Source organism: Grus americana, chromosome 3, assembly GCF_028858705.1.
Source record: "Grus americana isolate bGruAme1 chromosome 3, bGruAme1.mat, whole genome shotgun sequence".
NCBI lineage: Eukaryota > Metazoa > Chordata > Aves > Gruiformes > Gruidae > Grus > Grus americana.
The window spans coordinates 20,918,145-21,042,503 of NC_072854.1; the positions used below are offsets into that span (position 1 = coordinate 20,918,145).

Consider the following 124,359-nt stretch of genomic DNA (forward strand, 5'->3'; position numbering starts at 1 on the left):
AACAAAAAATAGCATTTGTGATTGATGTTTGTGATTTGGATTAACTAGAGATTGGTAAAAATTAAAGGGGTAACTTGAAAACATAACCAGTTAAGCAAATGCATCTTTTATGAGATACATGTCAAGGTTAAGATATATTTTATACTACAGATCAACTTTTTAGAGTGGTGCTCTTTAGAGATGTTAATTACTATTTCCTCCCACTTGTCTACGTTTGACAAGCTTCAAAATCCCACTTATCATACAACAAAGCTCCTGCTCTGCTATTAACAGCATGGGAAATGTGCTTATAGGCACTCTGTCAGGCCCTGTAGTTAGAAGAGTCAGCAAAACCTACTCATTCATGTTTCTCATGAGCCTTTTCCCTCTCTTCCCCCCTCCTCTCCAACTGTCTCAAACAAAAAGCTGGCTCTGTGTTTGCAGTGTACTGTGAACTGTTTCATTGCTGGTGATTAAAAACAAAGTCAAACCTTTGTGGGAATTTATAGACTGGCAATAAATCCAGTACATGCCATCCACATGCTTTTCAAAACTCTGTTTTTTCACTCTGGGATAAAGAGCATGGACTCTGATAAATACAACTACTTGAAAGAAGGAAAATCCCTATGTCATGCGCTGTGGCCCCCCTCCTGCCCCCCACCGATCCTAACTTTATAACAGGAGATTAGGGGTGGGAGGGTAGCTCACCAAAGCAACCTAAACTCTATAAAAGCTGGAGAGTATAGATGGCACAAGCTATCTTTGCTATTGTCAGACTTAACAATAAGCTAAGGAAAGGCCCGATTCAAAGGAACCAAGGCAGAATGTAGTTACACAGAATGGTAGAGAAGAAGTGGGAATTTAATCCGTTATAAATACAGAGTTGTAGTACTTATTTACACTATTGTTCCTTTGAAGTAAAATAGAATTGCATGAAGTCATTGCAACTGATGGCAATGTTTGGCCCAAAGTCTGGCTTAATCGGGGCAGAAGGCAAAGGAACGATGTTTGTAGTCAGTGTTGCACTAGTGAATATCTGGGAGAAAATGTAAAACTCCATTCACGCTTCAGGACTCTCCTTTGGCATGGCAGAGAGAACTAAAATTGACTCTGTCTCACCGGTTGAGGGCTTCCCTGTTTAGAGAGAGTTATAAAGTCCATGCTTGGAGGACAACTTGGACTTGGCAGGGAGGAGAAGGAGGGAGCGGTCCTGGTCTGTGCTAGGCTCTAGCAGCCATCAGCTGGCACTTCCTCAGGGACCTCCTGCCAGCTCCCACGGGCCAGGGGACTGAGGGGTCATATGTCCTCTGGAGACTAAAAAGGCAAAAGAAACTCTGGCATGCTGACTATTGATTATGTATAACACTTGGCAAAACATTCAGTAAACTATCTTCTGAGTATTTATCATATGTATTGTATGCTCAGTTCTGTAACAAAACTAGGGTCATAACTATGAGGAGCAGAGAGGGTGTCAGCTAAAAGCATCAGCCCTTCCAATCTGAGAATTTTGATAGAAGGCACAACTATTGAAACTGAACGCTTTTCATCAGAGAACATAGCTGAAGTGAGAAGGCAAGCAGAAATAGTCTTTGTTTCAGCTCTCCAAACCAGGCACCAGGGAATGGGAAATATGGACTTCATGCCCTGGCTGGCAGGCTTGATTGCCCAGCACGGCAAAGGGACGTGGTGACAGCCCGTAGGATAGGACTGCATTTTTCCAGGAATTGTCCTTTCCCTTACTCCCTGTCTCATTCATTGTGTGTCTGCTCTGTTCTGAAAGACATAAGGCAGAAGTCCTACTGATAGCAAAACTATGACATTTTCTTCATGATTTTTTAAAAAATCATGAAGTAGTTTTGGTTTGGGTTTTTTGGTTTTGTTTTTGGTTTTATTTTTGTGGTGTTTTCTTTACTTTGGATTAAAGAAAAAAGTTTTAATCTTTCCGAACAGCCCTTCTGGCCTGTGCACATTCATTCATCAGTTCCACAACATGGCTTTCACTCTGCTCTCATTTCCTTTTCAAGCCCCACTTGAACTCAGTGATTAATTGATAGCAGTAATAAGTTGCTATCATCTCCGCAATAGCCATGAGAGGGAATTGAGACTGCTTGCCAGCAGGCTTCAGTAGTGCAATTTTGAAGGAGCGAAGTGAAGTGCCAGAACGCTAATACAGAACAGCACAGATAGCCAATGGGCACAACTATTCCCATACACGCTATTTTTGATCATTCCAGCATAAAATTGACTCCGGCTTTCACAGTGATATACCGCCACTGGAAATGTTGATGCTCAGAAATGAGGATTTGTATTTCAGTTTTAAGGGACACTGCACTTCACTGGATACCAACATGTCAGGGGAAGCCTTTTTGCTGATGTCCCCACCACCATGCTCATGCCACGCCTCTCTGCTCTCCCAGCTCCTCGGTCAGTTGTTCCCCTCATACATCCTGTTTCCGGATTTTTGCTCAGTCAATCCATATTTTTCTTTCTGAGCCTTCTATCTAATCTAATTTCTTCCCACTCCATCCCTGAGCTCCAGTCTCCCCAGCTGTGGTGTCTCTTGCTGACTCCCTCCACACTCTCCTGGCCCAGTCAACCTTCCTTGACTGTTTGCCCTAAAAGAGTTCTTTTAGGAGAGCGATGCTGCCCCACTCAGTTTCCTTTCCAGACACAGAACTGCCTTGCAAACATCTCCTCACTCACGTACCTTATCCCATACGCTTCCTTTTGGCCTTCCCTTTCCTGTTCTTCCCCTCAGTCTTTTCCAGCAGTCTTTATGCTTTCTGAGCTGCCTCTTCCCCCTTCCTTTGAAACCAGCTCAGATGATCTCTAACTTTCCCATATGCTTTTTTCCCCCTTGTTTCTCCAGCACCAGCTTCTCCTCCTACCTCATTTCCTCTACTTGGCTCCTCATCATTAGCCCCTACAACACTGCTGCTCTAGGAATTAGTTACCCATGACTAAGCCCCGTTTCTGCAGCTCACGCAAAGTACTGTTTAGAAAATTTCCTCATGTGTATTCCCATTTTTGTTGCCAGTGAGAGCAGTGTCTGGAAGCCGCAGCTGGAGTAGAAACAGAGGGGTGGTGCTGGGGAGCTTAGGAGATTTGGACTGGCTTCAAACTTCCTTCAATGAAGCATAGGGAGGCAATTAATGGGGAAGCCTGGCACAGTGCCCATCTGCAGAGTCTGCCTGTGCTGTACAGCTGGCCTTACTCATTTGAACATTTTCTTTGGTTCAATTCACCACATGGCTTTACTTCACTAGGATTAGCTCTTCAGTTGTTGTAAACTTATGCAGCCTTATTGAAAGTAATGCAGGGATGCTGGTTGACAGCAAATAAGGATACAGTCCCTTTTTTGGGGGGAGCTTTTGTATGGAACTAAAAATTGAAACAGAATTTCACTTGGTGTAATGTCAAAACACCAAGTTAGACATAATTTCAGCGTAAAACCTCAAAGTGGTCTGGGTGAATATGAAAAGGCTCATGAAGTTTAGAGAATCTTTAAATGGGCTTGATTTCAGCTCTGTTCATGCAATTATCTCATGTGGTTCCCAGTGTCATGTTTTACTGTAAAAATTTTGCATTAATTTAATTAATCTCCAGCTGGAAGAAAAAGCATGGAATGTGCACAGTGTATTCAGTCCTAAGTATTTGTTCAACCTTATTCCGAGTCCTGCATTTTTAGCAAAAAATCTGAAATGCTCAGTTTCCTAGACTTCCTAGACATTAAAGGATAAATCTTCAATGGGAAGTTAGGTTAGAGCCAAAAGAGGATTTCGGAATCCTGAAAACAGGCAGTGTAGCAGCTGTATTTTAAGCACTTTTCCCTGGAATGGAATCCAGAATTGAGAGTTACAGTCCTCAGGGCATGGAAAGGGTTGTATAATTCAAAATGGTAGTCCCAAACCTCTGCACATTGAGAGGAGAAGGCTAGCCAACAGAAATTGCCAAAGATGGATTATGACAGAAATTTTTCTACTCCCTTGAGTTTAAGCACAGAGTCAAGGCTCCAGGCAGGCATATTGACTAATTAAAATATGTTTTAGAGTTACCTTAATTATCTAAGAATAATTAAGACCTCTTTTTAGGTCATGTTATGAACTAGATTCCCATGATGCTCAAGCATTGATGTCAAAAATTGTAGCTGGTTCTCTGCAACCTCCAAGCTTTAGTATGTTTAGGAATTTGTGCCAGACCTCAGTGATTATATGTTCCATGTTTACGCTCGATTGGCAAAAAAAGTATAATTCTTTTAAAGGAAGGCTGTGGAAATGGGTTATATAGGTAGAGTAAAATCCCCTTCTTTTGTGTAACTATTTTGTTCATTTAAAACACTTACCAGGGGAGGGAGTCACTTAGGGTCACAGGTTTATTTACTGCCTCAGGTAAAGGAGAAATATAGGCCTCAAATCCTTCCTTGTCAAAGAACAGCTCGGATGTGAGACTGAAGTAGGATGGGAAGTATTGCCATTGCTTCAGTCGAGGTTGCCAGATGAAGGAAACAATGCAAGAAGTAGCCAGAGCAGGGTGGCCTGGCTCGGTAGCTTAGTCGTTAGAAAGCCTCGTGGAAGGGGAAGAGTCCTGAGCTTCTGCAGGTGAATTCCTGCACCATGAAATTCAACATTGCATGTATGGAATAAAAGATAAGTAATACCAAGTAGTTCTGGGTGGGCAGCTCTTCACACTACTTATGTCCGAAAAAAGTATCAGAGAAAATCCTCAGGCAGCTAACAGAAACTATAAAGCTGAGATTTGCATGTTGTTGTCATCTTAATGTGAAAGTGCGCTTGGCATGAGTACATGGCAGGCAATGTGAGTAACCCACTGTCACATATTATTAAAAACAAAAAAAAAGAGAGAAGGATGAATCATAAGATTCACAGATTCAGAGGCTAAAGTAAGCGGTACAGCCAGCAATCTATGATCTTCCCAACACAGAAGCAAAGGCCAGGAAAAAACACACGGTGTAGCTGTTTAGCTATCATTTAGACAAATTACTTTCCCCACTTGCTCTCCTTTCCCCCCTCCCCATAAATACGATCACACATCATTTGTAGTATAATGGATCAATGTTCAATGGTTTATCATTAATTCACTTCTTTTTCCAGTAAGAAATTTGTTACTTCACTAAAGCACTCTTTTTCTTCCAGTTTACAAAATAAAATCTCTTAACCAGACTGTTTATTCAAAAAATGAAAAAAAATTCTGCAGAGAAAATACTTTAAAAAGTAATTATGTAGTGATTGCAAAGAGCTTCAGAAGAACATACTGTGAGCATGTTAATTATTTTCTCATCTAACCTCTCCTTAATATGGTTCAAGAGAAAAGCGAAAACAAATCAGTTGCCAAGGATTTTAATATAAAGCATCTTATTTACAAAGAATGTTTCCATTTGTCTCTTCTTAGATTAAGGCAGAATCTTCAGTTTTGATGGGAGTCTCCTCTTAGTTGCCTGCAGTTAAATTATTGCTGCATTTTTTAATTGATTTTCTACATTTGTAAGCTGTTATCTGAAGCAATGCTATTCAGAGCAGGTCACTCCTCACACTAGAAAATTTTATCCCAGAAATGACTGATACGATCAGTCCATTTCATAGCTTGGAGTAAAAATACTTCCGCTGAGCTGAGTTTAAGTGTATTTCTCTCACATGATTGCAGACGCATCTGTAACGTTCCCAGACCACCAAGCTTCCTGAAGAAAGCACTCAGTGCCAAAATCTGCTTCCATTTATGTGAATGTTAAATTCTGCTATTATATGTGCCAGTGGCCAAAGAACCAGGTTGTAAAAGAGTAATTAAGAACATCATTTCCCCACTGTGAATTACATGTGTGTTTTTGAAGGCAGATTTTGGCTGGTTTACCATTGGCTTTCAAAAATTTGTTGCACTTATTTACTGTACATTAGGACTGTTTGGGGCTACGTTGAAGATTTTGAAAGGAATTTTACTGTACATAGTCTGATACTTTTTGATCCCATGTTTTCACCGAAGTGAAAATCTTTAAACCTGATATATTCTCTCACTTTAGATATTGCTCTGATTAAAGGAGAAATGTGATGCTTTGTAACAATCAAACATTTCAATGATTTTTTAGCAGGTTTAATGTTCTTGTATAGCAAGAAAAAGAGGAGTGATATAAAGCTGTCAATCTTTGCATCTATAAAACACCTTTCCCTTAGTAATGACTTTCTTATATTAGTAACGACTTTCTTATATTAGTAACAGCGCTTTGTGTGCTGGAACAACCTCCCCAGGGATGTGGTAGAGTCCCCGTCACTGGAGGTTTTCAAAATGGGGTTGGACAGGGTGCTAGATAATCTCATCAAGGCTCCCTTTCCCCCGAAAGGTGGGACCAGAAGATCTTCCAAGGTCCCTTCCAGTCTGGGCTGTTCTATGATTCTGTGAGATTTGTGTCTTCAGACACCACTTTTGACCTAATGTGTTGTACTGCATGACACCAGTATACTGATCCTACCTACAAAAAGCCAATTGCAACTTTGTCCGATAAGGACTGAGCAACTACGGTCAAAGACGACCCTTTACATCTCAAGTGTAAAGATGTTTCCAATTAACAATGTTTCAGCTGCTTCAACACAGATAATTCTCGGTGCGTAAGAAATAACTGCCATGCTGTGGTGCTCACAGTTATTCAGTTCTCTCTCTTTCCAAAATAAATGTAGGATGGCACAGACTTACTGTCTTAATGACCACAGTGATATATGGAATTCTCTGTTCCATTTCTTGGTGTGGCTGGGAGAAGCAGTTTCAGCTTGCCAGCTTCTGTCCTTGCACTTCAGGAGCACTACAACAGTTAGTGTTTCTTCAGTAAGGACACGTAGCTAGGAGATACCACTTCGAAACTTATTTCATTGTTAATTTATCCAGGTATTTAGCAATTTTGAATCTTTAGTGATGAACATGGGGTTTTAATCAATTACATAAAAGAAAGAGATTTGGCATTCCACAGCCCAGTCTAACCAACCCCCTCTGCCACATGTAGGCACACTGCTCATCAGCTCCCCAAAGTCCTGATGTGAGCTGCTGAGTACGCTCAGAAATGTGTCAGTCATCTCTCTAACTGAAAAGATCCTACACCTCTAACCACACAGAGAAGTTGATTCCTCTGCATTGCAGTTCTTGGGTTCTTAAGATAAAATTACTGTCTAGGCAATTCTAAGTAAAGATATCTCCAAAAAGACATTTTTAATCCTAAAAGTTGCAGAGGGTGGAGTCATTTAATCTTTCAACTAGGTAAACGTGAGCTTAAATTGTACTGCTTATTGCATGGAATGGCATGACATTTTCTTCCTTTTGGAAATAAAACCACTTCAGTTTGTTCTGAAGCAAAAATACCATATGACATAGTAATATCACCACCTTGTGGGGGAGAGATGTGTCCCAGCATGTATAAGCATTGTCATGTCTGTGAATATTTCTGGAGCACCTATGTACTCAACAGGGAGAGCCAAAACCAATACATAGTCAATGTTGCTGAAATTAGAAACGAAACCATTATTCTAATACAAGGTAATTTGTATTAAAAATAACAAGGTACTGCAATGGATGGATTTATCTTCTGATTTGTACTTAACACAGCAACTCTGTAAACTATGTACAACTTATGCAGCTGATTACAAACATTATGATTTAAGCCCCTGATTTATAAAGGTATTTAAAATTTATAAATTTTTAATGTTTTTATAAATGTGTACATATTTAAATACCACTTTGCATAGCATTTCCAGCAATTCTGCTTTCTCTAACTCTCATTTTAACAGAAAACATTGAAATTTGGTTCTTCTGAGAAGCTGGACATCTGGCAGAGGCTGAAATATATCCAGACTGTACTCAACAAACTGACGAACAAGACCATCCTTTCTCCTCCTTATGTCCCCATTTTTTTTTGTTTTCTATATAAAACTTTCAAACTCTATCAGACATAAGGCAGGGTTTGTACAGACAACGGTTTCATTCACTACAGGCCTAACATTCCTGTGCACTGAATGACGTAGTATCCTGTGGAAAAAATAGTATATGCTTATGTTATTAAAGGCTGTAGTATAAACATGATACATAAGATTTAGCACAAGAATTGGAAACTTTACTATAGAATTTCCTAATACTTTTGGATAATTGTCAATGTTAGTAACAGCCAATACAAACTTTTTTGTGTTTATTTCCAGAGATACTATTTTACAGAGAAAGGTGAAAACATGTTGTCTTATCTGTTACTATAACACCAATTTACTAGGTCATAAAAAAGTAAAAGAAAGTTTTCTTTATCGGAAAGTATGAAACACCTTCTAAAATATGTACTAGTGAAGGGGTTTTGTACTGTTGAACAAGGAAATTCTGTTTTACTACTAGAAGTGATTTTTCCCATCCCCCTGTCCTGGTATCCATGTAGCAATAAAGGAGTCCATGTATAACAGAATACTCTCAGGATGAAATACCTTCAAAACATACTCTAGCAGAACTAAATTTGAGCTTTTAAAGAAGACATTATGCCTTTATCTTTACATAAGTGAAATAAATTATTTTTCTTGTCCTGTACAAAACATTGCAGAAGACCTACCCTCCTCAAAGGTAAAAGAAAGCTGTCATCTACAGTGCCCACTTGGCACTTTTAACCTGGATGCTTCAGTGCTTACAAAGCAGACTCCAGGCTTTCATAAACTGATTCAGGCAACCTAACCTGGTCCGACGCTTCCTACCTTGCCATGGAGGTCTCCAGTCTGTGGTTTCGGAGATCCTTGATTAGGAACCACCTCCCCATTACTTGAAAGTCCCTGACGCATGAATGATTAGGTGACCAATTTAGGATTCATAGCAGCCACTTCTGACAGCTTAATATCCAGACACTGGTTACTCTTTTGGGAGGAGGCCCTTATTGCAGAAGAAGATATGAGGAGGAGGCTTATTTCACACAGTAGTAGAGCAGCGGCCAAAAAATCAGGAAAAGGCCCTAGGTTTACACTAGCTTGAGGATGTTTGCACTATACAATTTCTACTACTCTGTAGTCAAAAAACTGGAAGAAAAGTCAGGGATAATTCTCTTCTGAGCTTTTTCTGTTGAACCTGGACCTTTTACAGCACAAACTGCAAACAAAGCAAGAAAATAAGCTAAATCAAGCCTAACTCCTGTGAAAAAGGGGATTTTACCGAGACAAGTTCCTAGTTTTCCTGCTCCTGGTGTTGGTTATTACCAATGACCCGTATATGTGCAAGCATCCTCTGGTTCTGGTTCCTACAGATACAGTTTCTCAAGACAGCTTCCTGCTTAGGCAACAGATCCCATCTTTTTTCTTTTTTTTTTTTCTTTTTGTTCTTTTTTTTTTTTTTTTCTGACTATGTAGATCTTCTGAGAGCCTGAACATGATCACCATTTTTTTTTTTCATCTAATTTGTTTCCTGTTTAGCTTTCAGACGTGGAGTTCTTTCAAAAAAAAAAAAAATCCTTTCAGCTTCAGATCCACAGTCAAGAAGAGCAATCTGGAAAATCTAAACTCCAGAACATACTTGTAATTAGCATCTGCATTTAACACTGCAAAGTTTCCCCAACATGCAAACGTACAAAGAAGTCTTTTTTGTTCCTGCCTCGTCTATGTTATGATTCAGAGCTGAGACAGAGAGCTGACTAAAACCCTGGGGAAAGAGGGGTCTTTTAGGTGTGATCTTTGTGCACTACTTGCCACACAGTAAGCACAGAGTTCAGCAGACAGCAAAGCAACCACGAATGGTATCTATCATGTGAGAAAGGGGAGTAGTGCACCACTTTTGCAGAACAGACTAACAGCTAGGGCACTTGCCTGGGAGAGGTGACTGGAGGTCCTCAAGTAGGGTGTTTATTCTCCAGTTTATTTCTGGGTTTTTTTGTAGTCTCAAAGGGAGTACAATGAACAATGCATAACTCATCTGGGGAAAGCATGCATAAGTCTGTCCTTGCTCATCAAACCAAGCATCCAGATTGCTAGGTGATAGTGTAACACTTTGTATTTGATCTTGGGCTGCTTTCATGGCCCTGACATTCATGGCTTCCTACCAATTTTCAAGAAACAGAGCTAAAGATGTACTTATTCTGTCAACCACTAACACATTCACAAAGGAAGAGGAGAATGTAGGTTTGAGAGGTACATGCCTGTGCTAGTTGTCAAGGACACTGGAACTTGATGGTGTCTATGGTCAATTTTATTCCTATGGCCCAGATTGTCTTAGACTTTTCAGTCTTGAGTACAAATCAGCCGTTTGCCCTGATCAGGTGATGCATCCCCCCTTATACCCTCTGTTGCGCACATTCTCCATCCATTGTTACATCCAAATTTCAGCAGCTACTTCTCAAGGGTGGGGTACCTTGCTGCACCCTGTGTGAGTAAAGTGGGCTAAAGAAACACACCTTCTACATGGAGTCAATACTTTCTTATTAGTCTAAAGTCAGCAATATTATTAGTCCAGTTACAATTATATTAACACTTACATTCAGGCTATCCAGTTATTACAGCTCTTTCCCAATAGTGATGCAGTTAGCATGGATATACACACATTTTCTAGTATTTCACCCTTTCTTGTGTTAAGCACACCTTTCTATATTTCTCAGGGTCCTAAAATCAATGGCACCCACCTGGTTTGGCATTTAAGAGAACGGAGTTGCCCAAACTCGACCAATTTAGTGCATGTGCACTAAGTAGTTTGCTACTTTAGATGCAGTGTTCCTCATGAATGCTTTTATTGTCAGACTAGACTGCAGACTTGCTCTCAGTAATCAGACATTTATCCTTAGGAGGGAACTAAGTACATGAAAGGTAGAAGTGCTGAATAACAGAATTATTTAGGTTGGAATGGATTACCAAAGGTCATCTAATCCAACCTCCTTCTCTAAGCAACATTGCTTTCCAAGTTAGTTCTGGTTACTCACGGCCTTGTCCAGCAAATTTTTTTAAAATCTCCAGTGACGGAGATACTGTAAGATCTCTGGCAACCTGTGCTTAACCACTTTTATAGGGAATTTCTATATGTAAATAAAAGCTTGAGGTTTCCCTTGCTGCAACTTATAGCTTCTGCTGCTTCACCCTTTGTTGAGCACCCCTGAGAAGAGTCTGGCTCTGTCTTGTCTCTAACTTTGTATTAGGCAGCAATCAAATATCCCTTTCTCTCTCTCTCTCTCCTTCTGGGACATCTTTGAAAACGGGTTTTGTTAAGGTGCCTGATTTCAGGAATATAAAAATTCAGTACCTAGTTTCAAATTCCTTTTCAAACTTGACTACCACATGCAACCAATCTGTTCAAGTTCTTAAAGGATCCAAACAGATGAAATAATAATTCATTGCAGTTGGGGAATGATAAAAAAACCTCCCAAGCTCCTAAACATCCAAAAGCCAACAAGCCCAAGTGCTTGAAAACTGGATGTGTGAATGGATAACCCCAAACTGCCTGCACGGGTGTTTGCCTGCAGACTGGTACTGCTGCAGAGGAAGAAGCTGCATTCAGCTCTGGGGACAACAACATAAGGACATGGAGCTGTTGGAGTGAGTCCAGAGGAGGGCCATGAAGATGATCAGAGGGCTGGAGCACCTCTGCTATGAAGACAGGCTGAGACAGCTGGGGTTGTTCAGCCTGGAGAAAAGGCGGCTCCGGGGAGACCTTACTGCAGCCTTCCAGTACCTGAAGGGGCCTACAGGAAAGCTGGAGAGGGACTGTTTATCAGGGAGTGTAGTGACAGGACAAGGGGGAATGGGTTCAAGCTGAAGGAGGGTCGATTTAGATGTTAGAAAGAAATTCTTTACTGTTAGAGTGGTGAGGCACTGGAACAGGTTGCCCAGAGAGGTTGTGGAGGCCCCCTCCCTGGAAGTGTTCAAGGCGGGGTTGGATGGGGCTTTGGGCAACCTGGTCTAGTGGAGGGTGTCCCTGCCCATGGCAGGGGGGTTGGAACTAGATGATCTTTGAGGTCCCTTCCAACCCAAACCATTCTATGATTCTATGATCATAACCACAAGTCAGGTTAAACAGTAACCAGGCATTTGCCAGAGAACTTTTGAATCATAAAAAGGATCACCTTGAAAAGAAATGTAAAAGACTCGGGTTTTTTGGGTTTTGTTTTTGTTTGTTTGTTTGTTTTTTTTACCTGGGAGACAGACAAAAGTACACAAGCCAAAGCCTGGTGTGTCACCACAAGGAGTTGCCCCGCTGTGTCTCAGCCTTCCTGCAGGCCACCACAAGCCACCTGCACGCCACCCAGGGAGGGGGTATGTGTCACACATGGGAATCCATGCCACCGTCTGCCTATGGGACCCTGCGGGGTTTATTTTGCACTAGCATCAGCCCCAGCGGGCTGTGGGGAGCTGCAGAGGCACACACACAGCTGGAGCACCCACATCTCGAGTGGGTGGTGAAAATGTACAGCATGTAAATAGGGGAAACCCCAGTCTCAGGGTAGGGGGTGCATGTGTAACGCCGCACGGCCACAGAGATGGCACGTGTGTGCACATCACTCTGTGTGTGTGTGTGTGTCTTTGTGTCTGTGTTTATGTGTTGGGGCAGGATTAGAACTTTTTAGAATTTTTATAAAAGAGTGTTCAGAAATTCACAGGTCCTTACTGACACATTGTACGTGTGCAGTATTGTGGTTTTTCTGTTGCATTGCTGATAATGATCCAGAGTTACTGATTGCCAGTAATTTCTTTCACTAGAAAATCAATAGACTGCTTTGATCCTAATTTGATTCAAACCTCATGAATTGAGCAGTTTTCCTTGTGCTACTGTATTAAAGCATGTCTTTCACCTCCTGTGGCCAGAGACCCAACGAGTGTCCCAGCTGCTATTTCAGGATCAAACTTCCTAGCACAGAGGTGCTGCTCTGGACATGAGATTCCCCACCAGGAGAACATCTCACTAGAGCTGGATGTTCCTCTTCAGAATTTTAATTTGAATGAATCACCATTTTCTAATGAAAAAGTTCAGCGAAAAGACTCATAATCTGCTTGATGTTTTGTTTAGTTCAGTCAGACATCAACTGTAATGTCACTGCTTCTAAAAAGTAACTGGATATGTCTTTTAGCAACCAGTATTATGTGAAATATTTTAGGCTGTAGGCCTTTTGTAAGTGGAATAAACCAGGCGGTGACTTAGATCTATGTAGCACTGACAATAAGCTGGTTGTATTGAAGTATTTTTTCAAGACTGTGCTTTTATGTATGCTCTGTGTGGCATCACTGAAAGCTCCCTAGGAATTTGTTCTCATTGCAGACCTCATGCTTATGTCACAGGCTCATTTTCCCCATTCTTTATTACAGAAATAGAATCAAAAGTGCAAAATATGGAAATTAAGTGATCTAAAAGATGTAGATCAGAAAAGAGTGGCTGTGACCTGAGGCTTTTATGAACTCTGTACTTATCAGGAATTACACTGAATTTACACCTGTGCTGAGAGCGAGCACAAAGCCTTGCACTGTGACAGCAAGCAATAAAATGTCACCTCCTTGAAACAACATGTTAAGAGTGGTAATTAAATGGTAAATTTGCTCGAGTTTTTATATGCATTCTTTGTAGAACTTCTTCATATAACTCAATTTCAGGACTAATCCCCAGAGGATTTTGCTAACAGTAGTATAAATTAAAGTTATCTCACTTTTTCAATAAAGTCATCCAGCTTTCTAATAGACATTGAATAAAATTAATGGACTAACTTTGACAGTGTCTGATAGGCACCTTTCAAACACTGCAGCAATGCCTTGCTCTGCTACATGGCCTTCAATGATTTTATCTTCCAAGGAGACAAATGTCTTGTACACTGTGGGCCAATGTCAGCATTGATTTGCTTCTTATTCAATATCAATAATTGAAAATCTTTCTTTTCTCACCCACAAACACCTTTTTTTTTTTTTTTTCATCCTGACATGACAGACTTCTGTTAGCATGACAGAGCAGGGACAAAAAGTCCATGTCTTTACCCTGCAGGTGAGAGTTGGGGTCCCTCTTTCTGCTTTCCATGTCTCACCACTTTTCACTCTTGCACTTTTGGCTCCACAACTATAAAAGGAGTGAAAACAACCCTGAAAGCTAGCAGTTACAGCATTTCCTTGGCAGAGTGAGCCGAGACCCTGAAAGAGAAGAGTTTCACACCCACCTGTCCTGTGCTGACCACTTTGCTGTATTCTTTAAAGGACACCATCTGTTTGGGTTGCCAGTCAATGTAGGCATTTTCAATTAAGTGAATAAGAAAAGTAAGCACCTTAGTGTATTACTTTCTAGCTCTTCAGAAGCCTTCAAAGCTATACCTCTTTCTCTGCTGGCCGCAGAAAGAATTTAAGCATGTCCCTTCAGAAGAGTAGGTTGTGTTTCCCCACTGGTGCTGCGTGCCCAATATTCAGATCCATTCACACCAAAATTAGGTGCCTCAGTTAGTCACATTGGCTCTGTGGTATGCTTTCTACCTTTGTATCATGAGTATATTTCATTAGCATCTCTCTTATGTGAAAATGAAAATGTGACTTTTCTGTTCACTGAGGATGGGGACTCTGGTAATTTGCTGATGCAGATTAAAGCTTCAGGGCTGCTCTCTTGAATTGGCAGGTCACAGCTTCCAAGATCTGTTCTTTTGTCTGGAATCATTGGACTGTGTACAACTGGCGTTTTTATACAATTCCTGCCTACAAAGGAATATTAAGACCTGATAGCAAGAAGTCCAAAGTTCTGCTTAAATTTCCTGCCTAGAAGTATGTGTGAGTGTGCTACCTATAGCACATCAGAGTCAAACATGTCCAGGAAGCATGAGACATACTCTTCATGTACTGTATCATTTTTTTTTAATCTGCAGTAACTCCAACATGTCCAGACATTTTGATGGACACATGTTCAGTAGATCAGGATGAGATCTGTAAGACTCCACAACCTCCACTTCCTATATTTTCTCTCTATATTTATGCAGTTCTCATGAAATTATTGATGCATGATGCTTCAGAAAGGGATAAAGGATCATAAACTAATTAATACCACTCAACATTATTGTATAGCTATTAGATCATCCCAACTAAAATAAATTTTCATTGTATAAATACAGGCATGACTTATGAAGGGTTTGATGGAATATGTTTAGACTATTAGAAGTCAGTCGATGTATCATTTAGTAGTATTTGGATAAAAAGTGTAACACTATAATTTCAAGTCTACACTAAAATAATTATCTTACAGATCTTGAAAAGATAAGTGTTAACTTTTAATCATTATCCAGTAGGTACATTTCAAGTGGGATTCTTCAAGAATATGTTATTGGCCTCTTACTATCCTGAAGAAAACTATTGCCAATATAAAACCCTGCTGGCATAGTTGTATATAATACAAAAAAATTCCAGAGTTAAAAATAATAGCAAAGGAAAAAAGTTTTCCAGAAAAAACTTGGTTGGGCAGCCAGCTGAGCTTGTTTGAATAATATGTATTTTAATGCAGCAAATTAGAGGCTATATTCTAGAGTCTAAGGATGTTACTTAGAGAAAGGGGAATATGTTCTGGATGTCACTGACTCAGAAAGGGAATTAGCCAATTGTGGTGGATAACACACTGGCCATGAACTTACAATGTATTGCAATGCTAAAACAGCTGATATCAATCTCTAAGTCTAGGAAGTAAATGAATCAAAGTCTGTAAGTACCTACATGGGAAAGTGATTTCTGAGAGTACAGAGGTCATTAATCGTGCAAAAGAAAGGCATAAAAATATCCAGTGATTGTCTTTTAAAACTAAACAATTTCAGTATAAAATAAGGTATAAAGCAATCTATCCAAGGATGTTGCTCAGCAGAAGTTAGGTTTCCCTGCTGGAAACACTGAGGTGTTTTTGTGAAAATCCAGATTAATGAGAGAAAATATTATAGCAGAAATACTGTGATATATCTTCAAATATACCAAAGGAATACTTTATTATAAAGATGAGTAATTATGAGTTAGGATAAGACAGTTATTATTCATAACTATCTTGCTAGACAATGATTATTTACTCTTTGTGAAATTCAATTCTATTGGTATATATAGCTATACCTGAAACTGCTGGAAGGGCATACCTTAATTTCATCACGGACCTATCTGACTAAGAGCTTGTGCCACCATCTGGCTATAAACCCCCTTCCCAGTAACAGAGATTGAGGGAAGCATTGTAGTGGACTTTGAAGTCATTGTGGAAGCAGAGGACTGGAGGTGGGACCGCTGCGTTGGAGCTGCACTGCTGTCCAGAGCCCAACGCTAAGCCTGTTGGGGTGAGCGTCACATTTCCCTAGCACTGCCTGTGACGACTCACTTCACTGCTGACTCCATATGTGTCTGCGTGTGTGTTTGTGCCTGGGCAAAGCTTTTTCTGAGACACCTCATCCCTTGCTTGGACCACTTAATAAACTGAGATTAGCCTGCTGTTAGCCTGGTGTTGCTGGTGTTTCCTCCTGCGACACTAACAGGTGAGAAAGCTCCGCTTTTGGCACAAAAAGCCACTTATAGGGAAATGCACATGTTGCATCAGATCATGCGTAACAGCACTAACATTACAATGTTCATCAGCTGGGGGCACAAAGCACTTCACATCTCCCCAAGTTCCTTCTTCCACATGGTGTGAAACCCAAGGCACTGGTCATGGGATGGAGCAGCAGCAACCGACAGGTCACATCATAGCAGAGCAGGGGCAGGTCACGGGGTCCTGGACATAAATTCAGCAAAATTTAGCAGGCTGCCCTTCACTTGCTTTTCTACCTCAGTAAGTCTGTACCCCAAAGCAGTAGGACAACTGAAGCTGGTCTCTGCAGTTGTGGTCTCAGTGCTTTTTCCACAGTGCTCACAGACTCCTTCCATTTCCCCTGCCTCAGTCTCTTATCAGCAGTACCCCTACTTATTTTTCTTTGAAACCTCTTCTCTCCGTCATATCAGTCCAGCTGTTTTGCCAATAGTGGAGAAGCCGCTGAGGAAAGGAAAACTTTAGGACAGATGCACAGAGAATCAGCATGATCACATAAATATTTGAGAGAAAACAAACTGAATACGGCTTTCTCCTCTGAAAAAAGAATCAATAGATTTCTTCACTACTGATTTCAGGTTCTCATAATTGATTATTTAGCATCTGAAATAACACTACTGAAAACTCAAAAGGAATGTTTTGCATTATTTTTGTCTCTAAGTGCATGGCTATGACTATAACTTAAACAATTCCTTTGTACAAGTCCTGAACACATACACATACACTTAGCCCCCTGCCCCAACCCCAAAACTTACCTGGTTAGGGAAGTCTGAATCCTTTTCTTGGAAGGATGTCTTCACATATTTATTTTTGCATGTTGGTCAGTAAAATGAACTTTTTGTGATAAAAATAATCGTTTATCTTTGAACTAAAATATGAAACCATTAGGAGAAAAAAATAAGGCAAAAGAGAATCAGACTGGATGTTGCCAGGGTTTCTTACTCCACATTATCTTCCTGTTTTGAGATGTGAACTATGCTGCCCATATATTTTTCATCACCAAGGCCGCTGGCAGCATTCCAAAAACCTGATACTCTCCTTCTCAGCAATGGCTGTTTGTTTTTCTTGTTGACAATTTTGGCTTAAATCTTAGAAAATGTTATTTTTGTGTCTGTCTTAATGTTTATGTCATTTCCAAAGGCCTATTGAATCACGAACTGGCTATCTGTGTCCAAAACTGTCATCCTGGTCTAATCTATGATATGGTTGCTAGTGAACACATTCTTCTGGGAAAGGCTGAGAGGGGTTGATGAAATTAATAACTTCCTCGACTAAATACAATACTTCACAACTGTGAGAAGCATTATGAATGATGCTATAACAGATAAGAAGAAATATTGAAACAACAAAATTTGTGCGTGGACTCCATGCATTTACTAAATCAAAACAAGAATACAGGTTTGCCATGTGTTGGGAGGTTGTGTTCAAAGTCTGGAAAAAATTGTCTTTTGGAATTACAAGAACATGTTAAAGGGCTGTTCATATTTATGGCTGGTAATGCTTAGTCATTGCAACAATGAATAGTGATGAAAAGGAGTTGCAAGCACTTGCATGATATGGAAAATTCAATTTATTTTGCTGCAAATTACAAGTCATGATTCAAAACCCTCAGAAGTCAATGCACAGACTCCAGCTCATGACTCCTGGAAAGGAACTGGGCTGATTTTGTCATACAAGTGGATAGTATGTGTAGTATGAGGATCACAAGCCTATAGAGCTGATGATACAAAAATTGGCACACAGGTAGATTTTCAATGACATGAACGCATCTGGTCCAGGGCCAGGATCCAGAGAATATTGAGAGACATTCTAGAGTTAAGACTTTCAGCAACCTGTTTCCTCTGAGTTCCACATTCAAGAAGAGCCACAAGTCTCATGCTTCTGTGGGGGTATTATGAGCCCAGGCTACTTACAGCTGATGGAGCAGAGAGAAAGGTCTGTTACGATTAAACTGTATGATGATTATTTCATTAAAAATTATGACATGATTTTAACGGTAAAAAACCAAATATGCAGACTGTTCCTAACGAAGTATTCTGTTCTGGAAAGCAGCATCTCAGAAAGGTCTTGAGGAGAAGCAACTCAACAGATACTACTGTTTCAAAAATAGCTGATCGGATCCTGGGTTAAAATTTAATAGAAGAACAGTGATTAGCAAAAGTAAAGTTACTTTCTATCTATGCTCAGTACATCCAGTAGTTAAAAAACATTGAAAAATTTAGAGAGGTGCAAAAAGAGTCAAAAAAATCGACTGAGGACTAAAGAAAATACTTTGTGACTATTAAAACCTCCGGTTTATTTAATTAAAAAAAGTCTGAAATATGACTTTTTTGCAGAACTTTAATATCCCCATGAGGAGAAAACATGCAGTGGAGGAAGGTAACAAGAAGCAGCAAGTGAAACCTGAAGCCAGAGAACTTACATTCGAAACAAGACACAGCGCCATTAACAGCTGGAGCTGACTACCCACAAAGTGATGGATACTTCCTCTCCCACTGTCTCCAAATCATGACTAATTCCCAGCCCGGGAGGCACAATCGTGTTACAAATGAGGTATTAAATGGATTTAAAGCTAAAGTGACATCTCACTCCCATTTAGAGACAGGGGAAGAACCAGCGGCACTGTGTGTAAGAATATTGCGGCAACCCTGGCGTGCAAAACAGAAAGGGCAGCACCATCCCGAGATTAGGACGAAGAAGTGGCTTCATCCAGTCACGCATAGGGTCTGTGCTGTTTTCTTATTTGATTTTCAGCTACGAAAAGATCAGAAAACCTTACTCAAACTTTGTTTAAGCATAAATTATAGGATTTATCATAAATCATAGGATCTAATGCAAGGGCAACCGTAATGAATGGTGTGTCAGACAGGGGAAATCAGATCAGACAGTCTAATGCTTTTTAATTGTCTCAAACTTTATGTCTTTAAGTGAATAGGCTGTGTATAATAAACTCCTCTCACTCTTAGCGTACAAAAGACTACTATTTCTTTAGATCTGGAAGAGATATAAAGATGAAATAACACTCTCGGGAAGACTTTATGGTCGAGAAAAGTATTGAAACTGACTCAGCATTTGTTAAAAAACAGAAAAAGTGAAATAAATGCCACATCCAGTCACTTGAAATTATAAATTATAGACAATTTGGGAATTTTTAGATGTCTCTGTTGCCCTGCCTGGTTTACAGGATGTGTTAGCTGGCTTCTCAATTCACGAACCCTCGGGCTTTCTACTAAGGTTATTGCGAAAAAAGAGCAAACTGTGGAGCAGCTGCTTTATCATTTGAGATGTGTGTTACATTACACATACCTTCAGGAATTATTCCACTTATGAATCCACGTTAGGCCACTGGTACAGCTCTTACAGCTTGTTAGCTCTGCCAATACTTTTCTGACACTCAGGAGGTAAAGTTATTAACTGTGAAGTCTGCTTGCGAGGAGATACTATTCCAACTTACAACAGAGTCTTTCCATACATAGAGGTTCTTTCTTAAATTAAACATGATTGTAACGCTAATTCCACCTGTTTCTTAGGTCAGGCTCCTCCGCTGTCACAGGGGAAAGTATGAGGTGAATCACTTAAATGGTCAGAAGAAAAATAATTTGCTGAAACTGTTCAGAAGAATTTGGTGCAGGTGTTTTACCGTGGGACACAAGGGAGATGTTTATAAACTCCTGCCCTGGGATTTGCCATACTTCCTGCCCGCCTTGTCCTACACTTTTTTCCCACCTGCAACAGTTTTTTTCTTTCCAGAATAGAATTAAAGGGCTAATAATAGTACAGCAACAAATAAACAAAAAGGCATTTTATCTCGTGCACCCTACGATATGTAGATGACCAGTGGACCAGGAGCCAGGCACCGTAGGGCAGCTAATTTCTCTGGCAGCAAATACCTACCTGTTGTGATAAAGGGAGGAAACGGGGAGACCTGTGTGTGAACCATAACATGTGCGACATAACTTGGGATTTGAGTTGCAGATCTCTGTTTTATTTGTAAAATCCAATATAATCTAAATACTTGCTACATTTTTATACACTTAGAAAGAGTTACCACAGACTACAGTATTATAAAATTAAAAAGTACAAAAGTTAGCCTATAAAATACAAACAAGGGAAGCAGACTTAGAAAAAGAACAGACAAGAAAGCATCCATTAATCAGAAAGTATGCAGTTTCAGTATTGTAAATGAGGGTTATTGTCAATAACATAACAAATCCACAGACAAATATAAATTCAAACCTACTGAGAGATTTAACACCTAATAAAATATAAACATTACCGCAAGATATCTCAGTCCTTACTGTAGATGGTGCTGTAGCATAAAATATGCATTGCGCCCTGACCGCTGATTTAAACTGTCTAGCCATGACTGACATACAAGTTACTGTGTACAGGATTAATCCACAAATTGTTGTGAGGGGTCATGTAAACATGTTGCAACTTATGCGTTGTTTATATGTGAACATAGGATTGTTAAAAAAAAAGAAATAATGAAAAATATGTTGAATTCTTTGATGTAATACCAATATGCTGGTGTATTGTAACATATGCTAGGCCATAGTGAGGTTTAGAAAGGTCTCTGGAATATATTTGCTGAGAAGGATAATTCTCTCTGTTGCTGTTGTTGTTGTTGTTGTTGTTGTTGTTGTTTTTGTTGCTCTGCCTGGAACATAACAAGGTGAGAAGATTTCAACTTTTCCGGTCTTATTTGTTTTATACTGACATCTTCCTTCATTGGGAATCAATGTGAATTAATTTTCTCTAGGCAGGGCAAATACAGAGCATTGGTAAAAATCAAGTTCAATGCACATGGCACAAATAATTCTTATTCCAGAGAAGTCTCAAAGGATGTCCCGTTATGATGCTTTGCTTCAAGCTGAAAGATAAACAGCATTTGCAGAAGAGAAATGAGTGTTTCGCTGAGATAGCTGCACACTGCAAGCTATAGCTGACCTCAGGGACAGGAGGGACCCCAGGAGAATGGTTGGAGCGGAGGAGGACAGAGTGCTGTCCTGTCCCTGCCCATTCCCCTATGGCACCATCCTCCTCATCTCACAGGTGCGTGGGGAGTTCATGATTTTATTGCATATTGTCTGTGCTACCTGTTTGGGAGTTAAAACGCTTTGCCTGTCTCTTTTCAGCTGGCAAGTGCTGATGCTTATGGTGCGCTGTAGGAAAAAACCTACAACCTTCCTCCTCCTCCTCTCCTTTGTCTCAGTAGTAACTCAGACGGTCAGGTAAGCAGCATCCTGGAAACCAGCTTGTTAGCTAACTGCTGCTCCTTTTCCTGCCAGCAGCAGAAGCCACCCTTTTTATCTGTAAAATGTGAGAGAGGCTGCCCGCACCACCACTAACAGCAGTCTGAATGACTCCTGCAAGTGGCCCCGGCCACGAGCCCTTGTACAAACCCCAAAGCTGGTTCTCCAGCTGCCGTGGGTCAACCAGTTTCCCTGTGGAAGCTGCTCGCCCTGAGTAGCAACCTCCTCCAGTTCCCAAAGGTGATGCATCACTTTGCACAAAGGCAGAATGAGCGGAATGAGATTTCTGTGCCAATCCACTGCTTAGGGTTTCTGCTGAGAGTGCTAAGAAAGCCCCACATTTCTGCCTTGTACACAAATATTTATCACATGGACATGAAAAACTACTTTTCTTGGAAATAGCTGGAGTTACGTCAACATACACCAATGTAGGATCAAGTCCACTGAACACAATAATTGTAGGGTAAAGGCAGCAATGAAAATTAAGCAAATAGATAAATTAATTTGCCTTGGAACAAGCAGGTGATATTGCTCAACACTGCAAAAATTAAATCAAAATAACTGAACATGGAATAGCCAAAGAGTGTTCCTTGGGTTTTTAGTCTAGATTTTGTTCAGCATCAGAACATACTACTATAAGCAGCTAATAACTGAGTTTTACGCAAGTCTTGTATGCTCCTTTGATGCAAAATATAACACGTTTACTTCAGTGGAATACTAGGACTGAGAAAAATTCAGAAAGTTCTGCTCTCATCCAGATATATGTGCCTGATCCAGACATCCTTTCCCCATGTCACTGTGCAAGAATATAACTTTTCTTTCTTACAGGCTAACTGGTGTCACAGCAGTGAAGGAAGCTTCAGGTCCCTGTTGCGCACTGAAGCTTTGGGTGCCCTGCTGTCAAATGGAGCCTGTAGCTCCACTTTCTGGACCTGTGTTTGGCAGTCATTTGTCTGACAAAGACAAGTGCTTAAGAAGGTATCTGCAGAGTGCACGGAGCAAGGAGCTGGCTGGTCTGGCCAGGAGCAAGTGCGCAAGGGGTGGGTCTTCAACCACACCACAAAACCTGTTCTGGCTTTTTCTTTCATACTACATTTCAAATGCAAATAATCTCTAGTGTAGCAAGATTTCTGAAGTTATCAGACTGGGAAAGTCTCTAAGTGATTTTCTTGTACACCTTTGATCCTTTTGTTTTTAGAAAGGATGCCCAGACTTGCTTACCTTCTCCTCTTAGTGTCAGGCTTCTAGAAAGAAAAAGCTTTTGCTGCATCGTAGTGCTTATAGCACAGTATCTGCTAATCATATCTTTAGAAGCAGCAGCTGTCTCTTGGGCCTCCTAGACTATCCTGCAGCCCATTTTAGTAAGCTTTTCCACATTATTGTATACTCCAGCGCACCCCATGGAGTCACTAGTCCTGCTGTGCAACACAGACTGCTTCCTAAGCCAAGGAAGTAATATGGAAAAAGGAGAGATGAGGGAAGAGATGCAGAGAAAGAGAAAACTGACCGTATAAGCAACTTCACATTAGAATGAATACTCTGGTAAAATACCATTTGATTCATTCATCATCAGCTTATACCTGTTGAAGTGATTTTTTTCCTACTTTTCTATGAACTGTCAATCATAGCTCTTAAATTATTTGCTCAGGGAAAAATCCTGCTCTTAGTCTTCTGGGTGATGCTGAGAGCAGCAGGGCAGGGGCAGTTGCAGGATCATGCGTGTCTGATCCTGACCCATATTTGCCTCCACAGACCCATGGAACCAGAGGCAAAGTCTAACCGTACTTCGGTGCACTGCTTTGAGAAGGATGGTGATGCATGTGCGTCCTCTGGTTCTAGTCTTTCATATATGGACAGATGAGATTAAAAGCAGTGATATGATGGCCTAAAAACAGATAGTGTAAGTAGGAGTTCGGTAGTATGACTGATAAGCAGTGAGAGGCTAACACTGCTACAATGATGCCCTGAGTAAAAGCACCAAATGACAGCATTGCTGTCAAGCTGAGTCGCATGACGAGGCAATGCAAGGAAGTCTGGTCTGCAAAAGGTGCAGGACTGAAAGAAGAGATTGGAGTAGTGAGCTGTGGTCAGCCTGTGAGCACTTTCACTGAAGAGGGCAGGATTCGGTCTTGTCTTTGATGCCTGGAGTGCCCTGCCTGCCAGGGGACAGGCAAGCCGGGTGACAAGAAGAGGGAGGAACCCTGGAGGCACCTGCCAGGCGCTTTTATCAAGCCTCTGATTTAAAAGCTGAGAGGTCAGCTGTGTTTTCTGCCCTCAGCTTTTTGTTTTCTGAGCCTAGCTGCTGTCTCTCACAGCCCACTCCTTCCCTGCAGTGTTTTATAGGACAGAGTTGAACAGTGAATGTAAAATACGCCACTTCCAGTAAGGCAGTGGAGTAGCAGTGGGTTCCATCATCAGAAAGTTCATTAAGAAGCAAATTTGGTAGCAGAAATTGTCAGTTCTGATATCTCCTTGAAGTTATTTGACAAAAGTTTTTATCATTGATAATGTGTTTCTGTCAATAAAAAAATGTTATGGTAAACATGAGCTAGTCATAAGCTATTTGTAAGATTTGTCTTTTCTGCTCCTGAATTTACAGTCAGATTTCTGTTAATTGTCTTAGATCTATGTACAATATCTAACACATAATAACATATTTAAAAAACCCCAACAACCCAAAACCAACAAAAGCATTACTTCAAATGACCACTGAAAAGGAAAGAAAACTCCCATCAATTTCTTCTTCCCGATTGTGTTGCTGATGTGGTACCATTATTTTACTAGTTTGTATGTCTGCTTTAACTTTACTAAAAATTTTTTCCCTGACACATTTTTACAGTAGCTTGATCACTGCAATACCTTTCTAAGTTCAATATATTGATGAAAGCAACTGGTTCAGTTATATACGGTTTATCTCGAGGACCAAATCTAAATAAGGAAATAGCTCATGATATGGGTAGGCACTTAGACGATAGTTTTGATCACTGAATTCTTGGTTCTTCATGCTTTTAAAATCCCATTGAGTACATATCTGCGTTATTAAGTTGCAAATCCTTGTACACATCTGGCTCGTTGTTGAAATTTCCCCTCCCTCTTTCTACTTAGCCATTTCTCTTCCAAATGATTTTTGTCTTTTAAAGATGAATTCGAGTTTCACTCATAACCTTGAAGAAATGGAAATACCTGGAGTATTCCGCCTTCTGAACCATGGACCAGATCCATAGCTAAGGTAGGTCAACCTAGCTGCACCATCCTCAATGATGTCAAACTACTGCATTTGGGGATCTGACCTTTTAATGGCTACTTATTTAATGCAACTAATAAATCAAGTACAATGTAATTTCCAGCACACCAAATATAGACCTGAGAAATGCAGCTATGTCATTTCTCCCATATGTTCAGTTAAAGTCACAGTGTTTTCATTCGTATGCTTTCCTACAACAGCTGGAAAAAGCAAAGAATATCTGCTACTACAGAAGGACACTTGAATACAAATTAGCATCATTACCATAAAAGAACTATGTAGTATATTTAACAGGTCATTAATTAAGACAAAAAATTATAGCACAGATAAAAGGCTAGTTAATTTCAATAGTTCCTACGTCTGATAAGATACCTTATCTACTTCATAGTATAACATTGATCTGTTCTCTATATTTTACCCATAACAGAAGTATGAATGTTGTAATTAAACTGGATGATACGCAGTTAGCCTAAATATATCTGTCCAGAATAGCACTACATTAGAATTTTGAGGCAAAAGTGAAATTCTGTTGAATTTTCCATTCACTAATTTCACTGTTATTTATATCTTATTGTGGGTTTTCTCTTCTTAATGTGCATTTATATGATGCGTATTTTTATCTGAATTATATTTAAAACAGTAGCACTTGGTTTAGTAGGGCTCCTAGACTCATGACTTCTTACATTATGAAACAAAACACAAGTCTTTCTAAAAGTGTAACTAATGAAGTTGGATACAAGTGAAATTCAACTCTAAATATGAAAATCCCATCTTCTCAAGGACAAAGATCATAATTTTTATTTTTAATATATTAGAATGAGTAGGTACAAATCCTCAACAATTATTTCTGCAACTTTGAAGAGCTAAGAAAGACAGAATGAATCAGCCAGCACTGTGGAGGTATTCAAATTAAGTGCAAATACAGAATATTCAGAGGCTTATATTTTTAGAATAAAAATTATTTGAAGCAATTCATATTTATGTCCCTTAATACACTAACACAATTTAAACTTTAATTTTTAAAACGTATTTTTCCACAGACAGAGTTTAAATTTTCATAAGTTTTTCACCAAAACGCACCATTGCACTTTCTGCATGTCAAAGTCCTTAGGATGGAGCCACGTTGGAATAATTTTCTTTCAAATACATGTTTACAATTTATAGAAAATGCCACATAGCTAAGCTGTGATCCTAAAAATTATTTGTGAAAACACTAAATAAACTAATTCAAAGTGATATTATAAATTCCTACAACTTGACAAGGGTCTGGGAAACTCTACTTGCTTTCTGACGTACTTTACATCCTCGGACTGGCTTAGTGACTTGTATACTGGGTGACTCAGTTTTGGTGAATATTAACTTCATATGCAGAAGAAAGAGGAAAACCAAGCAAGTTTTCCTCATTTTGTATTTTCAAAGATTGAGGTTGAGAGAAAAAACAATGGGAATATTTTGCTATATTTCATGCTTTTTCACTTAGACAAGCACATCTAAATAATAAAGAAAGAGAAATGCAAAATATTATAGGTACCAAACTCCTAGCCAAATTCCTAGCCAGCCTACAACAGCTGTTGTACCTATAGTAATATCAGCAGAGGTCAATCTGAGATAGATTGAAACCATTTCTGTATTTAGGATGTTTCTGCTCCCATAAAATCTGCAGATAAGCAGTGTAATATAGGGTTTGACACCTTAAACTTCATACTAATATCGCATGAAGTCAATTATGAAGTAGGGGTCTAAGATTGAGAATATAAGACCTGAGATATTTTTTTTCTCCTCTTTCATTTAAGTGATGTAATGAAATTTCAGCTGTAATGGGAAAGGTTTGAAGGGAGAAAATGTCTGTGCTGGCTTCAGGGACTTTCTCTCAGCTCCACTTGACAGATGCAGTTGTATTTTCGGGCAGAGCTCAGCAACAGAGCATCTTGATTGCACGAAGTAACCTGTCCCCTAACAGCATGTTCAGTTAGAGTGGCTCCCATGATGTGCAATGCCATTCATGGTATATTCACTTAGTTTTCAAATGTAACAGAACTTGCAATAACATTTGCATTCATTTGCATCTCAGTGTTGACATTAAAAATACTGGAACTAGTTATAAAAGAACAGATATATTTTGCCATTTACCATTTTATGACTAAGAAGCTCCACTGAGGGACTGCAGTGATTGACAGCTTGTGATAGTTACTTAAAAAGATTAAGGTACTGTGGTTTGGGTCAATTTATGGCCTTCTGCAGGCAATCAAAACTCCCATGAAATCATTAGGACCAGCGAAGAGGCTTACTTTACTCACATTCGCCTCACAGCCTACGGCTCCCAGTAATGTCTTTACACTTACCACAAACTGTTCTCAGCAAGAGGAGCTCTGCTCCTTGCTCATCAGGTGCCCTCTGACAGGTGCATTAAACACCAGTTCTCATGTCTGCAGCTCAAGTGCTAAAACACATGTCACTGTCTAGATTGGGAGGCTACCAGCTAGGTGAGAAACTGGTTGAGCTGTTGAGCTCATGCAGTAGTGGTCAATGCGTAGTGCTCAAACTGAATGCCTGAAGCAGGTGAAGCACCTCAGGACACTATCCTGGGACCTGCTCTGTATAATAAAGAATAAATCCTCATGAAGTTTGTGGGCAGTGAGCTGAGCCTGAGCCAGCGGTGAGCCCTAGCACCAGTGACAGCCAACAGCACCCTGGGCTGTGCTAATGGGGAAGGGATTGCTCTCCTTTACTCAGCACTTGTTAGACAGCTTCTGGTATACTCTGTCCAGGACAAACTGGAGTGGGTTCAGTGGAAGGCACCAACATGCTCAGGGTGCTGGAGCACTTGTCCGCAGAGGAGAGGCTGAGGCAGCTGGGCTTGTGCAGCCTGGAGCAGAGATGGCCTTGGAGAAACCTGACAGCAGCCTTGCAACACCTGCATAGAAGTTACTGAGAAGATGGCCTTGGGTCTCTGACGAGGTGCATGGTGGCATGAAAAAAAAGTCAGTACAAAAAATTGGAGCAGGTTGCCCAGAGATATTTCATAACCCCTGTCTACAGGTTTTACAGACCTGCCTGGCCAAAGCCCTCAGAAACCTGGTCTGAACTTGGTGTAGACCTTGTTTTGAGCAGCAGGTTGCAGTAGAGGCATTGTGAGTTCCCTTCCAGCCTGAATGATTGTATGAGTCTGTGATGCTACAGATCTAGATAAATTATTACAGGTAGGTAGGTAGGTTTTGCTTTGAAAATTAAGCAGAAATGCTCTATAGATTAACATGCCTGCCTCACCTTATTTCCAACAATGCTAGCAATTTTTCTTGCATGAACTACTTTGCTTCCTTTCCCATTTGATGTGCCTTTCATTTAGGGTCAAATAATCTGCTTCTGCTTTTTATTCCAATATTGCTACAACTTGTGACAATATAAATCTCTATTTTAACATCCTCCCTCCCCTCAGTCTCTCCCAGGTACTCCTCCTTCTTCTCCTCTCTCTTTTTTATCTTCAGCATTTTCAACTGCTGTGACATGATCAAGTTCATTCATAAAAATATCTGGCCTCTAAATCACTGTCTGTCTCTCATTGTTCAGTGCAGTCTTTACGTGGCATGTGTTAGAAATCACAGGGAGTAGTCAAAATCCTCCTCATTCTTTCTACTTTTTAGCATGTCTCTAAAGCTTTCACGGTTCCTTACAGACCCTTTCATAACAGCACTCCTAACTATCAATCAGCTTTGTTTCTGTCTTAAGTACCTGTATCTCCTTCTTACACTCAGTATTTCTCCTTTGATGAAGGAACAGTTGTCTCTGTGTCATGCTAAGGAGAATGGTATAAAATGGTGGTTACTTTTCCTGACTACCGTTCATTAAGCAAATATAATCATTTACATAAGTATTTACAAATGTCTTCCACACAGCCACCCCAGGATGTTGTCCAAATCAATGGCAATTCCATACAATAAAGTATTAATAAGGTAATCATATGAAGAGGTTTCTTATACATATTACAAAACTTCACACTGATATTGAAGATTTATTACTCAAGGAAAACAACTCACGAAACTGAGACAAGCAGTTGAAGTACTTATTTGTACTGCTGCCTGGAAATTTTGATAGAGCTGGCTGATCACAGAGGTATTGTCCCTGGAGCCCCTCTTTATTCTTGCTCCCCAATACTGTTGCCTGAAGGTACGCAGAACAACCATCGCTGCAAAAGCTCTGCAGCAAATAGCAAGCACATCTACACAGCTAAATAGAGCGCGATACAGGGATTCCCAAGCTATTAGATTAGAAATTCACACAGCATAGACAGGATCAATATAGACAAATTATTATGGAGCTCCATACACATCAATTAGTCTGCCAGGAGTCACAAACTAATGATTTCTCACTCAAGCTGACTTTGGTCAGAAAGTTTGGTTTCCAGCACTGGGCCCTACTCCAATGTTATGTGGCTATAAGCCAGGCCAGCCTAAATCTGTGTGTCTCTGCTGATTAAATGTGTGCAGAGAGGGCCAAGGATGGTTCATGACAGAAACTTGCTTTATGTGTCTCATGGCAATCTAGACTTAATTTCTGCCAAGAAAATGCTTTGTAAATATCAATGATAAACTATGTTGGCTTAATAAGCAAGTACTAAAAACACCTTTACACAATCAGTGTAAGACTTTATGTTTGCAGTGCCTGTGTGATGCAGTGAACTGGATTTTCTGTGACCACTTAAACTATCTTTTAGAAAACTGTTAATTATGAAAAGGATTATTAGACTTAACAGGCCAGACTGCCTTAATTATTCAGGAGGACATCTCAGTCTCAATGAGACCAAGAGCATAACTTCCAGTGGCTGCAAAGGTTTTTAAACATTAAATTTACACTTTTGATTTTCGATATACCAGGAATCTATGTACTGCAATGTTGACATTGCCAAAACTAGAGAGGCTGGTAAGGAGGTAGGGACGGAAGGTAGTTGTGAACTTGAGATGGATTTCAGCACCAACAATGTGTGACACCCTGATTCATATACAAATGTGGGAGGCAGGGAAGGCACTGCTCATGCAGGAAATAGGAAAAATAAGCGGAACCAACTCAGTCCAGGACAGGACTGCAATGTGAAAGCATGCTCTGACTCTTCTCCTTATTTCAGTCTTTAAGAAAACTTCATAGCGCTGGACAGTCTAACTCTTGGAAATTAATTTCCCGCTTCCGGGGGCTTTTCTCTTGTGAATTTTATATCCTCTCATGCCAAAGCTCTGCAGCAGGGAGGTAGAAGGAAACCAGGGCAGAATAAGAAAAAGGAATAGGTTTGCTACATAAAAAAACTTAATTAAGACTGCAAATTCACATAGGGATGCCAGTTTGAAGGTTTTCTATGATACTTCTGTCCCTTCTGTTTATGCTTCACTTCCTTAGCTAGATACTCAATATATTATCATCTTCTTTTCCACACAAACCAGCACAGCTCATTTGTGAACCGCATACCCATGCTCTGCAGCCTTTTCTTGCCTCGTTCAGTATGTGTCCCCATGCCAAACTTTATTTCTTTGTGGATTTCATGCTAATATCTTCATCTCAGGAGCCAGGCTTCGAGCAACCTATCTCACAGTGGATGTTGGAAATGGTGCTCAGAGCCCCAGCATTATACAGGAGAATGTTAACTGATATGGCTCAAAAACCCACATGGATGATTGTGAGAGAAGGATCAACCCCAAGCCTGGGCCTTATTTGCTAATATAGACATGGCCTGTATACAAAGCTAAACTGGCTCTTGATCCTGACCAGTCTTGTCCACAGCAGACCCAGAGCTGCAACTGCTTGTTAGCTTTCTACAGGTTTGAGATGGTACTTGTTCTGTTACAGATAATAACACCTGAATTTTTAGCTTACCAAGTCTCCTTTGTGACTGGCTTGTGTGTTTGGGGAAAGTTAATCTGGATAAATTGGGGTATATTTCAAAAAAATCCTCTTAAAATATGCATCCTCCTATCATTTTCATATCTGTGCTCTAAAACATGGATCGTTTAAAAAAGCTGCTGTCAGCATTTCTTAATTTACTTGGGAAAAGGAGTGACTTTCACCTTAGCTTCCCTTTTGAAAAAGACAACTCTCTTAGGTGAAAAATTTCAGACAAAAAGTTCAGACCCAAAACAAAGCCTACTGTGGCAATGCTTAGCTCATAATGGGACAAAATAATTGGGAAGCATGAACCATGGTAGTGTGGGGGAACTCAGTAATGGGTGGTGGTACCAGACCTGCTTAGAATTTAAACTGGGTAGCTACATAATCATATTAACACAGGACCAGAGAATCATAGATAAGTTAATTGGAAGAGAGGTCTGGTGACCATCTGGGCAAGCTTCCTGCTCAAAGCAAAACTATTGCTGACAGAAGAGGTCTGTCAGGGCTTTGTCAGATGAGTCTTGAAGATTTCCAAGGATGGACATCCATGACATATCTGGGTCACCTCTTCAAATGGTGAACTGTTCCCCTAAGAGAAAAGAGTTTCCCTAAATCCAATAAAACCTTCTAAGCTGCAGCTTGTACATGTAACTCCTTGTTGTCTGGCAAGAGAGTTTGGCGCTCTTTTCCTTGCAACTCCCCTTCAAAGAGTTGTCAGGTTTTTAGGAGATCACCTCTTTATCCTTGTCTTGGTCAAACTAAACAAGTTCAGTTCTCTCAGCCTCTCCTTGTAGGTCAAGGACCCTTGTCCTCTTGGGACACTTTAGCTTCTCCATACCCCTCTTGACACAGGGGCCCAAAACAAGACACAGTACTGCAGGTGCAGTTTCACCAGTATCAGGTAAAGAAGGATAATAACTTTTCTCAGTTTTCCCAATGTATCCCCCTATGTGGCTGCAATAATTGTGGTGAGGGTGCAATGCTTGTTCATCTCTCACTAGGCACAAACTGTACTCCCCAAGCTTATGGTCTTTCAGCAGGGCTGCTGCTCGCCCAGCTGCCCCACAGCCTGTGCCCACGCAAGGGGTTATTGTACCCTTGGACATAGGAGTTCACACCCCTTGTTGAATGTCAAGAACTTTCTATTGGTCTAGTCTACAAATCTATCAAGGTCCTTCTGGACTAAGCTCTGCCTTTTCTTGTGTCATCCCTAGTTTGATATCTTCTTCACATTTGTTGAAGGTGTACTTTGTGTGATCCATATTGCTGATAATGAACAATGTCAGCCCTGGTATTGACTCTAGGCTTTTGGAGGTAACGTGAAGCCGTTGGTTTGTCAGTCTTTTAGCAAATTCACCAAACATGTAGAAGCTTACAGGTATATCTCTTACATACTGCGTGTGCAGCTTTTGGCAGAAAAATACCCCAAAGCTGGTTCCTATGTGATATATCCAGGATTGCTAACCACCATCTCTGCATTGTGCTGTGTAGAAATACCAGCTCATTTGGAGTTAGACTGAGTATTTCTTTCTGGTTCTGCATTTAAACTCTAGAGTCTATAGAACATGTAATTGATTCTTAGTGCTAGAGACAAGAGTTCAAGACCAATTGAGTTTTCTTCTTCTTTTTTTTTTTTTTTAATATTATAACAAGAGTGTAATATTTTCTCTTCCTGTGGTGTAGGTGAATTTGTCACTTCAAAGTGATAAATGGAGCTCATTAGAAGTTCCCCGTTATCTTATAAAGCCTTACAGTAAATCTGTATTGTACCACAGTGCATTGCTGTTCTGCCTTACAATGCAGAAACAGGGCATTGCTCAACCATCCATTTGAAAACGCAGTGTGAATTTGAAGACAGAAAGCAAGGGAAAACTCTGAAGGCACAGTTGGGAAAATCTCAGTGCTATTATTTTAAACAGGGTTTTGATATCCATTGGCAGTGACAAGAACTCAAATAGTTTGCCAATCTTTGTGACTAAACCCTTGCTGAATCTGTGCTCTAGGTAGCATTACAGGCATTTTTTTTCCTGGTTTGTGCATGTTTTCATGTTTGTAGCCATTCGTAAGCCTTAGGAAAAATATTTTTTCATGCATTCTGTTATTTTTTTCCTAATTGAGGCATTCAGAAGAAAAAGCTATAAATTTATATATATGTATTCACAGATTTGTTGACTGTCTTCTACAGATATTAAATACAAAAACATTTTAAATACCTTTTTATTTTTTCTCATGTCCTCTTTCAAATGAGAAATTAATGTGAAAAACATCCATATTCTATCGTGCCTGAAAATCCAAAAAGAAGCTCAGAAAGGAGAAGCAGCAAAAGACAAAGTTTTATTAGAAGGAAGTAGGACCATGTTTAAAATTAGCTCACCCAACAGCAATAAAAATGAGCTCCCTTTTCTGAAAATGCAGTCAAATTTATCATAAATGTAAAAAAATTCACAGACATTTTTATAGGTAGCTGTGCACATGGGAAAGCTTAAAAAGTCACCTTCAAACCTGCATAAAAAGACAGCCAACATCAAGACACAGTGTGTTAACTACGAGTCACGTGGAGAGATCATTGTGGGTATAAATATCAGCAAAAGTGACAGTCTGAAATATTGCTTACACTAGTGTAAATGCAATTGTCTTGTTTTAATCTGCATTTCTTAGTATATGCATCTATCTTGCTTATATGTTCCTAATTTGGTTTTTGGACAACGATTGCCAAACCCAAGAATCTCTGAAGATTCCAAATGGCTAGCATGTAAAAGCGGTAATGCGGATGAACAGAGAGCAAGGAAGCTCTGTTTCAGGTGGACGTGTTAGTGGCTGAGAATTAAGCATTTATGTGAATGAAATTCAAATAAATGAAATCGAGGGAGTATGTCAGCTTGTGGGTTTTTTGTTTAGTTTTGGTTTTGTTTTATTTTCTTTTTACTGAAGATTACTCTGGAGCTAGATAAAGAATAGAGCTGTTCACCTCTGTTTACAAAGAAATTAAGAGGACATCTTTGACTTTCCAGAGTAAATATTATACTGCTCTTTAATTACTTCAAAACACTGGAAGAGCACATAGATTAAAATGTAACATTGAATGTAACTTTAAATGATGCCATTAATTAGGATACTAGAAGTCTAAAAAGTTTAAGGTAAGATGTTATTAAATATGGAAGCTCTTTGTTAAAAGAAGTTTAAAAGTGTCTGGATACTGAATGCTCTCAAAATAATGTTTTTTTTTTTTTAATTTTTCCATTGTCTTCCAAGATGTTCTAAGATTTTTACAAGCTGAGTAAATTATGATGGTCTTAAAGACAAGGAAAAGAATAAATAAATTTTGCATCTAAAGCTTTGCCTGAATTCCATGCACATGTAGAAAATGTTCTGCTGATTTGGATCTCAAGCATCTAATTTTAGAGAGCTGAGGCTGATGAATGGCTGCACCAACAAAATTGTTTTGTGACTCAGAGCTCAGAAAAGGATTTTCATACTTTAAAGCCTCATCAGACAATGGTGATGCTCTGCGCTAATTTGCCATATGCATGCTGTTGCAGAATGCTTTGGATGCCTTAGCCTTTATGCTGCTGAGAGCCTTCTGTTTGCAGGTGTGCAGCCTGCCTTCCCCCAGCAGTGGGGGGGTGCCCGTCACCCCAGACACTTGGGCAGGGTGTCCCAGGGCTCTGGGGCAGGATTTTCCCCTCCATGATCCCACAGTCTTGCTCTCAGGCTGTTCTCATGGCCGTGCCCCAGCAAAGTCAGTAATGTGCCTGTGGGGGGTTCTCAAAGGCAGCAACAGGGCAGGCAGGAGAAACACTCCATTTCCCCTTGGCTGGGGGCTTTGGGGGACATTAGAGATCCGATAATACACTGTCACTAAGTGTAGCAGTCAGCGAGGATGCAGCACCAGCCCCAGCCAGCATGTGCCAGTCCTCAAAACTGCCGCACTTTTGTTTAAGTATTACTGGAGTTCCACTAAAGATCTTCCCTGTAAGGAAAACTTGGACCAGGTGTAGGATTTCACTTCAGAAATATTTTCTATGATGTTTTGGGTTTAGGGGATGTTACTCTTTGCTGGCTGGATCATCCAATACAGTGGACTGAGATGTCTTCATGTTATGGCATATTTTATTTTTTTTTTTACAGCTTCCTTTTTCTGGATAGATTAACTGCATATTTTAGTATGTTGGACTGACCTGATGTGCTAACTGAATATGCCCTGTTTACAATGGACAAGGAAACATGCTGAACCTCTCAGATGGCCAATAGGGTGGGCAATTCAGCATCAATCAAACACATCTCCTGGGTCATATAACTAACTATAAAGTAAAACCTAAAGAAATTATGGAGTGAAATTTGGAAAGAAAAAAGATATATTATTTAGATCAGCTTTCAAACACTAAAAGGAAAAGGAAAATTACACAGAGTAATGAATATTTCTGTGTTAAGACCCCAAAATATATAAACATATGCTGAATGTCTATGCCATCTAGTAGTATGCTTCTGTGAATCAGTGCCTAGAGATCCAGCTTCTGCCCTCATCACCATATAACGAGCACTGAAGTTTTATATTTCTCAGCTATGGATTACAACCCACAGGTGGATAATAAAAGACAACCCAGAAGGTTGAAGGTTCTTTCAATTTTCACCCTTTCTAGTCTAACACACAGTTACCAGTGTAACTTTCAGGCACAGCCATAAACTTCCAAGGTTGCAGGGTCAAATAGAACAGTTAAAATGGCAGTTATAGTGTATGTCTTTTTAATTTTCAGTAAATTTAAAGGTGCTATGAAATGTCTAATTTGAAATAAAATGCTACCAGCCAGAAAGGATTTGAGCCTTTTTTTAAAAAGTACAATTTTGTCAAAAACTGGACATATGTGTGTATATATATACATATACACAGGCACTCATAGACACCTACGCTAGGTCTCTATAAATTTTTCTCCAGCTGCAATCTACTGTATCTTAGTCAGAGAACATACAAAAGAAATGGTATTGGAAGCTGCAGGCTTTACAATGCAATTTGCAGGCTTAACTTGTCTTCATTTTATGCATAATTATTTATGTTTTTCCAAGTCAGCAAGTTGAAGGTGCACAAAGACTTCTCTGCCCTTTGGTGAAACTTCTGAGAGCTGAATGTCAGAGCTGGTGGATGTCTGTATAGTTCAACTTACAGCCTTGGCTCTTTAAGACCATTTTGCATCACTTAAGTAGGGCAGAGGAGATGCTTTTAAAATCCTCAAAGTTCTATTCCTGAGAATTTTTCTGTTTTTCATGTCCATCCAGCTAATTGACAATTATTTTGCCAAAGAGCGTATGTACACACAAACACACGCACGTGCACAGACAAGGACACAGAGATCAGCTTTAACACTTTGCATTCTTCTTTTCAAAGTAATTTACTGTAAAACAAACAAAAAACTAATCAACCATAGAACTGGTAAACATAGCTTTCCTTATTACTGACATTCAAGTAGTTCAGACAGAGTCCTTAAATCAAAATGTCTCCTTCTCAGTAGCTATTTGGAAGGAAAAAAAAAAAAAAAAAAAAAGAGAGTTTAAATCCTGTTCACTTATCTGTATCTACAGTGGTGGAATAATTATTAAATATAAAAAAACATGGTGGCAGCTGTATTTATCTCTATGCACTGTGAATTTAGGGCAAGGATTTAACACAATATTATTAGAGAATGCTGACAGGGCATTGTTAATTCATCATGTCTACAATTCTCCTGCTAGCAGGTTGACTATTAAACATGCTGCTCATAGAAGTGGGTCAAACATGCAAATTAGCTCAGTACAGGTGTTACATTGTTCCTTTCCTCCCACTCACCTAATGGAGATATACTCTGTACTCTGTACAGGGCTGCCTAAAGATTTAATTCCATAAAGAGTCCTCTTGTTATCATCCCATTATTTTTTTTTTTTCCCCGAAAGGGAGGATAATGCAACAAACCCTATCAGGCATAACATGCTTGTGTGAAAATGATAAAAAGATATTTTTAAAATAGATGCCACATAAGCTATTAATTTCATATATTAATCAGAACAGAATTAAAATCATATACATGATCAAGTACCTCCTTGTACTGCTAACTCAGCTCCACTGGATATCAGGGTACCATGGTGCAACTTTAACAGCATCAAGCCTGGTCTCCTGATTAGTGCAATCTCCTGAGATGTGCTGGATGTAGCTATGAGTCCCTTGGAAGTCTTGTTTTCTCTAGCATGTAAGTTATTAAGGGGTAAGGGTCTATCTGCAAAGAAAAAGGCAGGTCCCAGCCCTTCGTGCAAGGATACTCATGTCAGGAACAGAGTCTAGGTTTTGGATCTCAGGAGCAAAAATGCATTTGCCTTCACCCAGGAACTGAGGTTTCAGGGTTGCCTAGACATGCTTCATGCTCAGTATTTCCAAACTGTCTCATTTTAGACAGTTCTGTGTGTTTGTGTGTTGTGTGTATTTGGTGAGGGGAGGTGAATGTCTTTCTGATGCAGATCATTCACTGGAGAGGAAGCCTAGCTGCTGCTTTGCTGTACTTGATCTAGCCCTTGGGCTCCTATGTACTCCTATAAACATTGTCTGAAGAAAATAAACCAGGCGTTTCTGTAAAAATAATCAATAGTAAATATAGCTTCACTGTGGGAATAGGCACAGGAAATTCCAAAAGGTTGTAGAAATTTCTATTTTGTATGAAAGGCAAATTAGGAGATCAAACTTTATTCAACAAATTACTTACCCATGAATGGCCTAGAGCTTTGCAATAAATCAATTTCAAAACAAGTTTGTTTTTGGTTTTTTTTTTCCTCTTTTGGACAGTACTTGAAAGAATTCTGCAGACAACATACTCAGGAGAATGAGGGCAGAGACATGAAACAAAGACACTTGATTCAGGACAAGAGAGGAAAGGTAAATCCCGGCTGTAACTAGCAGTAAGTTACTGTTCCAGCACTCTTCCTATTGTGTTTTGTTAGTACTACTAAAGTTTTAGGTACCGTTTCAAAAAATGGTGTTCTTGCAGAGACCAGAAAGCTGTTTAAAAAAAAAAAAAAGTCTAATTTGTTTTGTTATTTTCCTCACGGATATCAGAACAACATCTTCATGAATATTAGGTGATTTTGCAAACAAGAAGTGGGGCGTGTGCAAGAATGTAAGAATAGAGTTCAGTGCATGATGGATATGAGGAATAAAGAATAGATCTGATACTGATCTGATACTGCTGGAGGCAAGAAAGCAGTTTGGGTGTCAAAAGCAGGGAAACAGAGACAGATTTTCACATGTTCAACAGTTCCATGTACATAGCTGAATTGAATGGCGTCCCAGGATTATATTTCACATATTTAATAAACTTTCAACTTCCTCATCACAAATTCTTATTAACAATGTAAGTATGTCTCAGTAATACTTTTCAAAGTATTAATCCCATTGCTGCTCCCAAATTCCCAGTTTACTGAAAATCCAATTCCTCCCTGCTGCTAAAACTGAAGAAGTTGTATTTCTTCCTTTTCTAAAAAGCAAAAAAATCTCATTTGTAGCTTTGCTAGTGAAGAGAGACTGCTGTAATTGTTTTTAAACATGGTGATGTAAAAAAGTCCTACTGCTAATTCAGACTGGGCTAGCAGTCTCCAAAGTGTTTCCAGAGCCTGCAGGACAAGAAATACTTTGTAGACATATAATTAATCATTATTCATTTTGTTAAATAAATTTCAGTCTTGCCTATTAGGTTTTTGTAGTGACAGGCTAATTAAATAACAAATTCTCTTAAACAAAAATTTCTGCCTATTCAAGATGCATCAGAAATTAACTTCAGCTGTAAACAATTTTCACAGGAGGTGTCTCAGCTGTTAAATGTCTTGCAGTCTTTAACAGGGAGAAACCTCAGGTTGAAAGGATAAAGAAGATTCCATAAAGTAACCACAAATCCCACATTTGTTCTGGAAAAATAAAATATTAATAGGGCTCTAGTATTTGCATGCATTTTGAAACAGCTTTTGCTTGGGATCTGCTTTTAAGCTGGAGGTCCCCTGCTTGTCCTCCTCCTGAGCTCTACAGCAGATGCTGTGCAGCAATGTTCATGCCAGACCATGTTCTCCGTTGACGTGGAACGTGAACCCCACCCACAGGCCCATGTCCAGCCTTGTCCTGTCCCTGTCCCCAGGGAGGTACCTGATGCCTGGGGCTGGGGCAGCACCAGTGCCCCCGGCTGCTGTGCTCCTGGCCGGGTGGTGGGATGGGCACTGGCTGCCAGACCCTGCCCTGCTGCCCTGGGGAGCCTCCACCGCCCCCCGCAACCAACCTCAAGGAGCCTCCAGCACACATTGTGCGCTGGCACAATTCATCAAGCTATGATTCTATATAGATATCTGTATTTTATATATCTACATTTGTGATGCTATGAGCTTCTGGAGTATTAATCTCATCCTCATGTAGACAGCTAAAGTAAATCAGAAGAAGTGCATTAGAAGAACTGTACCCTGAAAGAGCCCATTTTCCCCAGGCCCACATGAAGGGAGCCTAACTTCAACTACAGGCAGAAATCTAAAGTCAAATGGTGTAAATCACATTCTCCATGTTTATCTGGTATGTGGAACAGCAACATGTAGCAAAGGGTAACCTAGCTTGCAAGATTATGTTGCTAGGATGCAACACCTGTGAATTAAACCGACAGATCAGATTCATAGAAAGGGAACTAAGTTAAATCATGGAAATCTCAAAGTTGCATATATATATATGGATGTTTTGGTATTAGTACTTTAATACAAATTTAGAAGAGAGAAGATGTTACTCTGTTTGTGAAAACATCATAGCATCTTTTGTAAGTGGGAATAATGAAGACCTCAACTTCATGTGTCATTTTTTTCATTTATCTTAAGCCAAATTACTTATGATTTTGGTTTTATGTGGTGTGCCTTCAACTGCAAGAAGTTAAGGGCCAAGTATCCTGCAGGAAGATTTCTAAAGTTTCTGTGGAGAGCGGGAGTTACCTTATACAAGTTGCTTACATTTGTTCTTCCTACTGTTGCCAGGCTTCTTTCACTGAAGATACATATAATCATTTGGGTTTATGTTTAACGTAAAGAGAATTGACACCAGAATTTGCAATAATCCAAGAACAAGTGTAAAAATATCACAAGAGAAAACCACAAGAAGATCACTGTATAATATGCGCACTTCAATACTCCCATGGTACTTACCTCAACTAAACAGACAGGTTCCCTTTATTTTAAAAGTGTAATACATACCAGATAGAAGCCAGATATCACAAGCTCAGAAATAGGTCAAAGAGAACAGCACTGCTTTACACAGTAACAGCCCAAAGGCAGAATTTCTCATGGAAGAAAATGGCAGAATTTTACAGTGTGAGAACGTGTTCTCGTTCCACAAAAAATAGCTTCATTTAATGAGTTTATTTGAATAATATGTCAGAAGGATATAATGGGAAAATTCATTCAGAAACAGGCAAAAATAGGTCAGAGCTGATTATGAATAGCATCATTCTAAAATGTAACAATTATTTAAATTCCTCCTGGTAAAATCTTATGTAAGTGTCATTGTCACTTTGTCATATTTCTTATATTTTAGTTGAAATGAAGATTCACATTTGAATTTATAGAGTAGAAGTAAGCATCAGCAATTATTGAGAGACATAGTCAGCAGACTTTTTGTAGCCAGCAACAGCTTGGCTATCTTACCACCAACTCTGCTTCCAAAGCTCACAAATTTCGAGGTGGTCAGCAGTCTACCCACTTAGTATTCACTTGTGGCAGATCAGAACCCCCGATGTAAGTTTTGACATGGCAGAGTTAAAAAACTAGGGATATGACTGGAGTTATTCTAGTTGGACCTAAAGCAGCTGAGAGCTTTGTCTTTTTCCTAAAATTAATAATGGAAAGAAAAAAAAAAAACCACTTCTGCGATTTGCTCACAGAATAGAAAATGGTAACAGAAAGACTTACAAGTGTTGATATTTTGTTTTTGTCAAAGAAGTTAGTGTTCCTTAAATACTTTCCAGCTGACATCTTGATTACTTGTCATCTTAGTGAAAAATGTCAGAAATTCCCTGAAGCATTGTGGAATACATAAACTTTGAACCATAGTTCTAAATCTCTCCATTCACACAAAGGATTATGGGATTTTAATGACCCAAATGGGTCAGTACCTTTGATTTATAGCTCACCTAGTGGGGCACTAACCTCAGCCTGTGCTTGTTTACCTTTACTGTTATTTGGCTATATGGAGAGTGGTAGTGTCCATTATTCTTCATTTTAGGAGCTCAAAAAGAAAAGGAAATACAAGACTCTCATTTCAGTCACGTCAATGATTATTGAAGATGTGAAACCGAGCATTTGTAATGTATAGTGCTCAACCAAGCTGAACAACAGATAAATGCTGGGAAGAAATAACTGGGAAAACTGCAGTTCATTTTGAGATTTGGCTGAAGTCTCTCTTGCCACCTTCATGGGACTGATCCAATATTAACACTTCTTATGTTCTTCGAAAGATACTATTCATCCTTTTCCTTGTGGCCAAATCTCATTCAGCAATCAAAGCAGTGAAGTGATAATAATTACAATTAATTAACCCCAAGAAACCATGAGTGGAAATAAAGGATAAGCACTCTATAGTTTTATGATAAAAAGGCAGAGAAAGAGCATGCAGGCCATGTATATGATAAGAAAGCAGGTGCATGAAACATCTAGGAGAATGGGAAGAGCATGAAAATCCTGACTGAGCACTGGCTGCCTGCCCCTTTTGAAGCACTGCACAGGCCGCTGACAGCATCGCTCTGCAGAGACCCCATGTCTGAAATCACAGCTCTTACTCTGCACCATGTAATAGCGTGCAAACATCACCCTGTGGAAATGGTCAGCACGTACACCCTTGGCTTTTCAGTGGCCTTTCAGCACGAGTTCAGCCCTGTGGTCTGGACTTGTTTCCCTTGAAGTGCTTGCCTCTGAGTTAACCCTGGGTTAACAAGGTCTGCTTGGAGGTTGGCTGTCTATGCTGCATGCAGAGCTTGGGATTCACATTTACACAGGCTCCAGCATGTGGACTGACAGGTATTCCAGAAGCCCATCACAACAAATCTATTCTGCTGCGTCAAGTTCCAGAGTATCTTTTGCCTTTTTCACTCTAGTGTGCTGTCTTTCTGATGCACGCAGAAGTATGATCAAGTACAACCTGGCACATGGTGATAAGTGACAAAGCCTTCCTGGAGGGTGGAATTTGTGGCCCTGCAGTGATGGGTATGCAATGCATCTTCAGTTTCCATCTGTATCCTAGCAAAATTGGTTTATTGTCTTGGGAGCGGGCAGACATCCATCAGCTCAGCAGATGTGGATGTTTCCAGTGCCGTGTAGTGCACCATGTAACATAAAGGTGACCTTCCAGCCCAGGAAGCCCGATTGTCAGTTCATCTTGAATTGCAGTATTCAAAGGCTGTAATCATGTGACTGACAGACTTTGGAAAAGAGGTACACCAAGTTCATTTGCAGCTTGTGAGCCAGGATGGGAAGAATAACAGTGAGCATGTTAATTCCTCATTAAGCTTTCCGCCAAAAGCCCTACAGAAGATTTAAAAAAATTGATGATACTGGTAACTTAGTTTGTCATTGTCAATGCTCTTAACTTACTATAAACGTACAAAACTTTTCTTATGTATGCTGAAATGCCAAAAGCAATTGCCATGAATAGAAATCATAATATAGTTTTAATATTTTTCATTGAAACAATCTAATAGAAGGAGACATGTCAGAAAAGAATATAATATCTGCTAAATATTGTAAAGGCCATCTCCTATTCTGCTTTAATTCAAGCACTTCATTTTGCTTTTACACATCTCAGTCATTAGTGGAATAAAATTGTCATTTGAGCTTAGTACACAGTTAATTTGAAGTTCTGCACTCTTTGGCTTCAATGTGCTCTTATTACCTTCTCCTGAATACAGCTCAGTATTTATCTTAGTTTCTCAGTTAAATATTTACAAGGACATGAATCCATCCTCTGGAAAATAAAAAAATTAGATTGTCTAAAGATTATTTTTTAAAATACCTGAATAGCACAGAATGTAGGCCTCCTGTAGCAAAATTTTCTCAAATAAAATCAGTGGTTTTATCATAGTTTCAACAAAAGTGTCAAAAGTCATGGTTTTTGTCACCTCACACCAGCTGGTTTTCTTACACCTGCAGGGTGCGGTGCTGAGAGTACCGAGTGACTTTGCAGATGAAAGCACCCACTGTGATGAGTCACTACTTACAGCATTCTGCATTTTGCAGCACAGCAAAGAAAGTTTGTCCAAAATTGTAATTCCAGCAAAGTTTAAAGAATTATCATTTTCAGGATGTATATTCCTTTGACATAGCACTAAAAGCATGCAAAAAGGTAAGAACATTTATCCAAAGGTTACAATCCGTCACTGTCATAAAATTCAGAACAAAAATTAAACCAAATTAAAATTAGAAGGCCAATGACAATGTTTTGGATTGAATGACTGTGAGGAATCCTGAGACTAGATTTTTTTCATGCTGGGGTAAAATGCACTTTATAAAATAGGTCTTTCTAATAATATTTAAAGAGGACTATATACTGAAAAAAAGAATTCTTGTACACTAAGCTGTATACTGAGTTGAACTGTATTAGATACCAACATTTTTACCTAAATTAAATGATGACATACTTTTATTTTCCCTAACTATGAAGATTGGCTTGGAAAATGAGAGCTGAGAGTTTCCAATTGGGAAAATGCACAACAAATTCAAAAGATCTTAGGAAAAGTAGTTAGATAGTGTTGTCCAGAGTTGCGCAGACAACCGCTACTTCATGACAGATTATTCAGGGTCACAAATATTGCCATGGTTATTCCTCTTGATCTTATCTACAGACTTCAATAAATTCCAACATAATATGGTCAAAAAAAAAAAAATCATGATGACCCCTAAAATGATGGAAACTAATGAATCTTTAGGAAGTTTTCTAACATCCACAACAACTAAAAATATGCTATATATACAGCAACACACAGTAGCTATACTGCCTATACAGTAACTTCAAACTTGAAAATAAAGGTGCATTGCATTTCCTTAGAAACATTCAGGTTGGTATAGCCTATTGCTCAAAAAGCCTGAGTACTATGTAGATCACAATTGTCTCACCATTATTTTGAAATTTCTCCCATTGTATTTGTCGTATCTACATCTTTTATCTTCTGTCTAACCTATACAGTATCTAAAGAATTCATTGAACAAGGAATTGGTGCAGATCCTGCTCTAATTGGACAGGGGCCTCTTGCCACTATCCCAGTGCAAATCAGTATTAGATACAGAAATTACCTTCTCTGAATGAATCATATTTATATAACAATTGAGAAAACAGGTTCTGCCTTGGAGTCTGTCCTGGTTGCAACTGGGACGGAGTTAATTCTCTTCATAGTAGCTGGTATGGGGCTGTGTTTTGGATTGCTGAAAACAGTGTTAATCACACAGGGATGTTTTTGTTATATAGAGACGTTTTTGTTGTTGAGCAGTGCTTACACAGAGCCAAGGCCTTCTCTGCTTCTCACCCCACCCCACCAGCGAGTAGGCTGGGGGTGCGCAAGGAGTTGAGAAGGGACACAGCTGGGACAGCTGACCCCAACTGACCAAAGGGATATTCCATACCATACGACGTCATGCTCAGTTTATAAGGGGTTTGGGGAAGAAGAAAAATGGGGGGCGGAAGGGGAGCGTGTGTGTGCACTGGCATTGGAATGATGGCATTTGTCTTCCCAGGTCACCGTTACATGTGATGGAGCCCTGCTTTCCCGGAGATGGCTGAACACCTGCCTGCCCATGGGAAGTGGTGAATGAATTCCTTGCTTTGCTTTGCTTGTGTGTGTGGCTTTTGCTTTACTTATTGAACTGTCCTTATCTCAACCCACGAGTTTTCTCACTGTTACTCTTTCGATTCTCTCCCCCATCCCACCAGAGGGAAGTGAGCAAGTGGCTGCATGCTTAGTTGCCAGCTGGGGCTAAACCACAAAGTCCAAATAGACATTGATGCTCAATAGTGGCCTCAGATTGGGCTAGTGACAAAATTTTCTGCCTCTCTAGATTATTTTTGGCAAGAACAACTATTGGGCTTGCGTGCCCCGTGTCAAAGAGCGCTCTTGTTGAGGGATCATGAGGTGTTGGCAGGTCTCTACTGCCTTTGGCCATTTCATCTATGTTTGTGGTAATGTCAAACAACAAGGAAGGAAAAGAGATATTCCAGCTTCAAGGCAAAGCTTACAGCAAAGTGGTTAAAGTTTATAGGAAGCCTGAACTCAACTTTACATATCTAGAAATCAAAGCACACATTCCCAGTAGCAGGCTTTGGGAGTATAACTTCAGCTGGTTTACCGTGCAGTTGTAGCCTGTCAGCTTAGGAGGAACCTTCCACTGTGTCTGGTGCACCTGGGGAAACAAAAATCACAATGGAGCCTGGGCTAGTACTATGGCAAGGAAGAGGGAGAGTGTCTCAAATACTTGAGTCCTTCTTCAGGTTTTGTTCAGTGCAGAAGGAAAAGGTCTTATGGTTTCAGGACTTCATTCCTTACAATAAGGCTATTGTCCTGGTTCAAACCCAGCCAGCAACTAAGCACCACGCAGCCACTTGCTCACTTCCCTCTGGTGGGATGGGGGAGAGAATCGGAACAGTGAGAAAACTCGTGGGTTGAGATAAAGACAGTTCAATAAGTAAAGCAAAAGCCACACACACAAGCAAAGCAAAGCAAGGAATTCATTCACCACTTCCCATGGGCAGGCAGGTGTTCAGCCATCTCCAGGAAAGCAGGGCTCTGTCACATGTAACGGTTACCTGGGAAGACAAATGCTATCACTCTGAATGTCCCCCAACTTTTTATTGCTGAGCATGATGTCACATGGTATGGAATATCCCTTTGGTCAGTTGGGGTCAGCTGTCCTGGCTGTGTCCCCTCCCAACTCCTTGTGCACCCCCAGCTTACTCGCTGGTGGGGTGGGGTGAGAAGCAGAAAAGGCCTTGGCTCTGTGTGAGCACTGCTCAGCAGTAACAAAAACCTCCCTGTGTTATCAGCACCGTTTTCAGTACAAATCCCAAATATAGCCTCATATTAACTACCATGAAGAAAATTAACTCTATCCCAGCCAAAACCAGCACAGCTATATAGTAATGAAAGGCAATTTGAGAGCTGTTTGGCACTGGTTTTCTTATATACTACTTTTCTAAGATATATATTTAGAGTGAGAAAAATGAAAGGTGAGAGCACACGCATCAATATACTGAACCTCTTGTTAACAAATTTTTCAGAGATTTCAAATGGACTAGGTAAATAAACATCAGTTGATTGAAAGTATTTGTGAGCACCTTTTCCCAGAACAGAGCAATGGCAACACATATTCACAAGAAACCATAAAGTCTATACCCAGAACAACAGACTACAGGTCTCACCATCACTTTTTTTTTTTAACCAAATGAATCAAAAAGTCTCATTTTCATTCTGATTCACACTGAAAATATTTTATGTGAAACAATATCCTTATTTCTTGGTAGCTAGATCTTATTTCAGTAGTAGAGAGGGAAATACCTCTTAATTTTCAGTTTGTTTAGTCTTTCAGAGAATTACTTTTGCAGTATTACAGATAAACCTGAAATATCACTTCTGGCTCTGCATCTTCTCTCAAGTTATTTGGCCTTTGGGATTAACAGTTAAGGACAATTCTTTAGCAGGAGTTGTCCTCTGATCAAGCCAATGGGAGCTAAATTGTTTGGGTCTCTTTCATATATACCATACAAACTAGTTAAACTGGCTATGGAAAGATTTATGGTCAGTTCTCAAGTTACAATATTAAAAAAAATCAATCACATTTAAACTTCATTGAAGAGAAAAAGAAGCGCAGTATAATCTCAAAGCTAAAATTTGTCATGAAGGCACAAGAGGAAAGGTACTGAAGTAGCAACAGTAAATACGCTATCACCAGTGGACCAATTATTAACAACTGAATTAAAGTGAGTGGGAGTCAAACCTAATTTTTCCAGAGCAAACTTTCCAGAATATTGAGGCTAATGGGCTTCAGAAAAAAATGGAGAAATTTACAAGTGAAGTAACTTTACTTCCTGGTGGGTTGGACTTCATATCCTTAAAAAGTAAGAGAGGGACTGGATATATATGAAAATTTATGTTGAAACAGATAGGTAATTGTTAGCACTGTGGGAAACAGCACAGTAAAATGAATGAGTTTCTTCCTAGTTTGAATTATATTTGCTGCAGTATGCAGTGTTGGAGGTAATATTAACCTGCTCACCAAGGCTACAGAAATGAAGATGAGACTTCTCCATGCATACCTATACTGACCTTTAATTTTAAAACTATTCACTTGTTCATGTAAATTCCTTTGGACTACATTGTGACACCTTTAATGACAGAATTAAATCTTTACCTTGTTTTCTAGGTAAGAGCCCAATATTGTTCATTTTTTGCCCACATGGGCAGGAGGAAGACCGAGGGCACTCACACAATAGGGTCTTATCCCTTTAATGCATAATGTATTCTTATTGTACTGGCACTCAAATGTCCCATTAAAGTTTCAGAAATTTAACACACTGGATAGATTTTTCATGGATTTATCATATCATTTAAAAAGTAAAGTCAAAACTGTATTAGTGAATTAGAAGTTTCCCATGAGCACTTTACATAATCCTCATACATTAATCATGTAAGCACATACTAGGTAACTGGTTGAAAGTATTTTTAATAATTTTTTTCCAGTTTTTAGTGTATTTTATATTTGTCATATTAAAAAACCAAAACCACAAAAGTGGCTAAATCCATCTAGATTACTTTTTAAATTGAGATCACATCAAAGAAAACAAGATTTATAAAAACAAGCTTATTTCCATTGTCCTGAGGGTAGGAACACATAATTATTTAATCATATGACACACTTCAGCCTAAAAATTTCTGCCTATTGGCTAAGCCTTCGTAAATGGTTAGTTTTAACCTACTTCATCTGTGAGGCAAAACATATACATTTTAAATATCTTCACTGTTTGTCAACATGACAGTCTTTTTCTCGCAGTTAGAATATGCACAGATGGAAAGTTTGGACTTTTCTGTTCAAAATTTTTGCTTTTATGTCTAACACTTATACAAACCATGGACCAAAGTAGAAAGGGCTGAGCAACTTTGATTTGAGGCAACTCAACAAATTCACTTCTTGAATAAAGTTACCCTATACAAGGTTCCATCAGAGTCAAAAACATTATCCAACCTTAGAAAAGAAAGCCTTGAGCCTACTGATGGATTCCATCAATAACAGCAGGATTGAAGGTTATATAATTTGCAGTATTGAATAGTTAGCATTACTAGAGCTCTTCAAAATTTTAAGAGCACTTTAGTTTTGAAGATTGAAATGCTCATAATAATGTGAAGTGCTCTTATAATTTTAAATCAGTCTATACTGCAGATCCCCAAATTCTTATTACTGCTAAATTTCAGCTGCTCATTTATTATAATCAACATGTTGGTTTAGAAAAGCTTTTTTACCAAGGCTCAAAACCTCATTCTAAATATACGGTGAAATTAGCTGGGCCTTATGAATGATGTCCTTAAAAATGCAAAAACAGCAGACCAGCAAACCAAGCCACCCAACAACCTTGATAAAAATGTATTATATCAGCTGATGTAAAAACACAGAAAAGTTGTTTGATGTGAATTTGTCATGCATTTTTTTTAATATGGAAATTAAACAAACTAGAACACAGTTGACTTGGTAACTTTCTCCTTTCACTTGTTAATACAAATATTTTTGGGAGCAATCTACTGTCAAGTAGCTAATTAACTACTTCTTTCTCAATGGAAACAGTCTGAGAAATGACAGCGAGATATGCACACAAGCATGTCAAGAACCACAGTTTACAGCAAAACCATGTGAAACACTGCTAGAAACCTGTTCCTTTTCTCCATACCTAATCACAGAATCAAAGAATCATTGAGGTTGGAAGGGACCTTTTAAGATCAGCTAGTCAAACCTCCCTGTTTAAGCAGGATCAACTACAGCAGGTTTCCCAGGACTGTATCCAGTCTGGTTTTTAATATCTCCAAGAACTGAGACTCCACAGCCTCTCTGGGAAAACTAGGGAGGGGAAGGAGGGGGACGAACAGGCATTTGTTATTTATGACATTCGTCTTCTGGACAACCACTACGTGTACTGAAGCCCTGTTTCCTGGGAAGTGGCTGGACATCACCTGCTGATGGGAAGTAGAGAATAAATCTTCTGGGTTTTTTTCCTTTGCTTCCATGTGCAGCCTTTTGCTTTTGCTTTATTAAACTGCCCGTATCTTGACCCACAAGGGTTTTTTTCCATCTTATTTTCCTCCCCTCCCTGTCCTGTTGAGGAGGGAAATGATAGAGAAGTTTGGCGAACACCTGGCATCCAGCCAAGGTCAACCCACCACAGCGTTTCATGTTTTTTAGTTTGTGTCCATTGCCTCTTTTCCTGTCAGTGGGCACTGCTCATCTTAATTCCAGTTCAGCAGGCATTTATACACATTGACAAGACCCATCTGAGCTTGGTCTTCTCCAGGTGGAACAGTTCCAGCTCTCTGAAGATCACCTCTTATGAAAGAAGCTCTAGTCCCTTCATTACCTTCATTGCCCTTCACTGGACTCAAGTTAGTAATTCCATATCTATCTTATACTGGGGAAACCAGAACTGGACACAGCACTCCAGATGATGCCTCACCAGCACTGAGTAGAGGGGAAGAATCTCCTCCCTCGACCTGCTGGTAGTACCTTGCTTAATGCAGCCTAGGATATCATTAGCCTTCTTTGCAGCAAGGGTGCATTGCTAGCTCATGTTCAACTTGGTGTCCACCAGAACTCATAGGTCCTTTTCTGCCAAGCTGCTTTCCAACTAGTTTTCCCTTAGCACTTAGTGGTGTCTGGGATTGTTCATCCCCAGGTGCAGGACTTTCACTTCTACTGGTTGAACTTTATGAGATGCCTGTCAGCCCATTTATTCAGCCTGGTGAGGTCCCTCTGCATGGCAACTTGACCCTGTGGCATATCAGTTACTCCTCCCATTTTTGTGTCATCTGCAGACTTTCTGAGAGTAGGCTCTGCCCCATCATCCAGATTGCTAACTAGACGTTAAACAGGACTGGACTCAGTATTGACCCCTATATTGGGTTTGTGTGGCAAGGTTTTGGTAGTGGGGGGGCTACAGGGCTGGTTTCTGAGAGAAGCTGCTAGAAGCTTCCCCTATGTCTGATAGAGCCAGTGCCAGCTGGCTCCAAGATGGATCTGCCACCGGCTAAGACTGAGCCCATCAGTGATGGTGGCATCACCTCTGTGATAATATATTTAAGAAGGGGAAAAAAAATCCTAGGAGCAGTTTTTGCAGCCAGAGAGAGGAGTGAGAATATGTGAGAGGAACAACTGTGCAGACACCACAGTCAGTGCAGAAGGAGTGGGAGGAGGTGCTCCAGGCTCTGGAGCAGAAATTTCCCTGCAGCCCATGGAGAAGAGCTTGGTGAGGCAGGCTGTCCCCCTGCAGCCTATGGATGTTGACGGTGGAGCAGATATCCACCTGCAGCTTGTGGAGGACCCCATGTCAGAGCAGGTGGAGGCACCCAAAGGAGGCTGTGGCCCGTGGGAAGCCCACGTTGGAGCAAGTTCCTGGCCGGACCAGTAGACCAATGGAGAGAGGAGCCGACAATGGAGCAGGTTTGCTGGCAGGACTTGTGACCCCATGGGGGACCCACGCTGGAGCAGTCTGTTCCTGAAGGACTGCACCCTGTGGAAGGGACCCACGCTGGAGCAGTTCATGAAGAACTGCACACTGTCGAAGAGACTCATGTTGGAGAAGTTTGTGGAGGACTGTCTCCTGTGGGAGGGACCCCAGGCTGGAGCAGGGGAATGATGAGAGGAGTTCTCCCCCTGAGGAGGAAGGAGCGGCACAGACAACGTGCGATGAACTGACCGCAACCCCCATTCCCTGTCCCCCTATTTTACTGTGAAGGTGGTCAAACATTGGAACAGTTTTCCTAGAGAGGCTGTGGAGTCTCCATTCTTGGAGGCATTAAAAATCTGACTGGATACAGTCCTGAGCAACCTGCTGTAGCTGATCCTGCTTAAACAGGGGGGTTTGACTAGCTGATCTCACAAGGTCCCTTCCATCACGTGGTGTGCTGTGTCCAGTTCTGGGCTCCTCAGTGCAAGAGAGACATGGACATACTGGAGAGAGCCCAGTAAAGGGCCACGAACATAAGAGTTTAGAGTATCTCTCCTATGAGGAAAGACTGAGAGAGATGGGATTGTTTAGCCTTGAGAAGAGAAGGTTCAGAGGGAACTTATCAATGCATATAAATATGTGAAGGGAGGGTGCAAAAAGGATGGAGCCAAGCACTTTTCAGTGGTGCCTAGTGACACAACAAGAGACAACGGGCACAAACTGATAGACAGGAAGTGTCATCTGAAAATCATGAAACACTTTGTTACTGGGAAGGTAACTGAGCACTGGCACAGGTTGCCCAGAGAAGTTATGGTGTCTCCATCGTTGGAGATATTCAAAAGCCTTCTAGATATGGTCCTGAGCAACTGGCTTTAGGCAGCCCTGCTTGAACAGAGAGATTGGGCAAGATGACCTCCAGAGGTCCCTTCCAACCTCAACTATTCTGTGATTCCATTTGTAATTACCAGGTCCTGCAGAGCACCTTTCATTGTTGTTTTCTTGATCACCTGTGTCAGGAAGCTTCAATGCTCTCCAGAAATCTCCTAGACTGCTTGTGTCCTGCTGTGTTGTCCTTCCAGGTTAAAGTGTGATTAAAGTTCCCCATGAGGACCAGGGCCTGTGAACTTGAGGCTTCTTCCAGTTGTTTGAAGAAGGCCTCACCTACTTCTTCTCCCTGATCAGGAAGTCCATAGCACATACCCAGTACAACAGCAGCCATATTGCTCCGCCCACTAATCTTCACCTGTAAATTCTTCACTGACCCATCCCAAGGCAGACCCCCATGCATTCCTGCTGCTCTCTCACAAAAAGTACAACATGCCCCCCCATCACTTTCCCAGCCTGTGTTTCCTAAAGAGCCTGGATCCATCCATCACAGCACTCCAGCTGTGTGAGCTATCCATCCATGTTTCTGTGATCCCAGTGAGGTCAAAGCCTTGTAACTGCACACAGATTTTTCATTCCTCCTGGCTGTTCCCCAGGAATGCATATCTGGGTTACAGTTCACATAATGATAACACTGAAACTTGGGCTTAGCATTAATTCTTCAGTATGTATGCCTCAGACATCACTTTTTTAGAAGGTTTCATCTTCAAACATTGCCCCTTGCTCATAGTACTTAGCTAGGGGCTCCCAGTGGACCAATAATGAGGTAAAGAATAACTGCAATTGAATCCTTGACTATAACAAGGAGGACGACGTCTTTTAAAAGACTCCAGAGATCCAGCAAACTAGACCTAAGCATAGCACACAAGGATGAGTATATGGAGGCGACAAACTCCTTTCCACTGAAGTCTAAAGGAAGGTGCTAACCTTATACACTAGCCATTCACCAGTGGCCTGGGTGGCTGTCCCTGCACCTGTTTTCTTGAGTTGTCAGAAGGCCAACGAAGCTCTGAAAAGCACATTTGGTTTGGTCTGGGGTAATGATCACTTGGCACAGTAGCACTGACTGTAAGCGCTTTCTGTTTCCTGCCTTGAAATATAAAATTTACCTTATATTTGGAGCTGCCTGGCATTCATGCCAGTGCATTGTCCTCATATATAATCTTTGTTGCACTCAACATCACTGAACTAATCTCTTTAAACTAATCTGAAGGCAGGTTTTTATCTTTGGATTTAGAGTGGTAAATACGTGACCATAGTTGAACTCGTAAAGGAATAAACTGTAAATAAAGATAAGAAACACCTACAAAGAAGGTATTTTATTTTTTTTCTGATATTTTAAAAGATGAAACTCTGAATGACTAGCACCATTCCTTTTTAGGTTCAACCAAAGAAGTTGATCCTGAGGATTTGCATTTACATTTGCTACAGTGAGAGAGAGGTAGGTGCTTCTGGCAACATTCACTGTTGGGAAGGCACTTCTGTTGGTGCCTAGAGAAATGCCAAGTGCTGCTGTGTTAGTGCAGTCTCTGACTGGCCTTCACTCCTGGGCCTTTGCTGATCTCACGTGGCCTCACTTAAGGTTTCATTTGAGGAATGAGGTCTCACTTGAGGGATATGCTCATGTGGTCCTGAACCACAGCTGGAAAACTGGATATACATCATATCACTGAAGACATCTGTTTGTTTGCAAGAAAGTAAATTTTTGCTGGAGAATTATCACCCTGTGTTTTCATTGTGCAATTAATAATAAGGGACGGTGCGATCCCATATGTCATAACCAAAGTATTCACTGAAACAGGAAACAAGAAATGTGCCATCAGTGAGATTCGGTCTACTTATGATTGTGTGGCATATCACACTGAATGTGCAAGATTTGAGCACTCTAAACTTTCTGTGGTTCTCTTGGGCATTTTGGCAAAGTACATATCTGTCCACTTGAGTTTGGATTGCAGGTTTTCATGGAGGTTTTGACTGATCTAGGCACTATTTCCCCAAAACAGGTATTGCTCACCATCAGAGGGCCACTACACTCATATTCCTTACCTAAACCTTAAGACCCAATACAGCTTCCACACATGCTGAAAAACAAGAAAATGCATAATTTATGCTAGGCCTAAAAGGGTTAATAGTTTTTAAATGTAATAGGTGGAACTTAGTTACAATTCAGATGCTGAATTTAGATACTAACTAGGAGAAACTGAGACAGATTTGATCCCGTCTTCGTATGCACTGTCAGGAAATGCTTAGGGGTTTATATATGGTAGGAATGGAAAATGAAAAGCTTACTTCTGTGTCTGTATTATTTATTCAATACCTTCATTTACTTTACAGAATCTGACTGTATCTTTATGCCCATGACTGTGTAGAGGTTTTTTTACGTATGTTAACAGCTTTTCAATAAATCTCAATTTTATGATTTTTACAGCATTGTAAAACAGAACAGAGAAAGTTTTAATGGACAGTAGGTTCACAAGCATTACCAATGCATGTTCTTCCATCTTCTGCCAGCTTGTAAGGACCAGTAGAGACACATTTGTAGCTGCCTTTAGTGTTAATGCATTTAGCAGAAGGAGAGCATGGTGGATTATTCTCATTTTCACATTCATTAATGTCTGAAAAATAAGTACACACTGATCAATAATTATGATAAATTACACAGAGGGGTTACTACCTTCTCAAACGCATCTACAAGTATTCATAAATTAAAGGTATTGTACATTTTCAATGACACACAGATACTGCCAAAGATCCTTATTGTTACTGTTTAAAGGACAAAGTTGGGGTTTATTTTGGTTTGGTTTAATTTTTGTTTTTTGTTGTTTTTTTTTAAGATGAAAATTGTGAAAAAATAAAATATCGTTTTGGTAATCCACCAAAAACTACAAATGGCAATTGGCTGAATTTTCAAAAATGCAAATGCAAACTGTAAACTTGAGAGCTCTTCTTGTGTGTGTTTATGTCCTAAAACTTTGAGTTCCTCTATAAACTTTTTCCATACTGCACTCTACAGAGGTTGTGAAAATAATAACACTGACACAGTTCTATACACTTCTAGGTATGATTTTGAGGAGCCAAGGTTTCAGATTAGCTTTGGATACAAAATTTATAACAGTAATCTGTGATATTGCTGCAAAGATTGGTGTTTCTAGATGCTATGTAAATTCTATGAAATGACAATGTCCTGACAGCATTATAAGCAGATAAACAATTATCCATGGGAAAATGTACATAAACATATTGTTCCTGAGGCCATTCAAGACCTTTCACTCTCACATTGTGATTATGTGATGAAATGGGAATCGGTGCGGAGTGCAGGAAAGAAAGTACTTAAAGAGGGAAAGAATGGAGTCTGTATCTTTCTTCTTTCTATGTAATATTTACTTGCAGGACTTGATTCAGTTGCCTAACCGTAAGTGCTAAGCACTGGTTTAGACAGTTTCCCATTGGCCCTGTATAATATTTGCCAGTTTGTTCAATGTCTTTAACCCATGGGAAGCACTTGCAAGCCCATATGTGGGTAACGAGCTGAGCCTTCAGTGTCTTCTCTTTTTGGTTATATTCCTTTCCTTTTCTTTCCTTTCCTACCACAATGTTTGATCTGCCACTTCAGGCTAAGTAGCTCTTTTTGATCAGTATTAGAAACTGACTCTGCAGGAATGATTTACTGACTTAGTTTAGCATTGACACTCAGATCACTTAGGGAATTTTATCATTGGAAACAGGATCAAGCCTGATCCCCTCTTAAATTTCAATACAAAGCGGTAGCTGTGTCCAAAGCTAGCCACCGAGACAGTCAAAAGACTAATCACGCAAGGAATAATCTTAAACTTCAGAACCCTTAAGAAACACTAACTTTCATAACACCTCCCTGAAGCAGGAAAATAACCTGTTGCTCAGGATGAAGATTCCTGAGTAAGTATTACTCCCTTCAAGACTGCATTTTGGGTTAACTCCCACTGGTTTCATCGTCATCTGGGAAGGAAAACCTGCACAGGCTTTGCTTGCACTGTAATTCAAATGCGCTATTTCAGCTTTTGTAGATGCATAGTCATACTATCCGTTAACTAGCTAGCTCTTTTTTCCATCACTAAATAGTGCATGTCAGATCTTACCAGCCTACCCTACTACTCAAAGAGAGCAGTAGTTTATTAAAGCAAAGTAAACAGAGGTATCTATCAAGAGTAAGGTAACACTCAGTATAAAGAAGGTAGCATAGTCTAGCACTAAATGCCTTCCTGAATCAACAGAAATGATTTCTGTCAAAGCCAAAGTTAGTAAGCAGGAATTAACAGCTCTCAGATTCCTATGCTTTTGCCAGCAGGCCACTCTGTCTTTTCCAGAGCAGCATATATAATTTTGAAACCATCTGCAGAAATGCTAAGCTCTATTCTCCTCATTATATTGCTTGACTTATTCCTAATTTGCTGAACATTTAAAAGAATGGGAACACATTGCACAGACATACATGGAACAAAGTGCTTTCTGCTGTAAAACTCAAGTAGCATCTGCGTAAGTGGTTTTTGATGGTTTTCTTTTAATAAAAGCATTGCTTATTTAATATATGCAGCAGCTTGTTTTCCTATGGCAGATATACAGTCTTTTGTTTACATTACTGAACATATTAAAAGAAACTAGGACAAGGAATGATTCATTCATATAACTTATTTATTCACTTTGCTGCCAGAACATTAATCTATTGAAAAGATTTTATTATAATTCATTTAACAGCTTTATTTCTTTATATGGTATTTATGTGGGTGGAATTCAGTGGATAAATAGGATTTGAATAAAGGAAAGAGCTGCAAATTTCATTTGACTTTTTCCATACCAGGTATACAATTAGAATGAATAGCTTTCTATTCTGCTGTCACAGAAATACTGATAAGCAGACTTTATTGCGGATCAGCTGCAGCACTTGCATTCAAATTAATTTACCACCATCCATAATATATCCCTAAATATGGCCTTTTCAGGTTTCATTTTCTCTCATATTCTTATAAAGCTGAGCAGTTTCAGTATGTGTGTGCGCGCGTGTGTGTATATATATAAAACATATATATATATATACACACCCCACTATAAATACACACATTTGAAATGTGAACAGAGAGAATTCATCCTTCATAGCTGCGAAGAGTGAAAGCCTTTGTCGCGGTTTAACCCCAGCTGGCGACTAAGCACCACACAGCTGCTCGCTCACCAGCCCCCTCCGGTGGGATGGGCGAGAGAATTGAAAGGGTAAAAGTGAGAAAGCTCCTGGGTTGAGATAAGAACAGTTTAATAAATAAAATAAAATAAAATAAAATAAAATAAAATAAAATAAAATAAAATAATCATAATCATACATTGTAATGAAAAGGAAAATGAAAATAACCCAAAGAGAGAGAAATAAAACCCAAGAAAAGCAAGTGATGCAAATGAAAAACAATTGCTCACCACCTGCTGACTGATGCCTAGCCAGTCCCTGAGCAGCAGCTGCTGCCCCCCAGACAACTCTTTCCAGTTTATATGCTGAGCGTGATGTCATATGTTATGGAATATCCCTTTGGCCGGTTTGGGTCAGCTGTCCTGGCTGTGCCCCCTCCCAGCTTCTTGTGCATCCCCAGCTTTCTTGCTGGCAGGGCATGAGAAGCTGAAAAGTCCTTGACTTGGTGTTAACACTAAATATTTGCCACATTCTCTTTATTCCTATCCTATTTTATTCAACACTAAAAATAAGGTAAAAGGAAAAAAGAATATAAAAGAACAATTAAAATAACAGAAAAGTATTCACCTGAAAATGTGCGTGAAATGTCAAAAGGCAATATCTTTTTACTGATTTTTCACCTGCTCTACTTTTGTACCTGCATAAGTAATTCACTTCTGGTAAATCTTTTCACAGCTATTTGGGAGAGGGAGGTTGGAACTGAAATGGTAATTAATTTGCTTAATTTCACTTATTCACCGTATTTTTTTCTTTGTCACTTTTGCTTAACTTATTAGGATGATACACAAACTACTAGTGCTGAGCTCTTTTTGTATCATCTAGAACATCCATTGAAACAATGCTAAGAAAATGACAACTGTTTGTCTTACTGTTATGTTGAATGTAGGAAGAAGCAATGTATAATTATGATTTGCTGCTTTTTTTCTACTGGTTGTTAAGAGACTCAATTTTTGCTCAATTATGTAATTTTTAGTGACATTTTCCTATCATCAACTTGATTGCTAAATCAGGATGGGTAGAGATTGATTGAGACAGTAATTCTGGAGCAAAGAGAATTTCACGTCATCATGTTATTGTACCTATAAATCCAGAAGGTTGACTAGAAGAGAGCATAGGAGGGTGTTCACTTCTGACGAGCTGTGCTGGACTTTACCTTTTAGAAAATTCAGAAACAACAGCAAAAAAAATAGATACCTATACAAACGGGAGCCTCAAAATTCCATCCTTTCCTTGTGCAGGTTAATTGCTCTTCTCCTTGCAATTGAAATCCATATTGACAGGAATAAGTCACTGTAGATTTTCCAAATTCTGAACAATATACAAAATCACCATTTTCCACACTCTTTGGTGTTCCACACATTTCCTCTGCAAATAAAAAAACTGTATTACAAGCTCTTAAAAAATTACCACCTTGCCCTCGAAAATGGACATTATTCTCCATTACTTCCATAAATTAACTTCAGTGAAATTACTCATGTCTTTAAGGTGATCAAGAATTTAATTTTTCATTTCTGGACATGAATTTATATGGAGTACCTCAGATTTGACTCATAATCCTTGTAAAATTAGTGTTATCTTCTAACAGTATGTTCTTCATAGTTCTGAGTTAATATTTTCTATCTAAGAACTCCTGCCACAATTGCCATAAAGTCTGGGTATCTCACAAGCCATTCATGCTATCAGAGTGAAATTGGCAAACACTATATTTTTTACAGAGGAAGCTGAGAAAGAAGGAGAGAGAGACCTAGATCCAATTTCTGAGTGGCAAAAGTACTAAAGGTCTACAGCAAACCAGGAACTCAAGACCTGCTGTAACCAAGGTCAATGCTCTAACTACTGATTACTCTCCCCCATCAGAAAAGACTGGTAATTACCAGATTACCTTCCTGATAGAATTCTTGCCAAGCTTCTAAATTCATCCCAGGTATATTGTCACAATGCTTAAAATCCTGTGGAAACTTTCCAAGTCGAAAGGCGTCTGCTGGCACTTGAGAAATCCCTGTATTGTCACAAATCACGCGGGACAATGAGTGTTTTTTGAGTTCATGCTTTTGAGCTTCTGTGAAAACATTATCCTTTTCCCACCAAAATCTGGAAAGATTGATAGAAACGTTTTGAAAAGATCAAATTCAAAGAGTTGGTTATTCTTACTTTCACAGTACCCTATGTAAAAGACAAAAAAAAAAAAAAAAAAAGAATTACAGCAAAATATAGGTGGAAACAACAACAAAAGTAAGCACCATGATCTAGACTTACATACCCAGCTTGAAAGTCATGAAAAGGCTAGTGCGAGTCTGAGGTACTTGTCAACTCAGATGGTGTGCTAAAGTCACATTGTTAAAATTATTAGTTAATTATTCACATATGCAGAATCGCTTTTCCTTGATGATACATTGCCACAAAAACCAGTTAGAATCTTGAGAGAAAAACTTGGAACTAATTTGTTTGAACTGGATGCTTTATTTTATGCACACTAGCATTCACTGTGCACTCATAAATTGTTTTAACTATAAACTGCAGGAGATTTACAGAAGTAGCCATAATAGATTTCCCCATACCATAGCTTTTGAATTCTGCTTGCCATTACAGAATGGTTGCTATGAAAATAAGTATTGCTGAATACTTCTCTGTTTAACATGGAGTTCTTCATTTGCTGCAAAAGCTGTAGATATGCAGATTAATTATAGCAGAAAATTGTAAGACAGTAATCGTGCTTTTGATGATACATAAAGGTAAGCTAAGAGGACTGGCTGGAACAGAGAGGAGCTGCTTTTTCAATTTTGTCAGATTGGGAGTGAGATGGCGGAACAGAAGAACCAGTTGGTGCTACAAAGTTGTATCTATTAAATTATATATATTATATATAATATATATGGTGCATACACACATACATATGCATTTAAAGATAAAAAGACAGGGAAATAAAACACTGGGGCAAAAAAGACGATATAAACATTTTACACATAAAGCCATGTCACAAACAGCAAAAATATTTCTGGAGAGTTTGATAGCACATCTGCATTAGTACAATAAACAGTGTTAAGCACTGCTAAACTGCTAAGATAGTTCCCTATAGTACTCAGGCCACTAGGATTTTCCCAAATGCTAAGGTAGGATTTGAGGTAACATGTCAGGACCATTAGCAGTAGAATATGGATGTGACCGCACTGTACAAATTGACCTCAGGTTTAACACAGAACTTGAGCATCCATAACACTGGGGGAAAAAGTTTGGAGTTTCTAGAAAGGTCTGTGGGTTTTGTGTTTACATTTTTCTGATCAGAAGGGACCAGCAAAGTTGACTGTTGACCCTGTGTAAACCTGACAAGTGTGCAGTGCCTACAGCAGGACAATTTGGGGAGAAACCTGTTCCACTTTGCCTGTGTTGTAAGAGGAGGCAATCTACAGGACCAGGGATGGGGTGAATGTCCCATACCTCATCAGCACTGCACTGTGACAAGAAGTGCAGGAGAGGTGGAGGCGCTGGAGAGAGAGGAAAAAAAAAATGCTTTCTTCCTACCTCCCAGCTACACATTGTCCTCAAACTTCTCAGAGCATCCTGGAGCCTCACTGACCATTCCCAGGCCCCTTCCCATAACCAAAGCCATCAAAGACTTTGCTCCACGAAGCTCTCCTACACATTTCATTTTGTCTTTCATATATGTTAAAACCTATTCTAATCTCATTACAAAATTCGGTTTTATCTACACTTCAGAGAAGGTTGAGCAGATCATTAGTTTTTAATCTACCCAGCAGACAGGTGTTTGCTCTAACAAAGTTTGCTCCAACAGATCTGTATCAGGTGACCAAAATTTTGCAGGTGAATATTACAATGTTAGAGTAAAAAAGAAAAAAAAAAAAAAAAAAAAAAAAAAAGGAAACATTAAAAAAAAAGATAGGCGCAAGTCTCCCTATTCAAAGAATGACAAAGTCAGCTTCAGGATTTTTGTCCAAGTACTGCAAATCCTGAGATCACAAAAAGATTCAGAGTAGGAAGAGACAGAAAAAGAACGTAAGATCTGATGGAACAAAAAAATTTGTTCCAGGTGATTTGGCTGAGGATAAGACAGTGCCTGAGTTTAGTATACTGGAAAAAGAAATCCCTTCACATTTTGTCACATTACTGACAAAAGATTTTAAGGCTATCAGGACGAAGTTCAGTCAGTCAAAAATTCCACTTAGTCCTGATTTCTGTACTTAAATGAGTATGTTACAAGAGATGTTTTGACATCGCTACTTACTGACATGTCAATTAGGGTATCTAGTAAGCATGTAGCGATACTAGCGTGGATATAGATAATACCCAATACTCTTATCTGACAAGCCACTGCAATGAATGTGAGACTTTTCCATTCTTACATTTAGTGTGTGACAACTATAGCATGTTGTTACGTACTTCTAACTTCTCTTAGATAGTTCCTTATCATAGTATTAATGACAGAATACCATTTCACATTTAAGTTAGTAGACACAAACTTTGTGGCAGAAACTTGAAGAATTCTTTTATTACTAGAATTCCCTTTTTCTCAGCATGAAGTTAACATTAAATTATGCTTAAGTTTAATTAATGCTGCTAATATCATGACACTGAATAATAAGGCAGTGAGTAACGGAAACAAGACTGGAAGGGCCTTGATAGATTATCCTTCACCACACAGGGTCAAGTATGCCTGTACAATTCAGAAGACTTTCAACCATGTTTTTAACACAGCTGAGTGGAATGTTTGTTGTCTATACAGTTTATGCTAATAAGATACCACCTTTATGATTAACATCACTTTTTCCTGTGAGCTAATTAATTGACATTTTTTAAAGTTCAGATTTAAATTCTACCTTGGATGCCTATTTACATAATGGTTTCTTTCCACAACAGTGACTTACAAGAGGAGCTTAAAGGTAAGCGTGAGGACCAGATGTACTTAAAACACCACTGCTCGCATGGTGTGAGCAGTTTAAAATTAGTCTTCTCATGAGATTCAAAATTACTGCCACAAGTACATGACGGAAATGAAAAAAAGGTTGGCTTTATAATTGCTTCAGGAGCAGAAGCAAGATATAAATTGCATCTTGCACCCCTTTGTGACCTGAAGCTGCATTTCTCCTGCCCTCCTGGTATGGAGGGTCGAACTGGCACAAGACCTCGGTGGTGGTTGTGCAGGGTTGTGTGAAGGGACATCCTATGCTGTGTCCAATGAGGCGGTTCTGAGAGCACTCTGCACTCCCGGTTCACATAAAACCAGGTACATGATATTTTTATTATCCCCTGCAGGAAGCCTGAATTACAGCTCTCTGCCTATCCCTTCTGACTTTGCTGTGGTTGCCATGGAAAATGTCGAGGTTCTTCCATTTAAGGACCCTGAGCCCAGTGCAGCCCTCAAGGACTGGATAGATAAAGCCTGCACAGTCCTACATCCATCCACACAGACATTACCTGCCCCTGGCACAATTAACTGCTGGTGGCACCCTGCATTTCCACCAGAAGTGCAAAGTTGGGCATCTCAATACCAATCGCCATACCATCTGGAATGGAGACTATACACAGCCCAAAGAAGAACAAGCAAAAGCTCACCCAACCAAACTGAAAGATTTAAGATAAAAATGTGGAAGTGGTTGGGAATAATTTGTTTAAAGCATGTTTAAGTGTCATGTGTTCTTATATTCTGGGAAGCGTCCTCACATATCTGTAAAATTTCCATTGCTTCTGCTTTTTTACACAGATGGTTCAACAGCATGAATAAACTCACCGGTCACCATCCCTTAGTGCTTTCATTTGCTTTCCAATTATACATGCAAACAGAGGACCAGTTCTAGCATCTGGAAGAAAGTCTTCTACCAGACCACCAAGCCAAACGTCAATATTGCTAGGATTATGGTACAATTCCATGAGTTTTTTGGTGACATTATGATTGGTTATTACTCTATTCAGGTCAGTTTGAGTTTCCAGTTTTGGTAAGCCACAGAATTCTCGCCAGTCATTGTAACCTGTAAATATTATGTTGAAAAGAAGATTAGACTTGACTGTTAAGGATGATATATGAAATTAATAAATTTATAAGTACTGGATTCTGACAACCTTAATCATAGTAATAGGCAGTTATGTTTAAAAATGGGCTTATTGTTATTGGTTAAATTGATTCGGAAATGATGGCAGGATCTGAAACTACAGGATATGCAATTGCTACCTCAATTTTGTGAAGGAAAACAAAGCTTTAAAACAATTCTCCCATATTTAAGCAATGAAAACATGATAATAGATAATAGAAGCATGCACTCTATCTTGAGATTTCCAGACTAGGAATATAGGAGTTAGATGAAGAGTGGGCAAGAAATAACCTGAATAAAGTTAGTATCTAAAGCACTTTACTAAGAAGACTCTCGTGGGGCACATATCCAGGTCTCTGGAAAATATTTTTCTTTTACATCCTCTTACGTCATTGGGATTAACCCCCCTCATCTCCCAGTAAAACTTTAATTTCTGGTCTGGGAGACCAAACCTTCATTTCTACCCTCATGTAGCTGAGAGTTTTAAACTCCAGGCCAGAGTCAGACTTCATTCCTACTGTCCAGGGCCAACAACTTGTGTATTCCTAGCTGCAGAATCGCATAGCAGAAATGGAGAGGGTTGTCACCCAGAGATGTTAATGTCCTTTGACAGTCAGTCAATGGGTGGTACATTGGGCTCAGAGCATAGAAGGGCAGCCAGGTTTGTTCTTTATTCATGAAGACAAGTGAACTGATCAGGCAGGGAGTCCTTGAACATAGTTTTAGAAATTAAAATGAAAGAAGTCCTGTCTGCCATGCTGAAGGTTGCTACCTCTGCTCTCAGAAGCTGTGGCATGCTTTTAAGAGGTTTTTACACAGGACTGGGAACCTACTGTATATTTGAACTGCTGATGCAATCAAATTGAACTAAGCTCCAGCATAGTCTTCCTCTTAGCTGGTACACCCATGGCCTGATGAGCTAATGCTCCTTGACTGTTAGTTGAATCTTACCCTGGGCTGACCGGAGTAAGAAATCTAGTGCAAAAACCAGGCACAAATGTGTAATGTTTCTCAAAATGAGGTGTACATCTAATTAAGCCATCTAAACCACTCCTGGAGACACCTCAACCCCTTCTGTGGTCAGCAGAGATAATGAGGTTGTGTCTGAGTTGACGTCTCCCACAGGCTGGGGACAGCCTGCCGATGGCAAGTAGCTGCTGCAGGCAGAAACCCCATTCCTTGGTACCTACATCGAGCATACCCAGATCCATTCACTAGTAATGTCCTTCCAGACTTAACAGGTTGTTTTAATTTCAAATGCTGGGGAATATTTTGTTTCCATCAAAGTTAAAAATATTAGAAACTTAAATTTTAAAAGAGACTTAAATTACTTTTCTGATTACCAAAGTTATTATTTAAAAGCTTACAATTACATCCCAAACATAAGTAGTAATAGTTCAGTTACCAGTCGGAAGAAAATTCAAGAAAAATCAATAGACCTGGGAGTCCATGATCACGGCCACGCTGTAAATTTAATGATGCTAAATCAAGTGAACCATTATCGGACAACACAAACAGTTTTTCTGTTAACTCCTCATTCAGCAGTTGATCTTGCACCTGCAGTTTTGCTGAATGTGCTAGAAGACCCCTTAGTAAAGGATCCAAGCCACCTTTAAACACAAAAATAATATAATGTTATATATAAGCCATTATAACTTTCTTAACAACTGCAAATGCATGTATGTTTCTATGTGTTTTGAACTTTGGCCACATAGGCTTTTACATTCAAATACATGCAAAAATATGCTTCAGGTTCAAATAGAAGTTATAGTGCTATGAAAAGGATTCATCTGCTTCTTCAGGTGTAAGAAAATTTACAACCTGATAATACATTCATCCACAAAAAAAAAAAAAAAATCTTTATCATCAACCATTGATCATCAATCTATTGTTAATCTACCATACCAGTTTAATCTGCAGAGTAACTTTTGTCTGATTCAGACAACTATTCAAATCAGAATAATTGTTCCAGTTTATGTTAGTGCTCTGGAACCCATTCAACAACTTTAATCAGTGATGCAATTAAATAAATTTACAATAAAAAAAGTTACAATATTCTGGAAAATAAAAATGCAATTAAATAAATTTACAATAAAAAAAAGTTACAATATTCTGGAAAAAAAAACAGTTTAAATAAAACCATACCTTCTTTAATGAGCCTCCAAGGACTAAAGAAAACTTCATGCAAATGAAGATTTGGGAGTTCTGGATCGTCTAAATACTGTGCATTCAATCGCCTTACTATTGGTTGGATTGTTGCATGACCAAAACGAAAAGCAGCTGTTGAAAATACGTTAGAAACTGTAGGATTCATTGTGGGATCATAACCTGTATAAAGGCCAATATACAGATTAAAAGCATCTGGACCAATGATTTTGGGAATGTAATCTCTTAAAGTAATAATCTGAAAGAGAAGAAAAAGAAACATTTATCATTCAATGATTTTATAGATCAATAGTAATGATTCCCATGTGCTGAATGCCTTTTTCTTCACTCATCTATCCCCAAGCATTTGGCACGGCTAAGAGCAGTATTAGCTGATAAACAATACTGTTCTTATTTTTGCAGTAAGGAGACTAATGACTGGAAAGAATCAGTGGCACAGGTCAGTGCAGTACGACAGCCAGGCCCCTGTTAGCTCCTACCACAAACGCTAGACCAAAACCTCCTGAGCACCCCTGAGATTACCACTGTTTCTCACCTCCAGTCCATGGGGGTAATCCAGCTCACAGGAGGTGTGCTGAGATTTAAAGCCCTGATTGTGGTGGTGTAAATTATAATGCCCTTAAAAATGGCAATGAAAGCATTAATTACTATCAAATATTTCAAGAATGGTTGTTGATATGAACAGATTCTATTTTCAGACGTATTTTTGTGACACAAATCCTCTTTACTGAATATTTGAAATGACCAGGCTTTAAAATACTGGTGCCCAGAATCTCTTCATAGACATTTTATGCTGAACTCAAAACAGTTTATAGACTCCTAAAAAACACACTTCAAAATTGAAAATGCTAATAAACACCTTCTGTCAAATGCTTTTATAATGTAATAGCATTACAGTCTCATGAAAAAAGCATTTGAGTAATCATGACCAAAAAAAAGGGGGGGAAAATGATCTAATCTACCAAATAAAATGAAAGTGCATTATAGGTTAAAGATTACACTGAACTCAATAAAGCATAATGGGATGAATATGAAGCATAATGAACTCAATAAAATACCTTATAGATTCAATATAGTGTGCAATAAAATATACAGACAAATGTATTTTGAACTTGATATAGTGCATATTGAAAAGCAAGTTAGCATAAAATGACCTTATGAAAACCTTGTATCTTTATTTTAGGCATGGAACAGAGACGAGCAAACCTCTCCAGAATTCGCTCCCTTTTCTCAGAAGACGGAGGTAACAACCTCTTTACTTTTTCAGGTTAGGGCATACAGTGAAAAAAATATTTGAAAGATAATAGGCTAGAATTCCTTTTACAGATCCTTTAATACAACATATTAAGAAAATAAAATAATTGCTAGAAATTAATACTGACGCTCTCATTTGAGAAGTTAACTTTTTGCTACATTCACAAAGATTTTGCAAGACATTTCTTCCTAATTTTAGATTTAGAGTTAGTTTTTACAAGCAAAGACTTTAAGTAGGACTAGGTTAGCCATGGCCACAAACAACCTGACTGTCATTTTTTGGCTCATTGTAAATGAAATCCCAAGGTAAGCTGCTCATAAAGGCCAGATTCCCCGAAGGAAAGGGCAATTCAGATTTTTCATTTGCTCCAGACAGAGTTAAGATCTTAATTTTGTCTTTCCTTGGTGGGGGAAGTGGGGTTGCTGTTTCAAGGCATGAAAATTAAAAGGCTAAGGTAAAAAGGGTCTTATGCCTACCTCGAGCTAGGAGAGGCATCTTTTTGATCAAAACGTACAATGGCTAAACAAGGCTCCATCAAGTAGAGGTGATTTTTATACAATACAGACTAAGAAGATGTTACTAATACAGCAGAAGATGATGCTGCCAGAAAGAATCTGGCGTCTGACAGAGAGCCATAGCTAAAGTACATCAGCATGTAGCATCCAGCCTTTGTGTAGTCTCTGAACATACCTTGCCCGAATCTATCTGCATGAAGCCAAGGAGAGGCTCGCTACAAGTTCTCATAATTGACACATATGTAAGTTTTAAAGAAGGTGTAAACAGCTGACAAACATCGAAATTGTTTTGTTAAAATTTTTCTGCGTGCACTCCCTTCTCTGAGAGAATGATTTGAAAGATTTATTTCCTTTCATATTTGGCATAAATAAGCATAATACTTTCTTTCAATACAGTGTTCTTTCAACAACTGAGTTTTTCCTGTGGAAACAAAGGAGTATTTTTGTCTAAAAATACATCAAAATCAGAGCCAGAAATTTCAAATAAGTACGATGAATTGCTCAACCATTTATTACTTACTTTGAGTCTATTTATGAATGACAAGTTAGCTTTCAGGTGTTTGCAGCAGCATAAGGAATTGATGTGGATGTAATGAGTCTGAATCTGCAAGGTACTGGGTGGTCTCAACTCCTTGTGACATGAGATTAGTGGTAATCCAAGCTCCTCTTAGGAGACATTCAGCACCTCATAGCCTCAACTCCAAGCTCCATAGAAGTCTCATGAAGAAAGTAATTTTAATCAATAATGTCAATTTTTGTACTGTTTCATGGCAGTCATTGTTTCGATGGTATAATTCAGTGAAAAATGATGAGAAAAGGGCACTGTCTTTTAAACAGAAGCCCATATGCTCAACATTTAAATGACTTTAGTAGTCTATATGACCAGATAGCAACAGAAGGATTGAGAGTGTTTAAATGTTATTTATTTAGACATATCAGAGAAAATAAAATTCTGATTTCCTAGCAATTCAACCAATCATTTGGTAAGTATTCAGTCAGAAACAGAATCTGAGTGATTGCAAGACTATCAGAAAAGGTTTTGTACAGATTTTACATCATATGAATCACATGTGCACTGTTTATAGAAAAGTAACTGAACCCTGACCTGCAAACGCAGTGATACTCCAAGTTAAACATCTTGTTAGTGTGCAAGGCAGCATCCCTCTCATTCAGGAGACAGAATTACAACAGGGGTTCCCAAACGTCCTTACGAACTCAGCGAGTATCCTGGCTGGGTTTGCCTCTAGGCTGGGTCACCTCCAGCAGAAATCAGTCATACATTAGATATTTGGAAATAGGTTACATAATTTCCAATTATTTTTGAGGTTATTTTGTTCATATTAAAAGTTATTTCAAATTAGGTGCAAAAGCTACAGAAATTCATATTACTTCTCATAAGGTTCAGCAGACTTTTCTTTCCAAAACCCCTCCAGCATTTTCCAAAGTAAGTGTGAGTGGGGCACAGTAGATGGGAAAGGAAAATGAAAAAAAAAGGCTGGGAGAGAGAACATAAAAATGTGTGAACTACCATAAAAATAAGTAAGGCCAAAAGTGTAACTTGTCTTTGCCATTGGCCAGAAGTAACTGCAAAGGAATAGTAACTCACTGAGATAGTGAAGAGCCAATTAAATTAAGATCCTGCACTTGGAAAAGATTGCAGAAATGATAGAGATCAGCCAAACATAGTAATGATGTTTAATTCATTAAAGCGCTAAGCACAGTTGGTTTGAAGTTCTCACCGTAGATATTAAAGGATTTACAGATGATGTTGAAGTCCTAAACTTTTCTGTAAAGAGTGATTGTATGACAGTTCAATTTTTAATAAACAGTGAACACATTATTATAGTTCTGTTAATAGTCTGAACTATAGGCTTTATAAACATGAGTTATGACAGTATGCAACACATACTTTTTTATAGTATCAATTATTTATCAGTTTATCTTCATAGAGTTTAAGCTCTGAGAGGAGTTATCTAATCATATAATTTCACAAACAAGTTTCATCCAAGTTAGCAATGTTGAATCCAATAATTGTAGTTAAGTTAAAGTATGTCGGCCTCAGAAGACACCCGCTTCCAACCCATGCCTCAGATCATGGCAGAGAAGTAGGGATGCAAGATATTCAGAGAACACAAGCAGATGCAGAAGGACGTGAAAAAAGCACCTATATACACACTCAAAACTGAGGGCGGTTGTCAGCTACAATCAGGATCAGCTGGCAGTAACACCATTAATTCAGAGATGGCTCTCTGAATCTGTTATAAATCAAAGAGAATTTGATTCAGATTGATCTGCAAAACTCCTGCTTCACTCTGGCTTGTGCCACATCATCCGGCTTTCACAATCCAAACGACACATCAGGGGAAACGGTCTCTGGGAGGAACAGCACGTGTGCGTGCAATTGCATCCTGCAAACCATGTGTGTACAAAATAGCAATGTTAAGACTGTAGTTGCATAAATGAGCATTTTTTTTTTCTGTTTTGTCTACACTTTTTGTTTAAAGGAAAACAAATTTGAACTATTTTCTTACAAATGGCTTAAAAGGAGGAATCCTAATTCTCCTTTTTCTCTTTTCTCAGTTCAAAACAGGAATAAGCAAAACAAGCAGATAGTTTCATTTCAGTTAGTAAGTGGCAATGAAAAAATGTCTTTTTGCCAAAACACTAGGTAAATCAGGGTATGTATTTTTACTACTGTATACTGCAGTGTTGATACTGTCGAGTTAAGCATGTGTCATTCCCATAAAATTCAAGGGGAGAGAAACATGCCTACAATGAAGCCAGAAAAATACGTTTTGTCCAGGATATCAACAGGCAATTGTTATGTTTGGTAACTTTGTCAAGTTTCTGTTATTAAATGCTTGCCACCGGAGATATTTGTGCTTCCAAAAAAGCATCTAGGAGGAAAAGTATGGTCTAGAGAGAGTTTTTTTTCACTCTCCTTATTCTAGAGAGAAGGGAAGGCTTTTTGTTCAATTCTCTATAATTACACACTCATAGGCAAAAATTACACCTGAAAGTATTCATTCCAAAAAGAGAGAATTTTAGAAATATGTAGCAGTTGAAATTAAATTTTAGAGTGGAAATCTCAGGTAACTTCAACTAGAGCTGTCATTAGTGTGCTGGTTAGCATACCACATTAATAGAGATGCTCCAATTATCTCTCTTGAATGAATGTCTGTGAACCAGCCAGATATAACTCAAACACATTTCTAATGAGCCACAGGCAAATCTCATTAGTCTGTGATACTGGTAGAGATAATGAGTAGCCCAGATTCATGCAGTGTATTGCCTTGCAGAAAGTATTTTCTTTCAGGCCATAATGTTACTGGACATAATCAGAAGTGTATGAACGCACAGAGGCCTGCACTTTTAGATTTGCGCTTTTCTTCTAACAAATATTAACAACCATTCCGACTTGTCAGTGCCGTTATTTAAATGCAAACAGCACCTTTACAGCAGAAGAGCTGACATGGTTAATGTAACCAAAAATAAATAAATAAATAAAAAATACAAAAAAACCCAACAGAACCGTGAGGAAAAAAAAAAAAGATGTTAAAGCCTGCGTAGCTACTTCAGGGGTGGGGGGGAGGACGGAGAAAAAGGTAAAATACTGAGTAGAAATACATTTTCCTATTCTCAGGTCTAATGCAAACATTCTTAGGCACTTTTTTCTTCTGTTGTTCCCCATATTTATTTCTCCTGCTATCTCCTATCAAGAGTAGCCCTTGAAGTTTATGCATTAATGCATCATTTAGAACTTCACGGTCATTTTTATACAGGGAAGTTATTAATTTATATAATTCCTATGAGAAAGTAAGCATATTGAACGCTATGCAAACACAGAGACATTACTTTTTAATTGTTTCCTTTACCAAAAAAACACTACAAAGAAATGCATCTGAAAAGGCCCCTTCAATAGGCAAAATAGACACCGGAGGAGCCTGCAGAAAGATGTAGCAGAGTGGAAACTGCCATGAAAATTGGAGCACTGAGGGGTCTGGACAAACTAAGGACAAGGACATTGCATTCAGGAAAGTGGAAAACAGAACAAACTTTGAACATGCCCAATTTGAAGCACAGAAATAGGTGGCAAAGAAAAAGTAACACCATCTCCAAAGCCACTCACAATTCTGTTCTAAGGTATTCGCTGCAATGCATAGATAAGCAAATAAGCAACCAACCTGATGCAGAGCACCGACAATTTTTCGTGCTTCTTGGTAGACTGTCTCAGCAGTCCAGTGGCCGTTGATGTTTTTGAGGGCTCTGGCCAGACGGTTGTGCTCTCTCAGCCACAGTGTGTGCATAGCTGCCAGAGATGTGACCTCGCTGGATCGGCTGTCCCCAGCCATAAAGCATTCAATCCTCTCGCCTTCACTCGCATTCGAGTCTTGTGCACAAGGTGATGGGATCCGGTCTGTAAAAGGCAGGTATTCCCGATGGTTATCATAATATTTATTGTTTACTTTAAGAAGGCCTTCTTCGCTTGTTAAATTCCTCAGCTTGTTTTCAATGGCAGGGGTACTGCCATAGACAGTAGAAGCATCAAGGAAAGAAGTTAAGCCATTGATCTGTTGCCTTGGATTTAGCACTGATAAATTTCCAAAAATACCATGACCACCGGTGCCGCACGCAGGAGATGAGCGGTAGAAGGGCAGGCAATCCATCCCTGCAGATAATGTATCGTTGGTAGTCACCTGCATAAAAAAAAAAATCCAGCTGTTTTCTGAGGTGAAGGTAACAGTTGTGGATATTGAATTAAGGTGTGTGTAAATATTTCCATCCTTTGTCTCAGTTTTCAGTTGTTCAGATCTCATCTACCGGAGTGACATATTCTAAGCCTGTAGAGATTGTTTTCCTTCCCGTCAGTTTTAAGCAAAAAGATGATTCAACCATCTTTAAGCAAAGACAGAAATAAAACCCAAAAGCTTTACTCTGTCATAAGAGCAAGCTGCTGGTGTAACCCCTTTTGCATAGATCTACACCTAAATTAGTCTGCTTCGCAATCAAAATTCATCATGAAATGTATCACAGTGAAGATATGAACATCTGGTCAAATTAAGTTCTACCGAACAGCAAGTGAAACAGCAGGTTTACATGTATATATAAAACATAATTAAGAGTTTCAATGTCTGCAGCAGCACGCTGTAAAAGCTTTGTTTCGATACTTAATCCAGTTTCCTAACTAAAAAAAGCATACGCAATTATTCACTCTGCTTTCTGCCAGCCCCCCCCAAATCCTTCTCCCACATTATTTTACAGTGACAGGTGTCTACAAGTATTAAATTCGGACTGTCTTTATAAAAAGCAAAGGCTGCACATAGCCTTTGCCAAATGAAAGACTTCCCAGTCCTTTATCGGTTTGACCCGCACACAGTCGAGAGACCGCGGTCAGATGGCGATCCAGCGGTTGTGTGCTAGTCAGCGTGGATATAGTCTGAGCCAGCCTGTCCTTCGGTCAGCTGTTCCAGTACGGGTAAAGGGCGTGAGAGAGGCATGTGGGAGTTGTCGAATGAGATCTTGGGGTATACATATGAGAATTAGGAGAGAACAGAGGCAAAACCAGACAGCGAGAAGTTTTGTCACAGGGGAGCACTGAAAAGGGTATGTGAATAACTTAACAGATGTGCAGAGGGCAGCAGAGATGGTGGAGGAAGAGAGAAAGGAAGAGGGAGAAAGGTTTTATTCACACTGTAGGATATCCACGAGGAAAGCTCAGACGATCAATTCTATTTAAAAGAACAGAGTCCATCACTAAAAAAAAAACCAACTACAAACCTTGCCAGGTTTCAAAATTACTAAAATCTCTCTGCATTGTTTAATGCAGATTTGGTTTTACAAACTCTGGTTTTCTGAAAAGCACATTATTTCCAAATTCTAACAGTACTGCATTGTGTACCAACAATGAGCCATAACAACTTGGCAGTTCCCAGAGTTTAAAAAAGATTAACCTCAATTAAACATGCTATAACAATCAAGGAGTCTGAATTTCAGGGAATATAAATCTAGGGTTTTCTTATCAATTGATCAGCATGAAGCAGGTACGGATAACACTCACTAAAGCTGCTGAAATATCCCAGAAAAAAAAAATCTTCAAACATTTGACTAAAAGAGAATGAATGTTTTGTATAGACACCTGAGACAACCCTTCTTATTTGTATTCTATCTGCTTGCTTTTCATTTTTCAAAACTCTTTGGCAGAAGACAGTGAATAGTGCAGAAGTTATATAAAATTATGTAATTTCTTCTTCATTCTTCTAATAATATCGAGATCAGTCTGTGAAGATAGAATAGTCATTAAATTGGGTATAAAAATAACAAGACAACTTTGGAATGGAATTCAACAGCTTCATATAATAATGTTACCTCATTTATTATACCAAGTAAAATTTTCTTACTACTGAGAACTCATGTCAGTAGGCATTGACAACAATAAAGCATTTAAGTTAAAAAATGGTTCTGTTTGTTTTTCAGGTTTTGTTTGGTAAAGAAATTCTACCGATATTTCTTCACTACCTAGGTTTTAGCAAATCAAAGTAGGTTATTTTTGAAGGAAAAGGGTAATTTCCTTTTTCTTTCTTTCACTGATTTCTGAAATCAGTGATTTCTCTGCCTCGGGTTTTCTATTTAGTTTTTGTCTCTATTATTAAGTCTTTTGCTTTTTGTGTGGCTTCTTTTTCCTTTCAACTGGTAGCGTAAGCAGGAAGCTCATCTCACACTACAAATACCTGAACTTGACAGACACGGCATTGTATGTGTTTGAGTGCCTCCTGCTTGTAGTCATCAGGAAAGCTTGGAAGAATTCAGGTATCACTGGGAAAAAAATTCAGAGACGCCTTTAAGTTGTTAAACAGCAAGGCTCACAACAAAACATATCAACAGTGAATGAAGTTCATACTGAATAATCTTTAGTTAACTGCCTCTGCAATTTCAATTCAAACCGCTCCGTGCCCCAGCAGAGAAAAACAGCGGTAATGAACATTAAGGGACTGGCAGAACTGCATAATGCAGCCCTTTCCCTTTTCATGGGATAAGTAGTGTGCAGCCAGCAGCTGAATGTGCAAATGAGAGGTTCCTTATGTTATTATTCAAACGACATAGAAAAAAAAAGAGAAAAAAAGAGACCCTTTTCTGCTGAAATGGGTACAGAATCACATTTTTTTCCAAAACTAATGAAGAATATCCATATCAATTTTTTCTCTGCCTTGTATAATTCTAGAGGAGAAAAACCAAAACAATAAAACTCCCTCTCTGGCCACAATAATTTTCCTAGTATATGATTTAAAGTGTTATTACATATGCATGGTTGAACCTGTTTATGGTGAAATTCTTTTATGTGTAGGAAAATGAAAAGCACTAATTGTTTCAGTGTACTACAATGTCTAACCTGTCACTTCAGTTAAAGTCTTTCTCATTCTGATTTTTTTCTACGGGAAATGACCTTGTAAGAAGATTTTTGCTGTAGACTTAAAAGAAAACGTAGCTTATAGTTTGAGAAAGCTTTCCAATAAGGAAAATATGAATGTTTATTTGTGGTGATGAAACTCGGAGAAGAGTCAATGACCCCGTCTGACCGTGAGCTGCTACCTCTGAAACACAGAAGAAAAAGACAGGGGCTCACTTTGCTGGTCGTTGAGCGCACACAGACTGATCCATTTGTAGCTGAGACAGTAACCCGACATGTTACGTGTCACCTCACTTTTCTGTGACTGTTTCTTTTCCAACTTTTTGTATCTGAACTACCTGTCTGCAAGCTTTTTGGGATTGTATCTTACTATGTGTACACACCATGTCTAACTTATTGTCAGCAATGTAATTAATATTGAATAAAGCCAGTAGCTCTCCTATGAAAGTCTTTCTAATGCCTCATTATGTCTCAGCTCTAACCTGAAATAATCATCTGATGAATGACAGTTTATGTCTGCATCCCTGTTCCATGTGTCAGGCTGCTGTAAAAGAAGTATAAATTAAAGCTAATGAGGTTTTTTGTGAGGTTTTTTTTGTTGTTTTTTTTCTTTTTTTTTTTCCCCACACTCTGGGATTCTGAAGAGAGACAGAAAAATGATGCTCAGGCTCTACCAGAAGCTCAATGTGAGAATCACTGGGTGAAATTCGATAGCCTTTATTATGAAAATGTCCAGAATAGAAAATCATAATGGTTCCTGCTAACTTATGAATCATTTACCTTCACTTGTTATTAATATTAATGCACTACCGCAGCTTTCAATCCTTCATTGAATTGCACTAACTCAGAAGATTTTGCAGACAGCTTCCCTAAGCTGTGCAGTCAGGAGCTCCTTCTCCTGGTGAAACCCCCAGGGAGGGCACGTAGCTGTAAGCACAGTTGTCCTTTTCCACGGGTGGATTCTCCCTTGGGTGCTGATGTTCCAGGAACAAAGAAAGAGTGCAAACTGCAGCCTCTATGTTTACATTGTTGGATAATATGCTATTGATTTCACTGTCTTTGGAAACCAGCCACGGTTTCTTCATATACAAAATGAACGTATAAAACTTAACTGTGGCTGTTTTCCAACTATTTTATAGGTGGATATTAGCTTTAGTTAAGATTTCAGGAAGAAAATCAGTTCTGGGTGAAAATAGCATTTTGTTTCAATGTTCAAAACATAGTTCCTCTGGTCATACTAATAGCTACAATCCCTCTCCATTATTATTATTTTTTCTAATACAGTGTCTATTCTTTGCCTTTGACAAAACCAGCTACAAAATACTACACATATAATAAAAGCACAGGAAGAGCCATCCTTGTATCTGTCCCTCTTTAAGCTGTGAATAACAGAATAATAGCAAAATGGAGTTGAGAAATTTATGGGACTGTGATCATGTAATGAATCCACAAGTTGGTAAACTTACCTAATACAGGGTTGTGTCTGAATTTCTTTATACGTCCCCCTCCACGACCATTCTGAGTATCAGACACCAACCCCCCAAGGTAGCCACGGGCATGCCCGGACTGTGTTCCCCTGCTAGGCTACACTGCTGTGCAGGAGCAGCTCCTAGGCTACATTCAGTGCTAGATTTAGTACAGGTACACATAACTCGCCTTCAAGAGCGTCCTTGAAACATGCTCTGTGATGAATCTCTTCACAGTTCCAAGACAGAAATCTGAAATATGTCCCTTGCTTAGAGCACTGAAGGATGCACTTGTGGGTGTCTGCCATGGTAATCTGTGCAGCTTCTTTCCCTCTGCACCATAATGCCTCTGCTACATGAATAATATTACCCTTGAAGTGCTTTTTAGAAATTCCCTTAAATCGAAGACTTTTGCAGTTTTATATCTACAGCAAACTGACTTTTAAAAAATGGGAGTCAATACACTTTGTGTCATATGGTGGAGACACACTCCACCTCCTTTTTCTTACCATGTGAAGCACTGCTGGTCAGGGACTGGACTTCTGCCCTAGTGTCTCCTGATAAGACTTTGGGAATGGGAATGTTTCTAAGGCTATTACTTAACAGAATAAACAAAGTAAATAATTTCTTGCCCCAGATGGAAATTTGAGACAAAGTGTAAACTAGAGATTTATGTCAGAACTGGGGAAGAATCATTGTAATTAGGGCTGTTGTGGCTAAACCATGTTACCCAGACACTCAAACATGTGATACTTCAAATATGTCCTGAGAATCTGGTTCTTTAAAAAGTCTGTGCTCTTTCTGAATGCTCTCAAGCTAAGCTTGCAAACTTTTGAAAGTCTGTATCTGCTCGTGACAGAATAAATTTACCTGTCTCTGGTGAAATTGCATGCAGTCATTAATAGGACCTAGACTTCCCTGTGTTTTAGATTCTCTCACCAAATGGGAGATGAGCCATCTTTCAACACACGACCTAATTTGGTTCCCATTACAGTTAGCAGAATATTTTCCTTTATGTTTGATGGAAGTGGAATGAGGCACTTAAGGCAAAAGGAGACTGTGCCATAGTTATCAATTATGATTTGTTGTTAGGAAAAGTATTTTCTGTTCTGATGGAACTTATTCTCTACATTTGTTTCAGTGCATAGAGAAGCTGCTCAGTAATCAAGTCCAACCCTAAGGACGGTAATTTCATTTGCTCTGGACAGAGATGAGGGCAGCAGTCCAAGGGCTGTAATGGGCATGGGATTCTCCTCCAGCATGAGGAGGACAGGATGAGCTCTGAGAAACTACAAAGTGGTTTGACTTTGCTACTTAATTTTTTGAGTGCAAGAATGACTATACTTTTAAATTAATCAGACAAGAACACAGGATCCTATATTTATACCAATTTATGTTTCTTCTAACCCTCTAACAAGCTTTGAATTCATGTTTTCCACCTACTCAAAGCAAAGAGGTGATCTATGTAAGTTTCAGCAACTCCCCAAAGATCATTTTATACATACGTTGAAAAGATAACTCTCTTCAAAAGTTTGTAATAGCTGCTGGAAATATCTTTGCTTTCACTGAGTAAAGTTAAGATCCTTTCACTTTATCTGACTGGCAATTTAAAAACAGAATTATTTATGACTACTTCCCTATTTTCCCCAATGGAACACAAAACCTTGAAGCATGAGAACAATAACATTGGGGTGGGGGGAATAGTAAGACTTCTCTGCAACATAAACCTGAGAGGTAGAAAAATTTGATATTTGCACTAAGCACCTTAGCTGTTTGTTATCTCTACAAAACAATTTAACTATCCACCTATTTCGTTAAATAGTTGCATTGGGTTTCAATTTTTCTATCACTCCCTGCTATAATATTTCTGGATGATCTATCAGTTTGCTTTATAATTATTTCAGTGTACGTGTATCACTAATGTGTTTTACTTTACTTATCTGTTTAAAGCCTGGAATTTCTCTTGAAGAAATTAATTTAGAAACTTACCTTTATTGGAAAACATGGATTTTGTTTTTCACATGTTGTCTGGCACTCTATTCCAGTTAGGAAGGTGGTTCTGCTTGTGCTCTGGGGTGTGAATGCAATGTCATGGTCTATGTATTGTCCCCACACCATAATAATATCAGAATACAGGTTGTCTTCAGTAACAGCCTCATTAGACGCGTAAATAATTTTTCTTGTCACTTCACGAACCTGGGAAGAGAACTAATTTACCTTGAGTGCCAAGTAATATTTACTTCTCACAAAATGATAAAACGTTAAAAAGCAGGAGGAACAGTGACAAAAGCTAAAATTCCCTCCTCCCCTCCCCCCCGCCCCTTAGAATACTTTATGTTATTGAGTACTTTTAATGGTTTGCTTAAAAACAAAACCAAAATAACCCAAACAACAACAATAAACCCAACCTCTGACAGACTCTTATTTCTGTTCAGGAGCTGCGATACCAGTGCCACAAGCAGATTCAAAGATATTTCAGCTGGTTTTTTATATATATTTGCCAAATGAGCAGTGTATCTTTGATCTCCTCCTTTCCAGAGAATTTTGAAAACTACACGTTTCTTTTAGACTGTCTAAAAGTTTTCTTTCTATTTATTCTGTTTTCTGCTCCTTTAACAAACAGATACTGTTTTCTGTGCAACCTCAAATCACTGTGGATACACAGAAGCTCTGGGCTGCTCTGTACATAAATGGAGCAGCTTATGCAGCCCAGGAGACAAGCTAGGGTGCAAGTACGTGGTAGCTGAAAGCTCTGCTTCATTTTCCCAGGCAGGCAGAAGCCAAAACATATTGCTGAGGCACTTCTGTGAAAGCTGCATAGAGATATAGGTGCTCTCTGTGAGGGGGAACACATGGAGACATCTATGCTACGTGTCCAGCCTACGCTAATAACCAAGCAAAACCATCAGAGCAAAATCAGCAGTTAGTTTGTGACGATTAGGGTATCGTCATTATTCACAGATTCCTCCCTCATACTGCAAAATATTCCCGCACATCCAGTAGCTGCCTTAGAAGTCAAGCAATGAAAAGGGCATCACATGAAATAGAGTCACAGCGTCTGTAATAAATATAAGGGCTGTATAATGAATGTATAAGGCAGGTGCAGTTAAATAGAATTGGTAAGGCCAAGAGGCAACATAGGACTTGTTAGGAACATCAGGCTTTATATTGAAATAGTCAAGAGCAGAGATACATAGAGCTCATCAGGAATACAAGCCCTTATATCAGTATTTTAATAGCTTGGGTGGCCACGAAGCACAAACTTTTTTTCTTGCAGTTAGTAAGATTTTCTTATCACTGTTCACTTGCACAGCTACGCTGTGTTCTAATATTGCTTTACAGTAATCCTCACACTTATCTCTCACCTTCACATTATTTGCATGTTGCTTTTTAAAGGATATAGTTGGATAGCTAAAAGTACAAAAAAAAGACTTAATTATGTACACGAAGAAAACATCTATGGCGCTAGTTTTATCCTATCTCACTTCAAAATAAAGCAGAGAACCTTGCTGATGGTCAGATATGATCAGATTTGGTGGAGTCATGTATTTTTGTTTTACTGTGTTTTACTTCACAAGCATGTACCCTAATGAATCTAGAAAAAGGCAGTTTGTACCATCTACTGGAAATTTATCTGTGTAAATGTCAGGTTTTCATCTTTAAGCTCTAAATTGTGTGGCTTAGAGACAATGTTATTTAATTAATAACATGAGTTGCAGGTGACATTAACACTAAATTCTCTTGCTCATCCTTATTAAACATACGGTGGTTAAAATAACAAGACATTGAGTCCATTAAAAGTCAGGTTTCAAAGCAATGATGACAAACCAAAAATAGTAAATCCAGCCCAAATCACTGCACACTGCACTGGGGAATTTTTCACCCAGTCTTCTATGCAAATATTTCTTGTTCAAACTTCCCTCTATAGAAGCTCAGCTATTTTTAAAGTATATAAGCTGCTAAAATCTATATATATTGCAATGCCTTCTTAGTTCAGTAACTTTGTCTACCTAAAAAATGAAGTTATGATTCGACAGTAATACTTGTTCAGTTTAGGTATGCTAACCTAGGAGAAATTATATACGTTCATACACACATAAGCATGCTAGCACATCTATGGGCTTTATATTTATTGAGTTAACACCCAACCCTGTTTTCCCCCTTCTCCTTCCCTGAATAAAGGCACCATTACTGAAACCACAAATCATAAAATCACTGGGAAGTCTAGGTTGGAAGGAACCTCTGGACACCATATGGTGCAGCTTTCTACTGAAAGCAGGGATTAGGTTTTTCAGAGCCCCATCAAGCCGGGTCCTGGGTATTTCCCATGAGGGATATTCCAGCAGTTGTCTAGGCAGCCTATTACAACATTTAATTGTTCTCACAACATGTTTTTTTTCTTGTATCAAGACAAAATTTCCACCTGGAGCAACTTGTGACCACCGACTCTTGCCGTGTCAGTGCGCATCCTTGTGAAGACCTCCCTTATCTCTGTAACAGCCTTTTCAGCGCGGGAGGGCTGTGATTAGATCCACCCTGCGCCTCCTTTTCTCCAGGCTGAGCAATCATCACCCCAGGTCTGCTGGCTGTCTTGCATCTAGTACAAGCCAAGCCAGACCCACGGCTGGCTCATGCCCTGCCAGCTCTCCACCACAGTCCTTTTTGGCAGAGCTGCACCCCAGGCAGTCAGTGCCCCCCTGCTCTGCTCCTTGGGCTTACCCCAGCCCAGGTGCAGGGGACCTCTCACTATTTGGCTGACTGAACTTACGCCTTAGGCAAAGCTAGGGGCTCCTTAACTGAGCTCAACAGCTGCTTTTGCTATTTGTTTTACTGATGTAAAATGGAGGTCTGTGGTGGCAGGTATGGTTACAGCCCTGTGTAAGCACTTCAAGTGATCTCACGGTGCATTTTCTAACCAAGGGTAGCTGGACTCCGTTGTATTGGACACTGGGATCCCATCCTCGAGGTTGGCTGAGTCCATCTTCATAGGCTGGTGGAAGCCACCTAGCCAAGGCTGTGTTGGATGCTCCCCATCTAGGATGTTCCCTGGGAAAAGAGAAAAACAAAACCCAAAAAACAACAACAGCAGAAAAACAAAAAAAACCCAACCCCACACCTCTGTATAATTCTGAATATTATCATATCCTGAATACTATCGTATTCTGAATAATATCATATCCTGGGCTGCATCAAAAGAGACGTGACCCCCAGGTCAAGGGAGGTGATTTTCCCCCCTCTACTCCACTCTCATGAGACCCCACTTGGAGTAATGTGTCCAGCTCTGGGGCCCCCAACATAAGAAGGACATGGAGCTGTTGGAGCGAGTCCAGAGGAGGGCCACGAAGATGATCAGGGGGCTGGAGCACCTCTGCTATGAAGACAGGCTGAGAGAGTTGGGATTGTTCAGCCTGGAGAAGAGAAGGCTCCAGGGAGACCTTATAGCAGCCTTCCTGTACCTGAAGGTGGGCCTACAAGTAATCTGGATGGGGACTGTTTACAAGGGGATTTAGTGACAGGAAAAGGGGTAATGGCTTTAAGCTGAAGGAGGGTCAGTTTAGATGAGATATAAGGAAAAAATTCTTTACTGTGAGGGTGGTGAGGCACTGGAACAGGTTGCCCAGAGAGGTTGTGGATGCCCCATCCTTGGAAGTGTTCAAGGCCAGGTTGGATGGGGCTTTGGGCAATCTGGTCTAGTGGAGGGTGTCCCTGCCTGCAGCAGGGGGTTGGAACTAGATGATCTTTAAGGTCCCTTCCAACCCAAATCATTCTATGAGTCTATGATACAAAAAAAATCATCAGCCACAGGGCAATATTCCATTGTAATAAGATATTCATGTTGCAGTCTTTGAAAAAGCATCAAATATTGGTCTTCATGTGTGTCAGCATCAGTTTGACTCAAAAGGAAAAATTAAATTACTAATGAAATATTACTAACTGACTTATGTTTATAATGTAAGCTTGACTTCTTTAAAATATTTGCCCCAATGGTGATTTACTGATAGTGTCCCCATTCCCCATAAAGTCACATACACTCTTAAGTGCCTTTGCTGGCATTTTTATAAATATATTTGTTTAGAAATCAAGATTTAGGAAAATATAAAGAAGTCCTGGAATAAAGATGAAGAAAGCTGAAAAGAAAAATGGATACTACTCGTACAGAAGAAACTATTTAGCAAAACCCAAGGAGAAAGGACTGAAGAAAGGGAAACAGTTGCTGAGGTTGCTGAATTGAGTGGCAATGCTCCCTCTGGTTGCGTCTGTACTAATTACTTGGGTACAGTTTTGGGAGGGCCTATGCACAAGCCCAAGCACTGGTATGCACTTAACTATGCTTTTAGGTTGCTAACACTAACTGCAGTGTGGTTTTGGCTCACACCGACTAGCATTTCTCTGAATGACACCTGGTTGGGCACACCTTGGGATTAGTGCATGCCAGTTTGCCATCCTGCAGCCAGGCTGCTTGGAAGAGAGAAGTGGAGTGAAAAAGTTTAGTCAAAAGGCTAAGAGTGAAAGGGTGGCAGGATGCAGGTTATACTTGATTTCAGGGCCAGGAAATGATCCCTGATTATTTTTATTTATTAGTATAGTCAGTAAGTCTTGGCCTTGACCAAATTAATTTTCCTTCTATCATGAATATTTCAATTGCATTTTTCCTAAGAGAATATTTTAGGGGTTTTGTTTGTTTGTTTGTTTGGGTTTTTTTAACATGGCCAGTTCAATGTATTTCATAACTGTTAAATATATAGAGACATTAAAAAGAAGAAATAAAATGTTTGCAATGTACCCAGTTGATCAAAATTGTAAAGTAAGCCACAAAGAACCAGAAATTTTCCCAGACAGTTAGTGGAACTACATGGTGTTAAAACATACATTTATATGTCTATTGGGATGCTAAATAGGGAGCAATTATTTTATTAATACTTCATTGATCTCCGGCACACTGAAGTGGCTCAATTTGCCAAGCTATATAGTACAGTAATGCACTTAATTATCCACAATAATTCACACTTGAAGGTTGAAGTATGCTTTAATAAAGCATTCAAATTAGTTACAGTTGATTTGCCTTTATTGAAATTGCATAAAATACTGCACATAGTGTAGCGCTATTTCACTCAATTAAAAATAATGAAATGTTAATTTAACTGCTTAACCAGTGATTTTTCTCCTGATTGCTTTTATATTTTAGCAGATCGCTGGAATGCTTCTTTAGTAAAAGCCTTCTCACATGCCTTTTTATTATTACATTAAACATGATAATGTCTTGGAATCTTGCTTTAGTTAAAAAGGTTTTTATTCAGGGCAGCTGAAATAATGAAATTTTGGTACCATACAGCTTTATAGAGTAGTCAAATTTGATTACTATACATTTTGTTTATGGGAAGTGGGACTTTTCATTCACTTGTGAAATACGGGAATTGCACGGTTTGGATTTTGTTTTGGCTCCCTTAGAAGGAAACTACAGTTTTAAGATGCAATGCACTATCCAGATTTAGGTCTTTTGAATGTTATTTTAATGTCTTGACTAGTTTCATGTAGAAAAAACTCTCTGAATGAATGCCATATGACAATATAATAATTGGATTTTATTTTATATTGCTCTGAGCTACCATGGATGTAACTTCTTGTGAACATTGAAAACTTCTGAAAAATAAGCCTGCCACTAATCTGAACACTTAACTTGTATTGGAGTGAGGCTGCTGTCCTAAAGGAAACTTCTCAATTCCTTCTTATAGTCAGTGGATTCAGTCAGGATTGCTCATTCTTTCCACTATGTGGGCCATATTCATACCACTGATTCTGATGGTATTAGAGCTCCAGACTAAGCTATTCAGACTATTGAGAGCAACCCTGTGGAGAAGGACTTGGTGGTACTGGTGGATGAAAAGCTGGGCATGAGCCAGCAGTGTGTGCTCACAGCCCAGAAAGCCAACCATGTCCTGGGCTGCATCAAAAGAAGCCTGACCAGCAGGTCGAGGGAGGTGATTCTCCCCCTTTACTAAGCTCTCATGAGACCCCACCTGGAGTACTGCTTCCAGCTCTGGGGTCCTCAGCACAGGAAAGACATGGACCTGTTGGAGTGGGTCCAGAGGATGGCTAAGAAATTATCAGAGGGTTGGAACACCTCTCCTTTGAAGTCAGGCTGAGAGAATTGGGGTTGTTCAGCCTGGAGAAGAGAAAGCTCCCAGGAGACCTTATTGCAGCCTTTCAGTACTTAAAGGGAGCTTATAAGAAAGATAAGGACAAACTTTTTAGCAGGGCCTGTTGTGATAAGACAAGGGGTAATGGGTTTAAACTAAAAGAGGGTAGATTCAGACTAGATATAAGGAAGAAGTCTTTTACAATGAGGGCGGCGAGGCACTGGAACAGGTTGCCCTGAGAGGTAGCAGATGCCCCATTCCTGGAAATATTCAAGGTCAGGTTGGATGGGGCTCTGAGCAACTTGGTCTAGTTGAAGATGTCCCTGCTCATTGCAGGGGGGTTGGACTAGATGATCTTTGGAGACTCCTTCCAACCCAAACCATTCTATGATTCTATTATTCTAAGCATCAGGTCCTTACCTGATGAAATGGTTAATGACACAGCAAAGAAATAGAAATGCTGCAAATAAAATTCCTCCTAGATGCCCAGATATTAGGCATAAAAATGTAATCTAGTCATCTAAGCACCCACGCATCAAGCCAGAGAGACAGACAACTCCTAGGTACCATCCTGTCATCCCATCCTATTAGGGACAGCCAAAGCTTCAGCCTTGCAGTAAACATATAGCTACCTTGGGAAGCTAAGTTTAGGTGAGGTTAATTGCACTGTGAGATTCTATTCCTTTAGTAGCTGTAATTCCTTCACCTTTGAATCCCCCTCACTGCACTCAAGACTAAAAACTACACAGATCAATGCTAGTTAGATGGGACAAAAAATGGGGGAAAAATAGCTATTTGGACATGCCTTGTGTCCTTTATTCTTCATTAAAAATAATGTAAATTTATTTTGCTTATTATCCACACATATACCTTCAGGCAGAGAGAAAAGTAAAATCTGTTGATATCTATTACTAGGAAATGTGGATAATGACATTGCTGAGAATGTCTGATGTCATGTTGATATTCTCCATAGAAGGCCATGTTTATGCTATTCTGTTATGCTTTTGTTCTAGGAAATTCACACTAAAAAAAAGTAATCTCAGTGCTGTGGAATAAATACTTTATAATCTATCATCTGATTTGTTCCAAATATGTGAACTGATTAAGTAAAACATCTGTAAAGAAATTCAATGCTCACTCCATCTGGATGTGATCCTGTGCTACCTGCTCTAGGTGAACCTGCTTTAGCAGGAGGTTGGACTAGATGATCTCCAGAGGTCCCTTCCAACCCCTACCATTCTGTGATTCTGTGATTCTGTGATTCTGTGATTAAAATAGATTTTTCTTATAGGTAAACAATTAATTCCACTGTGAATTTTGGTTTTAAACTTCACATATGAAATGCAGCATTTACTGACCTACAGCACAGCTGCACATTCCTACTGGGTGACTAAAATTCCAAATACAACATAGGTCTTGATATATTTTCTGCCTGAAAGTGGCAGCTGTAAAGGAAGGAAAAGTACAGATTGGTACTTCATTTAATGTTTGAAGTCTGTGAAACTGGCTTACATTGTAGAATACGCTGTTTACGTTATAGTATAATGGGCCTTTTAAGCTGATGTATTTCAGTAAAGCTTGAGGTATTGCAAGGGGCTCACAAAGTTTTAGACTTAGTTAAGATCTGACTTGCTGGTTTCAAAGTCTTTGGTTTTGGTTTTTTGCTGCCTTGCACCTTTTACAGATGTTTAGAGCAAAGAGTCTAAAATATCACCAAATATGAGTGATGGGTTTAAAAAATGATTTTGTGCAAGCATAAAACTATGTAAAGTAGAACACAGTGACTAAAGACTAACCAGACTCAATGGATCATATTTACGCTAGCTAGCTTTAGAAATCAGACTGAAATGTCTATACACATCCTGGTATTACCAGAGTCACTGTAGAGAAAAAGATGTTTTATCTTACCCACAGCAGAGTATATTTCTCTCCATGTCTGGAGAGAAAGACTACAGCAGCCATGCCTGCAAATTAAGAGCTTCAGTCGCGCGCTTACATTCAGCTGCGTGAATCTTGGCCAAAGTGTTCAAGCCCTGACGGAGTTGTCAGTGCAAATATTATAGTAGCTGTTAGTTCAGACTCCAAGCAACTCTGCAAGTGCCTGGGGGAAATTATGGATATCCACATAGTTAGATTTATAACATTGATGTGTACCAGGTAGTGTCCTTTCAACTAAGAGCCTATCAGGCATGTTCCTTGCAAATACCTTGTGATGTAGCAAAACAGATTCATCTCATAAAAACAGACTGATTGAATAATAAAACTGCAGAATTTTACTGCTGTTCATTCACCATGTTACAGAGTGCCTTAACCTGTGCAGCGCTAATGGCCTTCCATTTACGGCTCTGTAGCCCTTCACTTGTAACACTACAGTCTGCCTTTCAGCCTGTGACCTTAACGCCCACGTATCCAGAGGCTGCGGAGTATAAATACCATTTACCGTCATACTCAAAAGGGCTCTCATTCTCAGTTTTGCATCCTCATTGCATTGGAGGATTCTGAAAACACAGTTATATCTGTTATGTTGGGTTTTGCAGGAAATGATTGCCACATGTTTTAGGGAACAAGTAGGTAACAGTAGTAAATAATACTTTTTCAGATAGCCAGTAAGCATATATTTATATAAATAGATATATAAAAATAAATATATCACCGAGAATTTTTAGATGCATGGTTGCTAAATATTAAGGTTGTGGGAAAATACAAAAACAAGAATCTACTTGATTTTCTTATTACCCCTCATGAAGTAATTATGTGTTCCTGCTAAATATCATTTTGTCCCATGCAATCAAAAATGAATGCTGGGTTAGAATTCAGGCTATTTAACTTCTATTAAAAAAGGCATCTGTTAAATCAGTCCTCCCTAAATTTAAAGTCCCATACATAAACTTAGAAGCCTTTGCAGGGAAAGCCTGTCCACAAAAATTAGTGTACCAAAGTTTAGATGAAGAGGTTCTTCCTCTGGGAGCTTTCAGAGGCACCTCATTTAGAGACACATTGATGCCAAAGGTAGCCGATTGAGGTCACACCCCCAGTTTTTCTAGGAAAAGATAAACATAACTCCTTGAGTTTAAAGAATAAGAAAGCAGGATTTTTCAGGGCACAACTCTTATCTTACATACCTGTTATTGCAGGCACCATTGATGAGTCGATATTTATTAGCTAAGCAATTGCTTGGACATTTTGGTGGCAACATATAAGGCAGACATCCAGAAATGTTAGCAATCATAGTGAGCAGATCAGCTGATAAAAGATCTGAAAGAAAGAACCCAAACAAGCAATTTGCTGTATTGCTCTACAGCTGCTAGAGGAGAAAAGGCATTACTGTCAGCTACAACTACAGCATCCCCTCTCTTCTTCCTAGCAAGGAGCACTTAGTGAGAAGTGCTGCAGGAGGTAGTCTCAGGGGTTCAGAGGAGGGTGAAAGGGAAGAGCTGGTTTTATTATCTCATGCACAGAGAATGAGAAGGAAGTAGTCCAGCCATAGCTGAGAACTGAGGTTGACCTAGTCGTTTTTCTCCTTTAATCTGCTCTCTGCTTCCTTCTTATGCTGTATTGTTGTCACATCATTTGTCTGGTCCTTGTTCTTACAACAAAGGTTTAAAAAAATGCCATTCAAGAACAGAAGTATATACCAAGGAGGAAAAATGTGGGACTGGAAAGATGCAGAAATTTAGACACTACAGCTGACTCTATAGTTAAGTGTGGAGTGGAAAAGGCGCAGAATTATTAGCTGGAATTTGGAAGTTAGGGAAAATCAGGGAGCTGTATACCGGTAGATAGCATGTTATTAATATCTCTACAATAAGATCCCAGATGGGTCTCCCAGTGAGCATTCTGCTGATGAGGGACAAAGTCACGTTGTTCTGTAAGCTCCAGAGAGCTGGCACCCTCTTTCACCAAAGCATGTATGTAAACGCAAGTATGGCAGGTTGGAGGTAGAGGTGTACATGAAAGAGAAGCAATATCCTTTCTGAACTCACAGAACCCTTGCCATTCAAACTGACTGTAACCATCACATGTTGAAAGAAAATGGTAGAGGCAACATCTAACTCTTGCCCTTGTCTCCCCACTGGCTACTGCAGGTCACCCAGTCCCACCACCCATCCATTCTGCCCATCAAACTCTGAACTAAGATGTGTCGGTCCATTAATCAAGCCAAAAAGGTAAGCCAGAAAAACAAACATAAGAAAGGTTCAAGAGTCAAATCCATTCAAAAATGTTCTGCTGTGCAGCTAGAACCTGTGCAAGCTAGGGGTGAGAACAGAGAGAGAATGGATTGGCTACGTAACCTTGACATCGCTTACTACCTACTCATGCCAAATTTGTGGATACACCTATATTTCCACGTTAGTTAGGTTCAAAGTTATGCTCAGAGCCCAGTTCCCCAGTTATCTGTGCTGCCTTGACATTGACTCACATGTTTTCTTTGAAGTCAATTTAGTTCTTTAATCCATGTAAAATTAGTCTTTGTTGTGGCACATAGACTGTATGGTGTCTATTCATCTTCCATTAAAGTTCTTTCAGTTTTGAAAATTAACAAGAATTTCATGCACTTGTTCTACAGTTTAGAAATGTGATTTCTTTTGAAACTGCACCAGCAGAAAAATAATTGTGTCTCTGTATGTGAGTGTCTGTGTATATATAAATACATGCACACATACACATATATAGATATAGATATATTTTGGTTCTACAAATGTCCCATTAGTTTAGTAAGACAGATGTTTTCACAAGGAAAAAAAAAAAAAGTTTATGTTTGTCAACAGCACTCTAATGCTTCCATATCTTGAAAAACAATGTCATGTTATAATATTAAGACAGAGAATAGAAATTATTATTTTCCAGTTCATGCTGGTCTAAGGACAGAATTAAATTACAGAAAAAAAATAATCAATGTTTCCAAATTTTTGAGTCTTCCAGACACCAGACAGACATCTTGAAATTCATCTCTAATTAATGGCAACAAGAATTTTACTTTACTTAGACAATTATACATCATTGAACTTTCTGGACTATCTCTCTTTCTTTCTCCATCTAACATAAAAAAACCCCAGTTAAAATAGAAACAAAGTAGAAATAAATGTGTAACAGCAATGCATTATAAAATTAGATCTGGAAATAAAAAAGTATTTTCTTAAAAGAAGGATATTAATAAGGCCATCAATGTCCAGAGGAAGTGTATGTGAAAATGCCAGTGCCAGAGAGTGATATTTGTCTGTAGATTCTAGGCCCCAGAAACACTAAACCCGAAGTGCTGGGGAAGACGGATATTTCACTGTAAACACAAAACTTGCAAAGCTGCGGATATGCAAGCTGATTTATAGGCAATACAAATATACAGTCATGAGTTCACAGGATGCCAATAACAAAGTGCTGCTCTCCTCAACTAAAGGAACACAACCCACACTCCAGCAGAGAAAAATGTAGAACAGTGACTATGTGAGGTGCTTCTACCAACAAAAGAGAGGGCATCCTGGCCCCAGGGTAAGGACAAGATATGTATTCCCGACAAAGATAAACAAAAGTGAAGGTAACCCAACTTTAATCTAAAAGACAACATTCAAGAAATCAACAGGGTGTTTTGCCAATGCCAATATACTATATTTACCAGTTGGATGCAATGAACGTTTGTGCTTCTGGCAAACTTTTTGTTTCAGCACTTGAATTGACATTTCCATTCTTTCAGCAGCTTGGGAAATATCTTGACTCTCTTGTTCAGGAAATTTTGAGAAAGCCAGCAGCAAGGTAGGAGTTGCTATTCCCCTTCCTTGGATATTTCTATAATTGAGATAAAATACAGAAGTTTTTGTAACATATAACCTTTTAGAACTTATTCATAGCTGTATTTGTCTATGTTGGATATGTTTCAAGTTTAAGGTATACTTCAATTGAAGGGTATGTAGCATTTAATATCAAAGACCATCTCAGCCATTGCAGGTGGATTCATGAATGCCTTAGCACCTAGGAGTCAAGCAACTGGTCTACAACTGATGACAGAGACACATCTCCTCTCAGAGGCTGTCCAAGCACCTGCCTTGCACTGACTCGTTATAGATGTACTTTCAGCAACTACTTTAGTAGGGCTTCATTAGATGGTTATATGGCTATATATGTCAGTTTACAGCCTGCCTTACCTCTGACTTTAAGGAGCTCAGGTTTGAAGAGATAACTTCTGTAACATAAAGTTAAACACTTAAACATAAAAATGTCCTTTTTACTGTGAGGGTAGTCAAGACACTGCAACAGGCTGCCCAGCAAGATTGTGGAGTCTCCATTTTTTGAAACATTCAAAATCCAAATGGACAGGGCACTGAGCAACCTGCTCTAGCTGACCCTGCTCTCAACACAGCACTGGCCTAGATGGTCTCCAGATCTATCTCAACTGTTCTGCGATTCATTGTAAGATCTATTTTTCACTCAGCATGGGCTGTCTTATCACTGTCCTTTTAATGGCAGAGGAGTATTGAGAAAAGTGCATCAGGGAGAACTTCTTTTCTTAGCTGGAAGTCCCAAGTCCTAAACTGACTCCTACAGCTTAGAAAAAAGCACTCGTCTATTCCATTTTCAGATATGGTCATAGGTTGCAGACATCCCTAAGGGCTTCTCTGCAACACAGATGTATTTGGATATGCAATTTTCATGAAAATGTTGTGCTGTCATTTTCACTTAGGTTTGTTTAAAACATGCTACAAGTTTAAAAAGGAAACAACAGTTTTGATTTGGGCAAAGCAAACAGTTAAATTTCTGTTTGCAAAATTGGAAACATCCTTACATAAAAAACAACTCCAAGGGCTTTTCTAGATGCTAAATTTGTCCTTAATTGATCCAAAAGAGCCTTAGCCTGCTCATATATTTGTTTTACAGAAACTATTCCTTTCCTTTCAAGAGCAGAGCTCAAGAACTCTTGCAACTATTAAAAAGAGCTATTGTGCTCCCAGACACCATGTTTTTTTAGGTTTGCCATAGACAATTAGGAATTTGATGGGGAATCTGGAATATTAAAAGTCCTGAACTGTGTCCCAGTTAAAAAGAAAAGAAAGATGATATAACTAAATGTAAGAACTCAGGTTTAATACTTTAATATCCACATGAGGATAATATAGGTCATATATCATTTAAAAAAACTTATATGAACAGGCAAACAGGTCTGTACAAATGAGTTAAATAAAAACATTTGTACAAGTTAGCTAGGAGCTAAGAATCAAAAATAACCCACAACCCCCCAAAAAACCAACCCAAAACTGAACAACGATCACCCTTAAGGGCAACCTATGTTCCATTTTGAGATATTTTCTATCTTTTGTCTAATCTCACAGATACTGTAAGATTATCACAGCAGTTATCAGTTTGGCACACTTCCTGTCCATTCCACCCCCTGCCCTTATTCATTGTACGCATGCTAGTCCCTTCTAGCTCTTACCCACACTCCTGAAGCTGAACACTAAGTTACAAACTGTCTCAATATTTTGCAATGCAGAAATAGCCCCATAAAGCTAATAGAATGATCCACAATAGCATCATTATTGCAAACAAGAAATCAGACTTGAAGTGTCCTTCATACAAATTTAACAATATAAGTCTTAGTGTGGACCATGGTGTTAGCACAGAAGGTTCTTTATGCTTGTCAGAGTCTCAGTTACCGAATCTCATTAAAGACCATAATTAAAAATATATGTACCTAAACCCCCTCACCAAACCCTAAAATAAATTTTCTGGAGTATGAGCCATACTTTCAGCCTCAGATATTTTGAATCTGAGATTTCTTTCTGTCTTAAATTAATATATTTATAGAATACCTTGTTTAGAGATTTCTAGCCTGAATTAATTCTTTAGATATTTGTCACCATTCAGGAGATCTCTCAAAACAGTGACATTGTGCAGAATATCAACTGATAAAGTTATAAAATTATAAAGACTATAACTTCTTCTTTCCTGTAAGGTGTATGTACCTGGCCAGACTGGCACTGACTAACTGATGATGCTTAGTGAGCTTCTGCAACTGTAACTTCTTGTCTGGAACACTGAAAATTATTTTCCACTTCCTTGTGCATACAGATGATCCCAGGATGGTCCCTTCTGTAGATGGTTCTTTTGAGTTGGCATAGATAGGGGCCAATAGAAAAAGCATCTTAAATAGTGGGGTTTACAATTTAGAGTCTTTAAAAACATGAAACACACTAGTACAAATGTAGTATACACTAAATAAAAGTAATTTTACCAGAATGAAGATGGTGAGATATATCATTGATCTGCTCTTAAGGCTTGAATTTTTTAGGGTTGTCATGTATACCTTTTAATCTGTAAAGAACACTGTGCCTTCAGCTAAAATATATATTAAAATATGCTCAGAAATTTCAATAATTTCTTTCTTTCTTTAAATAGGCTGAGAAAGCCTCTTGTGTTTGTATTAGAACTGTACTTACCTTCAATCTGTTAGGGTAAGTTCAAACAGGAGTCTAAAAATATATCTAAAACTCACTCAAACCAAATATCTAGCACCAGCTGACCTACCAACATAAGTCACATCTCTCTTATACATAACTAGGTCATCAGTCCTTTTGAGTTAATTACCAAGTTCTAACAGGAAAAATATATGATCATTTGCAGCTGTATGCAACACGAGCCAAAGAGACTTTGCACAGCTTGCCCATTCTGGAGTTACCTTTAGTTTCTTCTACACCTTAAAACCCAGAAAAAGCAGAGACTCAGCAGAACATAAAAAGAATGTACAATTGGGATCGAGAGCCCTCCCAGCAGTGCTGAGATTCACTAGTTAAAGCTAGTGCAAGTTTCATAATTTGTACTGGTTGTTATTATAACAAGATTTACTGTAACTACAGTTTACTCTTGCAAGCCAAATACTACTTCAAAATGTATTTTATAATCCACCTGGTGGTAAATTAGCAATGCGTTTGCACATACCACTGGGTAGGTGTCATAACCTCACAGGTGACATATGGCTCTGAAAGCCCTATCCAAACTGCCTAGATTCCCATTGGCATGGCCACTGTAATAATCCATTTTAATAATACATTTTAATGATGATGCCATTGTGTTCCACCTATGCTATGTTAATAATGACTGTTTATATACAATGACAAACATGAACACCTACTCTAAAAGCCTAACAAACCCAGAAACTAATTGGAATAGCAGGCAGGTACTAGCAAACAGTCATGAGAAGCACTTGGTAAGGGGAGACAATCATGAACAGCACAGCAGACCATGAGGACTGGGACCTATGTGACCTTAAAACCCAGGAAGTAATTTCTAACACAACTAGTAATTTCTAGCACAACACAAACAATAATTCAAGATTTTAAGTGATAAAATTAAACAGCTGAGGTGAAGAAATGTAATTTTCCATTTTAATCACAATTCAAGGTCAGGCTGAGGTCTCAGGAGAAAGGCAGTTATTTTGACTCAGTTTGCAGTTCAGACACCTAGATCATGAATTCAGCAAACATCAGGTTGGACTATTGTACATTGAACAACTAAGAGTTTTCCTATTCTAACCTGAAAAAGGAGCTGCCTTTTCATCTCAGAGCTGGTTTTTCAGTCTCAAAGGCAGCACTTAGCTCATCTATATTGCACTGTAGTTTCCTTCAATTACTTGTAAGCCAAAGTAAAACAAGTTTTCACAGTACTGCGACCTCCATAACTTCCAGAAGCTCAAATATGTAGTCACATCCATTCCTTTCTTGTTTTCAGTCTATGAGCTGACCAAAGCTTTAATTCAAGTATACAGTATTTTTAAACTTACAAAGGAAAGGAACCTTAGCAGCTCTAAACTGACATGAAAATGCAAAAGTATTTCACTAAACACATTCACTCCTGAATAAAATGATCAGCTTAGATAATAGTTCAGTCCTCTGTACTTTGCAAATGGCCAGGACTAATGTCTAAGAAGCAGGTGTAGAGTGCATTTAAAAGTTTATATTAAAACATGATGAAGTCTCTTAATGATATTCATAATTCTCACTGCCCCATTTAATGAGGCCACAATGAATTGAATTATAGAAAAGCACACAATAGAATTACAATTTTCATTTCTAGTAATGATGATTTCTAAATTGAAAGACCAAATATTTTATACTAGTTAACATTACAGCAAGCGATAGCCTTATGAGACTTAACCTCCTAATGCAGGTGTCGGACTCTTGCGACTCTGATTCCACAAAACAGGAAAGCATGTGCCTCAGCGTTGATATTAAAGCACATCTTTCGATGCTCTGCTGAAAGTGTGAGCCTTTGGCTGCTTACAGGGTTAACCTCAAACTTATGCAAAAGACATAACCAGTTCTCAGAGTGCTGTTCCTAGCAAGGTTCAGCCTATGAAAAATTCAAAGGTTAACAGCGATGTCTATCAGATCAAGTACTTCATTTAACAGTGTTAAATCACTGATCCAATTTTCAACTGCTGCTGTTAAAAGAGAAAAGAAAAGGGGAAGGGAAAGAAAGGAAAGTGAAGAGAAGGAAGGGGACAGCAGGGGAAGGGATGAGAGGGGAGTAGAAGAGAAAATGTCCTATTTGTTTACATTTTTGTAATATTTATATATCAATATATCTATAATTATTACTGGAGCACCTCACATATGAGGAAAGACTGAAAGAGCTCTTCAACCTGTGGAAGAGAAGGCTCAAGGGGGATCTAAGCAAAGTATATAAACACCCGAAGGGAAGGTGTGAAGAAGACGAAGCCAGGCTCTTTTCAGCAGTGCCCAGTGACAGGACCAGAGGCAATGGGCACAAACTGCAACACAGGAGGTGCCATCTGAACATCAGGAAACTCTTTGTTACTGTGAGGGTGACCAAGCACTGGCACAGGTTGCCCAGAGAGGTTGTGGAGTTTCCTTCTTCAGAGATATGCAAAAGCCATCTGCACATGTCATGGGCAACCAGCTCTGGGTGGCCCTGCTTGAGCAGAGGGGTTGGACCAGGTGACTTCCAGAAGTCCCTTCCAACCTCAGCCATGCTGTGAATCTGCAATTCCTATGAAGGCTTTTAAAGGGAACCCAATAATAGGACTTTTAAATAACAATGCTCTTTAGAGTCTATATATTGACATACACGATATTTTAAAGGAAGCTTAACAGTCTGGTGATTCATATGGGGTGAACAAGTGGTCTCGGTTTTACTCCTAATAAAATTGAAACAATCATCCTTGAGCATTTATCTTTTTGCATCTTGTAGCATTTATCATCTTTAAAACATTGGGCAAATATTGACCAAATAATTGCCACGATATCCTGTGAGAGGGTTAAACATCAGTATCTTCATTTTGTACATGAGGCAGCTGAGCCACTGAAAGGTTGAGACCTATGTTTTTAAATTTGAATGCCTCAGGATTGTCACCAAAGTACTAAGACTACAAAATGAAAGTGACCTCAGTCTCTATGTACCGAGCAGCCACAGTTCTTGACAGGTTCTGTCTATATAAACAGTCGTCTCTCCCAGACCTCTGCAAATTGTGACTCATTTTCAAAATTCAGAGATAAATCCTTTAGGAAAGTCTAAGCAAAAGGGTGGTGATTTCACCCTGTAAAACTTAGCTGGCATGTTCCAAATATTGGAGAGAAATTAATTTTGTATAGCATAGAAATCTAGTCAGAGCTACACAGAAAATGGTTGAATTTTTCAGACTCATGGCTAGTCATCCTGAGGCACTTTAATAATTTCTAGAAAGAGATCATTCTCATAACATAACTCAAGCACAAAGGACCTTTCCTTAAGTTGTTCAATACCCACAGTTCAAGATAAATCTTTTATTTCCTTTCCCTTGTCCTTTCATTCCATCTGTTTTAGATGGAAGGGGAAATGTGAAATTCACTTCAACAGTCAAATTTAAGGCGACAGGGTTTTGACACTAATGCCATAGGAGTTGTTCCCATCTCACTCTGCACTGGAAAAAACATAATTAATGTTCAAAAATACATAAAGTCCATACAATTACAATTTTTCAGCCATATTTTAATGGAATGTGTTGTGCTACTTATATCAGAAAAACATTCCTATTTATTTTCATATTTCTTATTTTTCTCACAGTTTAAGAGAGCAATTTATGCAGTGATAATACACAAGTTTATATTGGTTCAGATGATCATGAACATAATCTATTATTATATGTTTTCTGAAAGAAATAGACTGATCTCAAACTTCTCTGTTTTGAAAGCTTTTTGCCGAATAGATCTTTCACTATTATTTTTTACCTTTTCAGTGTATAATGTGCAGCATAATCCACCAGGCTAGAGCCCTTCTGGATAGCCTCAGTAATGCAGTTATCTTCAGTTTCTTCTCAACAAGAGAAAAAAAAAAAAAGAAAGAAAGATGAATATGTTATTCAGTAACATATTTATCAAAATATTTGCAGGTTTGTAATATTAAAGTATGTATAATTGCTCCCAATTAAAATGATCTCCATACTTTAGTGTTCCTGAAACTAATGGTGTGGCTTCTGACCTTTCTGAAAGATAAGGTAGGGGTAGTAAATAAATTCTTCCCTAATTTATAAGGCTTGAAGTGTTAGACTTTCCTTCTGTTTCTTGCAGCATAAATCCAGCTGTGCACATGTTATGTAGTCCTAAATGTAACAGGTCCAGCTGAAACGTGTTATGTTCTGTGTATACAGTTATGCTCCTTAGGCTTCATATATATTTTGCATTAAACTGTCCTTGGATTGACAGGACAAATCTGAGCCTCCCTCACAGGTTATATGAGCTGGCCTGAGCCACATGAAGAATTCAAATCCATATTCAGGTATAATTAACAAACTTTAAGACCTTCTGGGATCTGACCAGTGCATGAAAGCCCTATTCTCATTTCTCCACCTATGTTTGATGGAAGGATATATCTGAACCTAATAATACTTCAGCTGTGCTATTTTGCATAGTGCTATCATGGAACATAGATTATTACTCTTTTGTGTACATCTAGCTTTATATTAACTGAATCAGTCATATTTAAAGTCCAGTGGTTTCACTCCCATCTGTATTTTGTAGGATCACCCATTTTATCTTAGAAAATGAATCATATATAATAATAGGTTTCTAACAATCATTTATGCACAATTGCTCATCATTTATGTACAGTGTAATTTTAGGTGACATTTTATCTGTAGCCAATGTTGTGCTATTTCTGTGATCTATTTTTTAATAGGGCGCTCAGCTCAATGGAAAATAATGTGTGATGAGGAGTAATCTTTTCTAGTCAAAATTCTACTCCACTCTACTAAAGATCTTCTCAGCATCTAAGTATAGCAGTAGTTATTTCTCTTTTTCACCTATGCATGATAAAATATTCAGAAGATTCATTTAATGTTACCATTCAGATTTCTGTTACGTCTGAAAATGTTTTTGAGTCTATGTTAAAAAACAAGACTGATATTTACATGCCATAGAACAGCTAATTCTTTTAGAATTTAATATTGCATGATTTTTAATTAATTTTAGGAGTTTTACCTCTGAGAAATATGTTGTGTTCATGAGGTATTGATTCACACTCTGATATAAAAGAGAGGATCCATCTGCTATACTTGGATTCCATTGTCTCTCTTCCTTTTCTACTGAGATGTATGATTTTTGGTACAGTGCTTTCAAAAATGTGGTTCTTGCAGTAGTAAACTTTATTTTGTATTGTCCCCATCAGACCAAAGGACAGTTATTATAAAAGTAAATCATATGCAGTCCATCTGTTCCATTTATTTACAGTCCACATATATTCATTTTGTATTAACTAACATACAATATAACATCTTTTTAGACCATGTCTTTCCAACCAATTAATAGGGAAGCTCCAAGTAGAAAATCCACTATGGAAAATAAATCTGATCCCCTGTTTCACAGTGATGGTCCAAAAAAGATTTCCCATTGGAAGTAACGGCTTGGGGATTGGGTTTTTGTTTAATTGATTTTGGATATAATTTTATTTTGTGATTCTACACTAACTTGAGGTGAAAACTGTCCTAAGGAACCATATCACCATCATACCACCATGGAGCTGGATGAGATCCACCCAAGAATACTGAAGGAGCTGGCGGAAGTGCTCACCAAGTCACTTTCTATCATTTCTCAGTAGTCCTGGCTAACCCATTAGGTCCCAGTTGACTGGAGGTTAGCCAATATGACACTCATCGACAAGAGGAGCCCATAGGAGAATCTGGGAACTACAGGCCTGTCAGTCTGATGGTTATGGAGCAGATCATCTTGAGTGCCATCACACGGTACATACAGGACAACCAGGGGATCAGGCCCAGTCAGCATGGGTTCATGAGAGGCAGGTCCTGCTTGACTAACCTGATCTCCTTCTATGTCAAGGTGACCCGCTTAGTGGATGAGGGAAAGGCTGGATATGCTGTCTACCCAGACTTTAGTAAAGACTTTGACACCATTTCCCGTAGCATTCTCCTGGAGAAACTGGCTGCTCATGGCTTGGATGGCTGTACACTTCACTGGGTAAAAAACAGGCTGGACGGCCAGGCCCAAAGGGTTCTGGTGAATGGAGTTAAATCCAGTTGGCAGCCAGTCACAAGCGGTGTTCCCCAGGGCTCAGTACTGGGGTCAGTTCTCTTCGATATCTTTATCAATGATCTGGATGAGGGGATCGAGTGCACTCTCAGTATGTTTGTAGGCGACAAATTGGATATTAGGAAACATTTCTTCACCAAAAGTGGTCAGGCATTGGAACAGGCTGCCCAGGGAAGTGGTTGAGTCACCATCCCTGGAGGGATTTAAAAACCGTGTAGATACGGTGCTTAGGGACATGATTTTGTGGTTGGACTTGGCAGTGCTAGGTTAATAGTTGCACTTGATGTTCTTAAAGGTCTTTTCCAACCAAAACGATTCTATGATTCTATGATCCCTTATGAATCATGTCTAAAGCTATGTAATTTAAGAGAATGTAGAGATTGAAATCCTGTTTCTTCATCTTCTCTGCCCTACTTTAATGTAAAAGCAATCTCTGCAGAATTCTCTTAAAATTCAATCTAGTATCTGCTATATTTCTAGTCCACTAGGTCTAACTGATTTAGATTGAACAGTTGCAAATATAGTATCTCTGATGTTTAAAATGGCAAGATTATATTGTTTGAACATAGGCACTACTCCAATCTGAGATGCTCTAAAATCTCCCCGGTATGCACAGGGTGCCAGCAGAAAATGGACCACAGGAGACATGCACCCTTGTGGGCCAGCAGCAGGGTACCAGGTGGGACGTCCTGTGACAACTGACTTTAGCTCAGGATGACTGAACATAGTGATTGGCAGTCTGAGAAAGAAATCCAGCAATCATGCTTGTAAACTTGTCATCTGACGTATGAATGTCACTAAGACAGTAAAATCACTCCTAGTCAAAAAATCCATAATTGAGATACATTACACATACAAAGTTTTCTTTTGTGAATTTATGAAGCTGCATTTTAAAAGAAAATACCCATGGAATAATTCTCACAACAGTCAGATAGCGTATTTTGCACATAAAAAGAGATTAAGCTAAGCTGCTATTGCTAAACTGTCTGCAGTGCCAGTGCATTTTCAGCTTAACAGTAATCATTGACAAAAGAAAATAACATGTATTTTTTCTGTTACTTACCAAAGAGGATATCTTTGCCTATCTGAAGGAAAGAAAAGAAAACAGCTGTGAAAGCTATAGCTGCTGAAATTCCCAAAATAATGAACACTTTCATCTACAAGAAAGAAAATATAATTGTTGACAAAATATATAAGTTCATCTTCTTATTACAAGCCATACTATAACTAATTTCCTCATATGGTAAATTTTACTTTAAAATTAGATTTGTAGCCACATTTTTTACTGCTTTTGAAGTTTAAAATATTAATTATTAGAAGTACTGTAATTCACTTTCTCTTTTTTAGTTCCTCCCTTAATACTTTTTTTCCATTTTGAGAAACTTGTACCACAAGGAGATACATCACTTTATTTTATAACATCATATGTTCTGACAATATTAGCAACACTTAGCCCACGTATTAGAAATTCAGCCATATTTTACCATTCATTTTGAACTTCTCTGTGCACTAACATGATTTGATTGTAAATTAGTCATTGCATATAAGATAGCAAAACTGGTATCCACGCATAACTGGGGTATCGAAGCAGCACAGTGAATATGTTCACATGGCACACGTGAGCTACAGTCTCCATTTCAGTGCACTGGTTTTCTGGCAGTTATTACAGCAGTGCAAATATATAAACTATCCAAGAGGTAACATTTTTCACATGCACTATGCTGACTGGAGATTGAAAGATTTAAAGTATTTTTAGCTCTATATTCTATCAGCATAAAAAAATTAATAATTAATAAATCAGCACTAAACATTCAGGGAAGCAATATTGCCCATAGAAACTCAATGTGAAAACACCCCTTCTTTTTACATTTCACGAGTTAATATGATGAATTTCTTCAGGAAAATGGAAAGCAAAAGTTTTATAGTCTGACCTTTTGTCTGCTGAGGAGATTATCTTCCACAGTTCTGTACTTTATCGATGGCAGTAACTGTTCTGAAATACGAAAGTGCTTTCCAGGGGCCCAGCTTACGCTATCAGCTTTATGCACTGGTACTCACTCAAGCTTTAACAGTACAAATGATTTCAAAATCCTTTTGGCCACAGTATGCTCGCACAAAGCAGAAACTGACGTTAATACTTGATTTGTTTATTTTTGTCCTGCTAGGAACCAAGAGCTACCTGTGCAGTCAGTTCTGGTATCAGAGTTGTTTTCATGGAAATGCGAAGGACAAACATTCAGAATAAAAAAAAAATGAATATTGCCATGTTATGCAGTAAAGTAAATTCTGGGTACACTTTTCACTAGTTCTTTTTGTCAATGCATCTGGCAAAGGCGGCAACTTTGTGTCTTATTTTATGTGCTCTAGCATTTGGTGCTTTACCAAAATGACCTTTTTAAACACACATGATAGCCTCCAGATTGCCCACCAACTTCCTTGCAGCACTTTTTGTTTGGTTTTGTTCTCTTAGATAGTTTATTTCACACTTATAAGCCTACCTATTTTTATTTAGTTACACTTTTTCAACCTTACCACTTCTTCTAAAGTCAGTATTTTGACCTAAAGAACGTAACTGGTTGGTTTTTTTCATTTGCTACTTAGGCAGAGAGATCAAAATCAGAGCTGGAATCAGGATTGAGGATTCCCTCATTTCATTTTAGCTGGCCTCGGCAGGGAGATCACAAGGTGGAGCCAAAGATCAGTGTTTTGATCGCTGCCGTAGGTGATAAGTAAAGTAGGGGTTGGGTAGCAGGGAGCATCCTGGAGCTGGTGGCTGTGGTGTGTGGTGGTGAAAGAAAACCTATGAGCATGTGAACTGACTGGAGGAAAAACCCAAGGTTGTTATGATAGCAAACTTCAGCTCAGGAATGCCATCCATAATCCTGTTCCCTGCAAAGGTGAGTGAACATGGGTGATAAGTAAGCAGAGAGTAAAGAGAAACAGACCTAGAATCATAGAATCATGGAATGGTTTGGGTTGGAAGGGACCTCAAAGATCATCTAGTTCCAACTCCCCTGCCATGGGCAGGGACACCCTCCACTAGACCACGTTGCCCAAAGCCCCATCCAACCTGGTCTTAAACACTTCCAGGGATGGGGCCTCCACAACTTCTCTGGGCAACCTGTTCCAGTGCCTCACCACCCTCACAGTGAAGAATACTTTCCTTACATCTAATCTAAATCTACCCTTTTTCTGTTTAAATCTCTGTTGGAAAAGTAGGTTTATGATCCTTAGTTGGGGGCTTTAGGATTGCAGACAAGAAGTCAAACTTGCAATACCTCTTTAAGCCCGTTCCAAATTGCAAGTCTTTTAAGGTTGTTTCCTTACATAAAAAAACATAAAGAAGGCTGACTTCTTCCATGGCACAGCAAAGCACTGAGAAAAGCAGATCCATTCCAAACACCTAATGGAATAAAGAGTTTTCACCTACATTCTTTCATACACTTTGCAAGTATCACAGGTTTCATTTCTGAGAGTTGCTGGGCTTTCTTAAAGTGAAAAACAGGTCTGATTTTCTTTGCAGTTTCACAGCCAAAAAATCAAAGCTTCCCCATTTAGTTAAAAAAAGAGTTTATCTGCACCAATGTTTGTTTATATCAGGATCTCAACCTTTGCTCATTGGTTGCAGCTGAAGTGTTTGTCAGCGGTGGGATTTAAAAGGTTACATGCAGTGAATCGATCTGTGATGAAAAATTTGAATGGCAGTATCTATTTTGTGCTTTCCTGATTTTAATTTAAGACTATAAATGTTTAAATGACCACTGACCCTCAAACATAGTTTCATTTAGAAGGTGTGGGAAGTCTTAATTAAACTGTGCAGAAACAGGCAGAAGCCGTTGTATTCCCATTCTTACTGGAGCTCATTCAGCATCCTGTTGCTGAAATCTGCTGAAAGAGAATGAACAGGGCAAAGTTTAGTGGCTCAAGAACAACCCCAATTCTTTGAATCCAAGATTCCTATATTGCCTACATGCCAGTGAGACTAATTTAGATTAATATCTTGCTGAATGTATCCCCTTTGTTTTGGATTTTCTGGTGCCTGTCTTCAGCCATTCTTTCTGCAGAAAGGGTGCCAGACCTTTTTGCCTAGCAGTGAAACTGCACGGATCAATGACTGTCTAAACATGGAGTACAAGACAAGTATGGAACAGTCCTTATGCTAAACACCACTCTTAAGAAAAGCAGCAGTGAACCTCAACAGTTAACCATATTAAGTTTTAAACTGACTTGTCCAATTTGTTATATTCTCAAGATTTGAATCTGCACATGAAGAACAGTACTGTATCTGTGTTCTTAAAAGACTTGTAAAGTAAATCTTTGAGTTGTTGATAAAAAGATAAATTCTGTTCAAGGAAATACCCCAAAGCAATAGAACTTCAGATTATTCACACATATGAATTTCTGCAGACCTACTATGGTATTCAGAAAAATTAGCCCATACTTAAAATATGCAATTGCAAGTGATGTTTGATACAGGGAACATACACACATTTCATAACCTCAGAACAAGTCTTACATTTGCACTGTAACAGCCTGCAGCCCTACCAGGCTCTCTGAGGCATCGTCAGTTCTTACAGGCATTGGAATACAATGAGAGACATCCAAGATAAATCTCTGCAGCTGTAGGAGCTACTTTTGATAGCAGATTACACTGTTTTGTAATATTTAGTGGCAATCCTGGGCTCCAGCATGGCGTGAAGGACACTCTGTTAATATGGATGTCTAATCTATAATAGAAAAATTATTCTGATCTCTTCTGGCTATTAAAATTCCAAGAACACTCTGTTGCAAGAGGAGAGGCAAAAAGTGCGTATAACTGTACAACACTCCAACAGAAGCAATTTTGCTGAAGTTCCAGCTTAACATCATACAAACAACAGCAATCAGTCTCATTCTAGTTAGTTCAGCAAAATGTCACCAAGGCAAAAAATGCAAGAAAAGGTGAAAGTAATTTACAAGGAGAGATCAATTTAGCTGGACTTCATCAATATCATGAATTCTAGTCACTTTAAGCATTTAGGTTTTTTTCTAGAATTAATTCCATTTTATTAGAAACGTTTTTTGCTATTATTCTCTTTAGTTAGAGAAGACCTCACAGAGGTCTCTGAAGCCAGAAATGGGATGGCGAGTGTGAACAGGTAACAATCATTCACTCTCTATTCCAGTACAGAACTAAGGGTCACGCAGGTGGCGGGTTGAAAACAAACAATGATTTAGACAACACATAGTTACACCATGGAACAGCTTGTGTCAAGAAGTTGTGGTAAACAATTTCATATGAGTTCATAGAAATGTTTTGAAAATTTTGTAGAGTAAAAATATATTAAGGCCTATGAGATATGAGATTTGCATCAGGAACACACCAAATCACAAATTGACTATGGCTGGAATTTTTCTTCTCCTTTTTTTTTACAGGCTTCTCTCAGCACCAACTGTTGCTTTTTGTCAAATGCAAAATACAAACTTAAGCGGATCTTAGGACTAATTTCTATGGTTTATGTTTAGACTTGAAACTTGGCTTGATTGGTATACGGAGCTGTCTTAAATTAAAGGATAAATAATAAGTGAAAAAATACATTTACCTGACCTGTAATGGCCAAATAGTCCTAGAGTAACTAAATAGTTCAGATATTATTTCAGCCTTTTTACAAGACAGTGAATAATAGATTGGAGTGGTGTTAATTTTTCCTCAGGCTCTGTGATAAATTGTTGTCACATAATTAACAAATAGCTAAAAGGATCAGGAAATAATTTGAAGTAGGCCAGTAAATAACTAAATGGCTGTCTAAAATAACTAACAGCATCCAGATTAGCACTAATTACTATAAGCAAAGAAGGGAGAGAAGAGCTTTGGACTTTACTCCTGCAATAAGTAAGCCTGAAGAAGAAACAAGCAGCTTGCTCTTCTGGAAGAGTTTGATGGTCTATGGCTGAATAAACTATTTATCCATCTGGAAGACTCAGTGCCTGATTTTCCAAATGCTATGCTTGTTCTCTAAAACGATGTCTCTGCCTTTGCAGATTAGTTATGGTCTCATCCTGAAGAAGAAAAGTTGTCCCAGGCTGGTAGAACATATCTTATATTCTTATGTTTCCTTAGGCTAATGGTTTGCCTTGAGTAAGATCAATAGGATTTGGTCATTACATGCTAATTTTAGTGTATGATGCTGACATCATGTTCTCAGGTAAATTACTTTTCTCAGAAACAGGTGGAATATAACATGTAAATAACTTCCAGTACTGAAATTCAATGATCATTAACTAAATAAATCTATTTATTAGATTTAGACCATGACATTGTCTCATTAAAATGTTGATTTCAACCCAAATTGACATTATATCTCATGCAAGAAAACATTATTTAAAACTCCAGTTACAGGAAGTATCCCTAAGATTTTTTTTTAAATGTACTGTGGTTTATTATACTTTGTAATAAATGCAGAACAAGACTCTGTAAAGGTAAATTTAGCTGCAGAGAAGAGTCCACTCAATTTCTTAGTCTGAATTCATGCCAACTCTGCATATCCCTGTTTAAAAACTCTGCCTTAACTAAAGAGCAAATTATGATTTATGTGGAAGAATGTGGAACAGATGAACAATTTTTAAGGTCTTTAGAAGGTCTGAAATTCAGTGGCTTGAATCACAAAAACTTTTCTTTTTAAAATGAGACAGAAAATTAATCTTTCATCTTGATAAAGCAATGATTTCAGACAAAATTTGCTCTCTTTCAGACAGACCATTTTAATGGCAAATTTAATGGTGAGATCTCTGCCTTCTTACAATGCATGGCCTTCTTGCAGAGACCATGGCAGTATCATATAATGAAGTTTATGTCTTGGATTTAAGGACGGTGAGTAGATGCATCATATGTCATGTAGCCATAAAGTTGATCAAGTATTAACAAGATAACAAGCACGATCTTTTGTAATTTAGCAGGAAACAGAAATTAATTTAGAAAAATAAAAACAATAAGCACATAATACAATTAAGACAGACCAATTTTGCTATTCTGTCCACTGTGAATGAGGGTCTCAGCATAGTTAGTGACAAATCCTCAAGAGGATTTAAGATCCTAGAAGGAAAATTGGGAGGTGCAGTACTGAGAGTGATTGATTGCCATACTCAGTGTCCACAGATGTCCAGTTCCTGTCCCCCTTCTCTAGTGCTTTGCAATGAGTGAAATATTCTGTCAATATTTCCCTGGTGGGAACCATAGTGTGAACCATGATGCATGGATCTCTCGTATCAGAAGCTCCTTGGATAGCAGTAGACACTGGATCGATGTCTTCCACCTCCTGCCTCCCAACACCAAGTTACTGTGAAAATCCAAGCACTGGCAGCATGTTTTCATTTTGTACCCATCACTTGAAAGAAAGAAAAGAGGTGGCATAGTCAAACTGCTCAAGAAAAGGACATGGACAGCTATAACGGGAGAGAAGTAGAGAATCATGACTAGAGAGAGGCTCTGACTTGCAGCGAGCAGTGCAAATCCTGTATCGTGAAGAGCCTTATTCTCTCTGCACGCTGTCCAAAGAGCCTGTTTTTTTCTAGGCTGGATACCTTTCCCAAAATTACAGCTGTCAAGGTTGTGATGTAGAAGCCTCTCTGGGCACAAATGTTGCAATAACTCGGAGTAGCAGCACTTGAATTCCTCCTCACACTTAAATGTTTTCTGCTGGTCTGCTTTAGTGAATTGCCTGGTAGGTGCATTTTCCCAAGCGTGGCATTGACTTTCCAAATTTATTATTTAATTTTTAATTATTTTTTTTATTAATTCAAAGATAAAGGCAATGGTAGATATTAACACAGTAAGAAATCATTTCAGAGGTGGAATTGTCAAACAATTTGGAGAAAAAGATAATAAAGGGAAACAAACAGCCAGTGAAAAATTAGACTTCTATTCAGTAAATCAAGTAATAAAAGAATCTCTCAAGATGGCCACCAGCTCATGAGATGGATTGTTCACTAGACACATCCTACATTATAAACACATTTTGTTAATTGAAAAGCACATTTTAAATCTAATGAGATACTCTTGAACTGTTTTCATCCAAGTTCATATTCACTCAAGCAAATGAGTCTGCTTCTGAATTAATCTCCAAATTTCCATTAGTCTGTCACAAATCAGGAAAGTAAATGATCTGAAGAAGTTAAATGAAACATTCTTCATGAGCGCTGATATTAAGAGGTCACACAGCACTACTCTCTGGGACATTTAGTGTTCAAGTGAGACTTATGACTGAGTAATAAAAACATCTTGGCTATTTGACGTCATGTCAAGGTTCCACAAAACCTGAGCTGTTATTTTTAATGCCCTGCTGACTTTGAAGCATTCTGTAGCTAAAGTATGTTTTAGAAAACTCCCAGACTGAACAAACAAGAGATTTTACAGCTTTCTCATTTTTATGTTGAAACATCCAGCTGAAAATGGCACATGAGAATTATCAAGCATGTAGCATTAAATAGTAACTAACGAGAATGAAATCCATCATATTTAAATGAATATTAATGAGAATCAACACTTTGTAAACAATTAAGCAGAAGTTACCGAATAGCTGAAGGAACAGGGAAGAGTACGCGTGTGAATGTGTGTGTGTTTCTATGTAGGTGTATACATATATATACATATATATATGAAATTACATAGAGATGATAGGCACAACAAAAGAACTCATTTTTTCACTGAAGTCTTCATATCTGAATTGAGGTAAAATTAATAATAGATATCATGGCAGACTGTCAAATCCAACAAAATTATTTTAATTCAGCCAAATATAAGGCAATGTCTTTGGAAACAAATTGTGCAGATAACTTACATAAGAGAACCTTGAAAAGCTATGACTCGGGGAAAAAACCCATATAAAGGAATCATTATTGATAAGTTTCTCAACTGACCTTCAGGTTAATGCTCTGGCAAGAGAAACTAATGTGTGCCTGAGATATAAAAGGAGAATTAAAAAAGAAATAATTGATCTGGTGTCAATGTATGGAATTGATAACACTACTACAAGTTCATCATGTCCACTTCTGTGGTCCAGAAACTGTGAGTAAGCTTTAACAATGTGAGCTTGTAACAGTGAAGGTGCTTGGTTTGGTGAGAAAATGCTGAGTGACATCTGATGTGGTCAAGCATTTATACTTGGAAAAAAAGAAACTATAGGGAGTAAGTTTTCAGTTCTGCAGAAAGAGGTATAACAAGATAAATACCTGTGAGCTGTACTGAAGTTAAACAATCTTGACCATGAAATAAAATATAACTTGCAAGTAGCAAAAAGACAAAAATTGAAAGACTTTACGAGAGTGTGTAGTGAGGAAGAAAGAGAAGGAAAGCTTTCTGCACAGGGCCCCAGCCCTCTGGGCATGCCTTGGTTCAGGGGGCTCACAAAAAATTTCCCTGAGTATCAGTGACTGGTACTGTGGTACCAGCTCTGTGCAAGAAGGAGCACAATGCAAGAATTGACAGAAAGAACACCAAATCTGTGCCTTCCCCCGTGTTCTCATCGCTCCTCCCACAGACTGGTAGCTAACTCCTACCTGCCGTCCTTTCCGTCCTCCCCAGCCCGCACGCCTGCCCGGCTTCCCAGTGCTGCTCTGCTGTGGGCAGCGAGGAGCTCCGGCTGGGCAGCCCCCTCTTGATGACCACTCGGCTGGCTGATTTTTCAACCACCAGCTTGGTGCAGGATATATAATGGTACACAGGCATTTAACTATGGGCAGTCTGGGACGAGGTCCTGCGGGGCAGATCATGTGTATATTGCTGTAAACCACCTAGACATTTTTTGCATATTGCTATGGGTACCACAGTTAGAAAATATGTGTCTTTCCTAACAATGTACCCCTTATTTCTTCAGTTATGCAGTTGATCCCTGATGCACAAGGTAGCCCTTTCTTGGCTGACAAAACCAAATCTGTACACTACTCAGATCAGTGGTATTTGACAGCAGAATTTGTCTTCCGAGAGGATCATAGGTCCCATCAGATATAATGAAATATGAGATAATGAGAAATAAATACTTTGGACAAATGCCTTTTGGTAGGAAGCAACTTTTGTAGATGGTTTTTGGTAGCACACTGGCAACATGTGCCACCAAAATGAGCTCTAACCTTATTTCATTGCACTGCTGAGCGCACTCAAAATATCTATGTTACTATATGTGCTATAAGTCCATATCATGTTTTGTACTGTGTAATTTTGCAGCATTTTGATACACAGCTCTTCTTTCTAGTTTTCAGCAATGCCATCAAGGATCTTCCTCTCATCCAAAAGGCGCACACATGCAAGACATGAGTGCCTTTCTCTGGTACGAAGTACCGATTCCATATGGTGGAGCTTGTATACAAATGCTCAAATTTCTGGACTGGAAAGCTGCTTCTGTAGAGCAAATTAAATGCAGCTGAGACTCTACAGCTTTCATCCATACTATCGGAAATCTCCTACTCAGATCAAGATGAGTGTAGCTAAACTGCCTGTAACAAACAGGGCCTGGCTGATGCTAATTCTTCAGCCATGCCTAGGGGCTGTTCAGCAGACCATTGACTGGCCTAGGGCAAAATCATATCAGAGACAATTTTCACAATTTTACCAGGGATAATCATAACTCAGATCCTGAACATTTCCTGATACAGTTTAATTTCCTAGTATCGAAGTAACGAAAGGGTCACTAGGTGATTGAGTGCAGCCAGCATGGAAGATAGAGGCATCTCAGACTTTTCACTGTGTGATGGAAAAGACCCAATAACATGCCCAGGCTCTCCTGATAGCCACTCGGTAGGACAAAATTAACTTCCCAGAGCTCTAACAGGAGGACATGATTAATCAATTTGGTGAGGGTATTCATCCATAAATAAGGACACACTATATGACAGGACCAGTAGAAGCTTTGGGATGTGACAAATATAATGTAATACCTTTGAAGAACCATGAATAAATAATGACTCTACCTGCAAAAATTATTAAGCAGAGTCTGAAGTCATGTATATAACTCATACAGATGTGTTTATAATCTTCATATGTCATTTAAACTCAAATAATAATATGACATCAGGTAGCTTTTCTTAATATACATAAATCTAGGATTGATGTCCATACTCTCTTCCCCCTGAGCCACAGAGAAGTTTAGATCCTCAAATTCTTCTCAGTTGCTGCCTAACTGCGATAGCACCCAAGAACCTGAATTTGCGTTAATACAAAGTCATCACATTTGTGTGCCTGTGCAAAGCATAACTATCCAGCAGCGTAACACAGGGCCCAAACAGCCTGTGATCTGGGGGAGGCAATGCTCATTCTCATAGATTGTTTCTTCTGAAGTCTGTCTGTAACAGATGAACACAGTGGACTACTGTCCCCTATTGTCAACTATTTGGACACAGGGGAGAGTTATTCACACACAGGGAAAACCAGTGGGGAGGAAAGGAAGATGCTGATTAGTGCAGATCTTGTATTTCTTAGAGATTTGGTCACCCGAGGAGTATGCGCTGACTGCTCTGAATTAACTGTCACCTCTTGAGATCTCATCTGAGACAAACAGCTTCATTTGTCAAGGCGGTGAATATATCTGCCTTATCAAAAAGGTGACTTTTATGCAAGGTTGCATAAAAGATGTTAAACACTCCACTGTCATATCACCATAAGCTCAATATGAGCAAAGATATTAAATACTCCACTGCCATATCAACATTAGCTTAATATGAGCACAGTTCTTGTGGCATAGGAAGCACGTCTTGGGTAACGTGATGTACTTTCACTGTCAGAGAGAGATTAGCACAGGCTGGGAAAGGCAGGTGCAAGCAGGTTATGAGGTAGAAGGTGGAAGAAAGAGCAGGTATATCCTTCAAAGGGGGAACATGCAAAAAGTGGCAAGAGTAATGGGCAGAAAAAGGCATAACTTTCCTGGAATTCTGCCTGTGCTGGTCGCAGTAATTATATGTCAGGCCGATGCTGCCAGCAGCAATGTTAGTTTTCTGTGCGACAGCCAGGCTGTGGTATACATAATTAGCAAGCAGATGGCTATAGCCCCATGGGGACCATAGCTTGTGACTACTTTTGCACTCCACTGCTTGTGCCATAACATTCTTTTAAAAATAGTGCATGTGCCAGGTCTGGGTAATGGTTTAACAGATGCTTCATCTTGGTTTCAGGACAGCAGATGCAGGAAAGTTTCTCTGAGAGCCAGGAAGGAGATGCTGATGAAGCTATAGATGTTCCAGCATGTACAACCTTGTACAGGTGTACACATGCTCCTTTAGCCCTGAGAATGCCAGGGACGTATAAATTCAACGTTGGAGTCCAAGGAGGAAGAAGGTGCAGAAGACAGTGGGCTTGTCTCTTCCCATAAGAGCCCAGTACTTTATGGCTCACCTTATACAGTGAACTGACTGGTTTGCTCAATTTTTTGACTGCAGAATTTGGATATGAGATCTGGAGGCCAGATGTTGTTTTAGAAGAGGCTGGAAGGTTAAACAGGTACAGGCACAATGTGCCTTAGTTACACAGGCCCTCTTACAGAAATGTGAAAGATCCTCCATTAAAAGTATTGTTAGTAACATCCTATCTCTAATAGTGGGGTTTTTTCATATTGCAGAGTATCTTGTCTTGATCAACTACAATAGCTCTCAAGAATAAAAAGCTTGCTCAGAGAATGAAATAGGTAAGAATGAATTGGCAAAGGACAGTCCGTCAAGAGGCTTTGGGTATGCTTAGATACAATACTTGTGCAAAAATAAAGCTGTGGTCTCTCATTTAAATCTGCTTCATGTGTCAGCATTAACCTGACCTGTGTGTGTAAGCCATTACATTCAGGGAACTCAGCTTTATCTACACCCTTTACAGGCTGCTCTGATTCTGGTTTTCCTAATTAGTTTCTGTTGAAACCCCCAATTACTTTCTCCTCTTTTCTTTCCAGCTGTACTTTACCTTGATCTCATTTATCTCCTCTAGTTTCACTTTTTCTCCGTGTTCCCCCCACTGGCCAAAGCTTTGAGGTATAACTGCCTCACCCTTTCCTTAAAGTGAGTACGCCTAATCTTGAAAGTGAGTTGGGTAAGAGCACAAATTACAACAAAATACCTCTAAAAATAGATATGATTTAAGTATTCTGGACAAGACATTCGAATACAAGGTCCTCCCGTTTTGAGGTCCTTCCTTCCAGCCTTGATCTTTATCTAGCAATTTTCAGTAATTTTATGGTTGCAACTCTAGCAACTCATCTGTACCAGCAGGAAATGCCTTACCTTACAATCCCTTTTGACCCAGCTCTATTCCGTGTTTTTTCCATGCTGCTTCCTGCCCCCCACCCACACCTCGATATGCTCAGTGTTAATGCCTGAAGGGGACACCGCTCTGATTCTCACTCAAAGGTAGAGGCATTTGTCACCCTCCCTCCATCCCTTCCCTCACTTACCTCTATCTCTCTCACTGTCTTCATGCAGGTCCCTCTTGCTGATCCCACATTTCTATCTCCAGTTTTCCAACCCTTTTCCATGCCCCCACCCTCCGTTTGTTCCACCTTTCTCCATCCCTTGCTCTCTATTTTGCCTCATATTATTTGTCCTTACCCTACTTCTTCTGTCCTGGGTCTCTTTTAATTGTCACTTAACCATTCTCCTGATTTCCGTCACAATTTTGTATCTAACAGGGATGGTCTTACATGCTTTAAAAACCATGAACAGGTAATACTTGATGCTAGTTAGATAAATATCCTTTAAGTAAAATCCTTTGATTTTGTAGTGCTCCCTACCAAACTGGTGTAGGTCTGCAGAAAGGACCTGGGGCTGCTGCTGGGTTGGGAACTACCCACCCTGAGAGCACAGGAAAAGACTGTTCTGCAAATCTGAGCTTGTTGCAGCTTCTTGGGTGAGAAAGGGTGGGCTGGCTACCTCTGTGCTGGGTAGGCAATAAGTATTTCATGCAATGGGAGTTTCATAGATGGCAGAGATACTGAACAAGTAGTCTTAAGCTCTTCTTGCTCTACTTTTGACTTCATCAAGTAAAGTTCCCCCTTCAGATGCACAAAAGCTGCACCTAAATCATTAAACAAGGCTGCATATGACCAACAAAGTCCAGCTCACAGAAGAAAGAAAAGGAAAACAACCTTTTCTCTTTGGGTACTTAAAAATTAACCTACCCATTTCTCTGTCAGGTGCATCGTTACTAGGCCTGAGTTCATGGCATGCAGTGAAGACTGAATATGAAGTTTAATAAAAGTGAACTGTGAAGAACAGCTCCCTCTTTTTGGAAAAAGTCAGGAAGTTTACAACTAGCGACCACCAGCATTAAAATCATAAGAACAAAAGAAATATTATTGCTTCAAAATTAGCCACTGTCTAAACATTTTTTCTGCAGTTGAAAAAACCCCACATTTTTTCCCATTCAGCAGGAATTCTCTTTTGAGCTACATACTGCAGAAAACAATTCAGCTCTGTCATTCCAAGCATGAAGCAGAACAAACCATCTGAAATAGTTAATATAATTTAGTGCAAAGCAATTACATCTATTGCCATGAGAAGCACAATTTACTACCACAGGGAAGTGAAAAAGTCCAATATGTCATAGTAAAATGCAACTTAAGCTGCACATAAATGAGACCTTCCTCACATCTCGACATTTTTCTCTTTGGAAAGAGGACCAGAGCTCAGGATGACACCTCCCCAGATGATTGCCCTGCCTGCCAGGTTACCAAAGCTTGCATCTTAATCTGTGCTTCCTCTCCCCCACCAGCAAATCTGCCTCCTCCCCATTAGGAGAACCTCAGCAGGAGGCCAAAAAGCGCTGACATTCACAGCAGCCTCTTGAGATGAAGAAGGCAGCTCCGACATTGCACCCAAGGGCTCCGGCACATGCCGAGGCAAAGAGCAGTTGCTTAAAGAACATGCAGCCCCCCTGGCTCTCTGCCCTGCCCCTCCTGTCCTTCCTGCAGTGCTGCTGCCCCAAGGCTGGCATGCTCAACTAGCCCCCTTCAGGGACTGTTGGACTTAAAATGCCAGACTGAGACCTACGGTGCAGGCACGTATTCTCCTCTGCTGGTTCTTCTCCAGAGGTAGCCCTAGGCAGAGAGGCTGGACAGGCAGGAAACAATACCAGCTAAAAACCTAGCTGCTCTAGCAGCTTGCTTGTTAAAAGAGCATTTCCCACTCTGGGTCCAGTGCTGTAATTAATGGGCAGCTAAATAATGGGGTCATTCTGCCTCTCCCCACCTGGAAGTACATATTTTAATAGAAATGGCAGCTGCCGTGTCATTTCGTGAAGAGGCTGGTCGGACAGCACTCTAGAAATGGACTATAGCATCAGCCTTTCCCTGGACCAAGCAGCCTTCCTCCCGATCGTTCGCCCTCTGCGTACATGGAGAGCACATCAGCATACATGGAAATTGGGGGTGTTAAGGACTTTTAAAGATTTACATCCTTCAGATTTGGTGATAGACAGAAGACTTTTTCTGTGGTTCTTTTTCAATCTCTACTTTCAGTTTAGTTGCCCAAGTCTCATTTTGGATAGACTTTTATGATGGTAGGATACCTCTTGATTCAAAGACTAAGAGATGGTGTGACTTTGAAATGTATTAACTGCTTACAGGTTGTCTTTGATTATGCTGTACTGGCATTACCTAAGAAAGAAAGCTCAGCTCCATTACTAGCACATAGTGGTTTTCTTTCAGGTTTAAATCCAGGATTTATTTTTCATTCAGAATATATTCTCCCTTCATGAAATACTGTTATTTTCTTTAGGAAGAATTTCGACAATTAACAGTGGATGATTCCACTATTAATAATATGGGTATCACCTATATGGTGGTAAATGTGTTTTCTTCTTAGAGGCTAGATATACTAGAAGACTTAAAAAAATAATTGTTTATTAAACTTTTCTGCAGTCTCTTTTTCCAAACATCTGCCCAGTAGAGTTGACAGGGATCCTAATGTGTCCCATTTTTTCTCTGTTAGCAAAGCAAGGAACAAGTATGCAAGAAATCTCAAATTACAAATCTGAATGCTGCCCAGCTTTGAAGGCTGCGGACATTTTGCTGTTTAGCACCTTTTGGTTCAGGATTTAGCACTGATCTCTCATGGAAACAAGTGTATGTTTTGGTCATTATGTCTGCCAGTAAATCTCAGCTGGCTGCATTTAAACCATAGAAACGGGAGTGCTCCTAATTCCTAATTCCAGATTATAGCCAAAGGCCAGTCCCTGACTCTTGTCCTGTCTAAGACTGAAAGCACTTGTTATGTATCCCTCTCTCCATACCTTGATTTCATGGCCAAAACTAGTCTTCATGGCTGGAGGAAGCTGCTGTGGCCAGGATCTCTCGCTGGCTGATCAGAAGGACTGCAGGCTGCATCACGGATCACACCTAGGCTTCGCCAGAGCAACTAGATCAAGCCAATGATGAGTTATTAAATGAAAGGTAAAATGTGACTAAGTTCTTTACTGATCCAATTACAAAACTTTCATTTTAGAAAGCAAGAAACCCACCAAATCACTGATGATAAAATATAAACCTCAAATAGCTGCTAAGAAATCCCTTATATTTATTTCACAAATGAGAAAAAACATCAATGAGCAATAAATTATTTATTCAAAAACATCTATACAAAATAACACTCTTGGAGATAAACACTTTTACATTTTTAAAGTGCATCTCTTCATTGCTACAATATTTGATTTACTAATTTACACTGTACATTCATAATTTATAAAAAAAATAATTGGTGAATATTTTTCTAGTTGGATGTTAATAACAGTGACAGGGAGCACATATTCCATTATAGAAATCACTTTTGAAGTGTGTACACATACAAACTATTCATATCCAGATGTAAAGACAACACTGTGACAATAGCAAGAGTATCACTAGAAAGTGGAATTACAGTATACTGTACGATAATAGGTTCTTTTGTTATAAAAGGTTATTTAAAAGTGCAAAATATATACACTCTGCCTTTATATTACTTCCTAGTTTAATCTTTACTACTTGTTATTAAATCCATTTCTGACTTCCTGAACTGAACAGATAAAATTACAGTAATTTTATACTATGTAAATCTACAATCATGCACATGTTGCAAGGCTGCATTTCCAATTTAAAAAAAAAAAAAGAAAAAAAGCAAAGCTACACACACAAAAATACTGTATTTCAGATGCCTTTTTTTAATTTGCCAACTGAAATACATAAAATGTGTAACAAAATATGTAATGAATACCATTTAGATGTGAAACATTATGAGTATGAAAAAATAGTTAATTTTTCTTTGTTTGTTAATTATTGGATTACCTGTAAGTAGTTCCTTATACTAAGATGATCACGTTTACAGCATCATTTTGTTGCACAATATTTTGGCCCTCAGTACAACCTTCCACTAAAAGGGAAAGAAACCTGCAATATGCAAAAACTCATAGAAAATCAATAAACATTTAATTGCCCCACGGCCAAGATGTACGACATCCAGTCTCTAGGGGTCTGTATAGAATTTTGATACCTATTTAGGTTTGGCTCTATTATGGACTGCTGAACTAATGCATTTTAAGGACAGAGCTAGTGGACTGTCAGGAAACATTTACTAAGATATAGGTATTGGCTGCAATAGAGTATATTAATTCAATTTTTTTTTTAATTAAAAAAGAACCTCTGAGTTTATGTTGAGTAAAGCTTTAAAACTGAAAATCTTGTGCTAATTACCTGGCGTAGCTCACTTTGATTTTTTTTTCTTGTGCCAGAGACTTCAATACCCTTGATCTTTCAAAATTTATGTCAATTAGTGAAGAAAAGATGATCTTTCCCCTTCAACAAAGAAAGATTTACAGGGTGGAAATAAGAACAAATGGCAATTAGAAGGGAAAACCTGAGTGCTAATGTTACCACTGATGATTTAATCCTAGATGCCCCAAGTTGCTAGGGAACTCCACTGATGTCGACTGACTTTCAAAGGCACGGAAAGTGGAAGTGGTTTAAAACATTTCCTAAAAAGTGCACACTGGATATTCACAGATCTTTTTCTTCTTTGGGTGGTAAAAAGGAGACATTAAAAAGAATATCTGAAGTATACACTATTTCCAATGAACAACAGTACGCAGCAATCAGCCTTATGCTGTATTGTGGGTTGTTGATCAGAATGTGAGCAAACTCCCGACATCATTGTTGGTGACTCCATACACAGGACAAAAGCGCTAATTTTATTAAAAAGCTCCACACTTCACTACCATAATGTATTTTTGAAAGTTTTCACCAAGAAGCGGCAATTGCCTTTTACTTTGCAAACAAGATCGCATGATGGAGGGGAGAAGCAATGGCTGCATATTTCAAACTGATCATTTTGGGATGGAAATTCCCACAGCTGTAGTGCGTGGCTCTGTTACTAATGGTGTTTGCCACCCACAGTGGACAAATTTACTGTGGTATTTGAGACAGAAACTCCTGGAAATGTTGATATAAAAGTGCATATGGGAATGCTATGAATACAGATTTCAAGGACACACGACAACTACTTTTCTCAAATATGGAGAAGTCAGTTAGCTTTCCTTGTTTTTACTTATCACTTCCACAAAGAATAATGTCTTGTCTCCATTTTTTTATAGTTAAGTGAAACCTGCACACATTCTGAGAACTTTAAATCCCCTTAATTTGAAATCATAAGTGATTTATGGAATGTTATCTTTTCCAAACTAAGCCATTAGTCATGTTTCTGTTGAAACAGGACTAGCATTAGACTAATATACTATGAAAGATGCCAAAACACTTGAATTAAAATTAAAACCTCCAATCTTATTGTATAACATTTCATTAATTTTCTTGGATTTTCCAGTGTATATAAAAGGAAATACAGATCTGAGCATCTCATATGATAAATTGTTAGTCCTTTTTTTTAAATAATCATGGCTTATATAACAAATACTCTTTTTTTTTAATGTAATGGAATAAAGATAATGCAATAAGCATAAATAATTAATCATTTATGTACACCAGATAGTGTCATGTGAAAGTAAAATTTTGAAATAACTGACATTTTGTATTGTCAATACAGTGAGCTATCAGATAGTTCCAAAAGGCGCTAACTCCAATCTCCCTTTGTCTTTGAGAGGTTTAAGAACTCCAAAATATGGGTTGGATACAAGAAATTTTGAATAAATTGATTAACAGAACATAACATTTGGTTTCCAGAGAGAATGGAGGCACTAGATCAGACATGAAAAAAACCCAACAACCCAAGGATGTTGATATAGGTGAAAAAATACAGTGAATGGCAGAAATATGACTAGTGAACAGGATTCTGCTGCAGGAACACAAAGGAATGAGATGAGAAAAAAATTCAGTGACGAGCAGTGATCTGACCTCTTAGAGAAAATAATTTCATCCTCTGCGAGAATGTTAATAATGTGCCCCAAAAGGGATGCATGACATTATAATCTGGGAAACAGGGTAGTGAGATATACATGTACATGCTTCAAAAAGAGATACAGGAAGTATTTGCATTTGCAAAATCACTAGCACAAAAAGGGGAAAAAAAACCCCAAACCAAAGGAGATTTCACTTTCTCTGATAGGACCACTGTTACTTAATAATTGCGCATTATTTCTGCTCATGCTGTGTAAGAAATTGTTGCATAATTATCTTTTCCTGCTCTTCACATGTCTGTAATGGTGTAGGCTGCCTACTCTACTCTGCGTAACAGCTTCTCAGGACACACTCAGCGTATTCCCAAGCACCTGGCTCCATGCTACTCCAGTGGAGCTCATTAGTTCTCATTTTCCTCTGCTCACATCCACGTTTTTCATTTGAGAGTGCTTTTACAGTTTAAACATAATTTTCTTTCCCACCATTGAATTCATACTTAGAAGTAATTTAAGTATCATTGGTCTAACTGACTGCTTATGGCGTAGAGTATGCAGTCCTGCTCTTTATCACAAACATTGCACACAGCTATGGCATAAAGAAAAGTGTTTCAACAGAAATAACTTACACATATACAAAAAAAGGTTGGAAGTACTTATATAAGCTTTTGCAAAGCTTTGTGGTCTTCAAACAAGAGCCTTGCAAATGCAGTTATCATCTCATTTACAAGATGGTTTTACTTAAGTTTTGTCTTCCTAACTGTAATCACATCTTGTATCACAATTGTTTTCTCACAAAAAAAATCAATTGCATAAATATTAAATGTTTGAAACTAAATGGCAAGTCATTCCAGTACACTTGTCCCTCATTATAAACTTCAAATTAGCCCATTTTTGCCTGTACATGGTGAACAACAGACAACTGCAAAAATTTTAAGCGGTGAATTAACCGACAATGTTTCACTCTGTAATTCTTCTGTGTGAGCAGGCTCCATTTTCAAAGTGGAGAAGACAGTGGTGCGTGCTGCGATCATCATGGTGATAAACAAGCTGGGGAAGCACAGCTAAAATCATGGAATAATATGGAACCGAGATGATTAGGGAACACAAATAAAAAGAAGAAAATCAGACTTTCCTCATTTTCAGTACTTCCTGACAGCGAATTATTTTCTGCCCTGATCTGCAGCGCTGGAATTTGTAACGAGAAGAGCGTATTTCTCCGTGCCTGGCTGGTCAGCCTGAAAGTTCTGCTGTTACTACAATGGAAGAACCTGGAAACATCTTTAGAATCCAGGGCCTGTTTTCTGAAATGAAGGGTGGTAGTAGGAAAACTGACAGGCTGAGAATTTGCAAGTGCTGGATCCCAGAGCCTCAAGTCTCCGCTGTCTGGACTTAGGCAGATTGATTGCTGGCTGGGAGAAATTGCCAGAGGCAAAACAGTTGTGCTGGGATGCACGGAAATCTACTTTGTTAATTCATCCTATTCCAAATTCGGCTTATAATTCATGTTAGAGTATCAGAAAAAGTTTTGTTTGTGGAGGCGGATGAGGTGAACTAGGAAAAAACCTCAACGACAAAAATTAAGTATCAACAACCAAAAAAAGTACAAGAAAAAAAATCAAATTAATATATGCTTCCCTATCAAGATTCATCCTCTTTTTCCTTCTAACAGTTGAGAATCATACCTTTGTTTTAGAGATTAAATAAAATTCTTGGTCTCCCTTCCCTTCTCACCTCACACTACTTCTCCAGCAATACTGTACAGAATATGTTACTGACTAATTCAAAGTTTTACTGAATACCTCCAGGAATTAGATGCTATAGAAAAATATATCCGAGAAAGGGTCTCTCCTGCAGAAGGTCTGTGCTTTTCTTTAACGCTTCTTCTATTGTCAACAGTATTTCTGCCCCTTGGCAATCTTGTTTGTGCTTTACAAAACCACTGAAGAAATTATTGTGCCTTTTCCACTTTAAATGATCTGTTAATCAAATAATTTTCTGTTCAGCTCAAGCTCAGCCTTCCGCTACTTACATTTGCAGAGGGACAATTGAATTTGCCCTTTAAAGTTATTACGGTGACATGAAGTTTCCTATTCCTCACTGAATTTCACTGGAATGGTATTTACTGAAGTGATTCATTTTATGACAGAGAACAAGGGATGCAGCAGTCTGCTGAACACGTTTCACTGCCGGGTGATGAAACCACTCTGTGTGCGTAGAAGATTTGGGCTGAGGCTATGCTTGCTTGCTAGCATCTGGCTGATGTAAACTGCTTGTAATCCTGTTTGACTAACTGAGGCTTGAGGGGTGGAATAGAAAAGATTTAGCCGCTCTGCACTAAATGAAAATGTTTTTTTCCCCTTAAAGACAGCTTTTCAGAATATTTGCCCCATTTTTTTTCATTTTTAATTCAAGGAAGGAAAGCATTTTTCTTCTGGGTCTAAACATAAAACTGTTCCTCACTCTCAAACAAAAAATCTGGGACAAAATACATATAGGAAATGGTGAATCTTTGCTTTCTGAAGCAGCACAGGGTATGTGCAGGACAGAGGGCCACCAGCAGTAAGAGTGGTGATGGCTCTGGATAAGGCCACAAAGGAGTTAGGCATGCATTTAAAGAGAAACATTAAGTAATGATGCCACTGAAGAGGTAGATGCTCGAAATGACATCTCCCATTTGAAAATGCTATAGTATTATGATTTAAAGTCTGACTTTCCTACTCTGCATAAGTATGTTTCAATGAGTACAAAATAAGTGGCTTAGTTTGATATGATTAGAAGTGATTAGAATTTATAAAATAAAAAGATAGCTTTTAATAGACTTTTCAAGTGCATCAAGTGTGCTTATTTTCTTATTCATCTTCTACTCATAATGTAACTACTTCTGCTTGCTCTTGTCATACTAAGAATATCCTGCAGAAATTTTTCTGTATTCTTAATTTCGTTTCAAACCCACCACTGAAGCACAATTCTAGTGGGGCTAATCTATTTGACCTGAAAAGTCAAAGGACAGATTCACAGATAAGCAACCAGAGGTAACCAAGCTATTACAGCTTAATGACTTCCACTCATCAGCTGAGGCACAGCAATCATCTGTATGTATACTCCCAGCCTGTTGCAGATATTAAATGAAAAATGCTCAGTAAACAACTGCAAAGGTCCAGGAATTCAAAGCGAGTGTGAGTAGACGGTTGCATATTTAGCAATTTTAATTATTAGGTCCATTTGGGGGAATCTAAATAATCACTTACATGTGATAATAGAACAGCTAGATCTTTTTCCAACTGCAAGATCTGTTCATAGCAAGGCATCGCTGTATCCCATGCTGCCTCTTGGATGTTTAACAGCCTGGAGTCTGGTCTCCAATGTTGTCACTAACTAGAGTTCACAGAGGAACTACAATTTCATCCATACCTTACCCTGGTTCCTAGCTATGTATCCTTTTTTGGGTGTTTTAAAAATAGCACTTCTTGGTTTTTGTTAGCTGGAGGTTGCTCTATGTTGGGAAATCCTACAGGCAGTCTGCAAACAGATTGCAAATAGCACACAGTGAATGGTGTTGGGTTATACTGTCAGGTGCTAGAGTTCAGCTTTTAGAAATCTTGTATATGGTGCTTTAAAATGACGAGGACACGAGGTCTGTCTACACAAGATTTTTTTGAAGAGTTGAATCAGTCTGGAAAACTCCTTCCCAAGTATTTGATACTGGTCCCCGGCTTTTCTAGATTATGCAAATCTTAGTCAGACACAAAATGGTAGTTATTATATCCATATGGTTTGGATCATATCTTACAAACCCCCATGTCTGATACTGAGATATTCTCGCTTCCTCATGCTATAAAAATGTTCCTAGTTTTTGCAATATTTAATGAAACGCCCATTCCCTTGGTTTCAATTATATTTGGAGTTCACACTAATTAAAGTACATCTACACACAGTTCTGGCAATTTCCAAACTGTGGTGTTGAAGAATAGTGAACGCTGACCTGCTTTATGTAATTACTTGTGGAGCTTTTTCATATAATTTGAACTCCTAACAGTTCATTTTGGAGGGGACATTTTCATGCCACGGAGACATAATTCATTCAATTTATCTTCTAGGAAATGCTGGGTGTTCTTTGAATGTCAAATTAAAAAAAGAACGTGGGAAAAAGAACAGTAGAATGGAGAATACCACTAAAATTTCCAAATGTTAACTTTTTTTTTTCTTTCAAAAAAAAAAAAGAAACAAAAATAATATCAATGAGGCAAATTGAGAATAACTACAGAGATTTTTTTTTCAGGCAGTTGAATTTTTTCAGACCAACTATAAAAGAACAAAAGTTGATGGATTTTTTGAAAGACCTATGACAAATGAACACAACATATACTCTTTCAGAAAAATGACCTTGAAAAAAATGTGAAGTGGCACGATAAATCAAAGAGTAATGTATATTGCAGATAAAGATACACCAACAAAATTGAAGCAATCGGTTAGCAAGCATTAAGGAAAAATGGGACCCACTATTAGACAGTTTAACATACAGGTACTTTCAGCCAAAATACTTTTGCCAATTGGAAAAGTTGTGCAGGTGTGGATGGTAGAGAAAATACTGTGCTTATTAAAAAGAATATTGATTTTTTTTTTTTTTTTCTTAAATAACACCTATACCTTGCCTACTTGCCTGTATTGTTAGGAAAGAAAATATCAGTCATGTCAAACTAGCAGAACATTTCCTTTGAAGGCAAGGGAACTAAGCAATTCTGAGTGCAAAGAACCACTTGGTGATGGCTGGCAAAGCTATTTAGACAGAGAAAGCAAAAAAAACCCAGAAAACTTACATACCTCTTACCTAGATTAAGTAAAAACATAAGAGAGCATGCCATATAAACAGATTTAGTCCTGATGAAAAGGCATCTATTGTTGAGGGATGTATACTAATTAGCAAGGGAAAAGAGGCACCCCACTGCTGTGCCTGCTAGAATACACCAGACAAGAATGAAGAATGGTGCAATTTTTCAAAATAAAAATCAGTAAAGATCTTAATGATTAAAGCAGAGAAAACTTGTTTCCATCCTTGTCATATGAACCTTCAAAACTAAGGTTTGCGGGGTAATTTCCCAATTGCAACTGCAGATCTTTCTCCACAGGACATAAAATCAGTGTGTGAGAAACTTATTAAGAGATTAAAAGGAAATGCAAAAGATATCGAGGATATAGAAATGGTTAATGTGGCAGCAAAAGTCACCAGAAGTATTTGGCTTTATAGAATTAGGATGAAAAAGATTGTAATGAAACACTTGAGAGTATTTTGAGATCTTAGTAAAACTCTAAAAACCCCAAAGTGCTAAACTAAGCACCAAGCAAAGAAACTAAGGGAGCATCGTAACAAGGCTGGGAAGAAGTAACCCTGTATAAATTAAAACGACTGTGAACTCAGAATTTGGTGCTGTCCTAACAGCATTCTCACCTACCGTACAGGGTGAGTTAATTGAAACTCCTCAGTGCCTTGATCCAAAAGAAGCTGAAGGGCAAATGAAAGACAGGTTTGGTTAGGAACCTAATTCCTTTTCCTTTCATCCTGCTATGAATATCTTGATGATGGGGAGAAATAAATCTGTAATAATGCTAAAAATGCTGATAAAACCATCAACTCCCACAAAGAATTGAAGCCCAGAAATGTCTTTGACATTCAACCCTGCAGCTGTTTTGATGTTACTAAGTTTCCTACTTCTTTCTGACTCCACACATTTCCCCATTTGAGTTCTATGAAAGCTTTTTGTTCCATGTTGGGGCTTTTGTGGAAGCCGCTGTGCTTTTAGTAGCCAGCAGATGGGGAAAACTGCTACCTTTACTCGGAAAATTCTTCATAGTACTGAATATAGCTAGAGTACAAGATGAATGCAAATCATAGCACTTCTCCAAGTCTCGGTGTGAAACATTTAAGGAAAAGGGTTTTCATCCAGTTTTATCCAACAATAAAATAATCTGACTAAACACATTGGTTTGGTAAAGCATTTCTACTTTAAAACACAGGGAAAGTTTTATCCCTAAAGCCAATTAAATATTCATAGTAACTCAGCTGGGGAATATTTGTCCAGCTCTGTGCAAAAAGAAAACAGTGAGCTGATTATGTACTCCGCTTATGGATGTTGCAGGGCAGTAATTTAGCTTGGTTCTGAATGTTAATTGAACAAAGTGCTTAAAGACACAGTAGAATGTCTCTAATATTTTTTTTATGAATAGTTTAATGTTCCAAGAGTCAGTGTATCCCCTGGGACATAGAACCCATCTACAAATTAATACAATTTCTACTGCCTCATGTTAGAAATATTTTCTACTGAGCACTAGGTAATAACTGCTAGCTGGAAAAACAGGCTGAGCCTTTTTATTCCCCCTTCTGACTGTTTAAGGGGATGACAAACTTCTGATTTACACTCTATTCACTTCAGGACTGTTTTATTTTATTCTCATAATCCTCCAACATTGCTCATGATTGCTACTTTTCACTGTATTAGTATATAGATCTGACACTATTGCTATCTATAGGAAATTGAGCTGTCAAAAACTCTGCTGTAGCATAGCAAAATCTAGGCTAGTCGATGGAGAAAGATGTCTGCCTTTTCAGAACGAGATTCAATCCACTAGCATCTATTGCAGGAGGGAGGAAAGCACTCCCTGCAACTGCCAGTCTCTTTCCACCCATTACAGAGTTGAGACCAGCTGATTAACACAGACTGTACACCTAACTTCTACATTCATTCCTTAAGAAGCGTTGAGTATGTTTCTATCATATTTGAGGATTTAGAGACATTTAAAAACCTGGCAGCTACCTAGCCTAGAAATATAACGAAAATAGTGTTCCAAGAATAATTTGTAACCAAGAAAGAAAACCAAAGTTCTTACATCTAA

The 124,359-nt window shown here is 38.9% G+C and overlaps 1 protein-coding gene across 1 annotated transcript; it reads right to left on the minus strand.

The window, feature by feature from the left end:
• Nucleotides 1-53,887: 53,887 nt before the first annotated feature.
• On the minus strand, nucleotides 53,888-99,310 carry TPO (thyroid peroxidase). The gene is made up of 13 exons (XM_054819215.1): nucleotides 99,217-99,310; nucleotides 95,841-95,922; nucleotides 89,240-89,409; nucleotides 86,751-86,883; nucleotides 80,407-80,536; nucleotides 77,480-77,686; nucleotides 70,804-71,316; nucleotides 64,829-65,087; nucleotides 64,123-64,293; nucleotides 62,386-62,623; nucleotides 58,525-58,733; nucleotides 57,837-58,007; nucleotides 53,888-54,048 (listed from the first exon to the last, which is right to left on the minus strand). The coding sequence occupies exons 1-13, from the start codon at nucleotides 99,308-99,310 to the stop codon at nucleotides 53,888-53,890; spliced, it is 2,538 nt and encodes an 845-aa protein (XP_054675190.1).
• Between the last annotated feature and the right edge of the window lie 25,049 nt (nucleotides 99,311-124,359).

Coding starts and splice junctions, on each gene's coding strand:
- TPO (XM_054819215.1), bottom strand. CDS start 99,310: ATGAAAGTGTTCATTATTTTGGGAATTTCAGCAGCTATAGCTTTCACA. Junction 80,537..86,750: donor AATGGTGCCTGCAATAACAG/GTATGTAAGATA, acceptor CTCTTTTCCCAG/GGAACATCCTAGATGGGGAG. Junction 64,294..64,828: donor TTGGAGGCTCATTAAAGAAG/GTATGGTTTTAT, acceptor TTGTGTTTAAAG/GTGGCTTGGATCCTTTACTA.